At 35.3% G+C, this 144,179-nt stretch overlaps 4 protein-coding genes and 1 non-coding gene across 9 annotated transcripts in view; 1 reads left to right on the top strand and 4 right to left on the bottom strand.

Moving 5' to 3' along the window:
- Positions 1-45,500: 45,500 nt before the first annotated feature.
- Positions 45,501-45,572, bottom strand: Trnap-agg (transfer RNA proline (anticodon AGG)). The gene has a single exon. It is a non-coding gene; the product is annotated as a tRNA-Pro (tRNA).
- A 74-nt stretch (positions 45,573-45,646) lies between these two features.
- On the top strand, positions 45,647-65,039 carry LOC128202757 (solute carrier family 35 member F6-like). 2 transcript variants are annotated; one of them, XM_052903881.1, is made up of 11 exons: positions 45,647-45,763; positions 47,499-47,604; positions 48,765-48,834; positions 49,253-49,333; positions 49,743-49,887; positions 50,512-50,694; positions 52,736-52,846; positions 53,713-53,868; positions 56,438-56,592; positions 58,189-58,348; positions 60,073-65,039. In XM_052903881.1, the coding sequence occupies exons 2-11, from the start codon at positions 47,528-47,530 to the stop codon at positions 60,084-60,086; spliced, it is 1,152 nt and encodes a 383-aa protein (XP_052759841.1). In that variant the 5' UTR covers positions 45,647-45,763; positions 47,499-47,527; the 3' UTR covers positions 60,087-65,039. The 2 variants fall into 2 exon arrangements, with proteins under 2 accessions (XP_052759841.1, XP_052759842.1); XM_052903882.1 differs by lacking the exon at positions 45,647-45,763 and adding an exon at positions 45,920-46,034.
- An 807-nt stretch (positions 65,040-65,846) lies between these two features.
- On the bottom strand, positions 65,847-73,204 carry LOC128202756 (integumentary mucin C.1-like). Its single transcript, XM_052903880.1, has 9 exons — positions 73,098-73,204; positions 72,036-72,134; positions 71,162-71,356; positions 69,923-70,018; positions 69,085-69,615; positions 67,989-68,084; positions 67,654-67,692; positions 67,069-67,152; positions 65,847-66,612 (listed from the first exon to the last, which is right to left on the bottom strand). Exons 1-9 carry the CDS (start codon positions 73,174-73,176, stop codon positions 66,506-66,508), a joined length of 1,326 nt encoding a protein of 441 aa, XP_052759840.1. The 5' UTR covers positions 73,177-73,204; the 3' UTR covers positions 65,847-66,505.
- Positions 73,205-76,408: 3,204 nt separating this feature from the next.
- Positions 76,409-139,253, bottom strand: LOC128246718 (calmodulin-binding transcription activator 2-like). Of its 4 annotated transcripts, none has more exons than XM_052965091.1 (23): positions 139,139-139,253; positions 122,643-122,851; positions 117,679-117,779; positions 114,790-114,993; positions 114,362-114,433; positions 113,928-114,066; positions 113,320-113,351; positions 110,130-111,590; positions 109,584-109,710; positions 108,689-108,829; positions 107,847-107,935; positions 107,166-107,356; positions 103,617-103,692; positions 100,925-101,762; positions 100,359-100,550; positions 99,506-99,609; positions 98,865-99,022; positions 98,020-98,213; positions 97,048-97,190; positions 95,935-96,122; positions 94,720-94,791; positions 89,401-89,424; positions 76,409-85,979 (listed from the first exon to the last, which is right to left on the bottom strand). In XM_052965091.1, the coding sequence occupies exons 2-23, from the start codon at positions 122,704-122,706 to the stop codon at positions 85,853-85,855; spliced, it is 4,737 nt and encodes a 1,578-aa protein (XP_052821051.1). In that variant the 5' UTR covers positions 122,707-122,851; positions 139,139-139,253; the 3' UTR covers positions 76,409-85,852. The 4 variants fall into 4 exon arrangements, with proteins under 4 accessions (XP_052821051.1, XP_052821052.1, XP_052821053.1 ...); XM_052965092.1 differs by lacking the exon at positions 139,139-139,253 and adding an exon at positions 128,780-128,946; XM_052965094.1 differs by lacking the exon at positions 89,401-89,424 and adding an exon at positions 91,349-91,378 and having other exon boundaries at positions 85,856-85,979.
- Positions 139,254-143,644: 4,391 nt separating this feature from the next.
- The window catches only part of LOC128245328 (uncharacterized), a 17,197-nt gene continuing 16,662 nt past the window's right edge, over positions 143,645-144,179 (bottom strand). The window contains exon 12 of the mRNA XM_052963452.1: positions 143,645-144,179. This exon is cut by the window's right edge and continues 1,081 nt beyond it. The gene's annotated coding sequence lies outside the window, so the exon portion shown is untranslated.

Raw genomic sequence — 144,179 nt, 5'->3', positions numbered from 1 at the left:
ATATTTAGTAAAGCATTTACTGATTGCATTTACATTAAACGTTTAAGTGACATTGACATTTAAAATTGGGATCATACTAGGTATTTAAATACAACTTCATCATGTCCACGAAATTCTGTGCATCCAAAAGTAATTTCGGTTAAAACTATCTTAAGTTCCTTTTTTTGGCACTTAATAACACAGCAATAGAGTTTGTGTAAAATTATTTTCAGAAACTAATAAATGAATCTTTGGTTTACATTTTGCGTTTCTAATGTTGTTAATTGTTTGGTTTTATTGTTAAAGATGTTATCAACAACTTCTTTCATTTCACACTTTTTAGGTAATTGCAATTCAAGTAGAAATATCAGTTTATAAACGCATCTTAAGCGATAGACAATTCAATATGGCAAAAGAGTTTAATAATATCGCTGTACTTACTGCAAACCGTTTTCCCTTCCAACTGTTAATGAAAACAACGTGTAGTTTAAAAAGATGATTTTTTCCCTTGTGGATTCCTATTTGTTTAACGTCAAGTAATTTGCCATAAACTCAAGTATCATAAACCCAATTGACATAAACTCAATTGTTGCAAACGAGATGCGTCTAGTGTAATAAACCAGTGGTTAAAGGAAGTATCTCCTGGATTATATAACATAGATTACGGCAAAGCCTGTCTATGTTGTATGCAGCATTTTGATCGACATGATAGTGCATTTATCCCAGATACGGTCCAAACGTTAATACTCATACGCCCAAGACCACACGGACAACCCCAGTAGCCAAAACGGATACGAGGCTAATGTCTAGCAGACACAAACCCATATAGCAGACATAAAGACAGAGTTACGTCAACTTAGGGCTTTTTGTGCTTTACCGTATTGCCTTTTTCGGTGGAAGTTATGATCATAAACTATCAAGTAAGATGGCTGCAGTGATATATGTATTTGTGCGCATGTGGTTTACATACACAATTGCAGAATACAAAAACAAGGTTGGGAAAAATGTTTGATCTACACACACAGTGTGATCAAAATAAAACCCAATGAGTTTTTGTCTGTGGAAATCGACAAATATTACGGACACACGATAATAGACACAGTCTTTTTAACTCTGTAAAAAGTTATAAATGTAAATCATTTTTTAAGAAAAAAAATACGCTTTAAGTTTACGCATCAATTTTGAATAACAGATAATTTTGTGATTAAACAAAACTCATGGCACAAGAGGTACCTGGAATTATCCCCAGTCTCACGTGGTGGTACAAAAACAGTACAAAAATGTTGCGACTTACACTTCTATATGCAATAAATTGTAAATAACACACGGCACACACCAAGATAAATAACTCCATGGTATAGCATCCGCTTTGAGTGAGGAAGGTTCCGGATATTGTCATCGACCACGTTATACCAAAAGCTGTTAACAAAAGGTATCAGAAACCCTCATATCTGACGCTATGTACCAGAGTTTAACCCGTTTTTACCATGTCCACGTCAAAAACCAACAAATCTATTAAAAATAGTAAAGGTATCCTACCGGATCTTCCCCTATCTTACTATGTTTCTTTTATGCATCTTAAGTTTATGTTTTACTGGAAATTGAAGTATATTCTGCCTTATGTCAATTATGGCAAACGTTATATCGTGACATCGGGGTCAAGCCATAGATCTTCATATACTTTCACAAATAAACAGACGGTCATGGCTGTCGAGAGTATGATTTCAGGACGTTAAACTGGAATAATTGAGGTAATTTACTTTTCTGATGTTTTTTTGTTTGGCCTTTAACCACAAAGAAATCCCAGTTGCAATGAGCTATTATATGCGTAAAGTTCACATATGTCAGGAACAGACTGCCTTTGTCTGCTGATTCAAGCTTAGACAATAATAACGTCCTCTTTTGGAAACAGAAATGAATATTATTTTGTAATCTAATGATTGCTTTACTGATTAGTTAATATGAAACTGTAACAGCCCTTATAGCGTTACTTGTCAAATTACGTCTAGAGTATTCTTGGAACACTGCGTGGGTAAAGTAAATTCTTAAATTGATTGTAATATTATTCTTTTGAGCATCGCTGTAACTTCAAAAGTGTAGTTTAACAACGCATATCGTAGCTTTTCACCTATTAATACAATAGTTAAATTACAGTTCATGTACAATTAAGTAAAAAGACTAACATGTTATACGAACGTGAATGCTGGTGTATTTCAATTCATCAGATTTTATTATGTTAGTAAGTAGAGTCATCCAAAAATAGTCTCAGTGAGGCATGTCGATAAAACAAATGAGTTGGACGAATTGACACATTATCTCATTTAATAGACGTTTGCGTTTCAACCGATAGGGAAATAACATTCACGACAACAGAGGATGATATGAACCGGCACTAGCCACCAAACGTGTTTGCTATCAAAGTTAAAGGATAGCCATTTTTAGAATACAGTTTGATTTCTAGGAGATATGTTTTAAAAGCTGGTTGAAAAAAAATGAAAGTAGAAACAATAAATGTCCTTTTGACAAATAAGTACCAATGCAGCTGGCATAGTTTATGATAATAAGTGTGACCTTAGCCATACTTTTGATTTCCTATTTCAGATGCTTGGCTTTACTAAATACTAAACCTACAAGATGTTTTACATAACTGTATCATTATGTACGATTGTAGAATTTTATATATTCACAAACTAAAAACCATTTGAAAGGTCCCGGCAAAACGAATCCAATGACACAATTTCATCAAAATTGCCGAATGAAAATCAAGCGCAGGAATTATAATTTACGGCGGTATCGAACGATCTTTGAAACCATTGCCGTGTAATAGCTTACACTATACAGAAACTATAACGGAATGGCTGTGCAAATTATGTTTAACAGGAGTGTATAGTAGCATGTGAAACCAACTGGTATATTCAGCATAATGAGTACCTAGGCAAATTCAATGTATACACTTGTATGTTTTCAAGACATATTTTCGATGTATTATTAGCTGCTGAACCAACTTAAGAACCTAATCTATCCTTGCAATGGTGGATTTAGTTTGTTATAAATGTGTGTGGTGAGTATACTTGCGAGCCTCATTCAAACCATAGATTATTTGAACGTACAAATTTCTGCCATATCACATGTGTGTAGAAAAACATCGATCGAATTATTTATAAGTAAAAATAATATATATTTTAATGTATGATTATGTTTTACTTATTTGACTTTAATGACAAAAAACAAACAGCATTTTATTTGTGTACTGATAAAAACATATATGTACACAAATTACATGGTCTTGTTTTGTTTTGATAATTTAAGTCGATTGGGTTACATTAATAAAAATGCGTTTAAATAAAATAATTTTTTGTCATTAACCTATAGTGTGTCCCTTAAAACAGTATTCGAAAGAAATGAGTCTGGTTCATAGTATCACTTAAATACCAGCACAAATATGTTAATCGGTAAAATGTCGATTAGAGTGTAAATGGAGGGACTAGATTCACAAAAGGGTCGCACGAATTAGGCCGTTAGGAAAATAACTCTCCATTTCCTCTTTAAACTATTCAAACATAAGTAACAACTTGAAGGTCACTGACTTATTCACATAAAAAGCGAATAACCTGCTGAAGGGTAACCAACTTTTGTTAGGCGTTCAATTACTTGTCCTTCACAGATTCATTATTACAGGAATATTTCAGAATATTAAGGTCACCAAATCATTTTTCATGATTGATAAGTTTTATTAGATTTAGCGTACAAATGCGTTAATCAAAGAAAGCAATAACTGTAATCATACAATACATGCTCTAATTCAAATTAAGCTTATAGTCAGGGTAACGGTATATATTCATTCTAACCAACTGCTTTCAATACAGTATCTGGGTATGGTTTAAAGACGTTGTACCAATTATTCTTACAGAGCTGCTGCCTTTTCTAGGTGGAATTCATAATAGTATTTACGTAACGACATTGTGTCATTTGTGCTATCCGTTTGTTGTTTATTGACATTTTAATTTTTACTCATGAGCAGATCAGAAAATTTATTCGATTTCTATGATAAAAGTTTCTCCTCATAAACAAACAGTCAAATTATGATATCCGTGTAATATAGGACAAAGTGGACAGTGAAAAAAGGGAAATGAGTTAGTAAACATGCATTTAGCAACATATTGCTTCAATTCATGTTTATGAAGAATCGATTATATTAACAAAATGTCATTTAATATGTTATTTCTGATTACAAAGGCCTCCTTTACATATATTCGCGTTTGTTTGAGTCGACAGCTCTTTTAGAGAGTATAGAGTTGAATAATATTTAAAAATAAATGAACACTAAAACAAAACCAGCGCTTTTTCTCCAATAAAATAATTAAATGCGTGTTCCGGTGTCGTTATTTTAGCAGAGAATGGAACGGTTCCTCCCGTATCTTCTTGTTTCAATTCAAAGCCTATGAGTGGAAGATTGTTTCTTAAAAATCAAGCGCCTCTTATCAGCACAATCCATTGCATACAAATTTAACTAATACTCAAACTTCATTTTCAAATGGTGTTTATAATTATGGTACGATCTTATATTTCTTGATACTTTGCAAAATTAGGCACGTACAAACACTAATTATGACCATACCACACATTTGCAGATCCATACCTTCACAATATGTTTTGAAATTTTGATCCCCACTTTGTTTTACCAGCCTTGCAACAAAGAATACTATATAACAGTTCTGTATATGGTATTGACAATTAATGTAGAAAAATACGATCCCTTACCAATGGGCATATATGTGACTTACAGATTGACCACGAGCTCTGTAGATGTCTATCAATGCCGTTCAACTGTCAATATCAAATACTATGAAATACAATGGTAGTCATCTAATCTGTTTTCATCAGTAGACAGAGTGAGTTTTCATGACATTTGTGTAATTATCCAATGCATCCTCTGTTTACAGACAACCTGAGTTGATACTGCGTTTTTGCCTTATCGTGTTCTGGGGCCGTAATAAGTCAATATTAAATAAAGTTACATATAATTGCAGTTACCTTATCCCTTCATTATACAACAGACAGGCACAAGACTTAATAACATTAAAGTTATTATCAAATGGCGATTTGATATATTTTTTGATATTTATCTTACGTCAATTAAAGAATGCATGAAACTCTGAATTCAAACCAAACGTAAAGCCACATTGTACAAAGAAGCTGTCTGATTTCTTAGGAGTAATTCGTTGAAGCTACTTACAGGCCTAGCTTAATATTTCTGTATTAAGTCGTCCTGTTCTAAAACAGGGCGCATAAAAAGAACCCTGGGATATCACACGATCGGTGGTTGACATGATTTACAAAACGAACACATGACTCTGACGTCAATAGTCAATGCAAAATTAAAACAAAACAATTCCTTACCAATAGGCATAACTTTTACATAATCAGTTGGAAATGTCGTTCAATTGTCAATATCAAATAACCCGAAATACAATTGTAGTCATTTAATCTGTTCTTTATTCCGTCGACAGACAACAGCTTCATGACAGTTGTGTAATTATCAAAATCCTAAAATAGTGTTGTATGGGCTGCCTAATAGTGTTCTGAGGCCGTAATAAGTCAATATCAAATTCTATTATGTAAAATTGCAGCCACCTTATCTGTTCTTTATACAGTAGACAGGCACAAGACTTGATGACATTAACGTAATTATCACATTCATCCCCATTCGACAAAAGCCAGATAGTGCAAAGCGATACTTGAGTTATCTAACACCAAACACAAAGCCACAAAAACAAGGACAAAACCTGACATGTCAAAAAATATTCAGTTCCTTAAACACCTAGTTTCAGCATTCAGTTTCAAAATTCAAACATCATGCAGAGAACGGATTCAACTTCAACTCTTTAAAACCTTCTGCAGTATTGTTTGTCCAGGTGATATTTAAAAGTATAAGGAACGAATTTCGCAAATTTGAAGTTTGGGAGAGGCTGTCATTGTCGAGGAAAAAATGGATGAGTTTAATTCGATATTGCAAATGCAAATATCTATTCATTCCTTAAACCGAGAAAAGCATTTAAAAAGTCAAACATTAGAAATATAGGTGTTAGGGCATTCGTGCGAATCGCAGTTTGGTTGGTCATCGGCTATATTCTAATCATGCCTAAATTTTATTGGGTTTTCTTCTGAAATTAACACTGTAAATTTGGTCAAGTTTGACAAACATTTTGCAATGACCCTGTATAAATTTTGCGGCAAGCCAGATATTAAAAGCAAATGAGATAATATCCCCAATATATGTCAACCAATTTGCTAAGGAGTGGAATGTGTTTCATAATAAGGGTACTGTAAGTCAAAGTGAATTTGTTAGAAGTTTGACAATTTAAAGGAAATTTCGGCAAATCGTTATTATTTGACCTGAAGAGTGATTGTTCCTGCCACTAACACTCAAAGAAAATTCTGAAATAAATCATTATTTTATCCAATATTTTACTGTTTTGGCTTTGTGAATGAAAAACTATTTTCATTACTACATTCAGCGGTTCATTTATGAGACAATTTTTGCGATCTGATTTCCTTAGGGTATTGTCACCAGTGTGTGACTTCTATTAAATTGTGAGCCGCAGCCCAGTATGTATTGAGAACGACCCCAACACGATCGCTTCGATGACCTTTATTGCTATTTCGGTTCGAATATTGCAGAGGAATATTCCAATTTCGATGTTGTAGTTTTCCAATTTTGACCAAGATATTAGGCAAATATTACGTGTGCGAATTGATAGAAAACTAGAGACTTGCATTTCAAGTGTTAGGTTCAGAACGAATATCCCGTTTAATCCCCGAGTGACTTCTTAGTGGGTTTTCCTTGCAGTGATAAGCTGGTAAGCCAAACATATATTAATAACGATACTGTTATAATTATGTATTTTGTATTTTGTGTTTGTTGCCTGTTCACGTTGTGCCTTTATTTAGTGTTTAGGGCTTTATGTCGTATCTTGGATCATGGTAAAATTACACCGGGCATATCCCTGTAGTTTCCACTGCATTGTCGTATAACACACTGTGGTATATTTCTTCGGCAGCCAGATAGAGTTAAAGTAGAATTCTGCCTGTGCAATTCACCCTTACATATGTTCTTTTATCTCTTAGACGCGCCTTAGATGACCAAGAGTTATGTTATATCAGACCGAATTTATTTCGCGAGAGAATCAAAAGCATTTTATCCGAATTGGGGGGCCTTATATTCCGATAAAAATGTCATAAATGACTTTAATGGTCCGTGGTTTAATGGCAATTATAACATTTACATTAATACATTCAAACATGAAATGTTCTTAATCAAACTGAAACGACTTTTATAAGCTTTCTGTCAGGCGGTTAACTGATAATAACGGAAATGACCTAAAAGTACAGACGTTATAATATAACAAAGTACATACATGTCAACTCGGGAAACTGGGTTATGTTCAATTTGAGAGTCATTTATTAAATAAATGAGATACTTCCCTGATAATATGACAGATATAAAACGTGTCAAGTGTCTGACATGAATGTCTAACTATTATATAGGACAAATAAAACAAACAGTCCTATTAAGTCACAAAATAATATCAAATCATATAACTCTTGTGTTTCTTCAGGCCATGTCAAAATTTGGCCTATATTATTTTATGAACTATGATTACAAAAACAGTGAAACAAATGTTTTAACTCTCTTGCAATATCAACAAAAATCATAGTCCATACGCATTTCTACAATTCATCAATTTGAGAAATATGTTCAATAAATTGACCTTTTTACATTCGAATATGACAAAATTATGAAGGATAATCCTGTTTAAATTTAATAAAATGTTTCAACGGCACTCGTTAACATTGTATTGGATCAGCCTTGGAATACATTCATTTCGTGTGAGAAGTGAATATTAAAGCTGAAGTAAATCATAAGTACTTGAACTCAAAAACCTTTGCTCATACTTCAGAACAAAGCGTTCGAAACGTTTTGATAATGTAAATATTTAGGGCTTTGTTTAACTAAAATATGTTTAAAAAATTATCTTGTTATTGTATGTGTGTGTGATGATAACTAAAGGAAAAAAAACTTAATTTCAACAAGATTGTAAACAATCTTTGCCAACATAAAACGTATAAGTGAGTCCTTTCCACCAAGTCCGCTATAATTTCTTAGTCAGGCGGTATTAATACAATTAATCAGTGCCGTAGTCTTTTGATTGGAATAAACCATAAGTGGAAATAAGTGAAACTTCATTGCAGTGTGTGATAATGTGCACATCAGTGTGCAAATGATAGCATATTTGACAGAGGGGGCAGGTGGATGCTAATATTCTCGTTGTATACAAATTCTATTTTAAAATGCCCTTGTTTCTATGTATTTTGTAAATGCTTTTACTTGTACTTCATATAAAATTTACATAACATGATGTCAAATTCAATGGAACAAATATTAAGGAATCCAGCCGACAAATATTAAAACTTTAAACTCCATTTCTTATCCGTAACGTTCGAAAGGTTTCTGTTCTATTTAATAACTTATATTATGCTTGACGTGCAGAATATATGTCGCTTTCTTCAGAAAATGACAGTGATTTGTGGTCTAGTTCTTGTTCAAATCCCCGAAGGGTGATAACTCAATTCTTTATTTGGAGAATAGAAGTACCTGTCTTTATCCATAGCTGTGGGTGGAAGAGGTAATTGCAGATCGTAGACTCTTGCGGCAATGAAAAACACTCAATACTCATTTGGGAATGAGGTATTCTAGTAACAAAGGAAATACCTTTTACAAAAAATCCATTGCATATACAAAATGACAGGAAAGGTAATATATGTGGCGTTTTGAGAAATAAAAGGTGTTTGCATCAAACCAGACTGGACATTTAAAATAATTCAGACACTTGTATTTAACTTTACGCTGAAGAAGTTGTATCATTATATCCTGTTTCTGAATTAAACATAAAAAGCAGTACATTTTGGATGTATAAAAGGTATAACACCTGAATGCTTTCCTAAACATATAAAAAATATCCTAAACAAATTGATTTTTAATTTTTTATTTGATGCATAAAACACATCGCGTACATACAACGATGTTAGCGTTATCTATGTTGAAGCACTTCAAATTAACGAAAGTAATAAAGCCTTCCTAACGTTGACGTTGGCTTTAGCTTCAAATTGTTTGAGCTGATATTGTACAGAAATACATTTTGTCAAAATTCAGTCTTTAACCAAATAAGAGTGATTTATGAGTCTCCAATGTGTTTCCTACTTTCGTAATACAATTAAATAAAACCAGGCTGGAATGCGTCACTGTCTGAATTTGTTCTAACATTTTACCCCACGCTAACTAGTCCTCCAACGTATAAACCCGTAAATAGAAATAAGCCAGAACTTGTTGTTGCTATCAGTACATATATATATTTCATCTTCACAATAGGTAGACTGTCTATAACACTATTGTGTTCACAATTGGTCTACCGTCTATAACACTTACATGGTCACAATTGTGGTATTGTCCGTATCACTGTTATATTCGCAAATGTTAAAAGCAATTACACTTAAAATTAAATATTTATATATATAACACATTGGCTAATGTTAACGTATTGCTAAAGCATACATGGCCGGCATATTTTAACCGCTTTGCAATTTAAAGAATACTTTGTGCTCAAAGAGGATATTGGCATTGTGCACATAAGGAATGTGTTGTCATAAGTCACCGTGTTTTACCCGTTGTTCTTGTCGTAATTCTACTTGTACATATACATATAACTTCCCGTATATGGAGGTTATTCGCCAGTTAGTTCAAGCTGCTTTATGTCACACGTGAACAAGTCCTAATGTTTTAAACAATCGGCTCAGTTATGTATAGCATGTAACGTTTCCATTAAACAAAGAACTTTGATATGTGAAATCCGGATAAGTGCAATTGAATGATTGGCTATGACAAGGTGTCAACAGATTTCAGAATAATCAGTCAGCAGCCTCACCGAAGACTTTCATATTAAAAGATTAAATAGGAAGACGACCCGTTGTCTTTTATGCACTTGCTTAAATGAATTAAAGATAATTTAAATGCTGGACAATGCCAATTCTAAAGGAAACTATACGTATTTTTAGACACTAGGTGAAAGAATCGAGACGAATTTAAATCGGATAAAAAGCAAGCCGGATGAGTGGAACATTAGTTGTTTTATCTATGATAGGGGAATGGCTAAAATAGTGTAAAAAGATTAATACATGTATATTTATCATATATACCATTGGTAACCACTTTCTGCTCACTGTGCGTATAAAACATAAGTTGTGTGATGTTCATGTTTAATGTGAAATTTTGCATTTAAAATTATATACCTATATATATTATATACATGTGACCAAATCTCGATAGGTCAATATGTGTGTGCCAATGCCTACATATTTCATTTGCATTTGAAATAAATATAAGCTATAAACTATTTAGGTCATCATGCCCAAGTCCTTCCTGAATTTGTGCAAACAAAACTGCTTCGGAGCTTTTGATTAAAGCCAAACGTAGTGAGCGTAAATCGAATTCAACTAAAAGACTCGCATATAAATAAAGTTGTTTCGGAGGCGCTGACGCCCCCGCCAGGTTTCTCCCCAGCTACAGGAGCCACCCCCATGGTGGTCAGTATATGGCTCCCCATCTCCAATTCATTTCACCGCGACACCCGCCGTCGGCATTTCCTTACGTGCAGTCTCCGCTTGCGGCTATGACATCGCCCCCGCCCGCTGATCAAGGTTTATTTTTAGCAATTATGAATAAACTTGGCGAAATTGAATCTAGGCAGAAAACGATGGAAACCAAATTAAATAAACTTGACAAAATTGAATCGGACATGAAAACTATTTCTGCTAAGATGTCTCAAGTTGAAGCTAGGGTGATTTCTTTAGAATCCAAGGTGAATGCCACGGACTACAAATGAAATGAAATTGAAGCAAGCCGAAGTTTTGATAGTCAGACTTGCGATGATTTAAAAACCAAATTTAACAATGTCGAAAAACTTTTAGTTGACCAAAAAGAGAAGAATGCAAGTTGGTCCGAGGGGATAAATTCTTTAAAGAATATAAATTCTCAGTTGAAAATATTATTGATCTGCAATCACGCTCAATGAGAGACAATCTTTTATTTTTCAATATCACGAAAGAAAACTCAGCTGATCTGCGAAAGACGGAAAATTGTGTTGATAAAATTATATAACTTTTTGTGAAAAAGAGCTCAAAATTGATAACGCAAGAACTAATTTTAAACTTGATAGGGCTCATAGAATTGGCAGATACGAACAGGGTAACACACGCCCAATTGTTGTTAAATTTAACTTTTACGGTGACAAACTAACAGTAAAGGAAGAGGCCCGTACTTATCTTCGTAGTTCTCCGTTCAGTGTAAACAACAAGTTCCCGAAGGCCATCCAGGACCGACGGAGAAAGCTAATCCCATACCTTGTACATGCCAGGAAACAGGGCAAGGATGCGTCATTGGCACATGACGCCCTTTATATAGACAGAGTTCGCTACACTCATGACCGCCCCCCTCCAGGTCCCGTCCCGGAGCTACCCTCCCCCACGCAACAACCGGAATCAGGCGCGCCTGGCCACCGGAGCGAGTGACAGACCCTAAGATCTCGATGAAAAGCAGATCTTTTGTCTTTCGTGGAACGTACAGGGACTCACAGCGAAACTAAATGACAGTGATTTTATAAATTTGATTAACAAATATGACATATTATTATTTTCTGAAACGTGGAACTCTAAAATTACTAATGTAGACATAGACCATTTTCATTGTTTTTCTTACCCGCGCCCAAAATTTAATAAAGAAGCTAAACGTAATAGTGGAGGTGTAATAATTTACTATAAACAAAAATATTTTGGTTATATAAAACTCATTTCTATTAATACTAATGGATTAGTTTGGATTAAGTTAGACAAAATATTTTTCGGAACATATAATGATATTTATATCTGTAGCTGCTACATTCCACCTGAAGATTCTAATGTCTATAAAAACATTAATTCACAATTATTCGAATTTGACTTTTTTGAATTATTGTCTAATGATATAAGGCATTATAGCCAATTTGGAAATATACTTATAACGGGAGATATGAACTCCAGGGTAGGCCAGAGGTCAGATATTGTACAAAATATTAATCTGGACCGATTTGTTGACATGCCATTAAATGATATACCTGCTGATAAGTTACCAAAATGATCGTCGCTTGACAATAAATCTAACGGTTTCGGAAATAAACTATTAACGGTCTGCAAAGAAAACAGTATTTTTATTGTAAATGGTCGTAAAGAAGAGGGAAATTTAACTTGCTATAATCTGATCAGGAATAGATTAGCCGCTAGTGTTGTTGATTATGTTATTGTCAATTATGATATGTTTCAGTTGATTGATCATTTTGAAGTGCATGAACTAAATGAATTTTCGGACCACTGTCCATTACATTTTACAATAAATCTAAACAATATGAAAAATTGCAATGAAAATTTTTCATGTGATAAAATTATGTGGGATGTTTCTAAAAAGGAACAATTTTTATCAAAACTAAATGATAATAAGCCTCATTTTGATAATATTGTTGAAAATTTATTAAACGATTGTGTGGATTTAAACACTTGTATCGATGATTTTTCAACCTTGATATATGATATATCATTTGCTGTACATGGTAAAACCATTCGTATTACAGTTAACAAAAATAGTTCAGCACACAGAAAACAGTCGCTTTGGTTTGATAACACGTGTAAGCAACGTAAAAAGGATTTTTACAACTGTAAAAGGCAGTATGCTGAAAATCCTACACATGATAACAGATTATTATTTTTGAATGCTAGGGCTTTGTATTGTAAAGCCAAGCGTAAAAGCTAAACAAAGGTATTCATATATTGAAAAATGTACATTAGCTACACTTAGCAAGACAAATGCTAGATCCTTTTGGAAATATATTAATTAGTATAAAGGTAAAAAATACAAATTCTAATGACATAAGTATTGATGAATTTGTTCACTATTTCAAAAATGTGTCAAATACACCCCATCCCACCAATTTCGATGTTAACGATTATCCTGATTCTGTGAATACTATTGAAACCAATTAATTGGATTGCGACTTCACTGTTGATGAGATATGTAAAATTATTTCAAGTCTGAAACGTAATAAGAGCTGTGACATATATAATGTTGTTGCTGATTTTTTCATAGATTCTAAAGAATTTATTGCACCATATTTGACCAAATTATTTAATTACATATTTCAGAAGGGTGTCTATCCAGAAGCGTGGAGTAAAGGGGCTATTGTCCCAATCTTTAAAAAAGGTGATTGTTCTGATCCGGCAAATTATAGAGGAATAACTTTAGTTAATATTACTGCTAAGATATTCTCATTAGTTCTTAGAAATAGAATTGATAAATGGTGTGAGGACAATAATGTATATAATGAATCACAGTTCGGATTTAGAAACAGTCATAGTACTTCTGATTGTATTTTTATCTTACATGCCAAATTCAGAATACTATTCTAGGCAAACATAAACTATATTGTGCATTTGTTGATTACGAAAAAGCTTTCGATACTGTTATCCATGATGCATTGTGGGTAAGATTAGTAGAATCGGGAGTTAGCTCCAAGATGATAAATTTGATAAAATCTATATATAGAAGTGTTAAGGCTTGTATTAAGGATGCTAGTAATATGTCCTACTCTGATATGTTTGATATATCACTTGGTGTTAAACAAGGGGAGCCATTATCACCCCTTTTATTTATTTTGTTTATTAATGATTTTAAAGACTCTGTTGACTTTCACAATTTAACTGAGTCAGACATTGATACACTATCTATTTTTATGCTGTTGTTTGCGGATGATATCGCATTATTTACCACTGATCCTGTAAGTTTACAGCATCAGCTAAATTATCTGTACATGTATTCATGTAACTGGGGTTTAAAAAACAACATTAAAAAAAACTAAAATATGTGTGTTTGAAGGCAGGAAAAGCCGGTGTACTTTTAGATGGACAATTAATGACGAAATTGTTGAAGTGGTGGATAACTTTTGTTACTTAGGTATTAACTTTTCTTATACTGGGAATATGAATAATGCTGTAAAAATGCTGAATGAACAGGCTTTAAAAGCATACAACCATCTACTATCTGTCTTTAGTAGATTAACACTAGATATTAAAACTAAACTATCGTTGTTTGATGCTCTAATTGTACAAATTATATTATATGGATCGGAGATTTGGGGAGCATATGATCATAGCGAGCTAGATAAACTCCATTTAAAGTTCTGCAAACATATTCTTGGTGTTAAACAATAGACATCTGATGCCGCCGTTTTAGGCGAGCTAGGACGGTTTCCATTGTCAGTTATATGTGAAAAAAGGGCATTAAAATATTGGATAAAAATTAATATGAATCCGAATTCATTATTGCACCATGTGTTAACAAATCCAATATTTATCATTATAATAGCATACGTCCTGCTAGTAAAAAATATGGAACTCAGCTATGTCTGATTTGTTAAACAGAATGGGTTATGGTAACTTGTTAGTTGATTTTAATACAGATTACAATTATTTTCCTTTGTTAACCCAAAGAGTACGGGATCAATATATTCAAACGTGGTATGATAACTTAACATACCAACCAAAAATGGAATACTATTGTAGATTTAAAAAAGAATTTTTATTTGCAGAATATTTAACGTGTGTCAAAAATGATAAACACCGAAAAGAATTATCAAGATTTAGACTGTCATCTCATTCACTGGAAATAGAGACTGGTCGATATATATACGAATATTAACAGAGAAAACAGAAAATGTAAACTCTGTTCACATGACACTGTGGAGTCTGAATACCATTTTCTACTTCGTTGTACAGCCTATTCAGATCTTAGAAAAAAAAATCATATTAAATCTAATTGGCCAAATATGGCTAAATTTAACTATTTGATGTCAGTAAAGAGGGATTTATTTTTACAAATCTTAGCTAAGTTTTGTATATAGTGCTATGAAATTAAGACAAGAAAAGCTAGAAGTTTAGCTGCTTCTATTGGTTATATTTTCGTATATATTATTAGGATATTGCTTTTGTGAATATATATGTAATGTTATCACATAATTGCTTTATGCCGATTCGCCAAAAAACTCTTGAAACTCTTGTTCAAATTCGTTTCCGTTTCGCCGACGTCAGCGGAATTTCTTTATGTGATTTTGCACATTTGGCACAGTTACCGAACAAAAATCAACTATATAAAAAACAACTTTTTGTTTCTTATAGTTGATTTTTGTTCGGTAACTGTGCCTTTCTTCATGGCAACTATATAACGATATACGGTTGTGCGAACGTCGAAAGTTGGGGGTCATGGAAAAATCACTTAGTTATCACTTAAACAAATAGTTATGCAATTTAAGAAAGTACTGTTTTGGCATTACAATCTTCAAACAGCAAACGGAGTATTTTTTTATTAAAAGAAAATGAGGTTATTTCAATATTTGTTTTTAGTTGTCTTTTCCATTTAACTTACGTGTTTTGCCGAACAAAAGAAGTTCAAATTTTTCAAAGTTAATGATTTTAATGAATGTAATACATATAAACATCCTGACATTATTTATTCTACAGCAATCTAAAAGTGTTCTTTTCAGTGGTTTTGACGTTTTATTTCGTAAAATTTGTGATGTTTATTATGAGGAGGCTGCGTTAAAGGGTACCATTCATGAGAAAGTTGGCAAACAAATCTAAAACGACTCCATTTGGATTGTAGAAGTCAGAAATAATAGAATAATTAAACACTTCAAACCGATTAAATATAATTTTATGTTAAGCAATCATTATTGATCATTGGACAATTTGATTCAAAATGCACCCATAACAGATGACGTAATCTTCCATACCGCACAAATGTTTTATGATCATGTGACCGATGATGTTCGATTCTTCCAATCCCAATTGAGGATTAGTCGCGCGCAACAACGTGTCAATATATCTAGCTTTATGTATACGTCAATACAATTCAAATTATGGCATTTCAGGAAAGCAAAAACAAACAGGTGTTACGTCTTGATGGCGTCACTTCGGGCTCAAGTCAAATTATGAGTATACCGCCATAACTTTAACGAAGCAAACACAATGTCACAGTTATCAAGACAAATTATTACATATTTTGACCATTTAAAAACTGGTCTCTTAGTAATAAGCTTCAAAAATGAGATTATTTACATATCGGCGAGGCATTTCAGTTTGAATGAGTTTGAAGTGCAAATCAGAAATGTTTTCCGTATAAATTTTCCTAACCTGAAAGAGATTCCAAACTTCATATTTTTATTCTTCAAAAACGTTTCATTCATGCTTGAATTTGATTATCGGGTTACAAGTTAACACTTTACAATACCAGAACTTAATGACTCAGTCTATAAATTTGTTAAGAAACGATTACCCCAAACTTCAATGCATACTTTGATAAGATTTACCTTTTATGTTTTTTGTCTTTATTTAGGATTGTTGGGATAAGAGTGAGGTTTGTGCACTTAAACTGGTTTAAACCTTTAGTAAATTTACATTTTACTGACCGTTCCAAGGCGGTACCTAACGATCTTTGATAAACATACCTAGATTTGTATATATAGTATGTATGTACTTTGCTGTTTGTGGAGTATTGTGCTGTTCTTCCATGTTTCTTGTTTGTGTGTTGTTGTTTTTTATATTCTATGTCTTTGGCGTTTACCCAGTGCCATTAAACCGGGTTTATGTTTAAATCTTTTGCTACTGAGCTTGTTTCTGTAGTTTATCACATAATTATTCAAACAAAATATTGCGCGTGACAGAATGAGGAGGTAGATTGAGAGCATGAATTACTAATATATTAACGCATTTTCAGTAGTAGCATATCTTCTCTGTATGTAAATGAAGTACATAAGGATGACGTTAATTTATTGGATTGCTCTGATTCTGGATAACATAATGAAATAAAATAGATATACAGTACGAATTTGTGACAACGATCAGCTAAGAAGTGGTTTTGTTTTTACCCTAGCGCAGATATAAGTTGATTTTCCATGGTTACAATGAACGGATATCTAGATCCGGGGTAGGATAAATTATTATTATCTGTTGCATCGCCACTCATTCGCTCGTTAGATGCCTTAAAAATAATTAAAAAACTTGTTTTGTCGAAAACGGGCAAACTGATATTCATAATTCCTGCCAATGTCAACATTGCGTAACTTTTATAACATAGAACAATGAGTACACTTGTAAGTCCCTTACAAAAAAAGAATGCTTTTATTTAATTTAGATGCTCAAATCACAAATTATTCATTGTACTTGGATGACATTTAAATACTGCGCAAGATGAGAGACATACTAGTGTTGTGTCTGAATCACAAAATCATGACAGTTATTGCGTGTGAATATAATGCAGTTTTCAATGTAGTAAATTCGATTTGTTTCAGACAAGATATCTTTAATTGATATACAACCGAGAACAGTTTTAATAATTCTAATCATGCAAAGGTTTGTTTACCTTAACTAAATGAGTTTAGTTGAGTTGTATTTTTGATCGGACTAACGTTTATGCCAATACATGTTAAGATCAAATTTGGTGATGATGTGACAAAAATATTTTAAAGTCATTGATCAAAAAACAAGTGGACGATGAACACTCGCCAGCACGCCCGAGCGCCACAAGTGAAACTATTGTTCGTCCTGTTCTATGAACGGGTGTATAAAAAACTACCCTAGGATATCACACGATCGTTGAATGACATAGTGTACACAACGAACTTATGACCTTGACGTGAGTAGTCAATGTGGAAACTAAAATTAAACAATCCCTTACAAAAAGGCATACATGTGACTTAAGAATTGGCCACACCAAATTGGAAATGTCAATCAATGCCGTTCAATTGTCAATATCAAATAACATAAAATACAATTGTAGTCCTCTAATCTGTTCTTCTTTCAATAAACAGACAGAGACTTCATGACAGTTGTGTAATTATCCAATTAATCGTCTGTCTACAAAATCCTGATATAGTACTGTATTGGTTGCGTAATAGCGTACTGAAGCTCTAATAATTCAATATCAAAAAACATTATGTAAAACTGCAGTCAACTTATATGTTCTTTATACAGCAGACAGACACAAGACAAAATAGCATTTACGTAATTATCAAACTCATGCCCAGTCGACAATAACCATAAAGTGTAAAGCAATACTAGATTTATAATACACTAGACACAAAACAACAAATAGCAAGGACAATGTCTGACATCTCAAAAATAATTCAATTTATTAAATGCCTAGTTAAATCATTTAGTTTTGTTATCCTAAACTAATGAGAGAATGATTTCAGTTAAAATTCCTTAAAAACTTCTGATATATATTGTATTTCCAGGTTATGTTTTAAGGAATAAATATAAATTCCACGAATTGAAATATGTTGCCTTTCGTGGGCGGCTATTTTTGTTGAGGAAAATTTAGGAGTAAAAGTGTACGCGCCGTTGCGAATACAGGAATGTTGCATCTAAACCCTCCTTATAACGATTAAAAAAGAATTGAATACAAATAAAATATTTGAAATAAATGTGTAACGTCGATTTTAGGATATTTATGTGCAAGTCAAGGGATATAATCGAATCATGGCCAAAATGTTATACCGTTACTTACTGAAATTGACAAGGTAAATTAGGTCAGGTTTAATAACAATTACTCTGCAATGACCTTGTCTAAATTTTGCGGCAAGCTTGTTATTAAAAGTGAAATATATATTATCCATATATTTTCATTGTCACCCCATTTACTAAGGATTTGAATATGATAATGAGAGTACTGTAAGTCGAAGTGAGTTAGGTAAAAGTTTAACACTGTAAGGGCAATACAATTAAATTGGCATTAGAAATAAGTAAGTAAAGTAAATAAAGTTATTATCTGGCCTTTAGAATGTTTTAAAAACCTTTTTATAACTACATTCAACGGTCAATGTATGAGATAATTATTGCAATTTGATTTCCTTAATGTATTGTCACAATCTTGACATGGCCGTTTTCAACTAATGACCTAGATATAAGCCAAATATTTCGAGTGCAAATTGATATCAAACAAGAGACTTGCATTTTAAGTGCCTAATTCACAGCTCTTAAAATCTGCTGAAAATAAATAACATTTATGACGAGCATCAAACGCGTTGCTTTGTATACATTAAGAACGAAATCATGGTTGTCCGCATTGCTTCATAATGCAACTCTGGCTGCATTAGCAGTGTTTTTCGGCAAAAGAAAATTGGAGGTTGGGCGATCCTACGCACAGCATATTTCGGTCCCAATTCAAGATTTGTGTCAACTGCGTTCCTAAACTGTTCAGGTGATTGGCCGCATTGCTTTAGAATGCGATGCTGGCTTCATTAGCAGTGTTTTCCGGCATAAATAATTTGGGAGTCGGGCGAACCAACGCACAGCGTATCTCGGTTCTAATTTTTGATCGGGGTCAACTGCGCCTATCTCGGTCCAGATCAGAGACCGCAGTGCTTACTTCAGCCGCCACTTTTAGCAATAAAGTAATCGCAGTATGTCGGAGCATTTTGAGAAAATTGCCACCGCTTGATATAACGTGTCACCAACTTACTTCAACTGGTTCTTATTCAACATTTTTGAAACATACCTGGTGAAGTTTATTAGTTATGACATGAATGGTGATAGCTCTCTGTCGTAGCTTGCATGAATAAACATGTTTAACCTCAATGTTTTCAAAACAATTATATCTGTATTATGTTCGCATACAACATTTCTGGTTATTCATCGGCAAAATAAGCAAACAATGCATGCAAAACAAGATCAATTTGGGGAATAAAATAAAGGCGGTCTAATAGAGCATTTAAAAAAATGCCGCCGCCTGCCATAACATTTTACACTATAGCATTCCGCAGCTTTCATTGAATCGTGTTACTGCTAATAACATACAACTTGGATTTTTATCGTAGCAGTAAGAATATTAAAGGCTCGAACCAATGACGGTCGATAATTAGCTAGGTGTTCTACAAACAGATAGACATCCCTCAAAAACGGAGAGCATAACGTATATACAGACTGAATAAACACAATATATATTGTACAAAATAATTATTTCATCAAATAAGTTTTATTTATTTATTTTCAGCCATAAGTTTTATGGCGTTTTATTTTTAATTTACATAATATAGGGTAGCGTGATGCTATAATCATACCGTAGTTTACATGTTAAGGCTAACTTTGTATGACTTAATTGGTCATGGTCTGTCTGTATAGCTAATCTCATTCGCATAAGTCACTGTTGGGCTTAGAATGCTTGACTGTATCCCAACACTGACACTATTCGTATACTTGCCTCGTAACTCAAACACAATATCAACAATCTTCGTCTTTGCGGAGAACCTGATTGAATGTGTTAACCCATTTATGTAACTAGCTCCTGACCTAAGTTATGTTGTCAATTTGCTTAACCTTGTTCTCAATAAATGCAAACTCTTCTTTACGTTTTAACAATTGTCTAACATTTCGACTAGTTTGATTAAAATACTGGTAATATTATAATATCCACACAGTCGATAATGATACGCCCATGCCTTACACAAATATATATTCGCTTGCTAGTCATTTTAGGTGTCAGTCATATACATCGTCGGTGCAATTTGCTACTTCCCTGCATCACCGGAAACACTTCAGATCGAAGACCATTTTGTATGGCATGGCATCTTCCATGATTGTATATATCACGGATTGCTATCAATGCGATTTGTCTAGTCTATCTCTAAATGTTTGATTAACATCCGACTTTGCCAAACATGATCAAAGGCGTATTCCGTCCATATAGCAGACGAACAGTTTTAATGACTCGTCAGGCGTAAAGTGCAATTTCTCACGAAATACAAATGACAGCATAATGCATTTTGTGAACGTTGATGTATCACAAACTCCAAGAGTTAAACTTAGCTGTTCTATTTCAATCAAAATAAGCATAATTTTAAAACACCTCTTTCACAACGACATGCTTCCTATCCTTTAGTGACCCAAATATCAACCAGAATGCTACAAAGCGAATCAAATATACACCAGTGATGAACAAACATACACATAAGCACCAAAGGAGAAACATTTATCAGAGATGTTGTTTCCCAAACTGCGAGTTAATAAAGGATCGGTTTTCCAAATAAATCAATATAGATAAAGCATCATTAAGTGTGAGTATTCTTGTTAGACCTATACATCATGTAACCAGATGCGACTTACAAAATTATTTTTTATAATCCCAATTCAGCAGGCATTTCATATTTCATGTTAGCAAATGTGACATTTATCAAACATAATGGTTTGAATCAGCCTTAAATGTGAATTAAGTAAACACTGGTTGTCTAAATCCGTTGTTATAGTTAAGGGCACTAATTGCCTCGTACACACACGTATTGAGATTTCCAGATAAGTTAAAAGGGACACCAGCTGACAGGCAAGGCAACAAAACTGGTGAAGTGTTTAATGCTTTTACATCGCAAGATGACGCATTTTAGCCCGGCTACAAAGCGCATTTTCATATTTCGTTCAACCATTTAGTGTATTTACGTTTTTCTCATCCGTACTAGAAACACATTGTTGATGCCTTTTTTAACATACCTTTCACTATCATACTTTTTTATAAAACACATTTTGAACTTTTTAACGAAAAACCCATGTGGCGTTGCATAATAATGTCATGCCTCACACTAATTTTAGGTCGCAGCTTACGTCACAGCGTTCCTAAGAACATCGAATTATAACGGGTTTCTTTTTAATAATTTTGCTTTACTGAAATGCCATTAGTAAAATTGCATTGACTAGTTTAATAAAGCACTTCGTTCCGCGTGTTTAATTTGGATTGCAAGAATCGAACATCATCAGTCACATGGTCATAAAACATTTGTGCGGCATGGAAGATGACGTCATCTGTATGGGTGCATTTTGAATCAAAATCGTCCCATGATTAATAATGATTGTTTAACATAAAAAAAACAATTAATCGGTTTAATTTTTTTAACTATTACATTATTTCTGACTACGACCAATCCAAACAGAGGCGTTTCAGATTTGTTTGCCATCATTGTCATGAAACCCTTTAACGCAGCCTCCTCATATATAATGAAAAATTCAGTATTAAATGTGTATAAGGAAATTAAGGTTAGCTTTGAATGCGAAATTTAACTTAATAGTAATATTCCCCACTATCTGTTAAAATTATTAACACAAATGAGAATATCATGTCACAGTCTAAGAATCGAAACTGGGCGATATGGAAGAAATCGCATTGACAAAAATCAAAGATACTGTGAACTATGTGATACTGTGGACATAGAAGATGAGTATCACTTCTTGTGCATTTGTAATAAATATAAAGTTATACGCAAGCGGTATTTACCCAAATATTATATTGAAAGACCTAACATGATAATTTTTTTAGAGTTGATAAACACAAGAAATGAGACACTAATTATGAAAATAGTGACTTTCTTAAATTGTGCGCGTAAAATACGAACTAATTTGTTAACTCAATGATGTGTTGTTGTTGTTTCGTTGATATTGCTTTTTTGTATCATGTATGTTTCATAAAAATAAGACTTAAAACTATGCTATATGCTCATAAATTGAATATTTGTTATCATTGATACAAGTATAATATTTCCTTTGATAATATGTTTTGATGCATGTTCTCCTTAGTAATAGTATATATTTGATATGTTTGTAATGTATTCTAAATGGTATATTGACTATTGTATATATGTATGATCATGTTGATGGATGATGAACTGTATGTTTAAATCCAAATAAACTATTCTTCTTCTTCTTCTTCATAAGAAATAACGCACGTTACACGTAAAATAAACGTCAATAACACTTAAAGGGACACTTTCAGATTGCAGTAGAAGAAATAATTTCAAAATGCATATATGTATTACCTTTAGAAAAATCATTAATTTTGAAAATACTAACTTTTTTCGTTCGGCAAAACACGTAATTTAAGTTAAATGGAAAAATCAACTCAAACTATTGAAATAACTTACATGTTGTATTTCCGTTGGTATTTTATCGACGGCGTCATACCTCATTATCTTTAAGAAATCAAATTCTAAATTTGGCGTTTGAAGTTTTTAATGTCAAAATTAAAATTCCATTATTTCCATTACAACTTCTTTAAAAAGATATGTGGTTTTACCGCACCCGGCGTATCCCTAGGGCTATACAATTCCAATGCGGATGTATTGGCAGTGGTTTTTCGTAAAAAAAATGGCAGGTGGGGAGTGCGCAGGCGGCAGACCAGGGTGCAATACGCTGCTCGGTCGCAATGCTGTGCATAAACTGCTCCGGGCACTATCCCCAGTGCTGTAGAATGCCAATGCGGGTGTATTGGCAGTGTTTTTCGGAATAAAAAAATGGCGGTTGGGGTGAGCGGGGGCGGCAGACCAGGGTGCAATGCGCTGCTCGGTCGCAATGCTGTGCGTAAACTGCTCCGGGCACTATCCCCAGTGCTGTAGAATGCCAATGCGGGTGTATTGGCAGTGTTTTTCGGAACAAAAAAAAAATGGCGGTTGGGGTGAGCGGGGGCGGCAGACCAGGGTGCAATGCGCTGCTCGGTCGCAATGTTGTGCGTAAACTGCTGCGGGCGCTATCCGCAGTGCTGTAGAATGCCAATGCGGGTGTATTGGCAGTGTTTTTCGGAATACAAAAAAATGGCGGTTGGGGTGAGCGGGGGCGGCAGACCAGGGTGCAATGCGCTGCTCGGTCGCAATGCTGTGCGCATACTGCTCCGGGCACTATCCCCAGTGCTGTAGAATGCCAATGCGAGTGTATTGGCAGTGTTTCTCGGAATAAAAAAATGGCGGTTGGGGTGAGCGGGGGCGGCAGACCAGTATGCAATGCGCTGCTCGGTCGCAATGCTGTGCGTAAACTGCTCCGGGCACTATCCCCAGTGCTGTAGAATGCCAATGCGGGTGTATTGGCAGTGTTTTTCGGAATAAAAAAAATGGCGGTTGGGGTGAGCGGGGGCGGCAGACCAGTATGCAATGCGCTGCTCGGTCGCAATGCTGTGCGTATACTGCTCCGGGTACTATCCCCAGTGCTGTAGAATGCCAATGCGGGTGTATTGGCAGTGTTTTTCGGAATACAAAAAAATGGCGGTTGGGGTGAGCGGGGGCGGCAGACCAGGGTGCAATGCGCTGCTCGGTCGCAATGCTGTTCGTAAACTGCTCCGGGCACTATCCCCAGTGCTGTAGAATGCCAATGCGGGTGTATTGGCAGTGTTTTTCGGAATAAAAAATGGCGGTTGGGGTGAGCGGGGGCGGCAGACCAGGGTGCAATGCGCTGCTCGGTCGCAATACTGTGCGTAAACTGCTCCGGGCACTATCCCCAGTGCTGTAGAATGCCAATGCGGGTGTATTGGCAGTGTTTTTTGGATGAAAAAAAATTGGCGGTTGGGGTGAGCGGGGGCGGCAGACCAGGGTGCAATGCGCTGCTCGGTCGCAATGTTGTGCGTAAACTGCTCCGGGCACTATCCCCAGTGCTGTAGAATGCCAATGCGGGTGTATTGGCAGTGTTTTTCGGAATAAAAAAAAAATGGCGGTTGGGGTGAGCGGGGGCGGCAGACCAGGGTGCAATGCGCTGCTCGGTCGCAATGCTGTGCGCATACTGCTCCGGGCACTATCCCCAGTGCTGTAGAATGCCAATGCGAGTGTATTGGCAGTGTTTCTCGGAATAAAAAAATGGCGGTTGGGGTGAGCGGGGGCGGCAGACCAGTATGCAATGCGCTGCTCGGTCGCAATGCTGTGCGTAAACTGCTCCGGGCACTATCCCCAGTGCTGTAGAATGCCAATGCGAGTGTATTGGCAGTGTTTTTTCGGAATAAAAAAAAATGGCGGTTGGGGTGAGCGGGGGCGGCAGGCCAGTATGCAATGCGCTGCTCGGTCGCAATGCTGTGCGTATACTGCTCCGGGTACTATCCCCAGTGCTGTAGAATGCCAATGCGGGTATATTGGCAGTGTTTTTCGGAATACAAAAAATGGCGGTTGGGGTGAGCGGGGGCGGCAGACCAGGGTGCAATGCGCTGCTCCGTCGCAATGCTGTTCGTAAACTGCTCCGGGCGCTATCCCCAGTGCTGTAGAATGCCAATGCGGGTGTATTGGCAGTATTTTTCGGAATAAAAAAAATGGCGGTTGGGGTGAGCGGGGGCGGCAGACCAGGGTGCAATGCGCTGCTCGGTCGCAATGTTGTGCGTAAACTGCTCCGGGCACTATCCCCAGTGCTGTAGAATGCCAATGCGGGTGTATTGGCAGTGTTTTTCGGAATAAAATAAATGGCGGTTGGGGTGAGCGGGGGCGGAAGACCAGTATGCAATGCGCTGCTCGGTCGCAATGCTGTGCGTATACTGCTCCGGGCACTATCCCCAGTGCTGTAGAATGCCAATGCGGGTGTATTGGCAGTGTTTTTCGGAATAAAAAAAAAATGGCGGTTGGGGTGAGCGGGGGCGGCAGACCAGGGTGCAATGCGCTGCTCGGTCGCAATGCTGTGCGTAAACTGCTCCGGGCACTATCCCCAGTGCTGTAGAATGCCAATGCGAGTGTATTGGCAGTGTTTTTCGGAATTGTGTTAATCCTTTTATAACTGTATTCCTTTTATAAATCTATATCATAGTTTGCAAATACTTTAAATAATTGGTATAATTGCATTTTCTTCGATTACTTTATGCCGTATTCAACAGTAAACTACAAAGGCCATTACATGTATATATGACCTCAACAAGTGCACTATTTCGTGTGTATTAACATCCGGATCAAAGTAGCGAGGTGCAGTTCTTTTTTTGACAATCAGGGGGAATTGCCACTATGCCAGGGTGGTTGGCATTTGGAATCACTTCAACCTCACATATGCCATTGGTTTCTGGTTTGGGCAGAGTAAGCACGTCAACATTCCCTTATGCATCATGCGACTATAGAAAATAATATATATATTTCGATCAATTAAATTTAAAATATCTGTATAATGTTTTTTATTGTATTTTTACGAAATGTTCCTTGGATAATTGCAATTTGACAAAAAAAACTGCCAAAAAAGATAGAGAAGAGAGCCATTAAAAGGTATATATAGCTGAATTCCAGCTATAGCCCGAAATCAGTTTTGCGTGTCAAGGGAAAACACAGCGTATGAGATGGATTTACACCGGCAAGCAGACAACAGGTTCAAAGCCAAGGCGCAGATTTGTATTTGAGGGGGTGTCGAATAAAAACTGCCCACTATTAACGAAACAGTAGCAGAATAGTACCAGTTCAACAGAAACAAAAGCATCATATAATTTTTAGAGACAGATAATGCTAAAAGTTACTTCCAGTCCCCTATAGATAGAAATTTGAGATACCCAATTCGTAAGCATCGCATCTATTGCCTATTTTTCATCTAACGATTGCCAAAGCTATTGTCTGCTACCGAACATCCGTTTCAACGGATGCTACACAGGGATAACATTTGGGGTAGGGTGTAATTAGTACCGGATACTAAACAGTGGTAAAATTGTAGGGAACAGACGGTTTTTCGTTAGGTACGTAGTGTTGTTGAATATCCAATATGTTTACTTTTAGTTTAAGTGATGCAACATAACCTTTATGTTTAGGTCTACATTTTGTTAGGTTATGAATGTGCTAATATCATTCTCTTGATGTGGCCATTTGAAGCATTAATTTCCAATTGAAAGCATCTGTCATTAATGAGCATACAAGTATATAGATATGTATTTATCACAAATCGGCATTGCATTTCCGGGATATGACCTCATGGATCGCTAAAACACCATCATCGTTTCCGGGATAGTTTAAAGCCTCCATATTTTTTTTTATTTTTTTGCATACATGCTTGCATTGAGTTTCTCGTTATACTTGGAAATATATAAAGATATGTGTTTTATGGCATATCAGCATTGTAATCCGGGATTTGACATCATGGACCTCCCGTCAACAAGCCAGCCCGCCCACTGACATCCCCATTCTAATAACGTGGTTGTCGTTAAATACCTTGTTAGAAACTGAATAACGGGAAACCATCACTATTTAGTATTCATGAATAATCTGGAAGTTAATTGGACGGATTATAATAGTTTTCTTCAGTGTCATGGTGTGTTTCTCCATTCCTTCAATTTAAAGATAATAATCAAAACAGATATCTATATTATCAATTTATTTCAAAGTTTCCCTGTCTTCCTACTGACCATACTAGTATGGTCATGCTTTCAATCTAGATGGTATTGCCCAAAAACTATTTTGGATAAAACATCGTTTAATGTGTTGGTGTACATATCTTTAACAAAATTGACTTCACTCAAACAGAACTTTTTACTTAATGTCTGGTTCCTACCCATAACAGCCCCCTTGGACATGTATCATTGTATTCATAAATCAGTTACGTGCTTATAGCAAAAAAATATTCACCGGAAGTATAACCAGTGTATGTATATCACGTGATAAATTGCGTCATAAATGCTCCGTCGGAAGGCAATATTTTACTCTGAATGAAGACTTTAAACAAATATAATTATTCACCATTTTACCAGAGTTGATTGTGAGTTTAGTTTCTGAAAACACTTCGACAAAACTTTTCACAAAACCGCCGCCTGATGAAGCACTGTCAAAACAGTAGTTTAGAAACAGGTTTGTCGAAGTGTAAACTAATCACCTAATCAAACTTTGGTAATGAAACGAAGGGGGGGGGGGGGGGGCTTAAAAGTTTAAACATAAACCCCGTTTAATGTCACAGGGTAAAAGCCAAAGACAAAGAACACACACAAAAATCACAAACAAGTAATACGGAACAACAGCACAAAACTCCACAAACAACACAGTGCATATATACTATATAAACACTATAGTATGTGTTTATTAAGTCTTCATTTTAAGCAAAATATAGTCTTCTTAAGTAGAAAATATGACGTAATTTATCACGTGATATACACACACTGATAACGTACTGGTGTTCATTCACGTATCAAATACTGCATTTAACATTGTGGAATATTTTTTGACTGTTTAATTAAATTTTGGGCATACATGACTTGAATCAAGAAAGAACCATAGTCATGAACAAAAAAGGAATAATATAATGCAATATATTCAGTGACAAATTAATACGTGTTCATATTTTTTAGTTATGGTATGTTTATGTTATTCTGTTTTTTCGATTTGAAATTAACTTTTTATATTATTATAGTAGACATATTATGCAAATATTCCAAATGCACAATTTAAGAATACAACTAGCAGAGAATTTCTCTGAGGAGTACATATTTTGGGCTAACATGGAAGACGTCACTTGCCCAAAGTGGCGCCATAAAGTTAACTTTTCATGCCAATATATTTACACTTCAACTTCCATTCCTTAAATGAACTGCTTTTCGGCAATTGCGTTCATCAATCGATGAACGCAACATCTTCGGATATGTTCGTATCGCACTTCATCGCATAACAATATTCATGAAAACTATTGATCTTGTTATTGTTTGTATTGTGTCAGTAGGTCCCGTAAAATATAAATCAACATTTTAGAAAGTTTTAATTCATTATATTTTAAAAGTATTGTTGCCAAAAGTAATCCAATTTTACGTTTAAAAGTGATTTTAAGCGTTTGATCTTTTCCCGCGTTATTTTGACGTCATTTGAAAAAAAAGTTTCTGAATCTTTTAAGGGAAGACGTCGCACATCCAAAGATGCGCCCTAAAGTTAATTGTTCATGTCCATGTGAAAACGCAAATATTAAAGCGCGCATTTGTTTACGGCCATCATACCCCGTATGGCCCTTAATCGACTTAAAAAGTTTGGTTAAATATTTTGGGCATCTTTGGGCTTCAACTCAGACCTCAAATTTTGTTCATTCAATAGCTTTCATACTTGACAGTAGCCATCACACAATTAGGTCACTCCAAATTAACCCATAATACAAATAATGACCCTTGATCGATTTACTTTATTATTGCTTTTGACAGGCACATTTTTATAGTATAACCAGTTTTTTCACAAAGTGTAAACTGGTTATTCAAATGGCGTACGTCGGTGTTCGGGTGGGTCAGAGCGAGGGCGTTGTCTAACTCACCAATGGTATCGAATAACTGTAGCTTTGGTGGACCTATTAGTATATAGGAAGAGTTTAAAGAGAGCTTTCATGTGATGGTGTTTAGGCCCCGAGAGAAATGGTCAATGTAAAGGTCACCGTTACTAAAAATAAAAAAATAAACTATTACTTAGAAACTGTAAGCGTCTACTGGGGTCATGATTAAAATCATAAGGAATGTTCTCGCAATTCTTGCGATTGTAGAATTTTATTATACAACATGTATAGTTTATACTTACATACTGAAGAACTCCGTATCTAATTGAAGACTATCGTTATGCAACATGAATTTTATAATTCAAACTTCGGGCGCAAAACATACTCAACAGCACTACCACTACTCGACAGCGTCATCAATAGAGCAACAGCGCCGGAATGTTAGACCCAGCCCAGCCCAGCCGTGATACGGTATTTATATATATTTAAGTGACAGACCATGAGCATGTATTTAGCGAGTAAATGAGTTTCCTAGAGTGGTGACCTATATGTGGTGGAAAGAGGGGTTCCATACAATTGCATTTTCTAGATGGAACTCGGCCTTTTAAAAGTTAGGGAGTACCGGACTCTGTCAGAAAACGGGTTTTATTGTCGTTTTGCTGTCAACTTCGCGAATGTTTTATACGTGTTCACCAATTTTACCAGAGTGATGGCTAGTTTAACGTGTCCTCTACATCACCTGGTAGGTGGTACTCTGCTTACATCATCCTAGTGAGTACCAGACGCAGCAGGACACGGTTTAGGCGCCTACATTCCGCGAACCCTAAACGACTCAACTAGTTTTCCTACAGTTGGGACTTAAATTGTGTGGTAGGTTGGCGTGCCCCCTACAACACCCACTAGGTGGTACTCCGCCTTCTTCACTCTAGTGAGTACCAGTCACAGCTGGAAACGGATGTTCTATCAAGTCCTTGGTTGCAAGTGCTTTCAATGAGTAAACGTGTTTTTCCACAGTAGAAACCTGTATGGTCTGGTACGAAGCGTGAACTTCACTCTTATGAGTGCCAGAACTAGCTGGTAAAAGGGAAATCGTGTTTACTTTTGGCTTTTAGCGGTTTCCGGTTGCAAAGTATGTTATCAATGCGGAAATTTAAAGTTAGAAGATTTATTTAAAGCGATTTTAAGATAAATATATGTTCGAGAACTCCAGGAAATTATATATTTACACGTTAAAGTTAATATAAAGACACTATTTGTTTCTCGGTGCGTATTGATAAATAGTGACCAGACCACGAACCCTTCAATAATGACCATTTCCGTCCCATAGTTAGTCCAATTATTGACCATTAAAATCAAACTTGTTGTAAATAATGAAAGTACAAGGTCATTTTCGTTAAATGCTTATGCTTCTAAAATATCGAAGCCCAGCCGTGATACGGTATTTATATATATTTAAGTGGCGGACCATGAGCATGTATTTAGCACTCTTATGAGTGCCAGAACTAGCTGGTAAAAGGGAAATCGTGTTTACCCAATTTTGCGAGTACCTTAAACCAAGTACGAGTTATCTAAGCGGGTGACCTATATATGGGTGGTAGCTTGGCGTGTCCTCCGCCTGCTTCGGTCTAGCGAGTAACATTTTATCTTGTTTTGGGACTACTTTGCTTTCAGTGTGATGGCGATTAATTCCCGAGTGTTTAAAGATTTTTACAACTTTTTTCTATTTTATGTCTTGGAAAAAGCAAATCTTTGATAAAAGATTGCTGACAAAAGATCAGATCGCAGATGTTCATTTCTCCCACCTCAGATAAGTAGATCCAATAATTTAACCATGCTAGAAATTCTTATCTTGCCCACGGGCGAAGATAAAATGCCCGTATGGAACTCCTTTTTATTTTTTTTATTTTTAATGGTCACCACATTGTAATTACCTCCCTTGTTGAAGACTGTCATCTGTAGCATCATGAAAACCTTGTCTTGTGGCAATATTTATAACGCTAACTAATTATTTCTCGCTTCAAATGTCACCAAAAACAGTTTTCACGCCCCTTTCAAGAAATAATGCTTCACTCTCCTTAGAACTATTTAAAGACCGATTTGACTATTAACATAATCTGAATCACTGCGCGCATATCCTTGACAACCACGAATTATCGCATATCTATACGCAATTATCTTCACTAAGCACAAAAGAGCTCCAGCAAAAAATACATTTTTACTCAATTTTGTTTAACAGAGGTGGGAGAAAAAGCATCTACCATAGCCGCTCGTGTAAGATAGGTTCATCCCGACCGTCGCGCAGGGTGTTTTGCGGAAACTCGGTAAACCTCGTTTCCGCAAAACACCCTACGCTCGAGTCGGAATGAACCTTTCTTTAACTCTCGGCCATGGAAGATACTTAAAATCTTCGTTCGAAAATTAATGTTTTATGGATTAAACCGTTACTAACGGTTTAAGAAAAGTGCATAAAACATCATTTTTTAACTGAAAGATAAAAACCTGCGATCTATGTTTTTGTCAGCAGTCTTATATAACTGGTGTCCACGGATTTTCGCAAAAATTGGCTCGTTCCAAGACAAAAAATAAAAAGGTTGTCAAAACGTTCAGTCTGTGAGAGTGCAGCTTTATCTATAATGTTGTTTTTATGCGTGTACCCTAAAATGTAGTAAGTTCAACGAGTGTTTAATCGGGTAAACGAGTTCTCCAAAAGTGGAGACCTATATGAGGTGGTAGGAAGATGTGTCCCCTACTACATCTACTATATGAAACTCTGCATACTTCACTCTAGTGTGTACCAGACCCAGTCAGAAAACGGATTTTATACCGTTTTAGGTCCAAATCTGCGAGAGCTTTAAGCGAGTTATTCCCAGTATGTTGACGTATATGGGGTGGTGAGTGTACCTATCCCCTACTATACCTACTAGCTGGCCCTCCGCCTACTTTATTCTAGTAGTACTTTAAGCGAGTTATCAAGATTTACCAGTATGATGGCCTATATACGGTGGTAGTTGAACGTGTCCCCATACTATACCTACTAGGTGGTGCTCCGCCTACTTTATTCTAGTAGTACTTTAAGCGAGTTATCAAGATTTACCAGTATGATGGCCTATATCGGGTGGTAGTTGAACGTGTCCCCATACTATACCTACTAGGTGGTGCTCCGCCTACTGTATTCTAGTAGTACTTTAAGCGAGTTATCAAGATTTACCAGTATGATGGCCTATATCGGGTGGTAGTTGAACGTGTCCCCATACTATACCTACTAGGTGGTGCTCCGCCTACTGTATTCCAGTAGTACTTTAAGCGAGTAATCAAGATTTACCAGTATGATGGCCTATATCGGGTGGTAGTTGAACGTGTCCCCATACTATACCTACTAGGTGGTGCTCCGCCTACTGTATTCTAGTAGTACTTTAAGCGAGTTATCAAGATTTACCAGTATGGTGGCCTATATCGGGTGGTAGTTGAACGTGTCCCCATACTATACCTACTAGGTGGTGCTCCGCCTACTTTATTCTAGTAGTACTTTAAGCGAGTTATCAAGATTTACCAGTATGATGGCCTATATCGGGTGGTAGTTGAACGTGTCCCCATACTATACCTACTAGGTGGCCCTCCGCCTACTGTATTCTAGTAGTACTTTAAGCGAGTTATCAAGATTTACCAGTATGGTGGCCTATATCGGGTGGTAGTTGAACGTGTCCCCATACTATACCTACTAGGTGGCCCTCCGCCTACTGTATTCTAGTAGTACTTTAAGCGAGTTATCAAGATTTACCAGTATGATGGCCTATATCGGGTGGTAGTTGAACGTGTCCCCATACTATACCTACTAGGTGGCCCTCCGCCTACTTTATTCTAGTAGTACTTTCAGCGAGTTATCAAGATTTACCAGTATGATGGCCTATATCGGGTGGTAGTTGAACGTGTCCCCATACTATACCTACTAGGTGGCCCTCCGCCTACTTTATTCTAGTAGTACTTTAAGCGAGTTATCAAGATTTACCAGTATGGTGGCCTATATCGGGTGGTAGTTGAACGTGTCCCCATACTATACCTACTAGGTGGTGCTCCGCCTACTTTATTCTAGTAGTACTTTAAGCGAGTTATCAAGATTTACCAGTATGATGGCCTATATCGGGTGGTAGTTGAACGTGTCCCCATACTATACCTACTAGGTGGTGCTCCGCCTACTGTATTATAGTAGTACTTTAAGCGAGTTATCAAGATTTACCAGTATGATGGCCTATATCGGGTGGTAGTTGAACGTGTCCCCATACTATACCTACTAGGTGGCCCTCCGCCTACTGTATTCTAGTAGTACTTTAAGCGAGTTATCAAGATTTACCAGTATGATGGCCTATATCGGGTGGTAGTTGAACGTGTCCCCATACTATACCTACTAGGTGGTGCTCCGCCTACTGTATTCTAGTAGTACTTTAAGCGAGTTATCAAGATTTACCAGTATGGTGGCCTATATCGGGTGGTAGTTGAACGTGTCCCCATACTATACCTACTAGGTGGCCCTCCGCCTACTTTATTCTAGTAGTACTTTAAGCGAGTTATCAAGATTTACCTGTATGGTGGCCTATATCGGGTGGTAGTTGAACGTGTCCCCATACTATACCTACTAGGTGGCCCTCCGCCTACTGTATTCTAGTAGTACTTTAAGCGAGTTATCAAGATTTACCTGTATGATGGCCTATATCGGGTGGTAGTTGAACGTGTCCCCATACTATACCTACTAGGTGGCCCTCCGCCTACTGTATTCTAGTAGTACTTTAAGCGAGTTATCAAGATTTACCAGTATGATGGCCTATATCGGGTGGTAGTTGAACGTGTCCCCATACTATACCTACTAGGTGGTGCTCCGCCTACTTTATTCTAGTAGTACTTTAAGCAAGTTATCAAGATTTACCAGTATGATGGCCTATATCGGGTGGTAGTTGAACGTGTCCCCATACTATACCTACTAGGTGGCCCTCCGCCTACTTTATTCTAGTAGTACTTTAAGCGAGTTATCAAGATTTACCTGTATGATGGCCTATATCGGGTGGTAGTTGAACGTGTCCCCATACTATACCTACTAGGTGGCCCTCCGCCTACTGTATTCTAGTAGTACTTTAAGCGAGTTATCAAGATTTACCTGTATGATGGCCTATATCGGGTGGTAGTTGAACGTGTCCCCATACTATACCTACTAGGTGGTGCTCCGCCTACTTTATTCTAGTAGTACTTTAAGCGAGTTATCAAGATTTACCAGTATGGTGGCCTATATCGGGTGGTAGTTGAACGTGTCCCCATACTATACCTACTAGGTGGCCCTCCGCCTACTTTATTCTAGTAGTACTTTAAGCGAGTTATCAAGATTTACCAGTATGATGGCCTATATCGGGTGGTAGTTGAACGTGTCCCCATACTATACCTACTAGGTGGCCCTCCGCCTACTGTATTCTAGTAGTACTTTAAGCGAGTTATCAAGATTTACCTGTATGATGGCCTATATCGGGTGGTAGTTGAACGTGTCCCCATACTATACCTACTAGGTGGCCCTCCGCCTACTGTATTCTAGTAGTACTTTAAGCGAGTTATCAAGATTTACCTGTATGATGGCCTATATCGGGTGGTAGTTGAACGTGTCCCCATACTATACCTACTAGGTGGTACTCCGCCTACAGTATTCCAGTGAGCTACAGACCAAGCCAGAAAACGATTTTGTGTTGGGTTTGGGGACAAGTTTGCGTGTGCTTTAAGTGGGATTTCCCTGTCTGGTGACTTATATTGGGTGGCAGATGGGCTAGTTCCATTACACAAAGGTATTATTTCTGCATTGTTAAAACAAATTGTTTGAGATATGAAAAACATCTGGGTAAACAATATTTCCTCCGGCCGGAGAATGAATATAATCTTTGGCCGGAAAACTTTATTGTCCGGCCGAAACTTTTTTCTCCGACCGGAGAATTTCTCCTGCTGTCCGGCTAACTTCACGCACCTGTACAAGTAATGAATTAGTTTTGTGATGCATACTTGCTATTTTCTTCGACTTCGCTTATCAATTTTAATAATGTATTTCAATTGCATTAACTGAATTTGGTAATTTGTATACATGTATATATTGGAGCATGTGCGCTCAAGTTCGATAAATGCGACTCTGTCGTACATACATCACTCAATAATATAGATATATGCTGAACTCCTTAAAATGAGAATTACATAGAATTATAATAACGTTTTAAGAAATGCAGAGTTTCAACAAGACTTTGAAGCGAGGTTCATTTATTAACTATTCACATGATGTAGGATCGAGCCAAAGTTTTCATGGATTCAATGGAGCAGGTGTGTTCAAATTCGAGATGAAAATAATATGTGTTTAAAAAAAAAAAATTGTTATCTTAACAAATATGCTGTGCACGGAATGTGCATTATTAAAACCTTCAAAATAGTATAATTTTATTGCTGTGAATTGTGTAGATAGGTCCTGGGAGTCGGAAAGGTTTTTTTTTATTTATTATTATTATTATTATTATTATTATTATTATTATTATTGTCGGTTTGTGCATTGAACTCCTTGAATTTATCAATATCAATTGAAGGGTTTAGTTAACGCACATTCCTTGCACGTTATGGTCTTTAGAAAATATAAGGACATTTTAATTGATTACTTTTTGCTAGAAATTGAACGCATATACTCCGTTATATTTGAGAATAGTACAGCTAAATTCTCCCTTTGTAAACAGTCTAAGAGTAAATGAAAACTCAAAGGTTTCCAATAGTATCAACACAACATGTGTTCAACATCTTTATTTGAAAGTTGTAGCACATTGTATAGGAAAACTATTGGGTTATTATTTGAAGTTAGATAAAAGAAGATGCGAGGTTTGACATTTACTTCAGTGCATCTTTTTCATAAGCCTGTAAGGTGAAAAAAAACGCAATATTTCTTGTTGCATCGGCACATTTTTTCGATAACTACCTAGAGGTTTAAAGATGCGCTCTTACTCCCAGATAAGATTAACTACAATCTATACAAATGTTTTAAAATACCAAAAAGGATGAATAAATGTCGAAAACAATGGTTCTTATGAAGGATACCGCGTTTAATTTGAAATAAAGGTGCAGGAAACAAGGTATTTCTACCTTATGGGACGAAAGCGAAGCACAGTAAATCTTTTAGCATTCACCATTCATTTAATATTTGTGCGTGTTCAACTATTAAATACACGGTTACAACCGTGCTTTCAGTAATAAATATTTTCAATAAATGCATTATTTAGTAAGTAATTAAAGGTTTATCACTCAAAATTTATGTTTGTTATACATAAGTATTTATTAATTTTGAATAAGAGTGTCATTTTAACTACCTAGAGGTTTTACTGTATAAAGTACTGTACAAATAGAAGTCTGTTCACATATTGAAAACACACCTGAGCGAAAGTCTATTTTCGGCATAGGCATTGATATGCAATGCGGACTTTTGGTAAAATATAGCTTACAAAGTAAATCATTGCCAATTAGTTTTGCACCAAACATTAACTGTGTGCATGTCACAGTATATGATATCGTCATTATAAGAGCCCCAGCAAACCCAATCACGTTCTTGAAGTACAAATCCGCTTGTCTGGTCCGAGAGCCAACCACAGGAACAATATTGAAAGCCCATTGCACGGGCTTGGCGAAGGTCGTCGGGAGAAGCGACCGAATACCCTTCCTCAAAACAACGACTTTTTGCGGCGTCAAAATCCATCGTGTAATGTCCACCAGAACCGATTAAGAGCATCACTGAAAACAAGAAATTAGAGTTCAATATAGGTTTGTGCAAAAGAATATGATTAAGGTATGTGTACGGTTATCATGTTTATTGAACTCATTTGACTTTTAAAAATCAAGGAAAAAAACTTCGTCAATAATGTATAGTACAAGTAGCCTCCATGGCCATGGTAGTACTGTATCGCCAACGGTACACAGCGAAGCATAGCGTAGTACTGTATCGCCAACGGTGCACAGCGAAGCATAGCGTAGTACTGTATCGCCAACGGTACACAGCGAAGCATAGCGTAGTACTGTATCGCCCACGGTACACAGCGAAGCATAGCGCAGTACTGTATCGCCAACGGTACACAGCGAAGCATGGCGTAGTACTGTATCGCCAACGGTACACAGCGAAGCATAGCGTAGTACTGTATCGTCCACGATACACAACGAAGCATAGCGTATTACTGTATCGTCCACGGTACACAACGAAGCATAGCGTAGTACTGTATCGCCAACGATACACAGCGAAGCATAGCGTAGTACTGTATCGCCAACGGTACACAGCGAAGCATAGCGTAGTACTGTATCGTCCACGGTACACAACGAAGCATAGCGTATTACTGTATCGTCCACGGTACACAGCGAAGCATAGCGTAGTACTGTATCGCCAACGGTACACAGCGAAGCATAGCGTAGTACTGTATCGTCCACGGTACACAACGAAGCATAGCGTAGTACTGTATCGCCCACGGTACACAACGAAGCATAGCGTAGTACTGTATCGCACACGTAGCGTAGTACTGTGTCGCCCACGGTACACAACGAAGCATAGCGTAGTACTGTACTGACCACGGTACACAATGAAGCATAGCGTAGTACTGTATCGCACACGTAGCGTAGTACTGTACCGCCAACGGTACAAAACGAAGCATAGCGTAGTACTGTATCGCCCACGGTACACAACGAAGCATAGCGTAGTACTGTATCGCCAACGGTACACAGCGAAGCATAGCGAAGTACTGTATCGCCAACGGTACACAGCGAAGCATAGCGTAGTACTGTATCGTCCACGGTACACAACGAAGCATAGCGTATTACTGTATCGTCCACGGTACACAATGAAGCATAGCGTAGTACTGTATCGCCAACGGTACACAACGAAGCATAGCGTAGTACTGTATCGCCAACGGTACACAGCGAAGCATAGCGTAGTACTGTATCGTCCACGGTACACAACGAAGCATAGCGTAGTACTGTATCGTCCACGGTACACAACGAAGCATAGCGTAGTACTGTGTCGCCAACGGTACACAGCGAAGCATAGCGTAGTACTGTATCGTCCACGGTACACAACGAAGCATAGCGTAGTACTGTATCGCCAACGGTACACAACGAAGCATAGCGTAGTACTGTATCGTCCACGGTACACAACGAAGCATAGCGTAGTACCGTATCGCCACGGTACACAACGAAGCATAGCGTAGTACTGTATCGCCAACGGTACACAGCGAAGCATAGCGTAGTACTGTATCGTCCACGGTACACAACGAAGCATAGCCTAGTACTGTATCGTCCACGGTACACAACGAAGCATAGCGTAGTACTGTATCGCCAACGGTACACAACGAAGCATAGCGTAGTACTGTATCGCACACGTAGCGTAGTACTGTGTCGCCCACGGTACACAACGAAGCATAGCGTAGTACTGTATTGACCACGGTACACAATGAAGCATAGCGTAGTACTGTATCGCACACGTAGCGCAGTACTGTACCGCCAACGGTACACAACGAAGCATAGCGTAGTACTGTATCGCCCACGGTACACAACGAAGCATAGCGTAGTACTGTATCGCCAACGGTACACAACGAAGCATAGCGTAGTACTGTATCGCCCACGGTACACAACGAAGCATAGCGTAGTACTGTATCGCCCACGGTACACAACGAAGCATAGCGTAGTACTGTATCGCCCACGGTACACAAAGAAGGATAGCGTAGTACTGTATCGCCCACGGTACACAACGAAGCATAGCGTAGTACTGTATTGGGGATATCCGACGATGGATCAAAGCATGCACAAACAGAAAATGAATATAATAATCGAGTACATGCTGGTTTTACATACGATCGTATGAGACAAGTATTTGCTTGTTTGATGATATGTGATAAAACATATACTAATTGTGTTTTTGGGTTTGTGTTCTGAGTATTCTTAGTAGGTTGTATGAGTATAATTATATTTGCGAAAAGTCAAAGAGGCATGTTGAATTCGTTAAGATATATAGCATAAGACTAAAACAGGCTTGAAAGTGCCCAGAACCTGTTAAAGGGACTGCGTCACAGATTGGCACCAAAAAAAGTTTTTTTCTGTAACGAATCTCAGGACAATTACCTAATAGAATGTGTTACGCTTTGATATCATAATTGTAAAAAAAGTACCAAAATGTAAAAAAAATGTGTCGGAGACCGGGTTCGAAACCGCGTCGCCAAAATTGAAGTCCAACGTCTTACTCATTGCGCTACAAAGGCTTATTCTAATCGGGGGGGGGCATAATTAAGCTATACACCTACCTCGGTAATATCACGTGATAACACCGACTAGCCAATCACGCATAAGGAATGAATTCTACCTGGTAGACATACCCAGTAATCTTTTTTAATGGAAAAATACGAAATAACTGCTAAACTTAAATAAATTGTAATCTATGTGGTCCTTCAGTTAGTAAGTTTCAATGCATTGTACACATCGATGCCAAGTTTATGTAGGTTTTCGACGATTTTCATTTTTTTTTCGCTATTTTATCATACGTGAGACAGCCCCTTTAATATCTTTTCATATTGCTGGCTAATTCCACTAAGTAAGTAGCATAAAATAATAACTGGTTTATTAGGTAGGATTCGTGTTCCCAGTTATCTATAAATTGATTTTTTACAACTGGATCTTGTTATGATTTGCGAATTTCACTTAGTAAGTGACTTAATAATTGGTTAACTAGACAAAGATTCGTGCTGTTAGCTACAGATTTATACAAATAAGTGGTAACATGAATCTTTTTTAGTTAACCTGTTCTTATGTGACTTACTATGTGGAATTCGCAAGCTGTAGTTAAGAATATAAGTTTCTCCCACCTCAGTTAAGTAGATCCAAAAATTTAACCATGCTAGAAAGTACCTTCTTTTGGAACTCCTTTTAAATGGCCATCACATTGTTATTACCTCCCTTGATGAAGACTGTCGTCTGTAGCATCATAGAATCCTTGTCTTGTGGCAATATTCAGAATGCTAATTAATTATTTCTCGCTTCAAATGGCACCATAAAAAATCATTTTAGCTTTATTTTTTTATTTTACTGAGGTGGGAGAAAAGGCAATCCTATCTTACACTCTCGGCCATGGAAGATACTTATTATCTTCCATGACCGAGAGTATAGATTAGTTTCATCCCGACCCGAGCGTAGGGTGTTTTGCGGAAACGAGGTTTACCTTGTGTCCGCAGAACACCCTGCACGAGGGTTGGGATGAACTTATCTTAAACGAGAAAAACGTTTTTATGGTGCCAGTTGAACCGAAAAATCATTAATTTGGATTTTAAATATTACCACTAGACAAGGTTTCCATAATGCTACAGACGACGGTCTTCAAAAAGGGAGGTAATTGTGTAAAGACAATAAAAAGGATTTCCACACGGTTACTTGTTTTATCTTTGCCCGTGGGCAAGACAAGAATTTCCAGCATGGCAATTTTTTTGGATCTACTTATCTGAGTTCGGAGAAAAGTATCATCTTGTTTACCTACATTGAATGATATTGTGTCTATCGCTTATGCAATCGGTATAAAAAAAAACGCTCGAACTCTATCGAAATGTTTGCAAACGAAATAACATTTCACACTCAATCCGTAGAGGTTGCTAAGAAATGAACAAGAAATTATAGACAAGCTCAACTGACCTGGGTACATTACTTTGGACGCGCTTTTCCAACCAATGTTTGTTGTTAAATAGTGGTCACGTTCATATTGTTGAGTCGTATCCAGTTCAAACATCATGCATCTTTTCGTCGTTTCTTCGAATGAAGCTGTGCCGCACTCGCTTGTTGACGAACATTTTGCTGCGCATGACTGGAAATTGACAGCGCTAATTTCCTTGTTAAAATTATCTGCTGTGTTCATATATTTATCATTGTGGACGATATAATATGAGCTTTGAAAAGTGCCGTCCATTCCCTTGAGTACTTGTAAAAGTATCAACACTATCAGAATAAATGTGACTTTCATGTTTATACTACTTCTGGCATTACTTGTTGAGAAATACCATCAAATGAACAGACCGAATATCATATCATGTCATGAAGCATCCATGTAGTCTGGGTATAAATATATTATTGCCAAGTATGCACTTATATTTGATTTGAGGGTTTAGGTTATTAATGTAAATGCCATTATCCCTTTTAGTTTGGATTTTAGCGGTTTCCGGTTGCAAAGTATGTTATCAATGCGGAAATTTAAAGTTAGAAGATTTATTTAAAGCGATTTTAAGATAAATATATGTTCGAGAACTCCAGGAAATTATATATTTACACGTTAAAGTTAATATAAAGACACTATTTGTTTCTCGGTGCGTATTGATAAATAGTGACCAGACCACGAACCCTTTAATAATGACCATTTCTGTCCCATAGTTAGTCCAATTATTGACCATTAAAAGCCAACTTGTTGTAAATAATGAAAGTACAAGGTCATTTTCGTTAAATGCTTATGCTTCTAAAATATCGAAGGTCGTAAAAGTTTGATGAATAAACAGTTCGACGTGGGTTTTTTTATTTAACATGTCACTTCGGGACAATCTCTTTTACCTTTCGAGATTATGTTTTTCCTTGCAGTAAACTTATGTTCTCTCTGAAATGTTTTATTCCTGCAACCAATTGCAATGAAGCAAGTCAAAAACAAATCTGTCAAAATTAGAGATATAGTATGCAGTCTGAGACATTAAAATGACCTTTAATCACAAACAGTCAATGAAAAGAAAATGTGGAAAATGAATCATTTGAGAAAAGCTTAATTGAAAACGTTTGAGACATTGTTGTATGAAAATGGAATCCACTAAAACATCGGATGCTAGTCATGAACATACTTGTATAGAACTCTTTCTTCGATCAAAGACGTTCCAGCCATCTAAGCAAATAAGAGGATTGAAATTTAGCAAACAAAATTTTCAATTTAACCCAGACCTTTTGTTTCAGAAAGAACGACCAAATAGAACAAGGACTTGAAACGACTTGTTTACCAAATAAAACAAAGAATTTCAACGACTTGTTCAATAATAAAATATATACTTGCAACGACTTGTGCGGGAAAACAGTGCAAAAGTTGAAAACAGATACCGAAAAGAGCAAACAAATGACACGTTTTGTTATCTTTGCTATTAATAAGTCGCACTGTGGTAGCGCGATGGCCCTAAAAGGATTTACTGTACAAATTGCAAGAAGATGCGAGATTTACTTCGGTACATCTTTTTAATAATTCTGTCTGGAGAAAGAAAGCACGATTTTATTTGTTTTGCTTTTTTCAAAAGTCGAGGGCCGGTTCGCGTTGAATCTAATAGGTGCTTCAGTTTTAAGAATTCCTTTTGTTTGTCAATAAATGGATGGTCTCATAATTTGTTCTGTTCCAGTTTAAACAGTTCGGTCTTTATGGTAACATCTTTATTTTCAAAACCCCGCATTTACAACGGCAGTGATGCCAGATGCGTCAAGGTTTCGGTTCATTGTCTGGGGTGAAAAACCTCCACGATTCGGTGAGTATTAACACAGTTTTCTATATGTTTTAACGATATTTTTTAGAAACGACCTTGTGTACCGAATGAAGAGCAATTGCTAGTTTACGATGACGCTTGTTTTAGATGAAAATTATGTGTTTATTAAAATATCTCGTGAATAAAAATACACGTTCTTACTAGGCTTACCGACTCACTCAATGTACTTAATTCTTCAAAACTACGATTTAAAACTATTCTTTTTCTTGCAAACCTCATACGCTACCTTGTTTTAGTCAATGATAGTATCGTTATTGTTTTCCGAGTGCAAATAGCCAGATTTCCAGATAAAATGACACATTTAAGGAAATGCTTACTGGTTCATTTTGTTCATTTTTAGCATCCAGGTTCATCCAAAAACCGGTAAATATATGCCACGTTATAAATATCAAAAATACCCGTCATTTCAACTTTTTTTAGTATTTTAACACCATAATTAACAGTTGATTAGTTAATACAATACGAACGTGTACTAATTTATAATTTATACTTTCAGGAAATAAAAAATGAAACGAAAAAAAAAGAGAACAAACTTTAACTTTAATAAACAGAAAGCAAGACGCTTTAAGATGACAAGGAACCAGGTACTCATTTGATTTGTTCCACATAGGTCAACATAAACTAGATATATTTCATGAACTTATTAAAATTAATTTACTTTTCACTGATTAAAAGCTGTATACTATTTGACTAAAATAAATTAGCATGATTACATATATTGTGATCCTTCACTCGTGGTAAAACTCTAATTTACAGCACATAACAATTTTCTTTTTTTGCATGCATACTTTGAGGGGAAGGTGGACAGAGGAGAAGAAGGAGACAAGAAGGAAGGCAGAAAGGATCAAAGAGGAAAAGACAGCAGATGGAAGAAGGAAGAATGTAGGAGTGGATGATTGTATAAGAAGAAAGGAAAAGGCGAAGAAGTGGGACAGGACAGAATGGGACCAGAAGGAAGAATAAAGGAGGAGGTGGTGGTCGAAGAGAAGAAGGGGGAGAGACGAGGAGAATTGAGTAGAAGGAATGATATAGGAGGGGAAATGGATAGAGGAAAAGTAGGGGGACTAGAAGAAAGGGTCGAAGTAGGAATGCTGGTAGAGGGCAAGAAGGAAAATGTAGGAGTGGATGATTGTAGATGAGAAGAAGTGTGAAATAGGCGGAGAAGGGGGGAAATGGGAATAGTAGGAAGAATAAAGGACGGAGATGATCGCAGAGAAGAAGGGGGGAGAGAGAGAATGAATAAGAGTCGAAGAGCAGGAAAGAATGGTATAAGAGGGAGGTTCGAAGAGATAGGACAAAAGGACAGTTAGAAACGGAGGAAGACTAAGTTAAAACAGAGTTAAGAGGAAGAGGGAAATAGACAAAGAGGATTAGGAGATGTTGTCAATGAGAACAGAGAGGATTACGGAAGATAATTAAGGTAAATCAAAGAGAAAACGGGAAGTATCGATCGTTTATAAGTAAAACAAGTAAAAGAGAGAAAGTTGAAGGGATCGTTCTCGTAACATGCGCGACCACATTACGCATGTGCGATTCGTAGAAAGACAGAGGAGATGACAGATCTCGCACCATGCACGATCACACGTACGAGTGGTGGCTCTGTCGTGAGCCAGGCTCGAGAACCAGCACCGCTAGTTCCCGTACAAATTCATCCAAGATTTGAATTCTTGGGAAATTATGTCATAATATAAAATTTGGAAAATTTATAGCTGATTTGTATATCCCTTTCCGTGGAAATAGTATTTGTATAAACGTTCGCAGAGGTGCACAGAAAATCTACATATTATAATATTATATTTTTAGAGCTTTATTTTGCAGCGATAATTATTCAAAATTGAGAGCTTTGTCCTATTTCAGTGATTAAGTGATATTTTTGTGACTTCCGGTTTGGATTCTTACAGTTTATTTATATTATTAATACATATTCTATAAATAAATATATCACTATAATAACAATGCGCTTTACTATAGCGCGTTTGGACATTACAATAAAAGGTGCGAAAAAATGGCCATGAATGAAAAGGAGTTCGCAGTTGCATATCGGTTGTTCATGTAAAACTGGTGTTTTTACTACAAACAGAACTGCTTGCTTCTTTATTGAAACAGTGTACGGCACAAACATGAATTGAACTCGACATTATTTTGTTGTGTGCGTTTTCTGTACTCTTCATATAAGTGTGTTGTTGTTGTTGCTGTTACGTTTTTATTGCTGTTGTTTTGTTGTTGTTGTTGTTCGTTGTTGTTTTAAATATTATTTGAAAAAAAAATGAAAACATTACGAGACTTCTGATGATAACTTGAGATTATTTATTAGACAGTCATTTCAGATTTAAAATAAATTATGTACTTTTTTTGCCAAGGTACTCTGGTGGGGGCTGGCTGGAGGGGTGGGGGGTGGTGCGTGGGGCGGTAGACGGCGGCTGTGGCGCTGATAAAGCCGATGGTACGCGGATGTAGTTGTGGTGATGGCGGATCCCACGAATGGGGCTTCTTGGACATGCACACTGCCGACTGCCTTGTGGTGGAGCATGTACTTCATGTAGCAGGAGATACAGTCCCAAAATGTTTGTACAGGTGGCGACCGTGCCAGGGTTTCATCAAGGTATTTTAGTATCTTTGCCATATGTCTGGGTCAGATACTTTTATTTAGTGGTTATAAGTAGTATTGGGAAGTCTATGTTTGCCCATACCTGTGACAAGTAAAAATCGACTTCGTGAAAGTATTACCTTGTCCTTAACAGAATAATTGTTCTGTTCTGTCGAAATCTGACAAAATATTTGAGTTTCACATTATACGCCGTATAGACACATAAAAGACACTTAATATACACAAATAATATTTAAAAAGTTGGGCTCGTCCGGGATTTGAACCCGGGACCTCTCGCACCCTAAGCGAGAATCATACCCCTAGACCAACGAGCCGATGCATATGCTGACGAAAAGATTGGATTTAGAGCTAGCAATCTAACATAATTCCGATTGGTTGTAACAGTCATGGGATAAAAACAGCGTCTGTCAGAGTGAAAGTAGAGAGCGGAAGAAAACTACCTTAATTTTACAGATATTTCTTTTGTAAAGACTAAGCCGACTGACAAAGGATACAAAATCATCAGGCATGTTTTATTTATCATTTTCTGTTCAGAAATATATAGATAAAGTGGGGAATTCTGTTGTAAAACTTAGTTTAAGAAATAAATAAGCAGTCGATTTCGTCTTGATCATGAGACGCTTATTAAATATAGAAGCCAATTTATTATCTGTTAACACATATTTATTTTATTTATCTACAGCTGGGAGTATAATTGGTTCAAATCTACAGTCATTTGACAGTGTTTAAGGATTGTTTATAAAATTAGTGTTTGGGATTTTTATAGGTTTTGTAAGGTGAGTTATTTAGATGCTTTCACACTAGCTGGCATCTGGTCCAGATAAGTGTACGTTGACAGTTTTTTTTTACGATTTTTGATATGGCAAATCCTTCAGGTACAATTTTTTTTGTACCTAAAGTGGCTAGTTATTCAAATAGGGTTTCCGGGCTAAAGCATATTGCGTCTATAAAATATCATAAAAACAAGAAATATTAAATTTAATGTTATTTTATATTAGTTCTGTACACAAAAACAATTATAATATATCCAACGAGTAATTATGAGTTTGATGGGTTTTTCTTCATTTCATTCTGTCAAAACATAAAGATATATACACGTGGCTGCATTTCACAGTTTGACATAAATCGGAACTCTTCGGCCATGGCTGAGTTGTTACAAATGTATTTACGAGGTCTATCTCAAAGCTTGTCGGAGGTGGCTGAGTTATTACGATAGGGTCGAGTTGTTCCACTTGGCATAATTGTTGTCTGTGTCAGTCAAGTTTTGTTTTATTGGAAAGGTAAATCATGTGTTTTAATTTTTATTTAATGTCACACACCCCCCACCCCACAGGGGCAGGTTGCGTTGTTTTGACACACCACGCCTGAAAATTGGCAAAAAAAAATATTTTTTATTTTTTTTTGCCAATTTTCACAAGTTACAGTTACCACATCATATTCTTACTAAAATTTGATAAAAAAAAAAAAAAATTAAAAACGGACGGGGGCGTGGTGTGTCAAAACAACGCAACCTGCCCCTGTGCCCCACCCCACATACTAGCTGGCAACTTGCTAAGAATTTCTTAGTGACAGTAAAAAAAATAGCATTTTTGTTTTGTTTAACTTAATTGTCCAGAAATTAAACAAATAAAAACTAACGATTACAAAATGATATGACTGTTGTCCAACAAGTGCTAATTTAACTGATTATTAGTCAGTAAACTGATCATGTCATCAGTCATTCAATAATGTCACTGATTCAAAATCCAATCTTCTTTAAAATCACATTTCTATTTGTAAACAGTTTAGTTTTGGATTTAAAATTGGCACTTTCATGGACTTTATGTATACAGTATATTTATATATTAACTGTTGTATGTCTGCATGTGAGGTCAGCTGGGGAGATATCTGGGTTCCCACAATTATCAATGGAACCTGGTCAAATAGCCCCCAAACTTTTGGTCAAATAGCCCCCACTTGGAAAAAACTATCAGTTTCACTTTTTGATCTAGAAAGTTGTATTTGATTCTCATGGACTTTTGCCGATTTTTATTTCACATGGCTATCAACTTGAGTCTGCAAAGGTCCACTCTGGTCAAATAAAACCTCCTAGATAAATTCACAGTACTGAAAACCCTATGGTATCAGGTTTTACAGAAAAAAAAGACCCTAAAGTGTGGACTTATATTAGCTCACTAATTTGCAATTAATTTGGATATACATTTTTCATAGGTTTTTAAGGCAATATTTTGTATTTTCAGGTTTCCAACAGAAGGATTGAAGCTTTCCAATGGCATGGACATCGTATCAAGTTATTCTGGGTGTGGTCATGGTTGTCACAGGATCCATCAACACCCTTTCAACCAAGTATGTATTTGTTTATTTTTTCCCTGTTTTAACAGGCTCCTCTCACAGCATGTAAATTGCAATGTAACTGTGGACTGTTTAAAAAAAGAATTTAATGGTCCAATGAGAATTCATTCAATGATTTTTCGTTTCTGTCTACTGAACACGCTGATAACATTAAATAAATTGTCTGCCGATTAGTGACATCACACCAGTTATTGACATGATAACTTTTCATTGTAAAAGGCAATATTATTGTTCATAGCTTTACGCATAATTCTTCAGGAGTTAATACATTTACTCACAAATAATGAAGCAGATTATTGAAAACTTACACAATGCACTCAACTAAGAAAACTGACAAAAACAAATAAGATCATCCACAGGAAGGGAATTATCCGAGGTTGAAATGGCGGAAAAAATTAGTTGATATTTTGGTCAAAAGCAATGAAAATGCAGGTACAGTAGTGCAAAAAAGAAAGACAAACAAACCAAGAAAAAAACAAAAATCATAAGCAAAGAAGAAACATACGCATGTGCTTCATACACACAACTAGAAAATAAATTAGATGACATAAACCAAAAAATGATCGCTTCTTTATTCAAAACATTAAAGGAGTGATAAATAAACCTCAAAATAAATGAAATAATATATTTGAAGACCTCGACTGAAAATTGATATATTTAAATCCCATGAGATGTACTAAAGACACAACACTAAGAGTTTTTTTTAATATAAGTATATCAATAGATTAATGCCAATGAACATGCTTTTTCAATTATGGGATAGTCCAATGCACCCTTTGTGATATTTGTAACATGAATATCAAGACAATAAAGCACTTGTTCTGGGAGTGCCATCATAGTCAAGTTTTTTGGTCTAATGTAAAAAAAAATATAATCAGTAAAAATAATACGCCAGAACTAATTCAAAAATTAACTGAAACTGTTTTTAAATGTGTCTTTTATCAAACCATTTCTTTATTCAGCAGTTTGGGGAAATGATCTTTACCAACAATAAGTTTTTCAAACAAATTCTTCAGCCCGGAGCATTGCTGACATTCTAAAGGGCAGTATAGCGTGATGCCATAGTAAAAAAGCTTAGAAGTAACATTGTATAACTGTATAATTTTGATAACCCATTTGTAACATGATCATGTAAATCAATTGTTGCATTTCAGATGGGCAGACAATCAGAAGGCACTAAATTTAGATAAAGATTATAAGAAATTTGATCATCCATTTTTGCAGGTACAGTAATATTTTTTTTCTAGTGTATTTACACGATTTTTGATTGACCATTTGACCTTGACAGTCTGTTTTAAGCTTGTCTAAGTGGTGTTGGGGTTACAGAAAAAAATGATTTATTAGGTGGCCTATAATCACAGCTTTTTTAATTTCATTTGGGAAACAAACAAAAATAATTTACGCCTTATCTTCAGTGATGATTTACAATACAGCTAAAACGGTTTAGCTCGATATCGCTTGGCTCGATTTCCTCATTGCTCTATGTAAGCATTCTTGCTTAGCTCGATATTTACAAGGCTCGAAGTATTTTGGTCGGTCCCTAGGATATAAAACCAATGGGTTTCGACTACATTACATATATATTGGACGACTTTGTGTTGGTACGCCTTCTGTTGTAATTATCTGTTTATGTGTGTTTCAGGCTGTGGGGATGTTCATTGGAGAGTTCTCCTGTTTGATTGTGTATCTTATCTCGCGCTGCATTAGTAGAAGTCGGCAACAGGTTTGGACACAACCTTATTAATGTTTACTGATCATAAAAAGCATTTACAGACAACTTAGATTGTGACGAAGAACTATGTGATTAGAAAATTAGATCTGTATGAACATTGATTGCTAAGTAAGTTATCGACGCCAATCACAGTATGTTACCACTAAAGCTAGTCTTGGCTAAATAAAAACATGTTTTCATACTGGCAAATCTTTTGGTTTTAAAGATATTTTTTTTACATAGAATTATCATCCCTATTTTCATATGCTTTATAAACATCAGTTAACAGAGAAAAAGAAACTTTTTGACAGCCAAACATAAGGTGCTAGGAATATTGAAATAAATCAGTTTTGTGAGACATAAAAAAAATCTCAAATCTTATTTTGAAATAAAAGCCCAAAGTAATTTCCTTCCCTTCCAGGAGCACCCTGTGTTGGATGAGAACCCTCCTCGGAAGTTCAATCCTTTCGTCTTCCTACCGGCTGCGCTGTGTGACATGTGCGGGACCTCAATCATGTATATTGGACTAAACCTGACATTCGCATCCAGCTTTCAGATGCTGCGAGGTAGGTTCTGGTGTGAGCCGTACAATTGTGATAGTTCTGTATTTACTGTTTTTGATTGTATAAGCAGTAAACTGTAGTAAATACTTCACTGTAAAATGTGAAATTTCCGCCAAAAAAATTCAAAGAAAGAAGCCTCATAATACTGTTATGGCATTAATAACACTGCTTTATACACATGTTAGTATATATAGTACCAAATATTGCGGTTTTTTAGCTCCTAATGTGACTTTTTCATGTGGGATTGGAGCTGGTGCGCTCTAGTCATTATTTTTCCATAATGGGAAAGTTAAGAGGCACACATGTTTTACATAACACTATTAAAAATTCACCGCAGCCATCTTGGTTTTGCATTATTCATTTTAAACGAAATTATCTTAAAAAGTGTAGAATAGAGATTACTTAATGTACATGTAGTAGTGGATCAGTCAGTTTTTCACAGGAGTCTGATACCTAAGTTTATACTAGTTAATATTAGCTTGATTGTGATGAAAGCTGAGGTTATAGAATCACTCTCGAATCAATTACCTGGGCAGAAACCAGTACTGTGTCCTTAACCTGTTGGTTGGGAGGCGGTACCTGTACCACTAGACCACTCTCACTCCTTATCTCATCTCTTTTTACAAGGATCTGTGATCATCTTCACCGCATTGCTGTCCGTGGCGTTCCTTGGTCGTATTATCAAGCGACACATGTGGATTGGAATGTTTACAGTCATGGTAGGACTGGTGTTGGTTGGACTGTCAGATATTCTCTTCAAGTCATCCAGCGAGCAGCAGCAAAATACAAACACTAATGGAGTCATTGCTGGTAAGGTGATGCATTTGCAGCGATTTTTGGGGGATTTATTTTCACTGCCTGGTTCTTACAAATTGGGATTTGTTTTTGGACTTATGGAAAAATATATGTCATGCTTAAATAGCAAATATACATTTTGTTACTTTTTATGCATACATTATGTCATAAAGAGCTAGTCTTTTCAAGATTTTGTTTGTATTTTACAAAATCTGTATTTAATTCATTGGGAAAATATCATAAAATTTTGGGAAAAACGAACACTTTTTCGCAAGGGAAAACAGCCTTTAGAAGGCAGTAAATTAAACACAAAAAAATCACTGATTTGATGCATTTTTGGTTTGTCCACTTTTGAAATCGGTCTCATCTTTGCATTGGTATCGTAGTAGTAAGCATCATTGTTGAAAAACTTTCTTATTGTTTTTTTAGCTCAACTGGCCAAAGGCCAGAAGAGCTTATGCGATGTTAATGTGTACGTAGTATGTGCATCCGTGCGTTCGTGGGTCTGTAAACAATTGCTTATGAACACGATACAGTCTTCAGTTTTGATTGTATCTCGATAAAACTTGTACAGTATCTGGATATCCATTAGAGCTCGGTTCCTTTCGAAAACCAGCCAGATCTGCCCATGCATGCCTAGATTATGGGCCTTGAAAGTATTAAAAAATCAGTTCGTCTGTAAACAATTGCTTGTGAACATGATACAGTCTTCAGTTTTGATTGTATCTCGATGAAACTTGTACAGTATTTAGATATCCATTAGAACTTGGTTCCTTTTGAAATCCAGCCAGATCTGCCCATGTATGCCTGGATTATGGGTCTTGAAAGTATAAAAAATGCTATTTTAAGCTAAGTCTATTTTAAGCCAAGTCTGCATGAGCGAAGTCTATTTTTAGCCAAGTTTACATGTAAAGTCACAATTGCTTGTGAAGGTTTGTTCAAATTAAGCCCCTGGGGTCATTACTGCCCCCCACCCCCACCGAGATTGTCCCGCAAGGGACCAGTGCGGCAAATGCAAACGACCTCGGCGACGTTGGCGGAGGCCCAGGGAAGAGTTCTCTTTTCTTTGTAAGGGATGGACTCCCACCCCTTAAATTGGGAAATATTAACAAGGCTTTATTTAGTGGTCCACTACCATGGTTGTTCAAATTATGTCCCTTGGGTCAAAACTGGCACTGCCCTGGGTGTCACAATTTTCCTAGAGACTTTAAGAAATATTTTCAAAATCTTTTTGTTTCAAACCACAAGACCCATACCTTTGATATTTGTGGTGGAGCATCATATGATGCAATTGAAAACATTTGAAATAATGCCCCTTGGGCAAAAGCTGGCCCCACCCCTTTTTACTTACTTATTAATTTTTAAAGCTACAGTAATGAAATTTTGACCATGTGAACAGTTTTGCAAACAAGCATTAATGTTGTCCTCGGATGTCCTTGACTTTGACCTCTGACCGACTTTTTATTTTTAAAGCTACAGAAATGAAATTTTGACGATGAGTACAGTTTTGAAAGCAAATATTTTTTACCCTCAGATTACCTTTACTTGGCACATATTAAAATAGTTCATGCAACTAATCTGCTTACAACACTTCAGATGTTGAACGTGCAGCGTTTTCAGCTAACCCAAACACTAAAAGTGAACTATATATTTGTTGCCTATTACTCAAACGTACATGCTCTGGATTGAAAATGACCACAAGAGCCATGCCAGTAGAGCATAGGCCCTTTTGGGCCTCTTGTTTCTAAAACCATTTGATGTTCATAAGAAACTTATTAAACATTTTGTAAAAGACAATGCACACATAACAATTAGAAAGGCCCATAACTCTGGATTGAATTATAGTTATGATATGCCAAGGTTGCTTGTCGGATAGAGACAGACCATAATTTGTGTTTGTTCAACTGCGCTCTTTTTTTATCTCACTGTAACCTATCAACAAACACCGGGTGGAGCTAAGTTCCCATTCGCGTCATTTTAATTGAAAATATGTCAAGATGAGTAATTTGATGTGAAATTACAGTCTCCAATATTCCAATAATCTCATATATTCAAGGTGACTTGTTGATCATAATGGCCCAGATTATCGCTGCCGTTCAGATGGTATACGAGGAGAGATTTGTCACAAGATACAATGTGCATCCACTTGCTGCTGTTGGCTGGGAAGGTATGTGGTGTTATTTCATACCTGTCACATTTCTGCCTCAAATTTTGAATGATTTGAGCTATAAATATGGGAACATGGACAAAATTTCCTTATTACTTACTAATAATATCCGAACGGAGTGCACCTGTATTGCAAGGTAATGAGGCTTGCCGATTTATCGGCTATGGAGCGTGCCAGAGGCTTAAGTGTGCATGCTCATATCTACCTCCGCAATATTATAAAAGGTCTTTTACTGTTGTATTTAAAGGTTTTACTAAATATTATTGTTATTTCAATTTGCAAAATACTTATGCGGTATGGAATAAAAGAATAACTATGTTAGTTGGTAAGTCCGGACTGTTTCACTTAATATCATAAATTCCACCAAAAAATCCTATGAATATTTTTTTCTTATATATATATATATAAATATATATATATATTACATATCAGAGCGACATTTGACAAAAAATAAAAGTTCTGTTAACCAGAAAACAAAATGAACATGAACCATACAATATAAAGCTTAAACACTTGGCCCAAAAATGTGCATATAAAAGGTAAATAGACACATGTAGCAATTATACACCGCAAATTGATCTGCAAAAGTCCTTTTTAAGGCAAAAGCCTATCCTTTTTTGGGCCCACCAGGCCTTTCTCACTTTCTGGCTTAATACTAAAAAAGAATTATAAATAAGAAGAAAAAAAATTGTGATTGTTTGGTTGATTTGAAGATTTCTTTGAGATATGTTTATATTTCAATAAATTTTTCGCCTGAATTTACTTTATACCATTAAAGTGGGTCCTGTCAATGTATCAAAATGCAATACAAATAACCCTACTGTATTAAATGACAACAAATGTATGATCCTATCTCTCTTTTCCAGGCTTTTGGGGAGCTCTAAGCCTGGGCTTGCTGTTGATACCTTTCTACTACATCCACGCGGGCAACTTCAGCAACACAGCAGGACACCGACTGGAGAACGTCCCTGACGCGTTTGAACAGATGAAGAATAATCACATCATTATCATTGCCACTGCAGGTATGGCTCCTAAAGCTGCACACTCACAGATATACCGTTTTTACAACTTTTTTTATTTTTTGTCTTGGAAAGAGCAAATATTTGCGTAAATATCTGCAAACCAATGATAAAAGATTGCTGACAAAAGATCAGATAGCAGATTTTCATATTTCCGTTCGAAAATTAATGTATTATGGCTTAAACCGTTAATAACGGTTTAAGAAAAATGCATAAAACATCAATTTTTGAACTTAAATATAAAATTCTGCGATTTAATTTTTTGTCAGCAGTCTTATATAATTTGTTTCCATGTATTTTCGCAAAAATTAGCTCGTTACAAGACAAAAAAAAAGTTGTCAAAACGTTCAATCTGTGAGAGTGCAGCTTTAAAGGGCACAATATACACATACAGGTTACCCTTGATAGATGCATTATTATGTTTTCATTAACTCATTTGACTCTTATAATCAAAGAAAAAAAAAAGCATATGATAATTGTACAGATATAAAAAATGACATTATTTTGCCACTGTTTTGATCTGGGGAATTTGTGTAGGTATTAATTGAAAACCCCATTCATAAAGGCTTTTTTTGTGACTGTACACAAATCTATGCTTTTGCTTTGTTTTGAACATTAAAGGTCAATGAGTTGAACTTAATTATGCATTAGAATTAAAAAAATAAAATTGCATCAACTTATATTGTGTGCCTTTAATTGGGAGACTGACTGTCCCTTGCACAAAACACTATCCTCTTGGGAGACTGACTGTCCCTTGCACAAAACACTATCCTCTTGGGAGACTGACTGTCCCTTGCACAAAACACTATCCTCTTGGGAGACTGACTGTCCCTTGCACAAAACACTATCCTCTTGGGAGACTGACTGTCCCTTGCACAAAGCACTATCCTCATGGGAGACTGACTGTCCCTTGCACAAAACACTATCCTCTTGCGAGACTGACTGTCCCTTGCACAAAACACTATCCTCATGGGAGATTGACTTCCCTTGCACAAAACACTATCCTCTTGGAAGACTGACTGTCCCTTGCACAAAACGCTGTTCTCTTGGGAGACTGACTGTCCCTTGCACAAAACACTATCCTCTTGGAAGACTGACTGTCCCTTGCACAGAACACTATCCTCTTAGAAGACTGACTGTCCCTTGCACAAAACACTATCCTCTTGGAAGACTGACTGTCCCTTGCACAGAACACTCTTCTCTTGAGTGACTGACTGTCCCTTGCACAAAACACTCTCCTCTTGGGAGACTGACTGTCCCTTGCACAAAACACTCTCCTCTTGGAAGACTGACTGTCCCTTGCACAAAACACTCTCCTCTTGGGAGACTGACTGTCCCTTGCACAAAACACTCTCCTGTTGGGAGACTGACTGTCCCTTGCACAAAACACTATCCTGTTGGGAGACTGACTGTCCCTTGCACAAAACACTATTCTCTTGGGAGACTGACTGTCCCTTGCACAGAACACTCTTCTCTTGGGAGACTGACTGTCCCTTGCACAAAACACTCTTCTCTTGGGAGACTGACTGTCCCTTGCACAAAACACTATCCTCTTGGAAGACTGGGGAGACTGACTGTCCCTTGCACAAAACACTATCCTCTTGGAAGACTGACTGTCCCTTGCACAAAACACTATCCTGTAAATGTTTAGATGTCAATGCTATTCACAGGCAGACTGACTGTCCCTTGCACAAAACACTATCCTCTTGGGAGACTGCATGTCCCTTGCACAAAACACTATCCTCTTGGGAGACTGACTGTCCCTTGCACAAAACACTATCCTCATGGGAGACTGACTGTCCCTTTCACAAAACACTATCCTCTTGGAAGACTGACTGTCCCTTGCACAAAACACTGTTCTCTGGGGAGACTGACTGTCCCTTGCACAAAACACTATCCTCTTGGAAGACTGACTGTCCCTTCCACAGAACACTATCCTCTTTGAAGACTGACTGTCCCTTGCACAAAACACTATCCTCTTGGAAGACTGACTGTCCCTTGCACAGAACACTCTCGTCTTGGGAGACTGACTGTTCCTTGCACAAAACACTCTCCTCTTGGGTGACTGACTGTCCCTTGCACAAAACACTCTCCTCTTGGGAGACTGACTGTCCCTTGCACAAAACACTCTCCTCTTGGAAGACTGACTGTCCCTTGCACAAAACACTCTCCTCTTGGGAGACTGACTGTCCCTTGCACAAAACACTCTCCTGTTGGGAGACTGACTGTCCCTTGCACAAAACACTATCCTGTTGGGAGACTGACTGTCCCTTGCACAAAACACTATCCTCTTGGGAGACTGACTGTCCCTTGCACAAAACACTATCCTCTTGGAAGACTGACTGTCCCTTGCACAAAACACTATCCTGTAAATGTTTAGATGTCAGTGCTATTCACAGGCAGACACTTGACCACATTCCTATTATGGGACATCACAAGTGCATTATATGTATGTGGAATTTGTTTTTATCACGAAAAAAGTTGGCCAACTGCGAACGTCTACTATGGATTTCTATACATACTGGCAGTGTTTTGAAATCTCTCTACTAATAGATTTTTTTTCTTCATGCAGGTAACATTGTGAGCATTGCATTTTTCAACTTTGCGGGTATCAGCGTAACAAAGGAGCTGAGCGCAACAACAAGAATGGTGCTGGACAGCGTGAGAACTCTCGTCATCTGGATGTTTTCCCTGGCAGTCAAATGGCAGGACTTTCAGTGGCTACAGGTTGGAAAAAATTGTTTAGTTTAAAGTTCATTTATTTTACAGCGATTGTTAAGATAATTATATAAACTGCCACCTTGAAAGTGTTTGTTCATAATTAAGTTTGAATGTGAAATTAGTTTTGAATAGTGGTTAATTTTTTAGGGATAGATTCACAAAGACTTAATCTATAATAATTTGCTTTAAATAAAGCCAATATATAAACTTTGCGTTCTATTTCACCAAACAAATTACAAAGTACAAAAAAGTAGGTTAAGAAGGTAAAAAATGAATTTTTTTTCCATTTTTTGTCAATTTAAAGCTGCACTCTCACAGATTAACCAGTTTTACAACTTTTTTACAACTTTTTTTTATTTTTATACCCCCACAAAAGAAGTTTGAGGGGGTATATAGGAGTGAGCTTGTCGGTCGGTCGGTCCGTCGGTCGGTCGGTCTGTCGGTTGGGGCTGGTGGGGCCAAGGTCAAGGTCACTGTTAACTAAAAATAGAAAAACGGTTTCCGGACGATAACTCATGAAAGGCTTGTTTGTCTTGGAAAGAGCAAATTTTTGCATAAATATCTGCAAACCAATGATATAAGATTGTTGAAAAAATATCAGATCGCAGATTTTCATATTTCCATTCAAAAATTAATGTTTTATGGCTTAAACCGCATGAAACATCAATTTTTGAACTTAAATATAAAATTCTGCGATCTAATTTTTTGTCAGCAGTCTTATATAATTTGTTTCCATGGATTTTCGCTAAAATTGGCTCGTTCCAAGATAAAAAATAAAAAAGTTGGAAAAACGGTAAATCTGTGAGAGTACAGCTTTAATAGAAAAAAAAATGAATATGACAGCAAAGTCATTTGTACAGATAATCTTTATCTTATCAATAATATTTAGACTCATATTGTGTATGTGTCTAAATGTAAGCAAGATTTGAATGCTGGTAAAGGAAGAGACCACTCTGTAAAAACAAAAAACACTGGGCATTAAATATCTAATAGGCCATAAATTAAGACACGGGGTGCTAGTATATTCTTCTGTGAAGTACCTTCAATTTAATCACAGTCTTATGGAATGAAGGACAACACCTCCCACATCATATTGACAAGGTGGAAAACACCTCCCACATCATATTGACAAGGTGGACAACACCTCCCACATCATATTGACAAGGTGGACATAACCTCCCACATCATATTGACAAGGTGGACAAAACCTCCCACATCATATTGACAAGGTGGACATAACCTCCCACATCATATTGACAAGGTGGACAAAACCTCCCACATCATATTGACAAGGTGGACATAACCTCCCACATCATATTGACAAGGTGGACATAACCTCCCACATCATATTGACAAGGTGGACATAACCTCCCACATCATATTGACAAGGTGGACAAAACCTCCCACATCATATTGACAAGGTGGACAAAACCTCCCACATCATATTGACAAGGTGGACATAACCTCCCACATCATATTGACAAGGTGGACAAAACCTCCCACATCATATTGACAAGGTGGACATAACCTCCCACATCATATTGACAAGGTGGACAAAACCTCCCATTGCCTAATGTTTGCCTGTATTCTCTCACTGTACAGATAGTGGGTTTCTTGTTCCTGGTGATTGGTATGTCCCTGTACAACGACATCATCATTATGCCGCTTGTACGGCGCTACAAGGAAGGCAAGCAGCTCACGGAGCAAGATCGACACAACTCACGTGCGGACGAACGTGAAGAAGAGCGACAGAGATTGTTGGGTAAGGATAATCATTTTGCATGGTTTAACATAAACCCATGCATCATTTATTCTGCATTGTATATTCAAGTGACCCTCATAATTAAAATCAATTCATACACATGTATTATAAACATAAATTTTGAGCGATAAACCGTTAGCATCTTACTAAATAATAACTTCTTACTAAGTAATGCATATATTGAAAATATTAATAACTGATAACAATATTTTGACCATGTATTTAATAGCTGGAAACGCACAAATATTAAATGACTGGTGGGTCCTAAAAGATTTAAAGTATTTAACTATCCTCTAATAAGGTAGAAATACCATGTTTTCTGCTCCTTTCTTTTAAATTAAACACGGTATCTTTCATAAAACTATTGTATTCGATATTCATTTGTCCTTTTCGGTAAATTAAAACAATTGTATTAATTGTGGTTCATCTTATTAGGGAGTAAGAGGGCATTTTTAAACGTCATGAGTCAAGATTTTTTCTGGTTTTCAGAACCAAAAGACATCTTTTCGAAAAGAAAAGAAAAATAGCAGAATTTATAAAGCAAATCAAAGCCTGTGTTATATATGAGTATATGTTTATATAAGAATAATACAATGAATTGACTGGGACAAGTCCAGAAGTCAACAATATCAATATTAAACATAAACTTAATACCTGGTCTAGAGGCACAAAGTAGAGACAAAACAATACTGAACATACTCGCAACCGATTAAAATTTGAAATTAAACTTAACACACTCAATTCTACAAATTAATATTGGATTTGTCCTATTTTTCGAAGAAAACAAATTGGGGGTATTGTCGTTGCTTTGTATAGTCTTTGTCTGCATTCACAATCTTTTACTTTGGCCATAACTTGAAAAGGGTCAAAATCTTTTTAATTAAAACTGATACACATGATGCCGAAGAAGTTAGTTTAAAGGTATTTATTAAGTTCAATAAACACAAGAAATCAATGCACAATGTACAAAGATAGTGTATAGAATGTTTCTGAATGGTTAGGAAGACCATCTTCAATAATTATATAAGTTCCTTTCCATGTTGGAGTTTACCTGTTCTAGATTGCAATAAAGTTCTGTGATATAGCTGATGAGGATGTGGACTAGAACAAGAGCATACTTAGTTGAGAGTTTACGCACATAACTCTTGCTTTAATAATATTACACACCACTGAGGGTCATATGACATTACAAGGACCTGCCAGTCAGCCACCGAAGGTGTATATGGACCAAGACGCTAGTCGAGGTCCATTCACTTTCGGGGGCTGACTGGCCAGTCCTTATAATGTCATATGGCCCGAAGTGGTGTGTAAATATTTCTTATATTATACCGAACATTTTATATTACTATTCAATATTTTTTAAGCGCTTTGTGTCTTATTGAACAAAGCTAATAATGTTTACTTGCGACTATTTTTCGCCGTTGTGAAAATAGCAAGCCACACTTACCAGTAGTGTGACGTCACCGGTCCATATTACATTTTTGGCTAGGTCCGGACCGGCCAAAAATATGATATGGACCGCTGACATCATAAAACTTGATTTTTTTTTTAATACAGCGATATACGGACCAATCGACTTTATATATACAATGAACGGACACATTTATGTAAGATATAATATTTGATAAATGCCCCTTGTTTGACTTCATGTTCACTTTTCCATACTCTGGTCAATTCTTGTACTGACAACTTAATAGATAATAATGCCATTTTTTTGTATACAGGATCCGTCAACTAGATGTAGCAGACAATCAGTGCCCGTGACATTCCAATCTTCACAATGCCATACAAACTAGACTGTGATCGCACATCTCTATTTTTGGAACCAAATTGTGCCGTGGTTACTGTTGTATAAGGATTTTGTTCTATGAGATTTTTGTACTCCGGATCAAATATTTTAGTCAAGAATCAAAAACCACATGCGATAAAAAGTGTTATAATTGAAAAAAAACAAAACTTAATATACATTGTATTGACGATAATTGACAAGCGATAAATAATGTAAAAATTGAAAAAAAATGCCTTTCCCACCTACCCTGCAAAACAATGTTAAAAAATGTTTTTCATATTTTCGAGGGGCGTTCAAATGCTACATGTACCTAGGAACGATCTCATTTAAAAAAAAAAATAATGAAAAGCACAGAAATTTCTTTAAAATGTAGATCAGAATATAGCTGATTGATGCAGCCAAAGTTTAGTCATAAGGTTGTTAATATGTGGGAGACGGTCTTAACGGCAATGTCACTCAATGTAAACTGGCCGAAATTGTCAATTATTCTGATGTCTGATTGCTTTGGCATCTGATGGGTACCATCTTGTTTCCATACCCCACTTTTTTTATTTAGTTCATGAATGATATCATTCACAGTTCTGTTACTTCTGTCCACTCTTGCTTGTTTCTTTGAGCATCGTGATGCAACGGTCCTTGTCAAGTAATTCGGAATTGCGTCAATGGGTTCCATTTATGTTTGAAAAAAATCATAGCACTTTTCCATGTAACATTTTTAAGATCCGTCATACATGGTTACTAGAGAATAATTATATTTTTGAACAAAGAGGTAAAAAAATCTTACGGTAATCAGCCTTCATGCGCTCTTGTATAATCAAACCACTCTTTGTTAAGTTAAACACATCATTTTATAGAGATCCATTGAATATCATAACTTTATGCAGGGTTCCTGCTCGCATAGCCCTGTACCCGCCAATGTGCCTAATGCTCACCACTGGGTACCTTGTAAAATATGGCGACAACTTTTGAATGCCTGAGGGAACCCTACATAATAAGTCTTGTTACAACCACATCGTCACCTTAGTGCAAGAACTCAATATCTGCTTCAATTTTTATATGCAGTTATTGAGTTAATGCTCTAGGGTTACGACATGTTATTGTTTGTATTGTTTAATATGCATGTACATACCTTGTATGTTAGGTGTCACTTTATAAGGGGTTCTAAAGTTCAGAATTAATTTGTAAGTGATGGTTAAAGGTTGTTAGTATGTACTGATAAAAATAAATGGTTTGATGCAACATAGTGGTCTACCCTATAAGCGGGCCAGCCACTGTTTTATATCTTCTGACTCACCTGATTTAAAAGGTGCACAATACAGGGTGATGCCAAATTTTTTTTTTTTTTTTAAATGGATTATAATGCATTAACATGATAACGCATAGACTTCCAATTATTTTTTGTATTCTATTTTTTTATCAAAACAAACGAATGCATATGATTAGGACCAGATGAAAAAATATTAGCCTTTATAAATGTATTTTTTTTAATTAGTAGCTGTGTGGCCACAAATTCCCCACTTAAAAAACACACCAAAACATTACTAATAAATTTTATTTTTATTTTTTTGATCATTGATGTCAAATGAGATGAACACAAGAATGCATTTAAATTTGAACGATAAAGTTTGGCATCAACATATGTTGTGCGCTTTTAAATTAATAACGGCTGACAGCTGATTTGCTGAAACAGATGTATCGGCAAACTTGAAGTATTCTGCTTTCTCATTGGACAAAATATAATGTTGACCACTCAATCAGGATTGAGAGCTTTTAACTTCCGAGTATTGTTCAGTTGTAAAGGTTGTTTTTTTCATGGGCTTTTGCATCAGACACTAGTAGGAAGTACTGAAATGAATATAAATGACAGTTAAAAACAATTTCAGAAAGGAATCCCTCATACTCAAACAGAACATCAGCTTTGTTCAGGATTAACAATTATCACCTGTAAGAACCCCCGTGTTTCATAAAACACGCACCATTTATAGACATTTATTGAATAGTATATATATATGTATAACTTAATGATGGGTCTTGTTACGACCATATGTTTTTGTTTGCTTGTATTATTTGCATGTGCATATCTTGTTTGTAAGGTAACCTTTTATGTCCACAATAGACAGCCAAATGTAATTCATGAAGATCATATATAAAGTGCTGTTAAAATATAAAACCAAATTTTGTATTTCTTACTGATCTAGCAAGAATCGTACTTTGCATTTTCCAAAAATATTTCAACGCTGAACTTATTTTTATATATTTTTCAAAGTAGTATTGAAAATTCAAGTAGTTATTTTTGTAATATATCTTGTATTTATTCAATATTGATAACAAATTTATCAAGTGGTAAGAGTTTTATGGTACTGCATTAAAAAATTGAATAACAGTACAATTTGCTGCCCATTGGAAAAATAGAGTGTGAAAATTGTTTCAATCGTAGAGGAACTTCTATAGGATTATTTATTTCTTTTGATGAAAAGTGCAATATAATATATTTTATTTAATAGATTTAACTGCTGTTTAAACTGCAGAAAATGGCAATATTTGTCATTAAACCAATCTCAGGAAATATGCCATTTCTTGGTCAATAAGGAGAATTTCTAAAAACTTTTGTGCACAGACTTTTAACACAAATATGTGCATAATAATATCACATTTTTCTCTCATATATATATACCTCTTTTAGTTTTTTTGTGTGTCAAATATGTACAGTTTTAAGTCTTTATATCCCTATATTCTATTGTGTTCTTAATAATATTCTTTGTCTTTGGTCACAATTAAAAAATACATTGTTTGGTTATAGCTGGCAGACTCACAAAAATACGGTACCTGCGACCCAAAAGCTTTTCAGCCTTCCAAGTTATATCCTGTTTATTTATTTCATTTTTTATTACAGAATAAAGGGCTAAGGTAGTTAAAAACAACAAAGAAAACCCCCTCTTTATCTACCTACTCAAATACAAAGATTTGGATCGTGTGAGGCCAAGCAAAGTATTTCTTAATATAGGACTGATGTTGATTTATTGTTTATTATTGACTGTTGCTCCTGGTGAAATTTGTATTTTTTAAAATGTAAGTAATTTTTTGAAAACTGGATGTTGGTTAAATTTTTACAACCTTTCCATGTCTGTTGAACAAAACTTTACCAAAATTGAAAAGAAGAAACATAAATCATGGGTTTTAATAGTACAAACTTTTAAAAGTCATGTGTATTCAAATAAACATTTCGTTATGAACTGGTTAAAACAACATCTTTTTTATCATGATATATATACAAGTTCAATGGATCATTTTAATGTTTTGATAAGTAATACATTCACTTTCACTTTGTAAATCCACACTTAATATTGCTTTAATTTCATTGTTTCATTTTTAGTTTCCAACGAAAAAGTCTATGTTGTTTTGAAAGCCTAGATGTTGATGGCATTGTCGTAGTGCAAAATCTTTCACCTTGTCCATACATGGAGGTCATTAACTCTTTTTGCAGATATTTACATGAAACTTTGTATACATGTTCAAAGAGACACGGCTTACATGTATGGCAAGGCCAATAACTCTGGCTGTAATCATTTCAGAGTTATTCCCTTTGTTTGACTGAAAAAAACAGCTGATTGTCAGCTTCATTCTCTGGAACTGGTGCTGATTAATGTTATCAATCTTGCATGAAGTAAAACATGCATTTTTTGGGGGGGGGGGGGGGGGAATATACTTTTTTCTTAAACATTCTTATATGATATTGATCACTTATATTTTCAGATATGAATGCATTTTTAGTAAAGAAAGCTCCCTGTATATTTTTCAAGAGTGTTTTTGTTGATCAATGTTATGCCATACCAAATTGATTTCATGTTTAGCAGCAGGTTCCAATTTCAAAACTTATACGAGATACCGACCAGAACAAACAAACAAGAAATACTAGCTTAAAACAAAAACCCTTCATAACAGATGTCACCTTTGAAATTTATAAAGAAAATACCATACATATTTTTAGATTCATACATCTAGAAAATTGAACTTCTCTTTTAATATGATATATTTCTTGACTCAGTAATTATATTTCTTTGCTAAATTTAGATTTGGGTAAAATTAATGTTGTTTTTTTTTCTTTCTGAAAACCTGCTCACCCAATGACACCAAACATAGAATCAATTTGGTAATGCCTTGGTTATCTCCCCACTAATGCTGCGTTGCTTTTTATATTTATGCAAATCTATATATAACACATTGTCTGTGATATTTCATGTACACTAGTATGTATCTCTTTGATGATCAAAACTTTTTTCAAATTGTTTATTTATAGTCTTCCACATATATGATATCCCTGACCATCAATCCATAGCTACCTTTTGTATTAAAATATATCATGAAAATCTATGAGAAAATACCTCTGCAAAAGGATGTAAATCAAGGTCACCTGCAACATGACGGAAAACTAAGTTACATTTATAACATGATAGAAAACTAGGTTTCATTTGCAACATGACAGAAAACTAGATTTCATTTTAAACATGAAAGAAAACTTAGTTACATCTGCAACATGGCAGTAAACTAAGTTACTTTTGCAACATGGCAGTAAACTATGTTACATCTACAACATGACAGTAAACTAAGTTACATGCAGAATTATAGAAAACTAGGTTTCATCTGCAACATGACAGAAAAGTAAAATACACAATTTTAAATTGATTTATGACTCATATTTTCTTTCTAATTCTGTAACTTGTGTTTTGTTACCAAATTGATTGCTTATGTGGAATAATTCAACTTCCACTGTCCATGTTTTGTCTGAAATAATGGTACTGTTGTTTTCAAGTGGTTTAAGGGGGATAAAATTGATGTTTGCTACATACACTATATTTCATAAAATTTTATTGAATATTTACAAATAAATGATACAATTATAAATGACTTCTTTTATTTAACTGTTGCTTGAAAGAGATTGGAAACATGTTTATGGACATATTGAAAGTTTGATGACAGCAATAATAAGAAACATCACTTCAAATTAAAGATAACACAATTTCATGAAAATTGTTTCTCTAATAATGTTATTTACTGCCAATGTAGTGGAGGTAAGACAATAAAAGTATAAAAAAAACAAAGTTTATGAAAGTAAAAAACATGAAAAGTGTATTATAAATGTTCACTGATAGGACTTAACTTGTACAGTTTGCAAAAAAAATAATAAAAAAATTCAGCAGTTTTCATAGGTAGAATTAATTTGCTTGCGACACGAATAAAGCAGCTTAATCAATTTTGACCTTAAACTCTGCTTAAGTTCAAGAGTAGAATCTGAGTGTTATGATTGGACTAATATTAATTGGCCAATGGACAGCATTAAAGGCCGGGATGCCTGACCCCAAATATCCTACGGGACAGCAATTAAGCCTATTTGGCAGAGGAGGCGTGGTTAATCGGGTTTATGAGGTCTGCTCTGGTCAGCAGTTTTGATTGTAAACATCCACATGGCTTGTGGTGTTATATCATTCAGGATAGAGTGGTACATAAGAATTTGTCCATTGGTTTCTCATTTGAGATTAGATAAATAAAGTTTCGTATACCATGACCTATACTTCTAGGAATTGTATTATAATAAGCAATTTGATAGTATATATCACCCCAGATAATGGATGTTTCCCACCATATATCAGTTACAACCTCATACTATGATAGTGAACCTGTAGTAAGCAGGAATTGGTAGAGAAATTCAGTTGGCTGTTAAAGGGTCATGAACTTTCAAGATCTGTCAATCAACATTGCTGGGAAATTTGAATTTGTTTGACAGTTGTAAAAAAATATTTGAAAGTGGTATTTATAACTGTTTGAGAGACTTGAAATTCACAATATATGTTTTTGATACATTTAATAAACCATCTTGCATATTTTAGCTTTTTTTGTTTGTTAATTATTTGTATATTTGAACAAATGTACTGGCAATCTGTACTAGCAGACAGCTCTGTGAGGTCAAATCAAGTGGCCATTTTTCTGACTGTCTGCCTTTTATACTATTACCCCGGCCTTTAAGCCACTGAGGTACATCACTAAGGATAAGAGTGAGATTTATAATAAATATGGCTCCTGTATTTAGAATACAATAAGTAGTCATGTGGTAAAGTATTTCAGCAAGTGCGAGTAGTGGGGCCATCATTGTACAATCGCTTATTCGAATCAATATTGTCTATAATTTATGACTTATTCTCAAAGGCATTAAGTTGTATTTGTGAGTTCAAACAGTGTTTAATTAGTTTTCAAGCAAAACTTTCAGCTTTCTTCGTAACACTGACATAGTATTAAACTGAATTTCATGATCTTAAAATATTTTGTGGTTCACACATTGATAAGATAGCCCCAGTGTTCTCTTATGTAAAATGTTAGCAATAAGCTGCTGCACAGTCTGGTCCCAGGATCTGGCTGAAGTCCGCACACACCCGACATAGACTGGCCTGTATCATCCCAACAGCCAGTGGGCTTTCACCACCTGGAATGTACACACATTTGGATATAATCAAAATTCAAAGTTAAATGGCAAAAGCGGTATATAATTGTCTATGCTCACATATATTGATGCTCACATATATCAATGCTCACATATATCAATGCTCACAGATACCAATGCTCAAAGATATCAATGCTCACATGTACCAATGCTCACAGATATCAATGCTCACCTGTACCAATACTCAAAGATATCAATGCTCACAGATACCAATGCTCATAGATATCAATGCTCACAGATATCAATGCTCACATGTACCAATGCTCACAGATAACAACGCTCAGATATACCAATGCTTGCAGATATCAATGCTCAAAGATATTAATGTTCACATATATCAATGCTCAAAGAAATGATTGGCATCTGATGCACAAAAGTTTGGTTCAGTTAAGTATGCTTGTTGTAGGGTTTATCATGTTAATTCTAAACCAAACGTACAGAACATGTGAGAACACTGTTTGGAGGGTCTTGATGCCGAGGCAAAACTGCATAACACCTTCGGAGCGAAACCAAGCACCTGCCCTGTAAAAAAAAAACATGTGAATTGAAACCAAGTATCTTTCTTTCATAAAAACTTAATTTGCAATTATTTGCAATTTGCGACATAATATTTTTACAACACTTTCTAAATCAAACTTGTTAGCAAAATGTTGTGGAGGAATGTGGTTTTATTAGCTGTGGGGAAAATTACAGGAAGTTCACTTAATTTACTGGCTCCATAAACAGCAACCAACCTATTCCAAAGAATAAATGAGTCCAGCAACAAGTGAAAAATATGAGCCACAGAATGAACACCAAATGATGTTGATGTTTTTTCTCAGTTAGACAAGGGTTATAACCGATAATTACTAAAAACAGAGTTGTGGAACTTGTTTCAATTGAATAATTCTTCAATGGTTTTCAAGTTTTTGCCAAGGTTGAAGGTTTTGCCTCCTGCCCCTGCCGATGACAAAGACACTATGTTTACGAAAATACCAAAATTTTGACTTTTTTGCACAAAGCAGGTAACTTTAAGACACCTACCTATGATATCGCCTGTATAACCTGATGTTGCTGGTACCTCTGAAAATATAAATCACAACTGTGTCATTCAGAACATGTATTCACCTACAAAAGAAGAAATAATTAATCTACTGCATATTATAAGACAAGCATTCAGAGCAAACACAAATTCAGTCAATAATGGGGCATAGCATAACAATGATTAAGACTTGAGTAAGGGGTCTTGCTAAGCAATTTTTTGTTATGCCTCTGGCAACATGTTGAGGTACAAATTTCCTTTTGAATATTTTGAACAGGTTTGAAATAATGGCCAAGGTTTAAGTCACCTGAAATCTCCATCTATATTGAGGACTCACCCGCATATGGACAATGTTTGTTGGTAAGAATGTTCTGACCCAGTGACTGGGCGTGGTCACACATCACAGCATGCACCACCCCCTCCGAACTCCCATCTGTAATACGTAGAAAAAATATGTAGTTTCACAATCACAGGTTTGTTCCCAATGAGAGAAATATACAGGGTTGTTGAATAATTTTATGTTTGAAAATCATTTCTGTACTCAATCTGAAAATTACTACTAAATTGTAGTATTAAGCTAAAATGTATTTAATAAACTTTGGATCCAAATTGTCGAACCATTCCATTTTCTACAAAATGGGTATATCAGAAAATTACTGCAGCACAGTATTTAACTAAATAGAAATTTTACTACAACTTCATTTTTTTAGGAATTGTTGTTGTAACCATTAAGTTGTTGTATACATAATTGCTAGTCACAGACAGACAATGCATTGTAATTTCAAGAATCAAACACAGACAAGTGCATGCATATATAATAAAAACATGTCTAAGCATTCTAAGGATATATATTTTTTCACTTAAATGTGGAGAATTTTTCCATTGAAAACAATTTGTGTATTCTACAATTACCTATATTTATATTAAATAGCTAAGGATATGGCCAATTGCCAAAGTGGTAAAAAAGTTGGGATCAGGATTGACCGACCATACAGCCCAGTTTGAAATATGATTTGGCTTAAATTGAAAGACCACACGGCCTAGAATAAAAGAGCATTCGGCCGAGATCTGCTGGCCTTACAGCCCTGATTGGCGTCTATAAACTGTCATATACCAACCTTGATCATATCAAATGCCCAGTCTATCTATACAGGTCTTCATCTTCTTTTAACTCTTTGCATGCTGGGAAAATTGTCGTCTGCTCAAAAATGTTGTCTGGTTTATTCTAAATTTCTTTCAATCTCGAGTTACTCGGCGTCTGGTCTGGTTCCAAGCTGTTTGGAAAGCCTTTAAAATCGCCATCAGCAGCCTAAGGGTTAAACTTAAAACTATCATTTGCAATCTGGGCCATATGATCTGCCATTCTAAGCCATATCTGCTAAGGGCCATAATATCCACATTACTTAACACTGACCTCCTAAAAGTTCAATTACCTGTTATATTAGCTTGTGATTGTTCTGTAGTTGTTGCTATTGTTACAGTGGTTGATGGTGGTAGTGTTGTAAGAGTTTCCGCTGTCGTTGACAAGGGTCTGGTGCTTGTTTGAGCTCCTGTGCTAGTTGTTGATGTTATTGTGCTAGATGATGATGTTGTTGATGATTCTGTTGACGATTCCGTTGAAGATGGTGGTGAAGCAGTTGTAGATTCTGTAGTTGTAGGTGTTGTTGTGGCTGCTGTTGTAGTAGCTGCTGTTGTAGTGGCTGCTGTTGTAGTGGCTGCTGTTGTAGTGGAAGTCGTTGATGATGACGATGATGCGGGTGCTGTTGTTGATGATGCTGTAGAGGCCGATGTCGTTGTGGCCGGTGTCACTGTTGTTGTTTTACTTGTAAAGGTTGTTGTTGGTGCTGCTGTTGTTGTGGTAGGTTCTGTTGTTGTGGTTTTCTGTAGTGTTTCAGCGCACGCGCAGTGAGTGGATGGACAGCTCCCTCCTTGGCTACAAACACTCTCACACCAAGCATCCATTCCTAAACAAAAACACACAATGGCTCAGGTTAATGCAGTTAGAATTGACATTTAATGTATTATTCAAAATATTCAACTAGGTAATAATGTCTGACTCCATTTTCATTTTTTAATTTATGTTTTTAGTTGTTATTGATTAATATCTCAATAAACTGTGTCTATGCAGTGGATTACTACTATGACAGTAGTGTATAATAAATTAGAGTATTTTACAACCTAATGCTCCCACCCCCACGAATCTGCAAGTGATGATAATTATGTTTCACATGGTCATGTCAATTTGGCCACAGTTTGTCATAATCACTGTACCTGCCACTGCTCTGTAGATGGAGGACGCCTCCCAGCTTAGACATGTGTCACCAAGACCAGCCCCTGTGGCACCTGTGGGGTCTGTGGCAGTACCATCTGCAAAACGTACAATAACACATGTGTAACAAATACACATCATACAATCACAGGGGTTTCTCTCGATTTTTTACCTATATACAATCGACAGTGGAGACCCGTTGTCTTGATATTGCTTGGCTTGATTCCTTGTTTGCTCGAACTTGATGTAAAGGACCAATTTTAGTTTACTCTATGTAAACATTCCCACTCGGCTCGATATTTTCACGGCTCAAATAATTTTGGCTGTTCCTGGGATATCGAGCAAATGGGTTTCGATTTTATTGATATTAGCAATAGATAATTTACAGAGTAAACAAATCAAGAGAAACCCCTATACATACAATAGAATTATGTTATATTATACATGTGTATAATACCAAAAAACTATGTAATTTGTAACTATCCAGAGACATGGCGTAGCATGTCACAAATGGTAATCGATATCGTAAAATGCTAGAGAAATATCACGATTTATTATATACTCATCATCAATCTAAAACCAATTGTAACATATCGTCCCTATTCTACATACTGCAATACAGCCGTTCATCTCTGCTGATGTGACAGACCTTAACAGTTATTTTCACAGGGTGAACATCTAGGTGCCTTGTTATGCCACACACATTCCCCCCCCCAACCCATCCACCCAATCAGTTACCAAAAATGCCCAAAATATTTCCAGGCTTGTAACAAGTACTAAATCGCAATAGTTTAAAAAAAATTCTTGTGATTTAGTACTAGTTACAGATCTCCCCACCTTTATTTATAAGCCTTGGAATATGTTTGCCTTTTTGGTTATTATTGATGAGGGGTGGGGCGTGGCCATAGCGGTGTGACATCACAACACACGCTGCCCATGGGATTATTATTGTGCGAAGTTACAAGACATTAAAGAACAAAATTATTGAGTTCATTTTCAAAATGTAATTTATTAGGATACAACATGTCTTCATTAGTCAGTTATGCTTATAAAAAAGTGTTTATGGTTATCACAAGGTTGTACTCAACTCTCACGTATTTCTGGCTTTTCTTCAGATTTTGATTTCGCTCGGCTTGTGTGAATCCTAGATCAAAACACAGTACTAATTATAGCCCTATTGTATCAAGATGTGTTCTTTAAAACAATATCCGTCTCTACATTTTCTTTATAAAATAGTTTACCTGTTGTCCCAGTTTGACATACACAATGTGTTATTGGACATGAGTCATCATTGGTTCCAGACTTGCAGTTGGTCAAACACCATTGGTCCATTCCATAAACTCCTGACCATTCAAGAGTTGGGTAACATCCTCCAATGACACTTGCTGTTTCAGTTGTTTGAAAATCAGCAGCTCTCCTTTTAACAGCACTCTCGCCTGGAGTAGGTAAAAGCCACAATTGAATTTTTAAAAACAAAATTTTAGGAACAATTTTCATAAACAAAATATGCTAGAAAACATAAACCTCATTCAAAGTGTTTATGACACCCAAGATGTGCATTTAAGATGTTGATATGGTAGGAATAACTTAACAATTACATAACACAAGAACTGAAATGACTGTTGCGATAATTCTAAGGATGACAGCATGATACTTAATATACAGTCAAAACCCGCTGGCTTGATATCGCTTGCCTTAATTTCCTCGTTGGTCCGAATTTGATATAAAAGACAAATTTGTTTTTCCCTATGTAAGCATTTCCCCTTGGCTCGATATTCGCGAGGTTCAAAGTATTTTGTCTGGTACCTTGGATATCAAGCCAACGGGTTTCCACTGAAGTTCAAAACAAGAGCTTTGTGGAGCATTTAACTTGAATGCTTGTCTTTTTTCTGTTTAACAAGGAACATAATTCCACATTGTTAAAGCAGAGTTATGGGCCTTGATATTAATATGTATAGTGTCTCTTGCAACATGTTAACCAGCTTTCATTAAAATATCGTAAATGGTTTTAGAGTTATGGCCAAGTTTTTGCAGGATTATGACAACATCAGGACTATGATAATTCCTCTTTGAAAAACAGTCAAGATACTTTGTACAATGCCATTAGTTACTCACAGTACTCCGTGTGGCATTCTGGGAAAAGTGTTTCCATGGAGATACAGAACATCTCCAGTATTGCCATGGTAATATCCACCATCAGCTGGTCAGGGGCACCTGGTTAATAAATGGAGAAGTTGGATCAACTCTCTATTGATCAGTATGTAAATGTTTTTGTACAAATATCATACGGTACTGAAGAATGCTTTAAGGCTCTCTTCGTGACGTCTGAACCACACCATCTTTAATTGACAGAAAGCAATGGTAAAATGAATATCTCTTTAGGCGTTACATTAGTAAAAGAATCAATTTGCCAAAAAATATTTGAAATTAAACATTCACGAAATTTAAACAATATTCAGTATATACAACTCAATATCCTTTAATATAATACCAGGTGTTCTAACAGCTGACAATTGTCAATCCTGAACAATAGCCAAGACACTAGTGGATCCAGTGGAGTGCATCCAGTGTGCGCCCCCCTCCCCCCCCCTAAAAACGTCCCAGTTTACTATTTATGTCAGTATCGGTGAAAACAGTAATAAAATATGCTCACCACATTGGACTAGAAATTGTTACAAAAGCCATGCCAACATTCTAAACTATTTATATTTCAAATCTGAGGAAGGGGTGCATGTCAAAAGGTTGTTCCGTAAAGGTACGCCTCCTCTGACGTCAATTCCTGGATCCACCCTCTGCAAGAGTCTGTTCGAGTATGAGGGATTCATGCCCAACACAGCTTTAAGTCAAAGAGCTTAGTCAAGCAGGTTAAGCCCCTTTCGAAATTGGATCCAAAGTCATTTATATTAATCTTTTATCAAGGTGCTTCCTACTGATTTTGATGCAAATGTATGAGCAAGAACCAATCTGTACAATAAATTATCTGAATTTAAAAGCTCTTAATCCTGCATTTTGATTAATCCTGAATTTTAGAACCCCTGAAATATATAACTTTTCTCGCTAAACAGTTGTGTGCAGACAAGGTCACTTGTTTGGCCATGAAAACTTATCATACATGTACATGCCATATGAATGGCCATGTGAAATTGTTGGGGAAAAACTAAACATTAAATTACTCACAGAATAGCTGTGTACACACAAGGTCTGTTGTTTGACAGTGGGAACACATCACATTGGCCATGGCAGTCAACTTCTCCATCTTCAGTCCTTCATAGGGCGTTGGCGCGGCTTCCACATCTAATGTCATAGAGCACAGAGTTGTCAATGAAGGACAACTATAATACACTCCTAACACAAACCAAGTAAATTTCTATGAGAACTATAGAAAATTACAGAACATGGTTTCCTAAAATTAAAAATCTACTTGAGGAAACAGATTGAATTATACATACAGATAGACTAAATTAATGTGTCACCCACATCATAGTAGGTTTTATATTTCAGTTTGTACAAAAAAGGGGCTGGCTGGAATACTTTACTAAGATATTTTGTGAATATGTCCCAAGAATGAAACCATTGTTACATACATCCAGGACAGAAGACGTCATTGCTGCTTCCTATGGTCTGTTTATGGTTGCACATCGCTGTAGTCAGCAGCTGACTGTACACTGGCGTCTCCGTGCCTAGATGTGAAATGTGGATGAAACAAAACAATACAAAGTTAAACAGTGTAACTTATAGGGCTTAAGTTCTGAAAATAAAGAACCATTATGCTTGAAAATAAAAGAAATAAAACTGAAACATAAATGGTTATGGTCTGAAATAAAAGGAATTTAGTGACTGTCACGTATGTTCATAACAAAGGCCAAGATCCTGCATTCCAGTTTTCTTCTCTGTATCTATATCAGTAGGTCAAATAAAAAACCTGAAAATTTGCAGAAAAAGATGCCATTATTTACATTGGTGTTTGTTATGCTGTTGTCTCAACATTCTGTATTGGTCACTGGAAAGAAGTTTTTTTATGAATAAAATAATTCTTTAATTAGCTCACAAACAAAAAATGGTTCACCATTGCTCAAACATCATAAGATCTGATCATTTTCCTTTTGAGTTTCTCTTTTTAAATTTGTGTTTGTTTGCGAAAAAGTTCTCTTCATAATAACAGAACTTCAGTTCTGGATTTCTGGTGCTATGGCTCTGCAGGTAAATTCCTCTCTCCACCTATTTTGTTCGCTTGTCCATGATGTCCTTGCTAACATCTGCATGAAGCCATTTCAGGCAGCCATCAGTGAGGATATTCCATCATGCTCTTGTGAACTGAAAGTAGAAATTAAAGCAACACAAAAAAAAATCTGAGCTAAAACATTGGCCGCATGGATAAAATGCTTATGCTCATTAGTGGGGGGTGTCAGTTGAAAAGGGACTCAACAATCAGAATAACCAAACTTGTTGGCCTTGTTGGCCTAAAAACATGTCCAAAATGACTGTGTACCAAGTTTCAGTTGAATATAATTAGTTTGAACATTCTTTTCAGTTAAAAATTAGCCAAAGTTATGTTTTTTGCAGGATGATGCAGTTGGCTTAAAAAACCAGGCAACGACAAAACCCTAACTTTTTTGATTTGACAAATGGCTAAAAAGATGTAGTTCTAAAATTGTAATTTAAGCATTTAGCTATGGAATACTTACCATATGTCTTGTTCATTGTAACAATAATTCAATTATTATTAATTGTAATGATATATCTTTACCCAGTTTTATTGCTATACTATTTAATTTCAACTATGACTATAAAAAATAATAATTATCTTCTTCTTGTTCTTATTATTTCTAATACTATTGGATGATTTAAACATTTTTAAACAATTGTTAAAGTTAACAGTCATAATATCTAAAAATAGCCCTAAACTCCAGGATATCATTTGAAGATTTCCTTTGATATTCAACATTGTACACAAAATAGCTACATTAAATGTCCATCACAAGAATATCAAATTTCTTCTTTCCCCATTTCTTTCATTTGTATAATTTTTATTTAGAATGTCCACTTTTATAAATAACTCTCCAATATTTCTGGATTACAATCTTCTTTTTTTTATAATGGATGATCCAATTTACATCAAAAGATATGGTATTCTGATTTCTGTCTTCTTTTACAATTCATATCCTTTGATTTATGAAAATAGACCTTCCTCTTAACATTTCATGGTAAATTTGGTTTTACGTAAAATCCCATCGTATTAACTAAGATTTCATTATTTTCCACTTTATATAAGATTTTGCATTATTTTATATTAATGTTATGTCAGATGAAACATAACGTGAACACTCTCTCTATATATACATTATACATAAATATATATAACAGGAATACATCAAGATTTAGCCATCCACCATTTTAGATTTTTGTACTTCGCTATTATAAGGGTAGATTGTAATACTTGATATACATGTAAAACAATGACCCGTGAAACGGCCCGAGGCGGTCAGACTGGTTTTTACATTCCATGGGTCAATGGCTGTCTGAGATTTTTGGGCTGATAAATCACACATCTGGTTACTTTTAACAACTTTGATAGCCTAGTAAAATTACAATGTTTTTTCTAAATTGTCCCTCATAATTCTGTCAAATAGATGTATGGTTACTATTAAGAAATCTCACCCAAAAATAAGTCCTTGTAATAGCTACATCAATCATATAATTAGATTTTGATGCCATGTGATTTTCCAGGTATCATTTCAAAGGTTAATTTACTTACTGATTACTTACATGTAAAATAAATTACCAAAACTACCTCATGATTGTATGGTTTGTATTATACTATTTGTTCAGTACTTCGGATGAAATCAGATGTATCAAACGATAGGGTCAAAATATTCAAGATTCACACATTGATGATTATGAAGGCAGAATTCCTTATACTACATGATGGTTGATCAATGATCACTAAATTAACATAGTATCATTTCACTCTCAGTTTAGATTCAAATCTACATTTAAAAAATAATTTTCTTCTATATATTTTACTTCTATAATTTTATACATAAATGATAGTGAAAATTATTGCTATTTAAAATACGTTAAATTTTTTGAACAAATAAGTAAAAATTCCTGTTGAAAAGCTGGGTAATTGGTTTCCCCTTTAAGTTTCTTAACAACTGTGGGAGCTGAACAAAACATTCCATTTGTATAATTTTGACTGTCAATTTTTGGTCCGAATCTTGTGTTCTCAGACATGGGCTATGAAAGATGGCAGACAGTTTTGTTGAAGTTTGATTCCCCTTCGCATGTTCATTAATTACCACAACACTGGTCATCAACATCACAATCATTTTCTCAATTGTTTTAAATGCAATGGGTTCTTTTAAAGCCTATTATATATTGTATAATAAGCAGTTGTAATGATCTTTTCAGACCTTTTATCATTTATTTTCATATATAACATTGCTAGAAAAGCATGTACTTGACATTCTAAAACAACAAACACAGCGTCAATTTCGAAAAAGTTTATTTTTGACAAATTTGTAAGTAAAAAAGAAACAAAAACTTATCACAATAGCAAGAATAAAATACGTGGAAGGAGAAAAGACAAATTGTAAGAAGTCAGAGGTTAACAAACAGTGCCTTCAATTATAAATGAGAGGGGTGGTCAAAAAGCAATGGCGAAAATCCAAGACAAACATGGCTAACCACAGAAGATAATGAATGTTCAAAAATAGCATTTGCTTCACCTAAGTGCAAGAACTCAATATCTGCTTCTATTTTTATATGCAGTTATTGAGTTATTGCACTAGGGCCCTTATTGAGCCCTTATTGATATTTCCATTTGCAATCGATGATATAAAAATTTACATCAAATCGTCCACTTTATGCAATAACTCAATATCTGCTTCTATTTCTATATACAGTTATCGAGTTATTGCACTTAAGCCTCACAATTCTAAGTCTCTTATTTCATTCAGCAAATTACTTATACTTAATGTTACAAATTAAAAAAAAAGTTTATCAGGATAATTATAAAGATAAATTCCTTTAAAAGCCAGTGCTTCTTAAAAAAAAACACAAGAATATTAAACAAATTATACCTAAAAAAAATCTTGTGCTTAGCTTGATACTGTGATAAGGAGCTTAGTATTTTGCGACAAATTAGTGACCAGCTTTAACTAAAATTAATATCTTAAAGGCAAAGCTCCCTGATGTTGGGTGACCTTCTATATTTAATTAATAAATGTATAAATAGCTTTCACTGTTAGATACACAAGTTCCATGATTATAATTGCAACACACTTCAGTGAGGCCCTGATTTTTTTGTGTTTTTTTTACATAAAATTATTCAAACTTGTTTGAAAGTCATTGGCTAAAAGCTGTGACCATTACCTAATAAAAGGTTACTAGATAAATCAAATATAAGAGCCTCCAATATTTGGATCAGTGATAGAAGAAAATAAGCTTATCCATGAAACTGTCTGCATTCTTGATACAGGGAACTATGCCTTTAACTATTGGTTTCCATAATAATTTGAATTCCATTTGAAATCGAACATTTTCTAAATACCAAATAATTTAATTGCAGCATTGACATAAAACAAAACTCTGCTTTATGCAATAAGCATGTTCTTAGACAATGGCTAATCATTTAACATACTAAATTTGTAGGCTATGAAGTGTCAATACTTTTAGAATTCAAATACTCTTTATATATTAATACGAGTGTTGATTTCAGCATTGCTAATGTGATCATTAAATTCTGAGTATCACAAAGTATGTCTAATTACAAATAGGTAATAATTCAAAGTATGTCTAATTACAAATAGGTAATAATTATAGCTAGCAGTGTACAAAGACTAGAATAATTATGTAAAAATTTGTAAGTAAGCAATATTCTAAAGCTATATATTATATTATTGAAGAAAAAAATAACTCTTTAAAGAATAAATATGTAAAGAATGCCAAGTATAAAGGATGATTTATATGACGAAGAAACAGAAAACATTATGCCCCAATTTCTCGAACAATCTTTTAAGCCCCTTAAAACACAATCAAGCCAAGCTCCCTATTTTAGTTTTGGTAAATATTGGCCAATTGTTTAGATCTTGGTTAAGGTTTACAATGTTGTTAACGTCATCGATGTTAACTTTCAAATAAATGATCAGGAATTTTCTCGAATACACTCATGTTCAGCTTTATTCCTACAAGATTTGAGAATTGTTTTAATTGTACAGTGGAAACTCACTAAACCGGACAAGGTCCGGACTGGGCAAAATTTCCGGTTTAGTGATGATTCCGGTTAAGTGAGGATTTGATGTACGGAGTAAGTTTACTCAAAATATTAACTGAGTTAATCTTTAAAGGCTTTTGTCCTCTAGGGACAGTCCAATTCTCTGACGTTTAGACGGAGGTTGAGACATGATTAAAGCACTTGCAAAAGTGATAAGCATAATTAAACATTTCTGCTTTTATAATCATCTTTTTTCCAAGTCTTGAAATAAAACAACTCGTGTAATTTAATGTTTGTTTAGTATGTTTGATAGTTTAATTAACGCACCGCTCTAATTTGATTCAATCATAGAAGCCTTTAGATAAAAGAACCCTTCAAAATGATCACTAAATAACCGTTTCTAGTTGGGTATCATATAAATTGTAGTTAGAAATTTACAATGTATCTGCCGCCATGTATGTATATATGTTTTGTATATGACCTCATTTGCCATGTGTATGGTATGAGCGAATAAACGGTGTTTGACTTCACTTCAGTTCTTTATTTTCTGCAACAAACAAATTAATGTTTCAATCAATTTTTTTTTTCACAAGTTTGATTATCGTGCGACAGTCAATCCACAGCGCAATCATCATTATCGATTATCGAGTTAACACAACATCACAGGTGTAATATTTAACGACGCACCGGCTGTAAAAACAAAGTGACACGCGATTCGCGAATTCCTAATACACAAAATTATTTTGACATGTTTGAACAAATAAACGTCCGGTTTTGTGAGGTAAAATTATGTTGACAACTAACAAATTTTCTCAATTTTTTGTCCGGTATCTGGAATTCCGGTTTTGTAGGGATTTTTTTACATTGAAAATAGAAGGGGAAAACCGGGACTCTGAAAAAAGTCTGGTATCCCGAGGATTCCGTTTTTGTGGAGATCAGGTTTAGTGAGTTTCCACTGTACTTGTATTATTGAAATATATAAGCACATCATATTTGACTTTAAAAGTAACAATAATGTTAATCGCATTGTTAACTTTAATTATGTTCTGTACAATAAGGCCAATATATAATTTTCTTTTTCCAATAAGCTTTGACACTTTTAAAAAGGAAATAATTTACAGAATAATCATGATTAACTATTTTTTTGTTTATAAAATCACTTTTGAGCAAGAAATTTGGCTAAAATAAATATGAGACTAAAACTTGTAACAAAGACATTTCGTTAAATTGGGGCCAGTGTTTCCCAAGAATTTAAAAAAGTATTTTAGCTTGTGTAATTTTAAGCTCACAATATGTCATTTCTGTTCTAGCAAAGAAACAAAAACATTAATGAAAGATCTCTGATATACCATAACACCATTTAAATATCTTAAATAATTTCCAAGATATGTAAAACAAGTTCATTGTAAAATACTAACAAACAATGTAACAATAAATTAATTTCATTTTATGTACAAAAAACAATAATAATAGGAAAAATTTGGTACAAAAATAACAACAAAAACACAGGGCTGTCATTGAATTCTTACATCAAAACATGCATATGTAATAAATGTAGTAAAACATTAAACTGTAGAATATTTTTATTTTGCAAGGTCCAATTTTTGCTCTTTTTAAAAACACAACAACAACACCTTTCATCTTGGGTTAGAATTTGTAACATCATTATATTATCATTAATACAAAAATTAAAACTTTATAATTAATATTTTGACACCCATTTTTATAAGTGACCGGATTGTAATGCAAAAATTCATCAAAATTAAACCTTAACAAAATTAAAACAATCTACAGTAAAGTTATTTACTTGCAATAGTATAAGCGCAAATTGTAACAAAATCAATTTTCAACAAATTCACAACACTTGATTTGATAAATTGTACTTAATGTCAAATATATATGAGACAATGATGGTCTTTCCTACCTATTGAAAATAATTAAGCATGACAGGAATATATTTAGTTCAGTGGCCTTAATAAATTAAACTTTGCACCAATTTCATTTCAAAACTTCAAAAGTCCCTTCATTAATTCAAACAATTTGAGAACATTTTTGAGACATTTAGAAGAGATAAACTATCCCAGCCATGATGAACTATTATTTGGAAAAAGTTACTAATTTAGTTACTTATTTTGCAACATGAAATAAGTGCCACTACTACTACCCGGGACAGATAGGTAGGTGTAGGTGGGTAGAGGGGACAGACGGTGTGTGTGTGTGTGTGTGTGTGTGTGTGTGTGTGTGTGCTAGCATTGGGACTTTACTAAGTAAAAAATCTCAACCGGTAAACAACCTTAAAGTTTGGGACATCAAATATTTCTTTACCATTAATTCCATCTGAAACTGTCCAGTATATCAAGTTATTATTTTTTTTTAAAATAACAAAAATTTATTCCATCAGAAACTATTGCATAGAAATCTTTCCAATTTGTTAAAAATAAGAGTTCAACAGCTATATACATACAAATTTGAAGAGGATATTTCTTTTTTAAATTTCATATTCAATCAGTAACTGAAACAATTCAACTGATGTTGGAACAAAATCAATTTCAGTCCTAAAGGAAGCCATGTTAGAAACAGCACACTTAAGTACAAACAATGAAAGCATATAATAGGATGAAGAATTTGATGGTGGCTTGATGCAATACTGAGTTAGCTGTCATTATAATGCAGAATTTGATGCTTGCTTGATGCAATACTAAGCTAGCTATTATTTAAATAAAGAATATACGCTTGCTTGGCGCAATACTGTGCTAGCTGTCAATGTAATGCAGGACATGATACTGGCTAGATGCAATACTGAGCTAGCAGTCATTGTAATGCAGAATTTGATGCTTGCTTGATGCAATACTGAGCTAGCTGTCATTGTAATTCAGAATTTGATGCTTGCTTGATGCAATACTGAGCTAGCTGTCATTGTAATGCAGAATATGATGCTGGCTTGATGCAATACTGACCTAGCTGTCATTGTAATGCAGAATTTGATGCTTGCTTGATGCAATACTGAGCTAGCTATTATTTAAATAAAGAATATATGCTTGCTTGGTGCAATACTGTGCTAGCTGTCATTGTAATGCAGGACATGATACTGGCTAGATGCAATACTGAGCTAGCTGTCATTGTAATGCAGAATATATGCTTGCTTGATGCAATACTGAGCTAGCTGTCATAATGCAAAATATGACCCTTGCTTGATGCAATACTGAGCTAGCTGTCATTGTAATGCAGAATATGATGCTGGCTTGATGCAATACTGAGCTAGCTGTCACTATAATGCAAAATATGACCCTTGCTTGATGCAATACTGAGCTAGCTGTCATTGTAATGCAGAATATGATGCTGGCTTGATGCAATACTGAGCTGTCATTGTAATGCAAAATATGATGCTGGCTCAATGCAATACTGACCTAGCTGTCATTATAACGCAGAACATGATGCCGGCTAGATGCAATACAGAGCTTACTGTCATTGTTACGCAGAATAAATGCTTGCTTGATGCAATACTGAGCTAGCTGTTATTTTTATACAGATCATGATGCTGGCTTGATGCAATACTGACCAAGCTGTCATAATGCAAAATATGACGCTGGCTTGATGCAATACTGACCTAGCTGTCATAATGCAAAATATGATGCTTACTTGATGCAATACTGAGCTAGCTAACATTATAATCAATGAAGGAATACAATGGAGCACATACAGCTTTGAAATGAACCACTGACAAATACCTTACAACACCTGAGATGACTTATAAATCCTGGGTTAATTGGAACTTAACTGGTCAGAAATTGATGGGTAAAATATGAATGGGTAAATCACAAGAACACCACGAGTGGATGGATACGAATGATTGTCTGTTAACTCCCAATGGGGCATAACTTAACAATGATTAAAGCCAGAGTTATGGTCCTTGATACACATGTGCACATTGCCTCATGCAACGTGTGTATTAAGTTTCATGTGAATAGCTTAAAGGTTGTTTTAGTTCTGGCAAAGATGACGACAACAACAATGCTATCACAATGCCTTGAATCATTTTTACAAATACAGATGAGTTAAAAGAGGCTTGTTTTGCCACCAAGCAAATACAACAAAATGTCATAGATCATTATCAAAAAACACAAAATTCATTTTCCAACAAATTGTGACTAAAGCGACCACGAAAAGGAAAAATGGAAATGGAAAAATGAAATATAAGGATATTTCACCATTCTATGAACATATTGATTTCAATTAGAGAGAAAAAATATAATCTATGCAAGTTATTCAAACAATAGTTGTAATTTGCTTGGCAGAACAGACTTAGAGCATAAAGTGTTTCAATATGAAATGGATAATTGTTTATAACAGTTTATATCATAATATTACAAAAAATAAATGTATTTAGTTTGTATAATATAACTCATTATATTCATCTGATTAAATGAAATGGTATGATATCTCATTTTCTACTTATTTTAAAGCTGCACTCTCACAGATTGTCACTTTTGACATATTTTTAAATTTTTGTCCCAAAATGAGATGATTTTGACTTTGAAGTCTTCAATTCAGTAAAAGAAAATTGTCAATAGAACAAGAACAATTGTTTGGAAAACTGCCAAAATTTTCATTTTTTTTTTAAGCGTAAGTAATACTTAAAGCTACAAACATCTTAAATCAAACGTAAATATGATAGACTACCATCTGATCTGTTAAAAGCAATCTTATGTCACTTGTTTCCAGACATTTATGCAAAATTTGGCTAATTCCTTGACGAAAATTCAAAAGTTGTTAAAACAGTCAATCTATGAGAGTGCAGCTTTAAACAAATTGTAGCTTCTTCTGTTTTCTCCAAGAAGCACACAGTAAATATAAATACATACATGTATGTTAAATATGACAAAATAAATATGTGACATAATAACGATTACTTCAACTATAAGTTTTCCTAACACATGTTTTCTTTTCGGTAGCTGGGATTTTAGAGTCATTAACCTTTTCATACATATGTTGTTGTTTTTTTTAATTATTTCTTAACGCAACAAAAACTGTTTAGTCCATCAAACACAGAGCATAATAATGTATATATGTCAATCATTTCAGACACTTTTATTTTTTTTTTTTTTATTTTTTTCCAATTTTTTTAATTAAGAAGTTTTTGTGATTTTTTTCAAACTGATTTTAACAAGCATTGGCAAACTTAATTTCTTTTTCACAGGGTAACATTTAACCAGTACAAGGATTGAAATAAGGGAACAATTAAAAATCTTTTTTTCAAAATAACAATAACTATGAAGTTAAGTGAGACTTTTAAATTGAACTGTCATTAATTCAAAATGAACAAATATTAATTCAAATCGAACAATCTATAATAATAAAGAATAATCAATAAATCATGTCATTAATTTATATCATTAGAAAAAGACATGTGATTTTATCAAATATAAAAAAAATGAATTTCTACATTTATTTCACGTTGCTAAACAAGATTGCCAGATAAAATCTTTCAAACAGTTCAAACAGTTTTATTCAACTTTGAAAATAAATATTCCACCATATACATATTACAGAATTAGTAACAAATGCAAATTATTTAACAAAAACAAAACTTAATAGCAAATGCTGAAGTAAAAATATATATTTCAAATGCCCTATTTTATAAATGAGCTTGATATATTAACAATCACAAGGGGCCGATTGTTCAGAACTTTTTCAAAGTTAACAACGTTGCTATATGTACCATTGTTAATTTTCAAAACTTTACTACTCTGAAAGTTGGAAAATGGACAAGCCTTACTTTTTACATTTATTGACATAACTGATTCAGCTATGCCTTGATTGTTTTATCTAAAAACATCTATGGTATTAACAATAATTGTTAACCTTTACAAAGTTTTAAACAAATGGTCCAATATTAGAATATGCTGAATATTTCTTTTCTTTTTTTCTAATTATAACTAGGCCTAAAAAAATACATTTAGTTTGGTTAACCAAACTATAACTACTAAATATGCGCCGACCCTACCATTTTTTTAGGCAAATTATATTTTTTTTAAGAGTGTGTTTAAAACTTTTGAAGCTTTATACAGATGTTCACTTTAACACCATTCCCTGGTTTGCCTCATAAATTGAATGTTAAATGTAAAAAACCCACAAGAGATGGATGTAATTATAAATGTACTACAACCAGCCAACAAATAACAACAATTATTTAAATTAATTTTCACCCCGTAACTCCCAAATTTCTATTTGACAAAAATTCAGCTTCAATAATAAAAGCAAATATTAGGGAATTATCATCAGTATTTAAGTGTTCCATATATTTTCAATAAGTAAATAAATAAACAAACATATAGCAAGAGCATTGCAGGAGGATTCAAATGCTCATGAATCTGTTGTTTTATCCACCAAAAAGGGGCAAAACTCAACAATTTTTTACCCGGAGTTATGAGCCTTGCTATAAATGTGCACATTGCCATAGATAATAGGCATACAAAGTTCCATGTTAATATCTTTAATGGTTTCTAAGTTATGGCCAAGTTCCAAGTTTTACACTATTAATAACTCTTCTTTTTTTTTCTCTTAGAAAACGCCCTCAAAATGCTGATAAAAATCCCCTAAAAAATTTGCTGGCTTTACAGTTGTAACAGAATAGTCCAAGACCTCCTCTAATAAGAAATCGGCATATAACCAGGTTCGGCGCAAGAAAGTTGTAACTAATGAAGATATAGAAGAAAAACATCATCTTTTAACAAAGCAGGCAACTCATTTATATCACACAAGTGTATCTTTACTGGCTTAAATATTTAACCATAAAGGCAAACAACACAACAATTTTGCTGAAAAATAAACTGTCATATATACTCGAAACAGAACTATGTCAAACAAGGCTAAAGAGATTCAACCACAAAATTGTCAAAGTCTGATAAAAGGAAAATCTTGCGTATTTTTATTTACATCATGTCAATTTCAGTACACAAACTGTTGCTACTATTATGCGTTCATGAATAGTTCCTGCATGCATTTTTCATATACAATTGGTAAATAAACTATTACTCTTCTCTAATAACTTGACCAAATCTTAAATTTTTTTTATCTGTACAATAGTGAAAAGGATTTCATCAGTTTTTCCATCGTAAATTTTCTAAAAATAGCAGACGTTTTGAAGCAAAGTCCAAAATGACTTCCTTGAAAGCTATGTGAGAAAAAAATGTTAAAAAATGCTAACGGTTATAGAGTTTTCAGTTTGTACTGAGCTTAACATCTCCTTAATTCTGTGTGATACACTTATTACCTTTGACTGACTTCCAAAGAAATGATAACATAAACTGTGTTCACCAACTTGTGCAATAAATAATACAAATAATACAAGACATTCTGCAAAACGCTGGTACTTGTTTCAGCTAATTGACAGAGTTGTTGCTCTTGATAACTATAGGTCTGAGTAGCAGCCCTTGGATAAACACGAGTTGAGTTAAAGTCATTGGCTTTCCAATAAAATTGATGTCCCTGAATACTTTCCAGTGGAAATTCTGCCTCTGAATAATCTCCTATTGAAATAATGTCGCAGGAATTACTCCCTTCTATTCTTCAAGTGAATAACTCCTTCTGGATATTCTCCAAATGAATTACTGCCAATGAATATTCTTCAAGTGAGTTTCTGCCCATGAATACTCTCCAATTTAAAAAATCTCCAATCTACTGTCCAGTTGAAATAACTTGCTACCCTCCAGTTTAGTTACTTCCCCTGGCTACTCTCATCATGGATGGCCTCCCCTGCCTGCTCTTCCTCATCCCCAGGAGTGACGGTGGGGTCAGAGGCGTGGGGGCAATCTTCGGTGGGAGTGCTTGGATCTCCCTGGGACCTGCGGGCAATTAATAAGATGAAATTAGGTTGGAGAATACTGAAAGTTATTTCTATTGCATTAATGTATATATAGATATTACATCACAGAGATTAGTAAAGGTCTCAATGACAAAACTTGCCCTTTAACACACTAGCACAGTGGGCCGATTGTCCAGAACTTTCTTTAAGTTAGCAATTACGTTAATGTCATGGCTGTTACCGTAACAGCTCTTGAAGTTTAATGGATACACTCCTGATCTGCTGTATTTTTAACAAGATTTTAGACAACTGTTTCAGCGGTACTGGTTTATATTTCAAAATATGAGCACACCATTAAATAATTCACATTTAAATAGTAATTTAAGATGTTGTTAACTAAAACAAAGTTCCTTATAATCAGCTCACTATGTTTCTAGATCTGATTTCTACTTGTAAGTTTCAACAGCAGGCTATGTGAAATATCAGTTCATAGTACATGATTACGCCCATAAATTACACTTTAACAATCATATATGTTATGCACCAGTCAATTGTAACCACGGCCCCACCAGGTACGGGGGTATACCAGGGATAGCGGGGGAAAATGGGCTGTGTTTTTACGTTCCAGGTGACCCACATTGCCCAGTAAACTGCGGTGGTTTTGTTTTCGCACCAAAAATAATGGGGAATGGGCCTTTACCTAGGATGTCCCTGAGGTGCAGGGGCATTTGGTGGGGATTTTACCAGCAGTTTGTCTTCGCAGGGCGGAGATTTTACCTGGGTTTGGCGGGACTGCAAGTCAAAGTCTCCACTATTCCCAGGACCTGGGGGGCTGTGGTTACAATTGGCTGGTGCATTACACAAATGATGAATACAGGATGAAAAAGAGCAAGTAATTTGACAATTGATATCAATAAAATGGGACACAATGAAAAGTTTATACTGTTAGTAAATATAAAAAAAAGTTCATACAGTCAGTAATCATTAAATTGTCATCAATTAGGAATTAAGAAATAATGGTAGTGACAACCCAGACATGCATAACATTGGTATTAGAAGTAATTTTTAAGGAGCTGTTTCTGTTTAATTATAATTTGGCCATATCAAAATTGATTCTATGTTGAGCGTCAGGTTCCAACTTCAAACCCTCTCTATACAGCAGAAAAACATGCAAGAGAATGAAACAAAACTTTTTTTTACAACAAATGCCTGTGAAATGCAATGGTCTTCTGCATCAGGGTTTTTTCTCTTCATTTTTCAGAATTAACAGGACTACCTGGCCTATTGGTAACTATGCCCCTGCATATTGAAATATCAACTTCTTCCTTTGTATGGTGTATTTCTCGATTCAGGTATTATTATTTTAATTTAAAGGCGCACAATAAAGTTTGATGAAAAAATTTTTTTTTTTAATTATCATGAATTATTATGTTAAACTCATCTGACTTTTATGATAAAAAAAACTAAAAAGGATCTGATCTGGCAAATCTATATTTTAGCCTTAAATCATATATTGGGGGGGGGGGGGGGGGGGGGGGTTCAATTTAAAACTACTTGGCCAACAATTACCCAGTTCAAAAAGCACCATAATATCGCTACAATTTGTTTTTTATGTCCAATTTGTTTTTCTGTCCACAAATCATGTTCTTTCTTTTATTTTGATCAATAAAGTTGTATAAATTAAACATATTAATGCATTAAAATAAATATAAATATTTTTTTGCATCAACCTAATTGTTGTGCGTTTTAAAACCATACCCCACCCCCAGTGTCTGTCGACATAGAATCAATTTGGCATGGCCTAACTATGTTCACACAATGGAAAACAAAATCTTCCAAGCAGGTAAAAAGAAAAAGGGAAGGTTATAAAAAGAAAGGAAAAATGAAAAACGCATTCTAGACTATATATAACTCTCTATACAATGGTACTAATTTATAGACATATATGATGCACAGTAAAGTTGGACAATGTACGAACTATGTTAATGTCCATTAATCAAATTCTAGTGAAATATACATGTATCTTAACTCTCTTAACAAAACACAATAATTTTTTAATGATTGATTTTCTTTTTCCAAGCATTCATACAGTATGAACGCACTCTGTTCTTCTTGTAAATTGCAATTATTTTTTTTCAATTTTTAACAACAAATATTTTTAAGAACTGTCTATTTTCTCATAATATTTATTCACATGCATTTGTTACTTGGACTTTTTTCTTGTATCTTTTAATATTGAATGTGTAAAACCATTGTTAGTTTATTCTTACTATACCAAATAGGATGAATAAATGTCGAAAACAACGGTTCTTATGTTCAGGAAACCGAGTTAAATTTCAAAGAAAGAGGCAGAAAACACGGTATTTCTACCTTATGACAGGATAGTATATCACAGTAAATCTTAAATACACAGTTACAATCTTGTTATCAGTAATTAATATTTTCCATAAATGCATTATTTAGTCAGTAGTTAAAGGTGTACCACTCAAAATTTATGTTTGTTAAACATGACAGTGTACATATTAATTTTGAATAAGAGTGTCACTTTAAATTTAAGTTGAATATTTTCACAAAGATGCTTTATGAATACGGACAACCTCATAGCCTCTTTAGCAAAAAAGGGTCAAAGAAGCCTTGATTTAATTTATTTCAAACCATTACATAAACATTGCACTGCCCTTAACAAAGAACATGTTATTTCATAAGGATACACACTATGATTCCATTCTTTATCTAGAATTCTGCAAATCTAATGTGCTGCCCGTATGGAGCACTTATAAATTTGGTTTGTAAAGGTCACCTTGACCTTGAGAATCTACTGACCATGACCAATATGCATACCAAGTTTAAAGACTCTACAACAATTCATTTAAAAGTGATTAATTGGAAACGAAAAAGTGACAGACAGCCAGGGGAGATAATCCTTATATGTCTACAATATCTTCAAAGGAAAAGCTGGTATTCATCAAACTTCATGATTTTTTTCCTCCACAGTAAGAATAATTGACAACCAAATAAATGATCTAATGGCATTTACAATACAGCTACCATTTAATTTGCTACAACCCAATGTAAACCAATATATGACACCAGTATGACAACATGACAACAATGGATGATACCATATAAAAACAAGACAGTAATGCATGATGTCTAATGACAACTTAATGAACATGCATGACACCAGGTTGACAACATATGACACCATTACAATAATAAATAAGGTCAATGTTTGACACCATGCCAACAATATAATTAGGACATCATGGCAAAAATATATGACACCATGACGACAACTTATGACACCATAAAAACAATATGTGACATAATGACAATAATATATGACACAATGACATATGACACCATGACAACAATTTATGACGCCATGACAGCAATGTACGACACCATGACAACACTGTATGACACCATGACAACAGGTTCTAAAAGTAATGACCAAGTACCTGCAGTTGGTTTTGCAGTGTTTGCTGTAAATGAACATACACTGTGTTATAAATGTAAATGAACATTCATGTGGGTTATACACAATTTTATAATCATTGGATCAAGAGATGTTAATAATGAATGGGTGTTTTGTAAATGATTTACAGTGGCCCTAAGTTCTCTATCTCAAAATTATACTTCCTTTGAATAATCAACTATTCTGATTTGTAATGCAAACTGAATATTCAACTATACTGAGTCGTTATGTAAATGAATATTCAACTTTAATTATAATGTCAATGAAAAAATAACTTAAGTTATAATGTAAAATGAATATTAAAGTATAGTTATTATATGTAAATGAATACTCAACTAGGGTTAAAATGTAAATGAACATTCAACTATAATTATAATGTAAATGAATATTCAACTATAGAAATAAATGTAAATGAATATTCAACTTATGTTTTATGTAAAATGAATATTCAACTATATCTATAATGTAAATGAATATTCAACTCGAGTAATAATGTGAAATGAATATTCAACTATTATCTTTGCTTACTTCAATGCAATGACAAAGATTTTAATATGCTTTATGTTAATAAACCTATAGCTTAATTAGAAAAAGCTTTGAATTAAAGAAAAAAACCTGATTCTAAAAGCTTAATATATATATCAATATACTGCTATGAAAATAATTATAGTCCAAATAAAAGTTACATCTCTAATTATATTGAAGCACATTTTCAGCTTAATGATAGAAATGCTTTAATGAAAAACACAGCATAGGAAGAAATAAAGCAAAACTTAATATAAAAGCGAAAAAGAAAAGCACTTGCAGATAAGAAAACCATGGATTCATTTCTAAATCAGAGATGAAAACCATGGAGACATTTCTAAATCAGAGATAAAAACCATGGAGACATTTCCAAAATCAGAGATGAAAACCATGGAGACATTTCTAAATCAGAGATGAAAACTATGGAGACATTTCTAAATCAGAGATAAAAACCATGGAGACATTTCCAAAATCAGAGATGAAAACCATGGAGACATTTCTAAATCAGAGATGACAACCATGGAGACATTTCTAAATCAGAGATGAAAACCATGGAGACATTTCTAAATCAGAGATGAAAACCATAGAGACATTTCTAAATCAGAGATAAAAACCATGGAGACATTTCCAAAATCAGAGATGAAAACCATGGAGACATTTCTAAATCAGATATGCAAACTATGGAGACATTTCTAACTCAGATATAAAAACCCTGGAGACATTTCTAAATCAGAGATAAAAACTATGTTTGTTAATAAAATGGGCACATTGTGAAAAGATGTACCAAGTTTCATGGTAATAGGTTTTAAGATATTTAACTTTAAAATGGTCAAATTTTAGCATGATAATGACAACAAAAATGATGACATAAAGATGCTCTTAATTACCTCAATTATGTTGTTTTTTTATTTAACCAAACATGCTTAAAATGAAGTAATTATACATAGATTCTTTCCACTAGGTGATTCAACCTTTCTTTTCCATCAGTATATTTCCTTATATTTGTAACGAACAGACTAAATATACAATTCAAATCTCCTTCCCATAAAGTATCTTTCTTGTCTTTCATTTTTGTCTTTAAAGTTACCTCTTTCAAGACCTCGATAATGAACATAGGAGCCATCATATCAAGAGTCATAACGTACATTAATTTTTTCAAATAAGTTATACATTGACGTAGTGCAATATCTTAAAAACAAACTGACTTTGGTAAGGTTTACCGGTATATGAAATTGCAACTTTATTCTTTATTAGATTTCTGATGCTTGTCTAGTTTTCATCAGAATATTTTTATATCCTATGATATTTTTTCGTATACTCATAGATAAGGTGGCCCCATAGAATGTACATCTCATAAAGCAAAACAAAGCTGCTAAGATAAGTCAAGCATTTGAAAAAAAAAATACCGTGAATGATGTTAGAAGGCTGACAATTGCCTTAAATTAAGAAACACAACATTTCCAAAACGTGCAAATACAAATGAATGCACAGAAACAAATATATAACAGGAATGCCGCAGAGTCAACGTCAACACTGGTCTGTTTTTGCTTAGACTGTCTAACAGTGGGCATAACCGAAAGCTAGAGTTACAGGTCTTTCTACACATGTGTGTATATTGTCTCTGGCAACACGTGTACCAAGTTTTGTATGAATATCTTGAACAGTTTTTATGTTGTAGCAAAGGTTAACAATTTTTGCAAGTAGCCGCCAATAGATTTTGAGTTGTGGCCAAGGTTAACGTTTTATGCACAATACTGACAATGGTTTTTGAGTGTGGCCAAGGTTAACGTTTTTTGCACAGCGCCGACGATGTTTTTTTTAGTTGTGACCAAGGTTAACGTTTTTTGCACAGCACCAACGATGGTTTTTGAGTTGTGACCAAGGTTAACGTTTTTTGCACAGCACCAACGATGGTTTTTGAGTTGTGACCATGGTTAACGTTTTTGCACAGCACCGACGATGGTTTTTGAGTTCTGGCCAAGCTTAACGTTTTTGCACAGCGCAGACAATGTTTTTTGAGTTGTGGCCAAGGTTAACGTCTTTGCACAGTGCCGCCGATGGTTTTTGAGTTGCAGCTAAGGTTAACGTTTTTTACATGATGCCAAAAATAGTTTTTGAGTTATGGCCAAGTGAAAAGCTTTTAAACAACAATGACACAGCCCCCATTCCTCCCAAATGTTCTTAAAAAAAAACACTCATGATTTAAATATCTTCAATATTTTGAGTAATGGCCGAGGTTAAAACTGGCCAATGACACCAAGGCTACCACAATACCACAGTCATTTTTTGAACCTAAAAAAATATCAAACAAAATAAATATAACCAACACTGAACAACTCTTACAGGTCATTTGTGGGCATGCAGAACCTGTGATGTGACCGTTGGAGTAAAATCATGTTAAAAAAATATCTCACAACAAAAAACATCTAATAACAACCAGTTTATTGAGATTTATATTTATGTGAACAATTGATTTAGTGTAAGATAGTGATATTGTATCAGCTTTTCTGTGGTTTATAGGGATTTATCAGCAAATGAATTATACGATATTTCACTGTTTCGAACAGTGGAAATATAAATTTGATATTTTTCAGTTTTTAAATTTAAGCCCGCTCTCAGTTCCAAATCAAACATCAGCGCGCACCGGGCTGGGACACAATATCAATGACGTCATTTATTTCCGAAATGATGTTACGTGGTGCACCTACCAATTGGCACGTTTTTTTAATCAAATGTTATTCAATGTCTTTTTCCAAATAGGGCAGAAACAGTAAAGCAGAAAAATTGTTTCTTTCAGTGTAAGATAGTAATATATTACACAGAGTGAGCACCAAATGTCATATTTTACTAGTGGCATTGACACTCATGTGAAATATTTTCCTTTGCTGTACATAAGGTGAAATGTATTGCAATCTCATTCTAAAATTAACGAAATTTTTCTGTTTTATCATATGCTTCACCAAGCTGGACAAGGGGGTTTTCTCCGGGGTACTCTGGTTCCCCCCCCCCAACAAAACATCGTGCCAACGAGAGTGATTTATTAGAAGTTATTATGACTTTCTTCACAATTGTTGTAAAATATATAATGCTCAAACTAAAGAAACAAATATGACCTTGCTCTCATATATTAACATTGAAAGGATTTGCCCTATCAACATACATTTTTTACAGATGCAAATCAAATCATCAAAATTAGTCTTTTGGATGGACAAGCCGGGATTTTCAAATTTATCAGGCACGTAGCTATGGCCAATTTGGGATTAACCAGATCGATGCTTAACCCCTTCATCCCCTACCTCTTTCAGTTTTTATTTGAAAATGGTGGTTTTGGTTATGACAAAAACTTTGACCAGTCAAAATTTCATTACTCAACTGCGTATTTGTGCACAGTCAGCTACCCGTCTGCTAATGCTTGGCATTACATTTTTGAACAAGTCGTGCTATATAACATTCAGATTTTTAAAAGCATTTAACCAGTGCAGGGCACGTGGGCTTGTGCTTATTTTGACGACTGCAAATCGATAAAACCTCAAGGACTATATCAAGAGGACATTGGGCGATTGCCAAAGCTTGTCTGTTTTTATTAACCAATCAAGAGTCATAACTTGGAAAATATTGTAACCATTACTGTAATTTAATATTGAGCTTGCTAGACATAAGTCTATAGACACAGCGAATATCTGTACCAAGTTTCATGTTAATACCTTTAACAGTTTTGAAGTTGATCTGGTCAGCATGAAAGTTCTTGCACATCAGCATCAAAGCAGATAACAAAGCTATGAAAATGCCTTATACTTTTATCCCCCCCCCCCTCAATTCAGCCCTCCATATTCATCCCCTACACCCCCCCCCCCCAAAAAAAAAAAAAAATATGGTTAAAAAATTAAATGGAAAACAAATCTATATAAATGTACATTGATGATATTAAAATTCTGAAAAGAAACAATAACAACCACATGGGGCACAATATAGCAGATGGACAATATTTCCCAGTGTTACACACCATATGTCCAGACCAGGGCTTCCAAAACTCCCTGGCAGTTGCAGTAGGAGAAAAAGTGTCAGTTGTAATAATCAACATGATGAAAAATTTATATAAATATATGACATATCAATCTAATGTTGAGAAGCTATAGAAAATCCGTAAGATAACAAAAGTTTGTAAGTATTCCTGCACCATACATGTAATTTAAGCAAAAAAGCATAGTCTCATTAATGACATCAAGATTTTTGTTGACATGTTCAAAGAAGCTTGGAAAATTTTAATCATGCATGATTGTTATATTAAATTCAAATCCTTAATACATGCCAACCATTGCATGCTATACCTGCAGTTGTTAGTTATGTTAGCTTCAATAACATTTTTAATATAAAAAATGTGTTATAAACCAGATAGAAGTGACTCTCACTAAAAAGTTACTAAAATAAATGGATATTAAAGTATATCATGTCCACATCACACACTAGTGCAATATCTCAATAACTGCATAATTAAATATATAGAAAGCAGTTATTGAGTCCTTGCACTAAGGAGATGATAAATACCTCTAATCACTATTCTGTTTTTAAACCGTAGCAAACATTAAAGAAAACATTCAACACTTTGACGTCAATTATAACTTCTTAAATACTTTGCTACTTGACCATTTATCCTTTACATCAATTAAACTTTTTGAACATCTGACTGTAGGCTTATGCCAGTCTTTTTTATTTTCCTTAAGTTAGGGTTTCACTTAAGATGTTTTAACAATGATATGGGCATTCACCCATTACTCACCCATCGGTATCTGGGACAATCTGAACGACGCGCGACCCCTTCGCTCCCTTCGGCTTCCTCTGGTAGTGCGATCTGAAACACAGATGAAGAATTTCCGTTAACATCAACACCACATGTTTTTGGGGCTCGTTCATTATGGACAGACTTCATTTCCCATTTCACCAGAACCGCATGTTTTTGATACACATACATAATGGACTGAGTTTAGTCCTATTTCACCAAAACCACACGAGTTTGAGACTCATTCATAATGGATTGAGTTCATTTCCCCATGAACTAAAACCACACGATTTTGAGACTCATTCATAATGGCCTGAGTTCATTTCCCCATGAACCAAAACCACACGATTTTGAGAATCATTCATAATGGCCTGAGTTCATTTCCCCATGAACCAAAACCACACGAGTTTGAGACTCATTAATAATGGCCTGAGTTCATTTCCCCATGAACCAAAACCACACGAGTTTGAGACTCATTCATAATGGCCTGGGTTCATTTCCCCATGAACCAAAACCACACGATTTTGAGACTCATTCATAATGGCCTGGGTTCATTTCCCCATGAACCAAAACCACACGATCTTAAGACTCATTCATAATGGCCTGAGTTCATTTCCCCATGAACCAAAAGCACACGATTTTGAGACTCATTCATAATGGCCTGGGTTCATTTCCCCATGAACCAAAACCACACGAGTTTGAGACTCATTAATAATGGCCTGATTTCATTTCCCCATGAACCAAAACCACACGAGTTTGAGACTCATTCATAATGGCCTGAGTTCATTTCCCAATAAACCAAAACCACACGATTTTGCAACTCATTCATAATGGATTGAGTTCATTTTTCCATGAACCAAAACCATGTGTTTTGAGACTTATGTCATGTTATAATGGGAAGAGTAAAATTATAAAATGGTTTTACTGGTTTTCGCCATAAAGCGATTGCCATCTTTTGCTTTTTTCAGTTTAACAAGGGGCATAACTCAACATTTATTATAGCCAGAGTTGTAGATCTTGGTACACATGTGTATATTGCGTCTTGCAGCATGTGTACCAAGATTCATTTGAATATCTTGTACTGTTAATGAGTTATGGCCTAGGTAAAAAAATTGCAACACTGACGATGCTAAGGCAAACAATAAAACATACCGTAAGTGGTGAAAATACTATTATTGAAAGACAGCCGAGTGAACTAATGTCTTTGTGACTCACCGAAAACGCTGTGTGACAGATTTATTGCCGCCTTTCTTCAGCCTCTCATGTTCCTTGTAGCTGCGGTACTGGTTCTGGATAACGACAGCTGCATCACGGCTCTTCTTGAAGCGCTTCTGGGCATAGTAGCTCCGAAATTGGCTCTGAATCAGCACGGCTGCCTGTGTCATCTTCTTGTAGTATGCATACTGCAAAACAAAAAATTGAATGATTTTGCAAACACATTCAGGTAAAAAGTTGTTGTTTTTTCATTATAGTAATAACTAGAGTTCTAGCTCGTCAATGGCAATATATACATAAAGTGTGTCGGAAGTGGAAGGTTTGGAGGGGTATTACAACAATAGTGATTTTTACACCTTCCCTTCGTAAAAAAGTATTGGAGGACTTCGGGTTAACAACACTGTCAGTCACTCATATGCCTTCAAGCTGTAGTCGATTCTGATTGGCTAATAAAAATATCGTAAAATACCGACACCCACTCTGGCTGTCAGTCAACCGTTGCAATTGCAGCTAAAACGTGTATAGTCAAAATTGATTTTTCTTTTGATATGGCTTGTAGCTACACAGATAAAAGCATGTCAGCACAATTAACGCCTGTTGGCAGTGGAAGGCATGTCGAGCCAAACAAGCCATAAAGGCCTTGAGGAAACCCTGTTGCTGTATAAGGACAGCTGCTTACCTGTTTGCATCTCCTTTAGTAGCTCTGTATGGGGACAGCTGCTTACCTGTTTGCATCTCCTTTACTAGCTCTGTATTAGGACAGCTGCTTACCTGTTTGCATCTCCTTTAGTAGCTCTGTATGGGGACAACTTATCTCCTTTACTAGCTCTGTGTTAGGACAGCTGCTTACCTGTTTGCATCTCCTTTAGTAGCTCTGTATGGGGACAGCATATCTCCTTTAGTAGCTCTGTATGAGGACAGCTGCTTACCTGTTTGCATCTCCTGTAGTAGCTCTGTATGAGGACAGCTGCTTACCTGTTTGTATCTCCTGTAGTAGCTCTGTATGAGGACAGCTGCTTACCTGTTTGTATCTCCTGTAGTAGCTCTGTATTAGGACAGCTGCTTACCTGTTTGTATCTCCTGTAGTAGCTCTGTATGAGGACAGCTGCTTACCTGTTTGTATCTCCTGTAGTAGCTCTGTATGAGGACAGCTGCCTCCCGTTCCTTGGCCTGCTGCTTGCATTGTTTGTCCCGGTATTGGCGGTACGCACTCTGTATCACCTTAGCTGCCTCGTACAGCTTCCGCTGCTCACGATCTGAAGTAGGGAAATAAAATGTGAATAGCTAATGTCCTTTCGTGTATTGTTGATATCCGTTTAGGGAAGTGATTGACCAGGCGGCTGAATGGCTGAAACCATTGTGATGAGGGGTTTGGGGGGTGATTCTAGGCTCCCAATGGGTGTCAAAGAGGGCAAGACCACTGCTGAAGAAGTAAGTGACTTAGTAAGGGACTGGACACCACATGGTCCCAAAATTGGAAAACACAGTATATACCCAAAACAAGCCTAGAATTATCATATATTTTATTATTATATCCAAACTAGTATGAAGCTGATAATATATCATCGTACATGATCAAAAGAATAATTTGTCGCTGTTTACCCATCATAAAATAGTACATAATGGTTTTCCATTAAATAGTATATCTTTAGCATGTGAAGGTCACGTGATTAGTAGATATACATATACCAAACACAACAATATCAATTTTATGTCAGTTTTTGTAAATGGCTTTTCTTTGCAATGGTATCATCTGGTGTCTTGGTCCTTTAAAAAGCACTTAGGAGGTATCTCCTGACTTTAAATCAGTACTTGACTTGAGAGTCAATAATAACAACAAAGAAGTAACAACCATTTACATCTTTTTATTGTTTTTGTCCCCCGGAAAAGCCACGGACAAATAACAGCCATGATGTCACTTTATTATCATAGCCAGGCAATAGTTTGCATTTCTTTTGCACAAACACAGCATGAAGACAGGTCCTGTACAAAGTCACAATACTTATTTAATATAATCATTTCTCTATGTCTTATCACCTATAGCTCAAAAATAGAACAATTATTTCAATACTTTACAAAACATACCTGAAAGTGTGAGCTGACTAAAGTCTTTCTCCATGAAAGTGGCAGGGGCGTTGAAGTACTCCACAAACTCTGCAGCGGTAGGGGGCGGAGAGTCGAGGAGAAAGCTATAGGGGCTGTAGGGGCTGTGAAGACACGTGGAGTCCGGGCTCAGGGAGGAGGCTGGGGTCCCAAGGTCACTGTACACATCCGCGTACCTGCAGTTGAAGAAAGAGTTAAGATACATAGAGTCAAAGATGAAACATAGCATCTGAAAACATTAATATCAGGGCTTTTTTACTTTTTGTAAAACACTTGTAGCCAACAGTTTGGGAATTTTGACCTTAAAAGATTTGGAAAATTACTCAGGAAAATCATAAACTTTCAGGCAATTAATGATATTTATTCAATGCATGTTAGAGGAAAAAAACTTACTTTTTACCAACTTCACTTCTAGTCAATGATTCAAACAGAATGTTTACAGCTAAATTGGTAAGTATATACTTTTAAGCATTGGGAACAAGGAGAGGGGCATTATGCAATAAAATTTATTAAAAAGTGGTGGGACTTATTTCACTTTAAATACTGTTGACCTATAAGACTTCTTCTAAGGTTTCAATATTGAAAAAGGGTCATAAATTAATAACTGATTAAAGTAATCAGCCTTGCTGTACATGTATGTAATGTCTCTGGCAACATGTGCACCAAGTTTCATTTCAATATCGTAAAATTGTTTTTTAGTTATGGGCAATGTTCAAAAAAGATAATTCAACGTCCATGACAATGACGCCAACAACAACAACAGGGCTATCACAATTCCTTAACCTTTTTTCTTTGAAAAACACACAAGCTGAAATCCCTATTGTTACCTGTACTCATCGAATGCAAGACTGTCGTGCATGGGTGTGGATATTCCAGAGTCTTCCCCGTACGACGAGAGGGCTTCTCCATACGATGATGGTGCAAGAGGTGAGGAGGAGTGAACAGAACTGTAGGAACTACTTCTCTCTCTCTGGAATTCTTCAACCTGGAGGAAAGAACAGTATAAGTATGTACCGGTACTCTTCATATTGGAGGTAGGAAAAGTGTAATGGAGTACTCTTCAATGGAGGAAATTTAGGTTAGTTAATATAAACAGGAGGAAAATTTCATTTTTTCACCACGAAGACAATATGGACAAATAGAATCTAAACAATGCAATTGATAGTTGCATGTGTAAAATAATCCATCTTTGATACTTTTGGAACAAATATAAATACACAAAATAGCATTGGTTATAACATTTTTCTTTGCAAGAACTGTATACTCTGTATGAGTCCTGCAGAATCAGAAGTCCCAAAAACCAGGAGTCCAGGACAAGTTTCCTTTAGTGTCAAACTCTGTGTCACCATGACTTCATCCGCTTCAACATGGCAACTTTAACATACTACATATTCTAGTTTATTGTACAAGGTTGTTCCTTTTAAAAATGCATGCCAAAGCAACAGTTAAACTAGCCCTGCAAACTGACCTGAATATCGTCCCCGCGGCTAGGTGAAGACTTGATCCTCTCCGGCATTGCAGCTATGATCTGTTTGGCCAGGTGGACCATCTGGGGCTGGGGGTTGTCTTCACCTGTGCAATTCACAATGATATATTGCAATTTGGAATTGATTACATGATGTTTCCTGTTTTGAGTATAAATTACATGCAATTTGACACCTAAAAAATCCAGGATAAGTGGAAAAAAATTAAACATACTCGGACAGTTGTAGTAAATGACAATTGATTTAAGCATATTGCGCTTAAAGATTCATTTTGACACTTGAGATTTTCAAACTATGGAAAGCATTGAGCTCATGGAATAAACCCTTTCCTTCAGTTGCCCATATCAGTTGCCCATATTTAATCCCCTTGTTATATAACTTAAGGGTAAAAAGACATATCTATAAGGCTAGGGATAGAGGAGCTTAAAAGAATAGGCCATTTTTTTTTAAAGTTTGATTACGGTTACATCCTTTTCAAAAACAGGTATATGGTAGGCTAGGTAGCCTTTTTTGTTCTTACTTTTCTTATTAGGCGTTATATAAGAACGTAATTGTGATCATTGGAGAATGGTGTTAAAGCAATTTACGGTATAAAGCTTTAAAGATTTTAAACTACATATTAAAACACACACTTTAAAAACACGAAGATTATTATTTTTATTTTTTTACCAACTGACCATAAAATTAGTAGGGTCAGTGCCTATTTAGTTGGTAGGGTCGAGTAACCCAAACTTAATGTATTTTTTTAGGCCATATCTATGATGGAAAGGGTTAAGAATTATTGGAGGACGTTCTGTCTATTATAATATATGTGTAACACATGAAGATTTAAATTACCTTGTGCAAGTATTCTCTTTCTGATATCTTCATCATCTGAGGAAACCCTTTCTACATCGATGTCTGAATTGTTGCTGCCTTCTGATTGGTTGTCAGTATCCATGGTGATCTGAGAGCTTGGATCTGACTGGCCATTACAGTGGTGACCATGGCGCTCACAATGCTCAAGTTGGACAAGCATCTCTGGTGATCCTTAAACAGGCGATCAGTAACATTTGTAAACTTTTAATGAAAGGTGGGAAATATAGACTGATGCACAAAAGAAACATATTATTATAATTTTAATTCATTATTTTGTTCAACTCATTTGACTTTAACGATCAAAATAAAAACAAAACATATTTGTGTACAGATAAAAAAAGAGTCTTTATGCAGTTTTCAATTAAAGCAATGTGGCCACAAATTCCAACTAAAATAACTGGCCACAATATCGCAATGCTTGCCTCGAAAAATGGTTCAAGTTTGTTGAAATTTATGGTCTTTTAGTAACTGAAACGTCCCAGCCTGCAATGTGATCATTTGGCACAGTGTTTAACTGAGGAATCATGTACTGTACATCAACTCACCGATCTCCCTCCCTGCCGACAACATCGGGTTGGTCCTACACAGCATATGCTCCATGTTTCCTGCCAGATGTGGTTCCGAATTTGCCTCGCGTACCGGTCGCTGGAACGCAGTCGACGGGGAGAAATGTACTGGCTCGAGGGTCTGATTGGAAATTACATCCACGGAAAACCTTTTCTGGAGATGATGACGTTTTTCTGCTCGTGTTTTTATAGATGAGGCTGAATTTGAGCATTTGCAGGTCGATGTGTATGGGGATTTATTCTTCAAATCTTGGTCGGTTTTCTGAATGCTTGAATGTTCTCGTTTTCCATGTAAATTTAATTTACATACATTACTTAGATCTTGGTCTTCGTGAGGTATACTGATATGCAATTCATTTAATACACTAACGCTGTCCGTAGTCTGATTGGTTAATGAAGGGTCGTTCGGTGATGGAGATATGTCTTTGGATACTTGGGTGGATGTGGAATTAGGTAATTCAGTAGAAAAATAGTTCATATTTGGTGTTGAGCTTACAGTTGAGACAGACGGTGTAGCTGAACACATTTCAGTTGAAAAATGAGAATTGTCAAAACTATTTGATGGCATACTGTACAAACATGTTGGCAAGGAGCCAGAATGTATGTCATGTGACATTGATGAGGATGATGTCAGATCATGTGGTTTGTCACATGACATGTAGAGCTGCTCTAATTGGTCGGCAAGGCTGTGGTGGCCATGTTGCCTAGCAACCATCAAAGGGAGATTACCCTCCTTGTTGGATGAGAGTAGTGGGCCTTTGTTCCAAGTGAAAAGAGAAATAGCTGCCTCTGTGTGCCCTCTGGCACTGGCCCACATCTGAAATCACAACAATACATTGACCCTGACAGCCAACAAAACCTCACACATATTAAATTAGAACCATTTTAAAATGTAGTGTCAAATGTTTCACTTATTAAATGAATATACCCCCAGCAGAGCTATTGAAAGTGTCTTCTAACGGTTGAAAGTGGACCATGCATGAGAATTTTTAGTAATCCCACTAGCCGACACAATGTATTTAGAAAGGACATAATAACAATCTAATTTTTATCCTTCCAAAATATATTTCTATTTATCTATTAATAAATCTGTATTTATTTATTAATGAATTTATTTGCTCACTACTATATTCAATACACTTCTGGTCAGACAAAATTGGTGCTCGTCCTAGCAAAAGAGCTTCTTATGTCTGTACGAGGACACTTTTGAAGAAAAAATTGTACTGTATCTATAACATGGATGTCACCTATGGAGCCATTTGTATGGAACAAGCTGTATTCCTGGTTCACCTTTATAAATTTCTTTCTTTTTTAATTAATAGCTACATGGCCACAAAAAAATGTCGAAATATCACTAATATCTTTAGATCTGTATAAAAATCATACGCTTTATTGTTTTCATCATCAAAGTCAAATGAGTAAGACATAATGCATTTAAATATATAAAAATAAAATTGCATAGACCTATATTGTGCAGTTTAAGATTTATTTATTTTTGTAATTAACTTCTGGAAAAATAATATTTATTCTATTGTCTTAATTTATTCTATTGAAATATCATAATTAAGTTTTCATTAACTATTAAATAAAATCAATAAAAGTGGTGCCTGTCTGTTGTGCAAGAAATATCCTATACAGTACACTCAACGAGTTAAACCCACTTTCCTCGCTCACTCCGAGGGATAAAGTCGATGATCGCGGTTTTCCTCCGAGGGTAAAACTGTTGCCCTCAGTAAAATATCCCCGAGTTCCTCCGAGTGGTTGGCTTACCGCCGAGTTTAATATGAACGATAGTGCTGAGAATCGTCCGATTTTATGATCCCGCAGCGGAACTCTGAGTCTAATCAGATAAGCAAGAAATCATTCTTGTTTAGAAGTTATTTATTTTTATGCTTATGCACATTGTTAAGCGTAAAAGATTCTTACATGTACCAATGTTTAATTTGTATTTATGTCCGTAAACGCCAATTGAATATTGTCTTGAATTATAAACATTGAATCATTAAAGTATATCCACTAAGTTATTGCATCATAAAGCAGCCGACTATTTACACGATTCTGAACCATGACCTCTGACGTCAAGCGCGTGATCAATATGTACAATGTAGAATATACTATTTATTATTGGTGGTTAAAAATAGCTATGACGTTTCATGGAATTTTCCACAGAAAACTAGGCAAGAAGGCCTTCAAAACCATGTGCTGTGAACTTTTAACGCGTGTTTGACCTCCTGATTATCCGAAAATTTGTAACCTAGAATTTCTCGGAAGAAATGTGTTTATCAGTTATTAGATGCATGTGCAACTAGTGAAATACAACTGCATTCTTGTGGTAGCTAACTTCATGCAAAACGGGCAGAGGAAAAAGAATAATAGAAATTTACTGGAGCCGTCGTAATCGGTTGAAAATTTTAATAAAATAAGTATAACTTTAGCATAGATTCTTATCTAGTGTCCGCAGAGTTTTGCGGAGTTAACCCCTCCGAGGAACGGCGTTTTCGTTATTCTTTGGTCAACTGATCACCCTCTGAGGGCCTTAAATTCAAACTCCGAGGAATGCGGACAGTCGATAAAATCATTGTGTTGGCCGCGATAGCAAAAATCCGCAGAGGAAAACGGAAAGTGGATCTAACTCGTTGAGTGTACTGTAAGTTCACAAAAGCCAGCCTACCAGTGGAGTACAGGAATTCAGATCTAGGCTGTTGGCATCAGCTTCATACTCAAGAATCCAGCTAGAGTTCTCATTCCTGAAAAACAGCAACAACTTTTTGAGAGGTAAAAGCGAACAGGTTGAAAGTGCTTTAACTGCCATGACAAGAAAATGTTTGTATTCTTACAGGGCAATACAGTATATTCTTTTGGTTTGAAACTATTTTATGATTAAATGATTAATCAATGACTTATCCTGAACTGACATTTGTAATGGTTTTGTGTATAGCAAAGTTAAAGTTGTGTCACTCAGCCTGTGGCTAGTATTCAATATTGATCTTAACCTTATCCTTAGACATGCCTCAGTGATTTCATACAGCCCATTGGTCAGCTAAATATACAGGCAAATCAAAACACTAAGTTTCTAATCTTAAATTTAAGTTCAATCTAAGTGGCTTATTGAATACACTACACTCCCTGGCCTTTTCAATTTGGGAGTTTAACGCATGTACGCTTTATATTGGGAAAATTTCGGTATAGGTATATAGGTAAATGATTCAACCTCATTCATTCTTAATAATGGAAGATTGACATACATGTACAATAAGAAACAAATACAAATACAGTAAAACTGCGATCGCTCGAGGTCGCCAGGGACCGAGACAAAACCTCGAGGGAACCGATGTTTCGAGCGACCCGATTTTCAATTTTCCAGTTTGATATGAAATATCTTTCAGTGTATTTTAAGTTTGAAGTCGTCAAACAGACTGTTTACTAAGACACCGATTCTTTCCTGTAAAGGACGTGAGTGGGCGTGTTGGTGTCTTGGTATAAGTAATGGGTCCTTCATTAGATTTCTCAGGTGTTTGACAATTATTTTCTTTCATTTGGGTGTGACATTTTGAAAGTAAGGAACCCGATCTAGCTATCCCCCCAGTCATGTGTCCTTCACTAGATTGCTCAGGTGTTCGACAATTTGTAAGTTCTTTCTCATTTGCCATATTGCAAAGCTAAGTGACAAGAAGGAATTCTTTTCAGAGATTCCGATGTTGGATTGATATGGTAGTGTTTTAATCATATTTTTATTACTCATTTAAATTTCTCACAATTAACTTCTCGTCATTAACTTGTCATAATTATCATCTCTAATGCCCATATCAACTAATATCGGTCATGCGTTAACAGTGATGAACGGTTTTTCACACCTTTTAACTGTTATTGCAATTTTTACAACTAGCGAAAATTTTAACACCTGGCAATTGTTTGTTTATTTTGGAACACGCGTTCGGGAAAAAGTGTGAAATTATGACCTCGAGGGAGCCATAAGGTTTTGTGCACGATTTGTGTACTTGGGACCGAGGATATTGCTCGACTGCTTGACATAATTAGGTTTCGAGGCAGCGTGGGTATATTTTATATGAAAATAGAAGGAAAAAAGTTCGGGACCAAGCTCCGACCTCGAGGGAACGCCGGTTCTCGAGCGACCGCTTGTTCGAGGGAACGCAGTTTCACTGTACAACATCAGCACAAACAATGTTTTTATGATTTTTAAAAACAAAAAAAATTGAACTTTAGAAAACAAATGTCAATAATTAAGTAAAAACAAAATTATATTGGGAAAGAGCCGAATTTCAGCCTCTGAAAAAAAAGGCTAAAAAATCTGGTAATTTTGGTGAACTTGCAACCCATATCAGTTCAAAAACAGTCCTCCCCTACGCCCTGGTATGACCAGTATGTTTGTGGAACATACAGGTTGAGGCAAAAAAATGTTGCTTTTTTATTTTAATGCATTATTATGTTTGACTCCATGGACTATCTTATTTAAAAAAAAACACAAAAAAACATGAATTGTGTACAAATATAATAGCCTTTATAAACCTTTTAATTCTTCAATTAATAGCAATGTGGCCAGAAATTCCCTAGTTAAAAAAGCAACCAGTACCGTACATGACTGGTTATTAGACGCCCTTTTTTCCTTCAGATTTAAATGCAAAAAAAATGCCTGCGTATAATACCCAGTAACAATTTTTTTAACTTTTTTTCTGAGGTCGATTTTAAGCCTAGAGTTTGTTTAGATTTATGTAGAAAGGGATGTTACTCGCGTCATATCAATCGAGTATATATGAGTTAAAACGGCAGTTGAAGATCGGGATATGGTATATCGTAAGACGTTTATAATTTAAACAAAAATATTTTTCGATTAAAGTTATTCAATATTATTTTGAATAATAAATTGAAATGAACAATAATTAAACTTGCATATATAAAAAAGCAAAGTTGGGAACTGTCAAAATATTTTTTGTCAATTGTACAAGAAGGTGTGAAAAACTCGACTGCTTTTAACCTGTTTATCAATGGTCATTAACTTATTTATTACGCCTATAAGTGTAAATCCTTCATCAAGTTAATTAAAACACCATTTTATACATGCATTGAATTGAATAAACACATTCTATCGGCTTTAGATCAAAGAGTCACACTGTGTGAGTCACATAACTTACACTTATACCCACGAGGATCTCGTGGAGAGCATGGACATTGCTATGCAGGATTAATGTATAACTGTATGATTATTGCTTCTTACAGTCTATAAGTGTGGTACAAGTTTGAAAGTTTATTGGCAGATCGTTTTACAAACATGTCATGTTTATGTTTTCTTAATCTCTTGATTGCCCTTGTTGTTTCTTTAATCCTCTAATAAATATATCACACTTCCTTTACAACAGGCAATAAATCGTTTAGGACGAGGTAGTAACTAATTAACTTGTCACAGTGGTGTATACGGTTAGGTAATCTAGCCAGGCATTGTAAAGATAAAAATCAATAATCTTCGTCTCTGAAACTTGGTAACTGTTAAAGTTGTGATTGATGTCCTTTGGGTGTCTGAAAATTAGGTATGCAAAATCAATTATTTTGGAAAATAATTATGGGTGTCCGTATATTTAGAGTGTCTGAACTCTTAGGTGAATTACGGTACTTTATTCTTTTCTGTAGGTGTTGACATTTTGAGAACAAACCCGTACAATATAAGGTTTTTGCATAACTTTTCATTCTCAACAGTTTATCATTGTATGGTTTTAAAGATAACTATTGCCATTTTCACGGAAAAAAAATTGTTGTCACTGTCAACAAACATGGTGGCGGAAAATGCCAGACGATTTGACATCTTTTCTATGCGTCTTTTAACCAAAAACATAGATTAAAAGTTTTTTTCTTGGACTTTTCACAGATTTTTTTCCCTGTGTCTAATACCCCCTATCGTCTTATACCCAGTCATTTACGGTATTTTTTTTATTTGTACACAAAATCATAAATCACATGCTTTCATTTTTGTTTTTTATCATTAGAGTTAAATGACTTTAACATAACATATTTAAGAAAATATATTTTTCAAACCAGGTAATCCAGCTTATAAGTGGTTTTTTTTTCAAACCTTACCTCCAGCTTATAAGTGTTTTTTTTCAAACCTTACCTCCAGCTTATGTTTTTTTTTCAAACCTTACCTCCAGCTTATAAGTGTTTTTTTTCAAACCTTACCTCCAGCTTATAAGTGTTTTTTTTCAAACCTTACCTCCAGCTTATAAGTGTTTTGATGCATCTATGGAAGCCAAGAGCTGCCACTATGTGTAAAAGACTAAGTCCCATGAAGCTGCTAGATTCTCTGGCAAGGTCGTTGTTGGTCCACAGACGTGTCGAGAGTGACTCAATATGCCGACACATTGCCGTGTCTGCCTCATACTGACATTTGGCATTCGACAGTGACTGAAACAGGATTTGAGAGAAGATATAATTGCTGACGAACCTAACTTATGAGTTATGACAGCAGACTTTACATGTGCACATATTGTTTGCCAAAACATGTAACAAGTTTCATTTGAATATATTGAATGGTGTCCAAATTATGGCCAAGTTTTTGCACATGGAAACAGATGCAGATGATGACAGCAATACGGACAATTACAAATAAAGCTATAAAAACAGACAAGCTAAAAATCATGTATAAGAATAAATAACTCTTAAAAAAGAATATACACAAAATAATGTTTCTTTCGCACAGTATTTCTCCTCAACACATTCAATATATGTATGAAGTTTGAAGTCAATACCTAAAAACATGTGGAGTTAAGGAGAAAAGTTGACTTTTCCCGGATGTCCCAGGACCGACAGAGAACAAAGGGACAAGGTGATTCCTATATAGCCCCCACCACCAAGCAGTGGGGGTAAAATAACTTTAAAATACGACCTGCAATACCTGTTGTATGCTTGGGAAGTCCGGGACCTTGCTTAGTGACACTTCAATCTTCTCAAGCTTGTAAACTAGCTGCTCTTGGAGCTTGGGATCTGGTTGGAAAAAAATACAGGTGAGTTTACACAGTAATTGCGCAGTTTTACATACTCGAGCAAAATATTTTAAAAAAGATATTTGTGCCTTTTTTCAGAACTTATGTGTAATAAAATACATGTAATAACAACACACGATTTTTTTCTGAAAATCTACACATTAAAACTAATCAAGTTCAGAGGAAAGGTAAGGCCAACAAACAGCTCTTTCATAAAGCACTGAGCAGGGTTAAAAAACATGTCTGACCACAATGTCTTGAACTAGCAGATGACACATCCTGATTATAATAAAGATTTATAGTGGTTGTATAAAAACTGTTCTATTGCATGATTTACCTTCCATTAATTCATATATGCGATTAATGGAAAATCACACCAAATCCTGGTATAGCAGACAACATATTGTGGAAGCAGTTGATTTTGGGTCAAGTTCCTTTTTTTTTTTACCATAGTTAGATTTTTTTTAATCAGTTTCCTCAACATCATGATTGTAGGCATCATTCTATTATGAGATCGCAAATAGGCAAAGCCGCTGTTTATTTGAAAATAATATGGTAAGCATTTATGTATCATAATATATCTTAAATACCCTTAAAGCCTTGAACATAACACAGCAACAGTGAACCAGTCTCCTTAATCTGTACTAAACTGATTCAAAGGGAGAAACCAAAATCCAACCTTTAACAGTGAACCAGTCAATTGTGTTTTTCACGGTAGACTGGATTTGTCTGAGTAGGTAAAACTAAAACCAACCTTCAACAGAGAACCAGTCTCCCTGGTGTGTCGATGTAGACTGGTTTTGTCTTGGTTTCTCGTGGTACTGAAAAGTTGCGTTGTTAGAGATAACCGACCCGTCACATGACACCTCTAGACTAACTGGACCCTTCCTGTGACCTGGGGAAAGACAATAAAATGACAATAAAAAAATATTTACATACGCATACTTTTTCATTTTTGCCTGGGGTAAGATAAGGATTCATATTTGGATCTACTTATCTGGGGTGGGAGAAAAACACTCCTGACACTAATGGATGAAATAAGCATAGACCCAATTGTTACACTCCATACAAACCGTGAGAAATTGACGGACAAAATCTTGCTTTAATGTAAATGAATGAGGCAGGGGAGACAACTCTTTTTGCAATGAAATCACACGTTACAATTAAATAACCCTTCATAACAGTTGTTTCCACAGGTGAGTGGTCTAAATCACGGCTTTAAAATTTGTAGCGACAAAGAGGACTAAGTTAAATTCAATATTTCACCAGAATACTTTTTCTACAGAAATACATGAGTACGAGTGCTTTTATTTCGGCTTTGGTACCTTTCGGAACCAAAGAAACTTCCCCATTGATCATTTATGATTACTAGGTTTTCTTGGCCGAATCGCTCACAGTACCCAACCAAGAGCATAGCGGGCTGAACTAGAGTATTGGGAATATCCTACTATGACTTGCACTGCACTGGTAAAATGCTTTTCTGGCTTGCTCAAATTCTACAATTATATAGCAGGGCTTTTGAATTTGATCCCAAGCATCATTGTAAGAATTCAGGCTTGTTCATCCAAAAGATTAATTTCAATAGCTGAGTTCAAATAATGTTTATCCATAAAGAATTATTTTCATTTCGGTAACTTGTAATTTTATACCTGGTACAAAACACCGCAGCACCCCAGGTTGCACGAGTGTTGTGGCCAGAACTTTCCCGTCCATGAGCACAGAATACCTCCCAGTGTTGGCATGCCATGGACCTGTCACTAGCAGCTTGGTTTGGCCCTGGTCAAGCATAACATTTATTCTAAATGTACTTGATCACAGAAAGCTTCAGACGACACAAGATAACATGAAAGGTGGAATAAAGTTGGTGTTATCGATATGGTTACAGAATATTAGGTGATGGTTGGCGGAGAATTGAACAGGTCTGCCCACGTTTTACTTAAAAACAATGCATGTTCTAATAAATAATGAATGTAATTTAGACATAATGTGCAAATACTTATCCTAAATGCAAATTAAGCACCAGATTAACATGGAAGTTTTTAACACACTCCTTCTGGCAGCCATTTTAACGGTCTTGTGTGTAGGTTTTTTATGAGAGATTTACATACTACATGACAACTGTGACCAGTCAGCTAACCAGTCAGCATATAATAAGGTTTAATAGTCATGATAATCCTAACTATCTTTAGACATACCTCAGTGTATGACCACTCTGGTGAGTAGTCAGTGATGGTTGCTATGGTGATTGGAGACTTGGTTGTGTGAGCCCCTCCCACTTCTGCCTTTATCTGACCTTGACAGTCACTGAGACCTTGACCTTGACATGACCTTGACACATGGCAGTTACAACTATGACAGTTTCCGGGCAAGTGTGGGCTTGAACTTCTTCGGGATACGTTCTGTGTTCCTGAGTTCTTAGCCTGCTCTTCACAGAAGGAGAACGCATCAGCCTGAACGGTGCTCTGGCCTCGCCCATCGCCTTCAGCACTTTGATTCTGAAGATTCTGTTGTGTACAGTTTGTAAGGTTTGCTCCACTGGTGTTACACTCTGGTATATTTGTTGATCTAATCTCATTGGATATGTCATTGCACATATTCTCAAGGTCAGGCATGTCAATCAAATCCAGCTGGTCTAGATTCAGCTCTCCATTCGGCATTGTGCTCAAACTGGCTTGTAAACTCTCAAAACTGTCTCCAAGATGTCCAAACGAGTTCTTCTTACATTCATTAGTGGAGTTACTTTCAGAAGCCATCAACTCGGAGTTCAGTTCATCAAGCAATGAGTTAACTATGGAATTCTCATTTTCAGAATGCTGGGAATACACAGACTGATATAGACTTGTGTCAGCATTTTGTTCACTGGACAAGTTATGACTATTAGTTTCCATGGTAATTGTATTCGATGACTGACTATTAACGATGGATTCCTGACAATGATTAAAACTGTTCGAAAATGTCATACCCTGTATAGTTGTTGGTTGAGGACTAACGTTAGCAACACTTTGTACAAAACCTACATTTCTACCAAACTGATGGAAGTGGCGTTTTCCATGCTGTAAATGAATGTGTCCCTCTTCACTGTGAGATCGCTGCATGCCAGCGCCATCAAACGAGTTCTGGGGATCGCAGAGAGAAGCAGAGCGTTCCAGACATGCACCGCTAGGTCCGTGGGGTTGGAAATGGCCGCTGGTCATGGGCACGGAGTAGCTACCTGCACTTAATCTACTAGTTAATGGTACGGTAGAAACTACAGGTTGCGAAGATAGGCATGGGTTAATGTTCGGGACATTGTGCCCAACACTGGAATGGGTCGAAAGGAGCGATAACTGGGAACGGTTGGTCTGACCGGCGTGTCCTGTCAATAACATAACTTGTTGACCATTAGGCAGATTACCAATGTTCAAAATGACACTTTGAGCAAAATTTACAGCGGTGTTCTGTTTGTTGTCTATTACAGCAGGAAATGTTTCAGACTTTAGTGTGGAGGTCACAGGGTCGTATCCCCCCTCCCTAGGTGGGTGGGGGTCAGGCTGGATGGGGACAGGGGTAAATCTGGGGGGCTTCAGGCCTCCTGGCACCCCTCCCCCGTTGTCTGACTTGAAGTGACCCTGATTGTCCATCAGACGTTGTACCAAGGTCTGTACAGAGTCATCCAGCTGGAAATACAGATGTGCAGTTTTCACTATATTTCAATTCAATAGCTTACAATATTATACTGTATATAGGAAGCTAGCCTAGATAGGATGCAGGCAAAAAAAAATGGTGAAAAAGTGGTAAAAACCCTTTAATAATACCATACATTGTAAAAAAGTTGAAGCTGAAAAATTGGCAGCCACCATATTTGTTTAAATAATTTATTTTTGAATCATGAAAATGGCAAAGGTTAGTATAAACCATCCTATATCATAAAGCAAAATAAAATGTGTATCCCTGTTTATTTCATGTAATTAAACAAGAGATGTTTTTCAAACATTATGCCCCCCCCTGAGCACCATGTTGTCAGGATTATATGGACAATTGAATGAAATATGCATGGACCGAAATGACAGCTGATTTGTCGCCGCCATTGGATGTCGTTGAGGCTGTTTTAAGATTATGACCATTCAAAGTTTGAGGATAGAGTGTGTAATGATCATGACCTTTGACTCTATGACCTCAAAATCCATAGGAGTCATCAGCTGGTCACCAAAAATCTAAATGTTAAGTTTGAGGGCCATGGGTGCAGGCATTGACAAGTTATCACACAGACAAGCTTTTTTCATTCAAGGTCACTGTAACCTTGACCTTTGACCCAATGACCCCTAAAATCATAAGGGGTCATCTACAGGTCAGACAAACCTCAAGAATGAGGGCCATGGGTGCAGGCATTGTGGAGTTATCACTTGAACAACCTTTTACCATTCAAGGTCACTGTTACCTTGACCTTTGGCCCGATGACCCCCAAAACAATAGGGGTCATCTACTGGTAAGGCCCAACTTCCATATCAAGTTTGATGACCATAGGTCTAGGCATTGTTGAGTTATCACTCGGACAAGCTTTAAAATTATTTTACCATTAAAGGTCACTGTGACCTTGACCTTTGACCCGATGAGCCCTAAAATCAATAGGGGTCATCTACTGGTCAGGCCCAACATTAATATCAAGTTTGATGACCATACATCCAGGAATTGTTCAGTTATCACTCGGACAAGCTTTGGTCTACTGACGGACCGACCGGCCGACCGACCGACATGCCTGTGCAAAGCAATACATACCCCTCTTCTTCGAAGGGGTGAATAATAAGGCATACTGAGCCACTCAAGATATGATTTTGCATTAAGACTGTGGACAATATTAAAAAGAAATTGTGTTAATCATCTGTCACCTACCAAACTTGATTAGAGATCAATGTTATATATATATATATATATATATATATATATATATATATTTGATAACCATGTGTCTAAGTAGACCATGGATCTGCCACCTGTCAAACTGGATTCGAGATCAATGTTATAAACTAGCATTCTTTGACACAACAGTGAAGTTAAAGGGACTTATTCAAGTTTTATAAGGTCAGGCATTAAAAAAAATATTTTGTGTGTAATGTGAACAAGATGCTTGTTACAATGATAAACAATGTTAAACCATCATCAAAAATTTGAATTAAGAACTCCTTTCTTAATATTTTTCCGCAAAGCATTAGTAATGCTGATTAAAAATTAAATCTTTTTAGGCTGGGATTTACGAAATGCTGCTTAATTGAGTATCTGCTAGTTGCTCTTTGGTGTTTGTTCATAGAAGTAAGTAAAATATCTCGATTTAATTTTAGTAAGTATGACAAACATTGTTGTCAACACAAACTCTGTGTGTCCCTTTAGAGTAGAAAACAAGCAACTTACAGCACTGAGGTTTTCCCCTTCTGAACCAGAAACTGAAACGAACAAGCAAAAACTCACATTTATATTCAAATTTTAAGAATGTGTGAAGTTTTTATTAGAGATGATGTCATGTCTATAAATGGCAACCATTCAACAGCCATGACAGTAACAACACTACTGATTGGTCTTAGCAACAGGCCAAGCTGTTATGTAAAAGCAAGGTCAGAAAACATTTAAGGAGTACAGAGCTTGTAGGTTTATGCCTATCAGGTATTTCAAAAGCCAAAAAAAAAACCAAGAACACCACGGGAAAAGATCATTGTCAAACAAGGAGAATAACTCAATTAATGCAGCCTGAGTTATGGGTTTTACTAGCCAAGTGCGCATTTACTCTAGTAACAGGTGTACCAAGTTTCAGTTAAATATCAATTTTTTGGTGAGATGTCCACGGTTAAAAATTTTGCACAAAAGTGGCACCCACAACAACACCAAGATAATTATCAATACCTCAACTAGTTGACGAGGACAATGCCGAAATAACAACAGCACCAAGGCATTGACAATACCTCAACAAACTACGAAGGAGCCAATGGTAAATGAAAAACAAGAAACTAGGGGAGGTAACTTACACATGGGTCTGAGCTGCTGGGTGAGCTCCTCTTTGGTCCATTCTTTCTTCTCCATGGCAATAGAGAGAACAGGGATGCTCAGCTTGGCGTTGCTAGGATACGGGACATTCAGGTAGTGCACCAACACAATATCTGGGTTCTGGAAATAGTCAAGAGTTAATATATGACAATAAAATCTGTATTATCCGTTCAGCATTATAGATCAACAAGAGTATCGCTTATTAATGCCCCACACTCTCCTTAATGTGAAAATTATCAGTAAATCTATGCATGTTTGATTTTTAAGCCTTAATGTTAATTTTATCTTGAACTGATAATAGCATTCTTGTTTAAAAACAATAATTTAAAAACTGTACAATTTTTTTAGGAAAAAAATGCATCAACTAATTTATAAGCCACCATAGTTAGTGTCATAAAGACTGCAAGCCAGCTACCTGTAGGAGCCAGTAACATCGTCGATGGAAGGTGGGCAGGATTGCAGAGTGTACGTACGAACCATAGATGCACTGAAATGTACAAGTTACAACATCTTACATGAATATAATTTATTTTACTAAATTGTTATCAAATTTGAAACTGAACATTTTTATGATGGTAGGATATTTTTACAATTATAAAACATCAGTAAAAAAAATGAAGATAATAGTTTCACCTCTAATTCAAAGACACATTTTGATTAAAATTTTATTTTTTTTCCTACAAAAGTAATAAGGCTATAGGGCCTTCATGCAAGCTGAAGATTACGTCCAGGGTTAAAACTTAACTCATTTGGCTCCTTGACCTCGAGCAAAACCCTGTCCTTAGATACTGACCATATATTTGGTCCCTAGAGAAAAAAACCTTTTGGATGAAAATACCTTACCTCCAGCCCTTGGACTTTGAGCTTCATATGGTCTTCCCGGATGGTTTTCCCATCCTTCCTCTTCTTCCAGCAGTAGCCATCCCGCCGATACCGCACGTGGTTCCGGTTGTACAGCAGCTGGCGACCGCTGGGTGGACGTACAAATACTGCACGCTGCAGCCATGTGGCGTGTTGAGAGAAAGCCAGTAGAATGCTTGCTATCTCCTAAAAGGAAAAAATGCAATTATGATGTCATGACGATTTTGGATGAAACGATCACTAAATTCTTTGGCGATAAAACCATACAATTGTTTGCATATTTTCAAAATTTGACTATCATTAATATTCAGTGCTCCAGATAGGTCTTAAAAGCAGGGGGGTGGGGGTGCCTACTATTCCCCATGTGCCCTAATGTTTGACAGAGCCGCCTTTGATGCTTATAAACTTTATTTGATGTTTATTGGACATATTGTGAAGTCAATTTTCAGAAATAAGGATGAAAATAATAAATATACATAATTTTGACACTTAAGTAAAGATAACAGCTAAGGTATTCATAAAAAACTATGAGTATTGAAAGAAGTAACATCAAATACCCAATATGAGTTGAACATTGACCCTTGCAGGCACCCCATTAAGGCTCATTCAATGCCCATCAAAAGTGTCCTTTCTGAGCTAGCATCCTGCCCTTTTCAAATCCTGGCTGGAGCACGGTTAACATCAAACATTCAAATGTTTGCCAATACTGGTTGTTAATTCACAAAATATTTTGTTTGAGGGGGGAGGGGGTATACACATCTAAATGTATGACAGTCACATTTAGTTGCTGTTTCACAGATTTGTGTGGGGGGGGGGCGATATATAAGAAATATGAGCATAACTTCTTAACCCGCAAGACTACCGGAAGAATATCAATAAACTTGTCATCAACTGGAATGTCAAGTATTCTGACATTAATTACACTTCAAATGGTCAGCCACAACAGCAGGTAAATCATCAGATAAATACCCTCGGTGTATTGTAATTCTAGTCAGTAATCATTATACAATAGTTAATAAGCCTTAAGGAATGCCTTAACCACATAGCAGCAGCTAATATGCAAAAACAGCATATATATATACTCTGTCAGACATTACTGGCAAACTTCATTATTCAGAATATTTAGTTTTCTCATAAGTAGAACCCTCATTATATTTTTTGTCAATGAAAGGGATGAACTCAAAAATGATTAAAACTTGGGTTAAAGTTGCACTCTCACAGATTGAAAGTTTTGACAACTTTTTTTTTTGTCTTGGAACGAGCCAATTTTTGCGAAAAATCCATGGAAACCAGTTATATAAGACTGCTGACAAAAAATTAGATCGCAGATTTATATATGTAAGTTAAACAAGAGGCCCAAAAGGGCCTATGCTCTACTGGCATGGCTTTTGTGGTCATATCAATCCAGAGCATGTATGTATGGGTAAAAGGCAACAGACATATGGTTTATGTTTTGTGTTTGGCTTACCTGAAAATGTAGCACGTTCAACATCTGAGCCCAGAAAGTATTGTAAGCAGATTAGTTCCATGAACTATTTTAATATGTGCCAAGTAAAAGTCATCTGACAAAAAAAAAAATGCTTTCAAAACTGTACTCATAGTAAAAATTTCTGTAGTTTTAAAAGTTTAAAAGTTAAAAAAAGTTAATCAAAAGGTCAAAGTCAAGGGCATCCTAGGACAACATTGATCAATTTGAACAAACATTCACAATCAATTGTGCTGAGATGGATGCACGAACACACAAAAAGATTTTCAAACCTTTCCAGATTTATGTTTACCAAACCTGTGAACCCTGGGTGTGGCCAGTAATGACACCAGGTGCATAACTTAAACATTCACAACCAATTTTGTTAAGATGAAGGCGCAAACTACAGAACTTAAAGCTAAAAAATGGCCTTTGGGCTTTCAACAAGAACAAGGCAGAGTAATTCACAAAATCAGCTGCAGAAGCAAAAAGCAAATTGTCTCTCAAAATCCTAGACTTGCAAATTGTCTCCCTTAACTCTAGACTTGAATTTACATGTACATGTAAACTTGGCTAAAAATAGAATTCGCTCATGCAGACCTGGCTAAAAATAGAGAGCATTTCTTTAAAACTTTCATGGCCCATAATCTAGGCATTCATGGGCGGATCTGGCTGGTTTTCGAAAGGAACCAAGCTCTAATGGATATCTAGATACTGTACAAGTTTCATTGAGATACAATAAAAACTGAAGACTGTATCGTGTTCACAACCAATTGTTTACAACCAATTGTTTACACAATAGCATTTTTTTATACTATCAAGGGCCATAATCTAGGCATGCATGGGCAGATCTGGCTGGTTTTCGAAAGGAACCCAGCTCTAATGGATATCTAAATACTGTACAAGTTTCATCGAGATACAATCAAAACTGAAGACTGTATCGTGTTCACAAGCAATTGTTTACAGACGCACGAACGCACGACCGCACGGACGCACGGATGCACATACTACGTACACATTACCATCACATAAGCTCTTCTGGCCTTTGGCCAGTAGAGCTAAAAAATAATGTTTTATGCATTTTTCTTAAACCGTTAGTAACAGTTTAAGCCATAAAACATTAATTTTTAAACGGAAATATGAAAATGTACGATCTGATTTTTGCCAGCAATCTTATAATATTGGTTGGCAGATATTTACGCAAAAATTTGCTTTATTCAAAACAAAAATTAAAAAAGTTGTAAAAATGGTATATCTGTGAGAATGCAGCTTTAAAGGCCTTACTCAATTGCTGCAGTTTATCACTGGAAACATGTGTAACTAGTTTCATCAGAACAGCTTAAAGATTTGACTTATAATGAATAATTACAATTTTTTTCTACTTAAACATAAGTTATACAGTAAACCTCATTTGTGTTCCAACGATGTCGAAACTGCTGGAGCACTTGGGCAGCCTTAACACCCTCAAGTTGCCGCGGCAATGACCCCGTCATACCCGGGCTGCCCTCTGAAAAACACAAGAATTTTTTTTTATAATTGATCAAAGATTACTCAATTTTTTCCATACAATATGGTTCGAGGGTCCAATTCATTTTTTTTTTTACATTGGAAAAAAAAGAATATTATGTTTTAGCAAAACATGTTACAAATTAAGGCCCAAAATTGGTCAGAAATATAACTACTGTATCTGATAGTGGTTCAAAACATCATATTTACAGTAAAACCATTATGCAGACGTTATTTTTTTCAACATTGGAAATGAAAATTAGCCATGGAATTAAGAGAGAAGGCAATGCCATTCAGATATGAAATAAAGCAAGGCGGCAAGCATTCTGCCATGAAATTAAAAGAGAGGCACCAAGCACTCAGATATGAAATAAAGAGAGGTGCCAAGCATTAACTTAAAGATAGAAAAAAAAGGCAGGTGCCAAGCCCAGCCAAAATATTTAAGATAGAAAAAAAGGCAGGTGCCAAGCCCAACCAAAATATTTGACAGCCGTTGTCAACTGCAGGGAGACTGAAGCCTCTTTAAGCCACATTTGTGAAGCTTCGCTCACAATTAATGACACAAATCGATGGCTAGAGAGCGACTTTCTGTGACGTAAAGTCCTACGGGACCACACTATCAGCATTGGCATGGAATAACACTTCAAAACTTCTACATTATTGATCATATTCATTCTATCTTCTCAAAAGCCATGAAAGAATTTACCATCAATTATTTCCATAATTGAAAAATCATTAAATCGTTCTTATGTTCTTATCTCCATTAAAAAGACAAACATAGGCAAAGAGAATTGAAGAGAGAAACATAAGATTACTATAGCTGATACACAAATATGAGAATTTGGATGCCTAAGGCCCCCTTGTTATTATATGATCATTTGAGAGGGTTTTATGTGCAGGAAAAGACTATGTAAATGTTATACCATTATCATTATATATAACAAAAAAACTTTTTTGTCCTTTAAAACAATGTTCCACACTAATTGATCGATGATTAGCGATGATTAGCAATGATTAGCGATGATTAGCAATGACTAGGCCTTTAAAAACAACTTTTTGTTCCGATTACCCGACCTTTCCTAAGAAATAGGCGCCGAACCTACCGTTTATATTGTATGTTGTAAAAAAATAAATAAAGTTTAGTGTGTGTTTTAATATGTACAGCTTTATACAGAAGATTACACCATTCCCCAATGATGACAATAACGCCTTATAAAAACAAAACAACAACAGAAAATAACATATAAGATAAAAAAAAAAGCCTACCTACCCCTCCTGTTTTTGAAAAGGATGTGAAAGAACCCAAACATTTTTATCTCTTGTTATGAACAGTAGAAAGTGATATTCACTGAAAAAAGTTGAATATCATAGACAAAATGATATTTAAACATATCACTGCCTATCCGGTTTGTCGATGAAGATGTTAGAAATAATTCAAATTTATCGAGCATATAAATCATAATAAAAACTTCTTCTCTCAGATTTATGTGGGCAAATTAAAACATTTGTCCCAAGGAAAATGTGCATGAGCGGGGAAATGGAGGGGGGGTGGGGGGGGGGGGGGGGGGGGCGGGGCGAAGTTGGGGGAGGTGAAATAAAAGTCCCATTTTAATCACAACAAATATGTTGTGACCAGACTGTAAACAGTTCGGATTTTAAATGTTAATTTACTTTTATTACTCAATTTACAATATAAACAGACTGGAAAGTACAAACATTAAGGACAGGATTTTTCATTTGCCCATAAAATGGAAATGATGCTTCAAGTAAAGGTTGGGGCATTAATGTAAACATTATCACTTCCATAACCGTCACTGGCGTCATCGTAGCCCTAGCTTCATTATGGCTGCTTTCATCCTTGGCCCATTTCTCTATCGAGAAGAAAAGGATCAATATCTGCCTTCCTTCCCATAGAAAATTATAGACTTCCAGCCATGCTGTCATATTTCAGGGAGAACAGTCTGTGACTGTATTATTACCGGTATATGCCAATCTTAAAGCTGCACTCTCACAGATTTACCATTTTTACAACCTTTTTATTTTTTGTCTTGGAAAGAGCAAAGTTTTGCGTAAATATCTGCAAACAGATGATATAAGATTGCTGACAAAAGATCAGATAGCCGATTTTCATATTTCTGTTCAAAAATTAATGTTTTATGGCTTAAACTGTTACTAATGGTTTAAGAAAAATCCATAAAACATCATTTTTTTAACTTAAATAAAAAAATCTGCTGTCTAATTTTTTGTCAGCAGTCTTATATAACTGGCTTACATGGATTTTCGCTAAAATTGGCTGTTCCAAGACAAAAAATTATAAAGTTGTCAAAATGTTCAATCTGTGAGAGTGCAGCTTTTAAGCAACTATATCATATATTTCTTGTTGGAATTATTTTTTTTATGCTTTGTAATGAACAAACAAAACACAGCTACTGGTTACGCAAGTGAGTTATAGTTTTTTTGTCCGGAGCATACCTGAAAAAGACTTTGAGGTCAGAGTTTACATAGACTTGAAAAGTATTTGAAATTAAGGAAGCTTGATAAAAAGGCCTTAAATTTGCATACAACTACATTAAACAACTTGACTTTTTTTTTGCAATGAAAGGTGCTTGTATTTTCGAAATAAGTCCTTAGATTTCCTTGTTCTGCTCCAAATTAAGAATCTGTAGTGCAAAGGGCCAACATTACAAAAAACGTCCAATTTGGTGTAAGGCTTGCTAGTAAATAGTATTTTTAAAGCTTGACAAGTATATTATTTCCCAAATATTATACTCCGTAGTGATTTAGCTAATGCAGAATGGAAGGGCGGCCCACCTAACCCTTTTTACCCCACCCCATTGCCCCTTTTTACTCGCCCTGTTGTATTTTTTCCCGCCCCCTAGCGTCCTTCTGGCCTTTTTGATCATTGTTTATCACAAAGTTACGCCCTAAAAGTATTTCATTGGTCATTGTCGCTGTCTCCTAATTTGTCAAAGATCAGCGCATGCTAAAACAAGAGGCCCAAAACGGCCTATGCTCTACTGGCATGGCTTTTGTGGTCATATCAATCCAGAGCATGTATGTATGGGTAAAAGGCAACAGACATATAGTTTATGTTTTGTGTTTGGGTTACCTGAAAACGCAGCACGTTCAACATCTGAGCCCAGAAAGTATTGTAAGCAGATTAGTTGCATGAACTATTTTAATATGTGCCAGTAAAAGTCATCTGACAAAAAAAATGCTTTCAAAACTGTACTCATAGTAAAATTTTCTGTAGTTTTAAAAGTTAAAAAAAGTTGGTCAAAAGGTCAAAGTCAAGGGCATCCTAGGACAACATTGATCAAGTTGAACAAACATTCACAATCAATTGTGCTGAGATGGATGCATGAACACACAAAAAGATTTTCAAACCTTTCCAGATTTATGTTTACCAAACCTGTGAACCCTGGGTGTGGCCAGTAATGACACCAGGTGCATAACTTAAACATTCACAACCAATTTTGTTAAGATGAATGCGCAAACTACAGAACTTAAAGCTAAAAAATGGCCTTTGGGCTTTCAACAAGAACAAGGCAGAGTAATTCACAAAATCAACTGCAGAAGCAAAAAGCAAATTTTCTCTCAAAATCCTAGACTTGCAAATTGTCTCCCTTAACTCTAGACTTGAATTAACATATACATGTAAACTTGGCTAAAAATAGAATTCGCTCATGCAGACCTGGCTAAAAATAGAAAGCATTTCTTTAAAACTTTCATGGCCTATAATCTAGGCATTCATGGGCAGATCTTGCTGGTTTTCGAAAGGAACCAAGCTTTAATGGATATCTAGATACTGTACAAGTTTCATCGAGATATAATCAAAACTGAAGACTGTATCGTGTTCACAACCAATTGTTTACACAATAGCATTTTTTATACTATCAAGGGCCATAATCTAGGCATGCATGGGCAGATCTGGCTGGTTTTCGAAAGGAACCGAGCTCTAATGGATATCTAGATACTGTACAAGTTTCATCGAGATACAATCAAAACTGAAGACTGTATCGTGTTCACAAGCAATTGTTTACAGACGCACGACCGCACGGACGCACGACCGCACGGATGCACATACTACGTACTCATTACCATTGCATAAGCTCTTCTGGCCTTTGGCCAGTAGAGCTAAAAAACCACCGTCATCACCGCGGGTCTGATTAACGGTTATTCACGCTAATCAGAATGCTAATTGCTGTTCTTGCTGTTCATTATGACACATTATTCCTGGGCTCTTCGTTGCCTCTGGGCTCTTGTCTGAGACATGAAAAAAAGTGTCTTAAGTGAAAATGAACAAGGGAGAAGAATTAAGAGTATTCTGTCGGGATATTACTACAATTTGTGCATGGACATGCCATAAAATGGACTTTGATAAGGTACACAGCGTTTTTCAACAATACTAAGCAAATTTTCTGTGTATTTTTTTACCTTTTTAAGAAAAGCGCCCTGCCACTTTTTAGGCCCACCCTGCCCTTTTTTAATTTCTGGCTAAACGCTATACTCCTAGTAGGACCATTGATTTAATTGATGCCTTCTCAGGGTCATAGGGCATTTAATGAGCATACATCACTCCCAGTGATACTTATTATTACAAGGTGGTGAAATTTGGGGTATTTATCACATCTAGTGATAGCTCTAATTAACAGAATATGGCTTATTTAGAATAAAGATGCTTTAAAAGTAAAAATATTGCATGTTCATCTAAAAGTCTAATTTTTATAACTGTGCAATAAACAGCTGAAAGTATATTATAGACATATTTCGATTGCTGTCTGAATATTTTTTGTCTCTGTTTAAGCTGAAATCAGACATGAAGTGGCTTATTAAGTAATCATTTAAAAATCACGCATCTAACCATGTGATTGTTGGACGGGGTCAGAAGTCATAACTGGGGTGAGGGTGACTGGGGGCGTGTCCATACGTCCCACAATGCACCTCGCTTCCTCTCCACCATCTACCCACAATGCCCTGCCACACTTCCTCCCTGTGTACGCTCAACTGTGTCAACCATCTACCCACGATAGTCTGCAACACTTCGTCTGTACTTATCTTTTGTCATGTCATCTGAAATAGAAAATACACAATAAGCATCCAGTCTTTATTCTCACCTTAAAGGGAATAAGACCATTGCCCTTAGAATTGCTTAAAGCTGCACTCTCACAGATCGAACGTTTTGACAACCTTTTTTTTTTTTTTTTTGTCTTAGAATGAGCCATTTTTTGCGAAAATCCATGTCTTATATAAGACTGCTGACAAAAGATTAGATTACAAAAATTGATGTTTTATGCATTATTCTTAAACTGTTAGTAACGGTTTAAGCCATAAAACATAAATTTTCAAACGGAAATATGAAAATCTGTAAACAGATGTTTTGTCAGCAGTCTTATATTATTGGTTTGCACATTTTTACGCAATATTTTTGCTCTTTCCAAGAAAAAAAGTTGTAAAAATGGGTAAATCTGTGAAAAGGCAGCTTTAAATAGCATGAAAATGCCTAAAATTGTGAATTCAAACTGCTCCTGAGTGGGGATCAGCGGCTCTTGTGTTTGGAGCATATTAAGAGCCAAATTAAAATAGCATATAAACAATTATCTGCAGTGCTCCAGCTAGGCCTTAATAGCAGGGTGTGGCACTCTGCCGACCTTTTACAGCACCTTGGTGCCTATTGACTATACTCTTCTGTTCCCCTTTATATGACAGAGTAAATTTTCAGAAAAAGTATATAAATAATACATTTATTTATCATTTTTACACTTAAGTAATAGCTAAGGTATTCATAACAACCTATTAGTACTGAAAGTAGTTACAACCCATACACAATAAGAATTCAACATTGTCCCATGCAAGTGCCCCATTAAGGCTTACTCATGCGCATCCAAAGTGCCCTTTCTCACCTAGCACTCTGTACTTTTCAAATACTGTCTGGAGCACTGATAAATGCTTCAAGAATTGAGGGCACACTAGGATTGCATATTTGGACAAACCGGTACTTTTCAGGATTGTGAATGGTCCCAAAAAAGAACAACCTGACATATATTCACACCAACTTGACGTGACAATAAAGAGCATCTCATCTAAGTCAGCTGGTACGGTTAGACTCAACACTGGCAAACCTACACAAGCAAGCAGACTGAACTAAAATACAATCAAATGAAAGACCCCACATCTTAAAGATAACTCATATTCCGCAAATTGAATATGATGTTAAACGTCTTCTTCTTGGTGTGCCTTCTTTTTTAAGTTTTGATAAAATCAACTCTGGAATGAAAGGTTCAATCTGGCTGTTTATTCAACTTAGCAGAGTTTGCCAATAAACACAGTGTCCAGTGAAGTTTGGTAAAGATTTTTGAGAAATGCTCAGGTTGGACAGCGAACATGACACCAAAGACTTAGTTCGCCGATTACAACATCATCTCTGTCAATCAGAGCACCATGGCCATTTGATTTGGAAAATGTACAGATGTACAGTCAAAAATTGCTATGTCGAACTCTGTAATCTCAATGTTCTAGTTCTGTCAAACTATGTTTTCATTTTAGTTATACATGTACACATTTTAAACTTCAGTTATATCAAATGTTGGTTATCTTGAAGTACTGTATTTCCTATTGTCCCAACAACTTCCACATAGAGTTTTGGCTGTTTATGGACGTTTTACAATGTCAGCATTATATAATTTAACTATTCTGCAAGTTGATTGTGTAGTAATTTGAATTTGGCAGTTTAGCCTAGTATTAGGACTTTACTATTAGAAATCTAAATGATTTATGCAAAAATACACATCAATACACATCATTGGAAATCAATTTGAACTAAGTAATACAAATGGCACATTAAAACACTAAAGTTATAATACCAGGTTATAATAATTATTATCATTTTTAATTTTACAAACAACTTCTACCAATGCATCGGCATACATCTGAACCTTATCCAAATGGCAGAAATGGCCGAGATGTTCAAATTGCATCCATTGTATTATGGCTGCCAATTGCTACGCATGCAACATTAAAACCCATAAATTTGCAAGATGCCTAATGCAACAACATTCTCTCATCTGTCAGGCGTATTGAAGTATTTCTCATTTCTAGGCATGGAAACATTTATTTAAACTTATATCCGGATGATTTTCCATGAATCACTTGTCTGTTCAAATATAAACACTTGAGTTCTAATTAATATTTCAAGATGAATGTTTGAAAGAATGGAAATAGACAGAATTGATTGAAGTTAACTCCCCTAATACATTTAATTTAAGAAACTTTAAAGAAACAATGGTCCATTGTCAAACAGGCGGTTAAAGATACACTCTTAATTACTCCCAAAATAAATAAAGGTTCAAAAAACACGGTATTTCTTATAACTTATGAGATGATAGTGAAATAGCAAATCTTTTAGCACTCACCAATCATTAAATAGTTTTGGGTGTTCAGTTACTAAATACAGCACTCACCAATCATCCAATAGTTTTGGGTGTTCAGCTATTAAATACATGGTAACAAACATGTTACCAGTAATTATATAAATGTTTTCCATAAATGCATTATTAGTAAACATGTAGTTAAAGGTTTATCACTCAAAATTTATGTTTGTTATAAATGTATATGTATAGATTTTGAATAAGAGTGTCACTTCAATCCAAATTTACATTTTCAATTTTATGTCATGAATTTTCATTAAAATGTATGCCATCTATGAATTTGTTTGGCCAGAACATAGGCGTTTTCATTTCGCAATATCAAAACATGTTTAAAAGGTTTGTAAAATTTTAAGACAATGATATACATGTATCATAAATGCAAGAAAATCTGAAAAATGTATGGTCTTCAAGGGCGTAGCTTCCTTTAGGCCGTGTAGTCCGCGGCCTACACATTTTTCAGAAAATCGAATAAATAATATTGCTAAATCTGCAATAAAAACTGAAGGCATAGGGGGTTAGGGGCTTAAATTTGAAATCCCGATAAATGCGCCTTAATATAAATTTAATTCAAGGTGAAAAAAGAGTGATATTTTTGTTCTCATTAATGTTTTTACAACAAAACGCACCAACCACAACCTAACTAAAATAAAAATCGGGGTGGGGTGGGGGGAGGGGGAGACACCCCAAGAAAGTGGCCTACACATTTATTTTCGTCAAGCTATGCCCCTGGTCTTACACGTAACATGTACCTCCATGTATTTAATGCTTGCAATATTATAGCTACAGGCCAAATGAGATCTTTTAATAAAATATCTGCCAATTCAAATTTGTATTAGTTTGTTTTCATTTTATAAGGTTTCTTTCATTTCTTTAGTTGTTTATTATATATCATGATAATTAAGAGCAACAATTATCCAAACATCCAAAATATCTTGTTGTTTTGATGTTCATAATCCAAACACCTCCAATGGCTGCATTCTTTTATCTTGACCTTTAAATATAACAACTTTCAAAAATAAATATGAAAACTACGACCTGCTCTTTTGTCAGCAGTCTTAAGTATATTTCTGGTTTCCAGTCATTTACGCAAAAAATTACTCATTCAGAGACAAAAAATAATAAAGTTGTCAAAGCAATCATTCCTTGAGAGTGCAGCTTAAAGGGGATTTTAAGTACATTGCTTGAAGCCATAAAGTACAATAAAATAATCAACGGTAATGGGGGCGAAATTTATAACCGTTACCAGATGATCATAAATCATATAATCAAGGGATATATTCGTTTGAATTCAAGTTTGGCTAGAAAGCAATAATAAATTGGTTTCGAACATATCAAAGAGAATTTATCACACTTATACTATATCAATTTTCAAATTAAATGCATCAAAAGAAATATAAATTCATGCCCACTAAAATATTCCAAACTTAAAAGTAATATAGTACAATCCTTAACAAGACCTACAAAAGTATCCCATCTAGCAATTATTAAGTGACATTTGGGTTACAAGGTATCTGATGTATGATTATTACATGTGAAATTTGGGTTAAAAGACACCTCATGAAATTATTATTATGTGAAATTTGGGTTAAAAGGTATCTGATGTACAATTATTATGTGACATTTGGGTTAAAAGGTATCTGATGTACAATTATTATGTGACATTTGGGTTAAAAGGTATCTGATGTACAATTATTATGTGACATTTGGGTTAAAAGGTATCTGATGTACAATTATTATGTGACATTTGGGTTAAAAGGTATCTGATGTACAATTATTATGCGAAATTTGGGTTAAAAGGTATCTGATGTACAATTATTATGCGAAATTTGGGTTAAAAGGCATCTGATATACAATAATGACAGGAAAAGTAAAATATTACACCAAATCAAGCTATCAGCTGACCTTGATTCTATGCCCAATTTCAGTTAAATTAAAAAAAAAATAAACAAATTAGTGCATTTTTTTTTTTGTAAAACATCATTTTTGCATTCATTTATTTGATATATTATGGGTAGTAAGCAGCAACAAATGTTTTTCACCCTAAACCAAAGTTATATGATAAAAAATATTATTAATAATTATGATCAGTTGATAAATAATTTGTTCGACCCTAAGCCTGACCGAATCATAAAAATTATACTCGTGACCTGGAAGTTTTTTTAGTCGCTTTATTTTTTCGGTTTTGTTTTACAAAATTAATTGATACTAAGGAAGTTAAAACAAAATCCCTGACATGAGGGTCTGCATGATATGGACAAACAAAGAATGGTTAAATTATGGCCCCAGAATCAAAATGTAATATTGTTACCAAAGACTTGATGACATTACAATTAAGCTTTAATTAATTTTGTTTATCTGATACCTTTAGATTGTACCAGATTTTTTTTTTTTTTTTTTATTAAATTGCCCAAGTCAATTCTATAGAGAACAACAGTACTGACGTTCAATATCCATGAACAGCATGGTGTTATGATGTTATTACTACACTCTCGGATGTACAAGACTTAATATGACATCAAATCTTAACACCAGATACCTTAAGTTAGTACATTTTTTATAATAGAAATATTAAGATTGCTCTACTCTTTACAATAGACAGGGGCGTAGCAACGGCCTAAAAAAACGTGCAGACTCGATAATTCCATGTGAGTTTGGAAACTTCAATATGCACATTGCACACTCTCAATTATTTGCAACTGTAACGTGCGTCGTCAACAAACACCAACAGATCCCTTCAGAGAAAAGCATGTTCGACCCTGAAGGGGTCCACTGGTCTCTAAATACAGTTAATTCTCAATCCATACAGAACCCAGGCTTTGCTAAGTTGCATATTACCAACCAAGTGAACATACGTACGGCGGCGAATTAGTGTAACAGTCCGCTGTAGGCGGCAGATGTACGTACTTCCGTCTATAACGGAATGTTATACTATGAACGCACATCTGCCGTCTGCAGCGGACCGTTACACTGATTCGCCGCCTACAGCCGACCGGTACACAATGATAACAATAAAATGAAGCAAAACATCCTGAATGTAGTTTAAATAAACAACAACCTTGCTTTGGTTATTTAAAATATATCAAACTCTTGAATTGATCAATGTGTTTGACTAGCGATAAGTTTTTATTGCATCCTTTCTTTTCAAAAAAGTTGTAGGACCACGCTTCACTTTAATTGGACATTAACATTAATGTGACGTTTTGAAGATAATGTCTTAAATACTTAAAATGTTATATTTAAAGCAATTAAAACAGACATAATTTTTTCTATGTAAAGGCCTCGCTGTATGCTTATTGCCTCTTTAAAGGTGTACCAAGTTCCATTTTAATATCATGAATGGTTTAAGAGTTATGGAAATGGTTAACATTAATTGCATGATGGCATAGACATCGAGAATATATATAGAAGCAATTGTAGTGTGTCATGGTGGGTAAGAACCAGCCGCTGGGTAAGCTCAGTTGGTAAGAGCACCATGCTTATGTTTCGGCAGTCGTGGGCATGAGCCCACACTGGGCACACTTTTTCTCTCAGGATTACTTTACAATTAAGCAAAATGATAACAATGAAAACATACCCGTGCTGATACAAATGTGTGAAACACTGCTCAATGAGTAAACCACTGCTCAATAGAAAAACACTGCCCAATAGTAAAACACTGCCCTAAAGTAAAACACAGCCCAATTAGTAAAATTACAGAGCAATGAGTAAAACACCGTCCAATAGTAAAACACTGCTCAATAATAAAACACTGTCCAATAGTAAAACAGTCCTCAATAGTAAAACACGCAGCTGTTCTAGAAGTCTTCCATATAAGACACGCACATAAATAATTTAATCGATGTTCATAAAACCAAGTGTGATCACATTAAATCTTGAACTTCCCTATTATAATCAATGTGTATGTGCACAAAGACAACTCAGGCTCCAGAATTGTGCATCACAGAAGCCTGATGGAATGATAAAAATCATTATATTTCTCATCACACAACAAATTTAGCCAAGGCAAGACTTTATGATCCACAATCCAGTAGAATAAAATCCTATAACGAGATGGCTTCGTTGATGATGCGAATTCACTGTGATATTGAACAGTTATGGATAATACCAGCTAGCCTGCAGATGTGAATGACATTTCAGTATGATGGCAGATATATGTGTACGGTAAACAGTTTTATGGTCTTGATGCACACAACGTGAGATCTCAGTTTCCCTATTAGGATACAATGGGCCAATTGTCAAAAAGTATTTTAAATTTAATTAACAACATTAAGTTAACAACATTTAGTTAACAACTTATTTTAAAGTCAATGTTGTTAACTTTCAAGTATTGACTGCACTCGTAGTTCTAGGGGCATGTACATACTTGTGGTCTGCAGTTTGTCTATTAAGTTTTGAGACAACTAATTTGGATATAATTCTGCTATTGAATTATATCAAACTTTACATAAATGTGTCCCTCATATACATATATATATATATATATATATATATATATATATATATATATATATATATATACACACACATATATATATATATATATATATATATATATATATATAAAGTTGATTGGTCCGTATATCACTATATTTTGATAAAAAAATGATCAAAATCCAGTTTTATGACGTCAGCAGTATGTCATATTTTTGGCCAGTCCGCACCTCGCCGAAAATGTTAAATGAACCGCTGATGTCTCACAACTCAAGTTAGTGCAGCTTGCTATTTTCACAACGGCAAAATTTGTCGCAAGTAAACATTATTAGCTTTGTTCTAAAAATCACATCTAGAGCGTTTTTAAAAATATTGAATGGTAATATAAAATGTTCGGTATATTATAAGAAGTATTTACACACCACTTCAGGCTATATGCATGTAGCATTTTAAGGGCTGGCCAGTCAGCCCCGAAAAAGAATGGGACTCGGCTACCTCGGTCCATATACACTTTCGTGGGCTGACTGGCAGGTCCCGGTCATATGACCCTCAGTGGTGTATTATAAAAAAAACATGAAGCAGTTCACAGTTTAAAGTTAAAAATGATGCTGTTAACAAGGTGGTTAACTTTAAGGAAGTTGTGAAACAATCTCCCCCCCCCCAAAAAAAATAATATTGAGATCATTCATTTTCAAAATGCAAAATTACAACAAGTATTTGACTGTACCCGATCAAAAATCCAGGGATTTCATTAAATGATCTTTTTGATGAATATTAACAGACATCATAAATGACTTGCAGCCAAAACAGAAAGCTTATTTTCTCATTATTCTTCTTTATAATAATGATTTTAGAGAATTAAGCCAAAAAAATACCAGACCTACCAGTTCTTAAATTTAACCAGGCTTGACTAGTGGGTCAGACAGATTCCGTTAATATTGAATCATTATTACTCCCTGGAAATGGGTTAAAAATTCAAATCGGACAGAAACTATCAAAAGTGGATGGTGAAAATATAAAAATCTGGTATCAATATAATATTTAAGACCTCATGATTTAATAACTCTTAAAATGTTTGAATACTCTTTTCAGGAGATCTGAGGCATCTGTAAACTGCAAATAATTGCCCAAAGAGTTGCACAATAAATGGAGAGTGCTACATGATTGTATAGTGTTACCATCTGGGAGAAAATTATAGTTAATATTCTTAATTGCGTTACATTTTAATTTTTCACATTGCTGAAATTTCAAAATTAACCCAATGCAACCAACATTATAATACTGTATTGGTAGCATAAAGCTTTTCATTTTTTATCTGTTTTCACCAGCAAAGACACATTTTATATGCTTATGCAGTGTAATTTCCTATTGTCTTTTTGAGAACCCTGCTCGATAATTAGTGACTAGCTCATGTTTCAGCTTAAAAAATAAATTTTCCTCGTCATGCATCAAAAAACACTTAAATAATAATTATTTTACTCTTCTGACATTGCAGTAAAAAATACTTTTAATTAAAGTATAAACAAAAAATCTGGTTGTGCTTGGGAGCGAACCCACACCAGTGGTCAAAAGAAAATAAGAAAAATGAAACCATGTCCACTCACCACAAGGACTAGAACATAAGCTGACTGATATTATAACCTTAATTGAATACATTGGTAGGATCACATGATAAAGTTAATGAGCCAATCACACTTCACATTTTTACTGAATCGCCTTACTAAAGCTTTTCAAAATTGTGTACTTCAAACACAATATTTGAGCATATATTAACATTTGTTGTAGGGTTCCAGTTGTCAATATGTTTTAACATGCCTTATGATTTATTTCATTTTATTTTGTTATAATTTTCGTAAAAATTGCATTTTTCAATCAAACCAAGAACAGATAGACGGAGTTTTAAAAGAGAAACAATTCAGGATAGCTTTAAAAGAGTGACATTTCTGGATAGCTTTAAACGAGTGACATATCTGGATAGCTGAAAAAAGAGAAACAATTTTGGATAGCTTAAAAAGAGAAACAATTTTGGATAGCTTAAAAAGAGAAACAATTTTGGATAGCTCAATAAGAGAAACACTTCTGGATATCTCTAAAAGAGGGAAAATTCTGGATAGCTAAAAAAGTAACAATTCTGGATAGCTTCAATAGAGGAACAATTCCAGATAGCCTTATTAGAGTAACAATTCTGGATACCAGTAGCTTAAAAGGTCAGTAACACTGCTGGATAGCTTAAAAGGAGGAACAATGTTGGATAGCTTAAAAATAGGAACAATTTTGGATAGCTTAAAAAGAGGAACAACTTTGTTTAGCTTAAAAAGAGAAACAATTTTGGATTGCTTAAAGTGAGAAACAATTGCGTCTGTTATGACATGGTAACTAAAACTCTAGGCTGGTAATCAATAGATTTCTTTCAATACTGGCTTCATTCACAGCTTCTCCATACAAACATAAGTTCTCATCTATTGAATGGAAAACTCTTATTCAGTGGATGCTCAATGTGAATTCAGTAATTAAATCGTTTTTTATGGCTTTTAGTAGTTGACGTAATGCACACTTTCACTGCGACAGAATTAAACATACATGTAACAATGCTTTAGAAGTAATGGCTCTAACATTTGATTAATCTTGGCTCAGTAAGACTTTATTATCAGGCGAGTGATAGACTTTGATGCTGAAGAGCTGAAAATCATTTTGCCAAATGGGTTCTGGGGGTATATAATTTAGGCCCCAAATGGGAGTCAAAAGGGGGCACAGAAGCAAGCTCCTTTGAGGGCTCTCCTAGCTACAAAATAGATGTCAACTGGGGGGGGGGGTAGGGGGGGGGCAAAACTATCAACAAATAAAGTAACAAACAAAAGCTATCAGTTAACTTTCAGTTTGTTAATAACCAGTTAAAAAACAAGAGCTGTTGTAAGATAGCATGCTCGACCAAGAGCTGTTGTAGGATAGCATGCTAGACTATTTGCTGCTTTGTCTTAAAAATGAATACAATACACATTTATATATAATTATGAAACAGGTGCCTGTCAAAAGCAATAAAAAAGACAAATTAAAAAGTGAAGGGAAACTCTGAAACAATGCAACAAAACCAGGGTAACACTGACCTTGACCCTGGGGGCCACAAATGCAATCCCATGAAAGGTCTCCAAAAATGCTCCCAACATACCAAGTTTTGTTACAGTATGCAACAACGTACATGTTGTACATCATTCTAAAAATCAGGTTTAACTTTCTGAAATTCTGGTTAATAAACTCTCTGAACCATGGTACTGCAATTTCAAGGCCATTCAGACAAATGGTTGCTAAAAAATTAAAGATGCTCAAAATGCAGATTTTATATGGCAGAGCTTGTTAAACAAATTGATACCAAGCTTTTTAAGTTTAGAATGCAGACTTGTTAGAACAAAAGTCTGATTTTGATAACTTCAATAGTATACAGTTATTTCATGGTTATTTGGGTAACAGTCAAAACTGTTGTCCTGGGGCGGAGGGAAGAGAACTGAACTGTTTGTTGCCTGATGCTAATACTTCAGAATGTTTTCCCCTATACCTGAAGGAACAACAGTTTTGACTGTTGACCAAAGTAAGAACCACAGAATAACTTGTTAATACTTATTTCGAAGTTATGTAAACCAAAAAGGTTATAACTATTTTTAACAAAGTGTTTAAAACAAATTTGTACAGAATACAGGAAAACTAAAATATGCTGGCTAAAAATAAAATTTGGAAATTTCAATGACATCACTGCGAGAGAGGTAGACTTAAACAGTCAAACTGTTAATCAGGGCATAGTTCAATCCAAGAAAATAGATACATGTATGTCTGATTGGTAATCCTATAATGAATTAACCAAAAGTTAAATACAAATAATTCTACCATTTGTGAGTTATAACAGGTTCATCATTATGCTAAATCAGGGGCAACTCCACGCCTTTGCATAAGAGGGGGCGTAACTTAGGGGGCGATACCTTTTGACCTGCAAACTCCCAGAGAACTGAAATTGATGGTTTTGCGCAGGTGTGTCCTCTGCAAGTGATAATGTTTAATAAAATCATTTGGCATTTTATTGAAAAATATTTTTCTCAATTGCCATGTATAGACAGATAAATAAATAAATAATAACCCAGGTTCAATTTGCACAAGTAGGTTTATTTGCCACTGGGGACAAATGTTGGGCATAATTAAACGCAGAATATGTCAATTAAGCATTCTTTGATGTAAGTGACCTTGTGCCACAGGAAAAAATCAATAACTACCCAAGGAAAAGGTGTAACATGGCAGTTCATAAATATATATATAATAATGGGACTCGCTCATGTAAAACATACTTTTTTGTATGACAAAATAAATTGCAGCAAATAATTATGAGTGTTAAAACTAAAGACCCTAAAAAATTGAACCCTTCAGGAAATGTTGATATTTGCTCAAATATTATCTTTGAAAATCACAAGTTTAATTTGCGTTAATAACAGCTTAGACTGAAAGAGCGATACATAGTTGTGTGATTGGTTGATTTGCATTTTCACATGATGTTATCAATCATTGACAATGTATTGTTAAACAGTGAAAAGATCCATCTCGATTATATAATAATGTATAGTCCCGAGTGGTTAAGGCATGTGTTTCCTTTTTTTCTTAGCTTTACCGGCATATATTCACACCACACTAAACACCAAAATACCTTTTAATACTATAATTGTATTTATTTGCAATTTTGATATGTATATCAGAGCTACAGATAAGGGTCGTAATGGGGGTAAATACACTTTAAAAATCGCCCATTACGACATAAAATCAAACAGCTGTTCATACAGGTACGATTAAAAATAATAAATAGGGCTTAACGTTCTTCCGAGTATTTTTATCATTCTAGCTATTACTGTTTTGACGAAATGTTAAACCGGCTTGTTAAAATTGATTCACTATCCTAAGAGACTTACAAAAGGCTACATGTATATAAAGCAAAGAAAGTAGTAAAAATGTTTAAATTAATCAGACTTGTAATTTGCTGAGCACTGTTTCAATTTTTGTGTAAGTTCTTATATAATTATGTACTATAAAAGCTCATTAAATAAAATAAGTCATTTATTTTTGTAATTAAATGTACCAGTACACTTAAGAAATCGCCATTACACTTTAATGAATGGTCAAAGGGTTTACCACAGGGCTCTCGCGAAGGGCCGACTTGGGCGAAGTGGTCGCCTAAAATTCCCAGACTTCGCCCATTTTTATCATCAAAGCGACATTGACTTCGCCGAAAATTTTAGCACATTGTAAATCTGTCAATCAGCGAGTATTTGGCCACTGTCCCATTAGTCAAAACATCGCAATTAGCCATTCATAAAATTTGATAATCTCCTAATCCGATGATTGGGCCGTGTCATCCAATACCAAAACATCGCCGGTAGGCGGAGCTATCGAAAGTTAACCAATCAGAATGTACATTGAGAAGACCCTGATCAAATGATATACATTCGTTAAAATGAGATAGATATGGCGACATAATTATGAAAAATTGTGTCAAGCATTAATGAAGTTAAAAAGTAATTGATATATGTATTGAACAAACAATGCAAGACATTTTAAACATTGTTACTTTTGAAGCAGTCGGTCATATCCATCTCGGGCCATCGGCAAGGTGGCGCCCAGAAAATCAATAACATGACGTATCACCAAATATTTAATATTGGTTTTAGTGAAATGCACATGATAAAAAAATTGATTTGTAAACACAACAAATATTATTTGTTTTGCTTTATGTAGAGTTTTAGTACTTACAGTATTTTCCTCCTGTTTACGATGTCAAAAATCGACATTTTGTCAGAACAATTTTCAGAGTTAATTTCTCAACCTCCCATTATGTATTGGTAAAGTTTTCATCAAGGACAGTGATTTAAATGTCATTTGGTTCTTAAATGTCAGCTTATTTAAAATCATTTAGCCAGAGACAAGTAAATAACAGCATAGCAGAATGTGACATTCGTAAATCTAAAGCCAACTGACATGGTTTGAACATTATAACAAAAGTCCTGAGCATATAAATATGGATTGGAAACTTCATTGATTGTCTATAGAGATTATTTTGAATGCTTATGAGTAGTGAGATTTCATTCCAAATAATATCCTGTAAAATAATTTAATAAGCGGAATTCCCTGATATTATCTTAGAATGTGCTCATGATCTGGGATAAATTATTTCTTCTGATCGGATAATCTAAGGCAATACCCGCCTTGAATTTATGTAGTCTTGTTCTTTAAACAATTATCTTTCTTGTTTAAAAGTATGTTTGTTTCCATTTATGTTAATCAGTACATTCAACGAATACAGATTAATTGCTCATATTACTACGACATACAAGTGGTAAACATGTCTGTGCTTATCTCCAGCAAAATTGACAGACATTAATTAAGATAACATGTATCTCCCATCAAAGAATTGGCAGATTTTCCCAATACTTTGTGAACACACACTAAGGTAGTTTAAATTTTTGGGCACAATTATATATATAATTTCTTCATTGATCAGGCAGTTTCCGATCCAGGGTTTCTGCCAGGCCTTTTTCGCTTGTTGGGCCCAACGTGCCTTTCTGCGGCAATGGCAATACTAAGCTTAGGCTTTCGTAATAGTTGACCGATAGTAAGAAAGCATGTCAGCCGTATAACTGGGTGCTTAGCTGCTATCGGAATGGTTGGCTGATCGCCAGAACGCTCTTCAGGAATATTTCATCATCCAAGCGCTTTCGTGGATTTACCTTTCCAATAAAACAAAACTTGACTGGCACAGACAACAATTATGCCAATTGTAATAACTCAACCATCTCCGGCAAGCTTCGTGATAGGCCACTTTGTGATAGACCTAAAGTACAACCAATACAACTTGGCCATAGCCAAAGCAATGTATATATTGTTATGTTTTGACATTACAAAACGAAGAAAAACACATCAAGCTCATAATAATTCGTTGGATATATATTTTTGGTGTAAGGAACTAATATTAAATAACATCTGGTAATATTTCTTATTTCCGGAATCCTGATTGGAATAACTAGCCACTTTTGGTAGAAAACAATTTGTACATGAAGGATTTGCCATATCAAAAGTTGTAAAAGAAATCTGTCAATGTACATTTTTTTTGGACTAAGCGCAAACCCTGCTATCCATTGTTTGTCTATCACTTATTTAAATACATTTCAAGTTGGCATTTTTTAAACAAATGTAAATTTTGTTTAATTGATTTGGATAAATTTCTCAAAAGTATTTATTTCCCTTCGCTTTTTAATCCTATTTTCCCTCTTGATACACGCCAAACGCACCATTTGCAAGTAGTCCACCTAAATGGCCGTTAACGAGTCTTTTGTCTATTTTTTTAATTTGGCAGACTCATGACGTCCACCATCCCAGCAAAAAGTAGCAAGCGGTCCTTGCGCAGAGAATCCTCGCGGCCACAATTTTGAAATTATCTCCGTTATAAATTCATTTCTACAAAAATATTATTGCCCACTATTAAACACATACTAAGTTATGTCAGTATGCCCCAAAAACTAGTCCAAATAATTGTACGTTGACAGATTTTTTTTAGATTTTTGATATGGCAAATCCTTCACGTACAAATTGTTTAGTATCAAAAGTGGGTAGTTGTTCCGATCAGGATTCCGGGTTAAAGCATATAGCGTCTATAAAATATCATAAAAACAAGAAATATTACCAGAAATTGTTATTTTATATTAGTTCCGTACACAAAAAATAAATATCCAACTTCTGATTATGAGTTTGACGGCTTTTCTTCATTTCATTCTGTCAAAACATAACGATATATACATGAAGGGCACCTGCAAGTCTTTAGGGCACAGTTTTAAATCGCTCGGAAAATTTCGGCCATGGCCGAGTTGTTACGATTGTATAAAGAGGTCTATCTCGAAGCTTTGTCGGAGGAGGCCGAGTTATTACGATTGTATTGAGCATAATTGTTGTTTGTGTCAGTCAACTTTCGTTTTATTGGAAAGGTAAACAACTTGTTTTTATGCATTAAATGCTTGTTTAGTGCAAAATAACATTTCACTTACATGGTAAAATATGAATATTACTCTTTATGATCAATTTCAGCAATAAAATACTTCACTTAAAACAATTTCAATATTTTCAAAACACCCCCGTTATTTGCACATTCCCGTTTAGACATTAGGGATTGGAAGAATCCCGTATAACACGTCTATTATTTTAGACTACCCCAAAAACATGTTAACTTATCATAAAACACTTACAAGTGTGGATTGTTTATCAAGTATCCCGATATCTGTAAATCTGGGACAAATCTGACTGGTTGTGTACATGTATAACGGTATTTGTGACCCATAATATAATAATGTGAAAATAACAACTCTAATGACAAATTAAATCCAGTTCAGATCACTGTTGGATAAAAATTGAACAACTTTGTCATTATTATTCAACATCAATGCATATTATTACAGTATATCATTTCGCCCGTTGTTAAATGGTAGAGAGTTGTAGAGTTACAGGGATACATTAGTCCAAATAATTGTACGTTGACGGATTTTTTTAGATTTTTGATATGGCAAATCCTTCACGTACAAATTGTTAAGTATCAAAAGTGGGTAGTTGTTCCGATCAGGATTCCGGGTTAAAGCATATAGCGTCTATAAAATATCATAAACACAAGAAATATTACCAGATAATGTTATTTTACATTAGTTCCATACACAAAAAATAAATATCCAACTTATAATTATGAGTTTGACGGCTTCTCTTCATTTCATTCTGTCAAAACATAACGATATATACATGAAGGGCACCTGCAAGGCTTCAGGGCACAGTTTTAAATCACTCGGAACATTTCGGCCATGGCCGAGTTGTTACGATTGTGCAACGAGGTCTATCTCGAAGCTTTGTTGGAGGAGGCCGAGTTATTACGATTGTATCGAGTTGTTCCCCTTCGCATAATTGTTTTCTGTGTCAGTCAACTTTCGTTTTATTGGAAAGGTAAACAACTTGTTTTAATGCATTAAATGCTTGTTTAGTGCAAAATAACATTTCACTTACATGGTAAAATATGAATATAACTCTTTATCGTTTATGATCAATTTCAACCATAAAATACTTCACTTAAAACAATTTCAATATTTTTTAAAACACCCCCGTTTTTTGCACATTCCCGTTTAGATATTAGAGATTGGAAGAATCCCGTATAACACGTCTATTATTTTAGACTAACTGATACATAAGAAATGTCAAAATAATAAAAAAGTATCCCTGATCGCTCATTATTGTAGCTACATTTGCAAGCTACGGTTAAAATTTTCGGAGCCCCTACTATTATGCCTGCTCATTAAAGTTGCTTAAACTGCGCCCCTGCTTTTGCGGATTTCTGTTAAACTGAAGCAGGTCCCAGCTCAGAGCTGTCAGATTCCAGAAAATGGAATATTAGTCTTCTGGTTATCGAAACTGTCGTACGCATCGGAATAAGTATGTTTGATTTACTTACCATATGTGAAATTATTTTCCTGATAAGATTTTTGCTGATTTATTCAAAATGTAAAGTAATTTGGACCAGTTACAAAGATTATTCCTTCGAGAAATTGGCAAGAATTCACTCCGCGCAAGCTCGACCGGAAGTTTACATTAGTGTTTTTCTATCGACCACTAAAATCGTCATCATCAATCATATTTAACGTAATCGTCATCATCGTCCACACCACCATCATCTTTGACTTTATCATCATCATCATCATCATCATCATCATCATCATCATCATCATCATCATCATCTTTAGACCTTCGAACTGCAAATCAAATCAGATATCATTAGATCTACTTTTTGACATGACGTGTTAATTTTTTTAATGCTTCAGGGTTACAAAATGGAACATATGGTGTTAGGGGGTTTAAACTAGTGTGAATTAAAAAAACACTTTATTTAAATAGTTTATATGCAGCAATGTGAGTATAAGGAGAAAAAGAATCTCAAATAAATCATGGCGAGGAACTGAGGGAAATAAATTATTACAGATAATCAAGAAGAAAAGGGAAATGTAGTGACTAAAAGACCCTGTCTTATATTACATACCAATAAAATATAAATAGTCAAAACGTTCTCAGTCAACATCAGGTTTCATTTCAGTTACTTTATACTAGCAAATAATTTGCAAGATGAAAGCAATGTTCATATATCCTAGTACATATTATAGTTTTAATAATAACTATTATGAAACTAGCAATTTGTATTAAAAATTCATCACTTTACATAACCTTTTCTTAGGTAATACATGCACTTATTGGTAACAGCTTGAGGCAACTCTAAAAGATTTTTTCTATTCAATTTATACTGCCTGTCAACAGAATTGTAAACAAGAGTGACACTCACAAAATACGCCCATCAATAATTTCTTGGATTCTAAGACAACTTACTGTCACATTGGCCCTTAAAAAAAAAACATTTTCAGCAAGTTTGGTGAAGGTCAGATGAGAATTGTTCAAGTTAGAGAGTAGACAAAGCTTAAATGGCAAGGGCAGTAATCCTGAAGTGCTTCGGGGCATTTGGCTGATTATCATACTTGACCGATTTATTTTACCAACAAATATTTTCAGCAAGTTTGGTGAAGATCAGATGATAACTGTTCAAATTAGACAGTGGACAAAGCAAAAATGGCAAATTTTGACCAATTCAAGGGCCATAATCCTGAAGAGCCTGGCTGGTTATAGAACTTTGCCAAGAATATATACCAACAAACATTTATAGTAGCAAGTTTGGTGAAATTCGGATAAAAACTGTTCAAGTTTGAGAGTAGACAAAGCTAAAATGGCCAATTTTGATAAATTCAGGGGGCCATAACTCTGGAGTGCCTAAAGCGATTAGGCTGGTTATCGAACTTGACCTAGATATTTCACCAACAAACACTTTCATGAAGTTTGGTGGAAATTGGATGAGAAATGTTCAAGTTAGAGAGCGGACAAAGCTAAAATGGCCAATTTTGACAAATTCAGGGGGCCATAACTCTGGAGTGCCTAAAGCGATTTGGCTGGTTATTGAACTTGACCGAGATATTTCACCAACAAACACTTTCATGACGTTTGGTGGAAATTGGATGAGAAATGATCAAGTTAGAGAGCGGACAAAGCTAAAATGGCCAATTTTGACAAATTCAGGGGGCCATAACTCTTGAGTGCCTAAAGTGATTTGGCTGGTTATCGAACTTGACCTAGATATTTCACCAACAAACACTTTCATGAAGTTTGGTGGAAATTGGATGAGATATGTTCAAGTTAGAGAGTGGACAACATTGTGGAGCCGCCAGCCCGCCCGCCGCCCGCCCGCCATGGGTGTTCCCATAATACGGCCATCGTAAGATGGGCGTATAAAAAGTAAAATCACCCTTGTCGAGCCTACAGCCTTTAAACGCTTTCAGCGTATTTAATTATTTTTTTGCCAAAGTATTCCATGTACTCATCTATGGGTTTGCTGGCATATTATGAAGTCCGTGATGCTGGAGACAAAGATTACAGGTGGCCCCAGCATTTTACCATGGGAATTAAAAATGATGATATGCAAGCATTTCCTTGAGCCTTGGAACATCAAAAAATAGCCTGGTTCTACAATTTGGGTCAGCCATGGATGTTCTTGATGAGCCCAAGCCTACGGTAGTATACCACAAAATATTTCTGTACCATTTCTCTGTGCGCTTTTGAAATGTCATCGATGTAAGAAGCTTGATTCAGATGCATGGATGCTGTTGTTTCCGCACCTACATGTATCTCTCTTGATTTTAACATACTATTCTAAACAATCTGATTAAAATCATATCTTTAGTGAACTCTACAACACATATGCAAGGAAGATCAAGAACGAAAGTCAGACTGCTTATCTTGTATACATTACAGGTATTATAAAGGACAACTAGAAATGTGTCCATAGGACACGGATGCCCCCACTTCGATTTTTTGTCACAGAAAATAAGCCATAATGATTATTGAGGATAATCTCAAGTCTTTTTTTGCAAATAAAGGGCCGTAACTCCTAAATGACAAAAGCGATTTCCATGGCTATCGAACTTGATCAAGATATTATGGTCACAATCATGTATGTAAAGTTTGGTGAGGATTGGACACATACTTTTCAAGAATTAGATTGGAAACATATATTTTTGAAGTATTTTTGGCAAAAAAGGGCCGTAACTCCTAAATGACTAAATCGATTTCCATGACTATCGAACTTGATCAAGATATTATGGTCACAAACATGTGTTTAAAGTTTGGTGAGGATTGGACAAACAGTTTTCAAGAATTAGATCGGAAACAATCTTCGGGACGTACGTACGTACAGACAGACAGACGTACGTACGGACAAGGGCAACCCTATATGCCGCCACTTTGTGGGGGCATAAAAAATGTGCTTTATATTTGAGTTTTGACATCTCACTTGTTGGTGTAACATTTATAGGGGCCGTTTTCATGGTAACCAATCCAAACTTTGAAATGATATCAAATTGACATTTCCTTTACCACATGAGACAACTTAACTTAAACATAACTGTTTTGTGGTTAGAATATTTAGCAACGATTAATAGACATGAGACCCTATTATGTCACAGGTCTATTCTTACGCCAATAAGTGCACGAGCATGGGCAAATGTTCATGAGCCCCAACCCTTCTCACAAATGTACTCCTTTTTCGCACAGGAATGGTAAATGGTTCTAATTCACATGAAGCTAGGTTTTAAGGATGTCCATACCTTCAGTGTCACAAAAGCTCTTCAGAGCCTGTGGTTCTTGTTCATAAATAATTGCCACATAAAATAAATCTGACCTTTACCTTTGTTTGGAAAATGCTGAGCTAACAATAATTGCAAAAGCTCTATACATACCCTCACCATATGACCTTCTGATTAACAAGGGTTACAAATGTGTAGGTATTGAAGGTGAGAGAGGTCTAGTGGTTTACGCGTCTGCCTCTCACCCAAGAGGTTGTGGATTCGATCCGCGCCAGGATTGTCATGACCTCTCAAAATGAACACCAGTATAATGGTTTCTGACCAGGCAATGGACTGGAGTGTGATTCTATAAGCTATCATTTTTGGTCAAAACTTAACTATAAGTCCAACATAAATTACTGCTAGATTATCATCCTATTTTTTTTAAATGGGGTGAGCGGTAACATTTATTTTTCTTTAATGATCATTTTACCATTAAATATGTGTTCATGTTCTTTCTTATTGCATAAGGGACCATATACATGAGTTTCTGGACAAACCACAAAAACCATCCTAACAATTCTCCTTTTTTACAGGTCAATGTTTACATTGACACTACCTGGTATGAATAAATGCCGTTTCCAGACAGTACTGGACCAAAACCCCAAAACAGAGATCAGTTCAATATCATTATTTGAGTCAATAGAATTTAAAGCAACTGTGCACCAGATAATCAATTTGCAAGAAAAAAAGAAAATTGTTGAAAACTGTCATAAACTTGGTATTAATGTGTACAATGCATTGAAACTTACTAACTGAAGTACCACATAGTTTACAATTTATTAAAGTTGAGCAGTTGTTTCGTATTTTTCAATTAAAAAAGATTACTGGGTATGTCTACCTAGTAGAATTCATTCCTTATGCGTGATTGGCTAGTCGGTGTTTTCATGTGACATTACCGAGTTAGGGATAAAGCTTAATTATGTCACCTGATTTGAGTAAGCCGTCATAGCTCAGTGGATACAACGCTGGACTGCAATTTTGGCGACACGGGTTCGAACCCGGTCTCTGACACAATTTTTTTTACATTTTGGTATTTTTTTTTTTACAATTATAATATCAAAGCGTAACACATTCTATTAAATAATTGTCCTGAGATTCGTTACAGAAAAAAAACTTTTTGATGCCAATCTGGTGTACAGTCCCTTTAAGGGGTGGCAGAAAATAAGAGGGGGCGGGTGGGGATAAAAATCTAGCAATGAATTTATAGTTGCCTATGGGTGTAAGTAATAAATATTCAGAACATATTTTTTCTCATTTATTGAAAAGTCATAATGGCTATCACAGAATGGAATGTATGCAAATAGACTAAGGTGAAATATGTTAAACGCTCAATACCATTTTTATAACTATAAATCTACTTTTAAATTTATAAATAAACATTATTGCATGTACATATAGAGGATAGAACATCAGAAATCATTTGATATGGTATTTATCTGACTATTTTCCAAAATTGATAAAAATGAGCCATGTTAGGTTTTTATCAATTTAAACAAACAAACAAATATAATAAATTTAGTAGTGAATGACAACAAAATGTAATGTCATATTCTATGTATAACATTTATACTAACTTGATGATTTACAACACTAAATACATAAAATGTCGCTATTTAGCCGCAACATTTTCAAGGCTAGTGATTTATGATCTCATATGAAAAGTAAATAGACTAGTTATATATATCAAAAGTTATATTTAAGGTATTTCCTGATAGCGACATTATTTATGATATAATTATTCTTTATTTTCCCAATTACCTTTACTTTAAGCAAGCC

The sequence above is a fragment of the Mya arenaria genome, chromosome 9 (genome assembly GCF_026914265.1).
Source record: "Mya arenaria isolate MELC-2E11 chromosome 9, ASM2691426v1".
Classification (NCBI taxonomy): Eukaryota; Metazoa; Mollusca; class Bivalvia; order Myida; family Myidae; genus Mya; species Mya arenaria.
Note: the sequence above shows the minus strand (reverse complement) of the source record. Positions and strands in the feature narration are given on the sequence as shown.

Bases quoted from the DNA above. Each gene is read 5' to 3' on its own strand.
- LOC128202756 (XM_052903880.1), bottom strand. From the start codon at position 73,176: ATGGAGAAGTTGACTGCCATGGCCAATGTGATGTGTTCCCACTGTCAA. The intron at 72,135-73,097 runs GTGAGTAATTTA...TTTATTAACCAG, and splicing joins TGTGTGTACACAGCTATTCT to GTGCCCCTGACCAGCTGATG. The intron at 70,019-71,161 runs GTAAACTATTTT...TACGTTTTGCAG, and splicing joins ATGTCAAACTGGGACAACAG to ATGGTACTGCCACAGACCCC.
- LOC128246718 (XM_052965091.1), bottom strand. From the start codon at position 122,706: ATGGACACGCCCCCAGTCACCCTCACCCCAGTTATGACTTCTGACCCC. The intron at 99,023-99,505 runs GTCAGTTTGCAG...TCTTTCCTCCAG, and splicing joins GCCGCGGGGACGATATTCAG to GTTGAAGAATTCCAGAGAGA. The intron at 97,191-98,019 runs GTATGTTTTGTA...TCCCTACTTCAG, and splicing joins TAGTCAGCTCACACTTTCAG to ATCGTGAGCAGCGGAAGCTG.
- LOC128202757 (XM_052903881.1), top strand. From the start codon at position 47,528: ATGGCATGGACATCGTATCAAGTTATTCTGGGTGTGGTCATGGTTGTC. The intron at 47,605-48,764 runs GTATGTATTTGT...GTTGCATTTCAG, and splicing joins ATCAACACCCTTTCAACCAA to ATGGGCAGACAATCAGAAGG. The intron at 50,695-52,735 runs GTAAGGTGATGC...CATATATTCAAG, and splicing joins CACTAATGGAGTCATTGCTG to GTGACTTGTTGATCATAATG.